This window comes from the organism of the source record quoted next, unplaced genomic scaffold (genome assembly GCF_019419815.1).
Source record: "Pyrus x bretschneideri cultivar Hongxiangsu unplaced genomic scaffold, Pyrus_bretschneideri_v1 Contig5, whole genome shotgun sequence".
NCBI lineage: Eukaryota > Viridiplantae > Streptophyta > Magnoliopsida > Rosales > Rosaceae > Pyrus > Pyrus x bretschneideri.
Window position 1 is genome coordinate 136005 of NW_025999787.1, and position 143386 is coordinate 279390.

At 37.1% G+C, this 143386-nt stretch overlaps 11 protein-coding genes and 1 non-coding gene across 19 annotated transcripts; 6 read left to right on the top strand and 6 right to left on the bottom strand.

The window, feature by feature from the left end:
- Nucleotides 1-2064: 2064 nt before the first annotated feature.
- Nucleotides 2065-5806, bottom strand: LOC125470264. Its single transcript, XM_048569092.1, has 3 exons — nt 5649-5806; nt 4584-4762; nt 2065-2459 (listed from the first exon to the last, which is right to left on the bottom strand). The coding sequence occupies exons 2-3, from the start codon at nt 4740-4742 to the stop codon at nt 2292-2294; spliced, it is 327 nt and encodes a 108-aa protein (XP_048425049.1). The 5' UTR covers nt 4743-4762; nt 5649-5806; the 3' UTR covers nt 2065-2291.
- An 11036-nt stretch (nt 5807-16842) lies between these two features.
- LOC125470263 (transcription initiation factor TFIID subunit 4b-like) lies at nt 16843-22611 on the bottom strand. 6 transcript variants are annotated; one of them, XM_048569089.1, is made up of 11 exons: nt 22079-22608; nt 21889-21965; nt 19699-20661; nt 19075-19199; nt 18905-18986; nt 18650-18785; nt 18457-18512; nt 18320-18376; nt 18093-18233; nt 17696-17942; nt 16843-17295 (listed from the first exon to the last, which is right to left on the bottom strand). In XM_048569089.1, exons 3-11 carry the CDS (start codon nt 20632-20634, stop codon nt 17114-17116), a joined length of 1962 nt encoding a protein of 653 aa, XP_048425046.1. In that variant the 5' UTR covers nt 20635-20661; nt 21889-21965; nt 22079-22608; the 3' UTR covers nt 16843-17113. The 6 variants fall into 6 exon arrangements, with proteins under 6 accessions (XP_048425046.1, XP_048425043.1, XP_048425042.1 ...); XM_048569086.1 differs by having other exon boundaries at nt 17696-18233; nt 22404-22610; XM_048569085.1 differs by having other exon boundaries at nt 17696-18233; nt 22079-22609.
- Nucleotides 22612-47368: 24757 nt separating this feature from the next.
- LOC103963833 (NAC domain-containing protein 40-like) lies at nt 47369-51508 on the bottom strand. The gene is made up of 4 exons (XM_048569091.1): nt 51208-51508; nt 49225-49478; nt 48517-48801; nt 47369-47836 (listed from the first exon to the last, which is right to left on the bottom strand). The coding sequence occupies exons 1-4, from the start codon at nt 51401-51403 to the stop codon at nt 47423-47425; spliced, it is 1149 nt and encodes a 382-aa protein (XP_048425048.1). The 5' UTR covers nt 51404-51508; the 3' UTR covers nt 47369-47422.
- A 15415-nt stretch (nt 51509-66923) lies between these two features.
- Nucleotides 66924-67250, top strand: LOC125470266. The gene has a single exon (XM_048569103.1). The coding sequence runs from the start codon at nt 66924-66926 to the stop codon at nt 67248-67250; it is 327 nt and encodes a 108-aa protein (XP_048425060.1).
- A 1149-nt stretch (nt 67251-68399) lies between these two features.
- LOC125470484 (bifunctional nitrilase/nitrile hydratase NIT4B-like) lies at nt 68400-74193 on the top strand. Its single transcript, XM_048569614.1, has 5 exons — nt 68400-68652; nt 69959-70138; nt 71170-71463; nt 72592-72867; nt 73764-74193. The coding sequence occupies exons 1-5, from the start codon at nt 68523-68525 to the stop codon at nt 73922-73924; spliced, it is 1041 nt and encodes a 346-aa protein (XP_048425571.1). The 5' UTR covers nt 68400-68522; the 3' UTR covers nt 73925-74193.
- A 6057-nt stretch (nt 74194-80250) lies between these two features.
- Nucleotides 80251-80577, top strand: LOC125470269. Its single transcript, XM_048569108.1, has one exon. It carries the CDS (start codon nt 80251-80253, stop codon nt 80575-80577), a length of 327 nt encoding a protein of 108 aa, XP_048425065.1.
- An 814-nt stretch (nt 80578-81391) lies between these two features.
- On the top strand, nt 81392-87248 carry LOC125470463 (bifunctional nitrilase/nitrile hydratase NIT4B-like). Of its 2 annotated transcripts, XM_048569573.1 has the most exons (6): nt 81506-81639; nt 82437-82542; nt 82949-83128; nt 84153-84446; nt 85576-85851; nt 86748-87248. In XM_048569573.1, the coding sequence occupies exons 2-6, from the start codon at nt 82455-82457 to the stop codon at nt 86906-86908; spliced, it is 999 nt and encodes a 332-aa protein (XP_048425530.1). In that variant the 5' UTR covers nt 81506-81639; nt 82437-82454; the 3' UTR covers nt 86909-87248. The 2 variants fall into 2 exon arrangements, with proteins under 2 accessions (XP_048425529.1, XP_048425530.1); XM_048569572.1 differs by lacking the exon at nt 82437-82542 and having other exon boundaries at nt 81392-81639.
- Nucleotides 87249-88405: 1157 nt separating this feature from the next.
- LOC103966370 (bifunctional nitrilase/nitrile hydratase NIT4B) lies at nt 88406-94081 on the top strand. Its single transcript, XM_048569272.1, has 5 exons — nt 88406-88564; nt 89879-90058; nt 91104-91397; nt 92507-92782; nt 93650-94081. Exons 1-5 carry the CDS (start codon nt 88435-88437, stop codon nt 93808-93810), a joined length of 1041 nt encoding a protein of 346 aa, XP_048425229.1. The 5' UTR covers nt 88406-88434; the 3' UTR covers nt 93811-94081.
- Nucleotides 94082-94405: 324 nt separating this feature from the next.
- Nucleotides 94406-98625, bottom strand: LOC103936463 (protein CASP-like). Its single transcript, XM_048569271.1, has 3 exons — nt 97615-98625; nt 96889-97011; nt 94406-96001 (listed from the first exon to the last, which is right to left on the bottom strand). Exons 1-3 carry the CDS (start codon nt 98107-98109, stop codon nt 94658-94660), a joined length of 1962 nt encoding a protein of 653 aa, XP_048425228.1. The 5' UTR covers nt 98110-98625; the 3' UTR covers nt 94406-94657.
- A 15486-nt stretch (nt 98626-114111) lies between these two features.
- LOC103936460 (photosystem I subunit O) lies at nt 114112-117242 on the bottom strand. 2 transcript variants are annotated; one of them, XM_009346293.2, is made up of 4 exons: nt 117057-117242; nt 116874-116943; nt 116309-116488; nt 114112-114406 (listed from the first exon to the last, which is right to left on the bottom strand). In XM_009346293.2, the coding sequence occupies exons 1-4, from the start codon at nt 117139-117141 to the stop codon at nt 114310-114312; spliced, it is 432 nt and encodes a 143-aa protein (XP_009344568.2). In that variant the 5' UTR covers nt 117142-117242; the 3' UTR covers nt 114112-114309. The 2 variants fall into 2 exon arrangements, with proteins under 2 accessions (XP_009344568.2, XP_009344567.2); XM_009346292.2 differs by having other exon boundaries at nt 116309-116491; nt 117057-117229.
- Nucleotides 114863-114934, top strand: TRNAQ-CUG. Its single transcript has one exon. It is a non-coding gene; the product is annotated as a tRNA-Gln (tRNA).
- Nucleotides 117243-127487: 10245 nt separating the features above from the next.
- Nucleotides 127488-128952, bottom strand: LOC125470443 (F-box protein At2g27310-like). The gene has a single exon (XM_048569477.1). The coding sequence runs from the start codon at nt 128755-128757 to the stop codon at nt 127750-127752; it is 1008 nt and encodes a 335-aa protein (XP_048425434.1). The 5' UTR covers nt 128758-128952; the 3' UTR covers nt 127488-127749.
- Nucleotides 128953-143386: the final 14434 nt, after the last annotated feature.

Sequence of the window (143386 nt, forward strand, 5' to 3'; positions counted from 1 at the left end):
TGATCATATAAATAATTGATATATTTCTGCAATATATTTCATAGATAGAGGTAACATTAAAACTGTTTGGGAGAGCTTTTGATTCCTCTAATGATTCTGGAGTGTAGAACTTCAGTTGTGCTCTGTTAAAACTCAATCTCAACCCTAACTCGACCTTAATTATTGCACATAGAATAAGAGGGAAGGAAGTAGGAGAGAAGAAGCCGAGCTCCAATATTTTTGTATGTGATTTCTTTTGTTAAAACGGATATGTTCCATTTCTAGGAGATGGGCTCCTTTTATATCTATCCTCTCAAATCCTATTTGATCGCAACACTTCAATCCCACCATACAAGGACAAAAAGTGACAAACGAACTGTTCAAGAATCGAGACCTCAAAAATTTGTGAATTCATCCATAGTAAGTGGCTAGTGGTAAAGGCGTAGATTCCGACTCTCAAAATACCGAAAAAAAAAAAGGAAGGTCTTGGGTTCAAGGTTCCAAGCTGATAAATCTACTTGACTGTGGACAGGGGGAGGCTGAAATGCCTTTATGAGTTTTTTCGGCTCCTGAAATGAATGGATAATCGTAATTTACCACTAATTATCTCATTTTCTAAAAATAAATAAAATTGTAAATTGATGGAATCCTCCGTCGTAAGGTACACGCACACCTCCTCCACTTTTTCCTTTTTAGTTGACGCACCCAATCGAAAGAATGTGACCTCCTCCTCTCTCTTCCCTCAAATTCTCAAAAACCACCCAATTGAAAGAATGTGACCTCCTCTCTCTCTCTCTTCCCCCTCAAATTCTCAAAAACAGACAAATGAAAGTAGGCTAAGTGCTATATAAGGAAAAAAATTGGAGATATCCATAATTAGATCACTGAATCTACACCTGTTTTGTTTTTTTTTTTTTTTTTTTTTTTGTTTTTTTTTTTTGAGAAATGATCACTTAATCTACTTGAAATACAACTGTTTTTGCAAGCTATTTTATATTAGTCTTAACAAAAAAAACTTTGTTCAAAGATCTTCTCCGAATCCCGGGGATTTTGAACGAACACGGTTTTTGAGAATTGCCAAGGATCCTCTTAGAAAATGATCCTCCTGGTTTGTTCACTACCTACCTACCAATATTTGTCGTATCATGTCTCAATGTTTGACTACCGCAAAATCACTTCTAGCAGGACATTTTGTGTAGTGGGTCCCCCGCTGAAGATCGTGAAAAAGGTCTGAAAGATTGCTGACACTGTGCACCGTCCGTGTTCTACAACTACCAAGTGGTCCCCCCAACCAAGTAAATTTCCAGCTGGATCACGAATTTGGCTTCATTATATATAAAGCGTTGTCCCTCCCTGCTGATGGCCGATGTGGGACTAAGTTGTAGCTGCGGTTTTCAATTTTTTGTGTTCTGATGAACGGCTTGGGTTTGAAATGGCATGACATTCAGCTGCTTGAAGGAAAAGGACTACAGGTTGGTTTCTTTGGTGATAGGGCTTTGAAATGTAGCCGATATGTTTTTCTCTCATGCCTTTCTTTGTTCATGATTCGATATTCTGGTATCCTAGACATAGAGGAACCACACCTCTACTGCGGTGACGATGCTGTAAGGGAGGCCATGAATTTCACCGGCTTGAAGGAATGAAAGATGATAGGCTGCCTGAGGTAAGTTAATTACTTCTTAGTATAAGTTTGAAAAAAAGAAGGTTTTTAATTCCGCTAGATAAGGCCAACAAAGCATATAAAAATAAAATAAAAATACATATATTTGTGAATAATATTTGCACTTGCCATTGCCCTTGCTTTTTCCTAACGGATAAAGTTGCATAAAGACAAGTACTATTTAGAGTGAATAGTAAGAACAACTTACATGCCCTTGACCTCCAACCCACAAAACCCACTCTAGCAGTTCATAAAATAAAGGGCAAGTGGTGGGCCAACCACTACCTGCCCAAATGCCCAGCCTTCTCATGCCCAGCATGCTGCCTTCGCACAAGCTGACGTCATGCTGACGGCAGCGCTTATTTTAAATTTTTTATGTTTGGCAAATTTTATAGCACGTTGCACGAAGAAACAATTTTTCAAAGTATTAAATTTCCACTTAACCAAGGGGAAAAACGGTTAAAATGTGAGGAGAAGATTCTTCGGGATACAAAGTGCACGTTTGCATTACAGTGTGGTACAATGACACATGAGTGGTTGGCATTCTACACTCAAACTAAGTGGAATTTCATTGTGAAACCTGGTAAAAGAACACAAAGGTTTTTACAGTTCAAACATATTACAAGAATCCATATACTTCCACGGGCTCAGCCTAGTCATCGAATATCTGATGTCGTTCAAGTTCTGTAACATGTTCTGTTAGGAAGCTTACAGTTTGATTTCTCGTCACATTCTTGCTCCTACACTGTACCAACTGTTCCAGAAGACTACGAACAAGCTCATTGAGTCTCTGAATGTTCTTTTCTTGCAATAATATGATCTACAACAAGCCAAACATGTTAAATTAGAACTCTTGCAAAACCTTCGAAGCCATAGAAGAACTCGGATCAATGATGAAGATTCAATTGAAAGATAGATTAGAAACAGACCATTACAGCAAATTAACAAGTCATTTTAAATCATGGTAACTGCAGATTAACATCTTTCATTCAGGCGACACTGCAACATACCAGTTTGCCCATAATAAACTAGATGTGTCCAACTAATGTTCATTCATGTCATCAGATTCATGGGAAGTCACGCTGCATCTACGAAACCAATAGGCCAAAAGAATCATAACATAAATACAAAATCACCGAAGCATGAAGCTTAGTGTTTGTATTTGGCTCCTCGTTGCATTATCCCTGCCACTACGTAAGCTTGATAAGCGGATAACAGATCTATGGGGACCTATATATACATTATTCTAAGGATTCTACTTATAATAAATAGTAAAAAAAATTGAATAGAAACTAAGCACTGTACGGGAAACAGATATATCAATAAATTGGCTACAAAGCGTTGTCTTTTTTTTGGTCAGAAACAAAATATCTGTTCATTCTAGGCGTAAGGGTTTAATTTTAGGGAGTTTTAACGAAAAGCCCACGGTACTATTCACTTTAACAAAAAATCACATTTTTACACTAAAAAGTCAATCCTGGTACTATTCACTTTACCCTTTATTTTGTTCTTATCATTAAAACTCAAAGTTTTCAAGCCCTTTTCATTAGTTTTCCTTTAATTTTACCCAGTTGAGTTCAGGAACTAATCAGAACAGTTTTAATTAAGCTGGGACTGTCTGTAAGCATATATTACACCTCATATCGGTTGTTTTAGTTTACTCTGATTTTTATCATAAAAAGACTTTAGCCTAATTCCTTTCTCTCTCATCTTGTTCTACTTCTCTTTCTAAGTAAGCTTCTATATTCTATCTGCCTCTGTTTTTTGTCCCTCTTCTACATATCAGTACCAAATTGCTCGTAAGGTAGAGAACTAGAGATACATACATAAGAGTCAAGCCAACACTCAATGGTCAAGGAACCTACACCAGTTTCCAATCCAAATGGGGAAAAAAACAAAGAACCTGATTGTACAGATGAGAACATCCATGGTTAACTACAAAGGAGGATAGTAACACGAAAGCTAAACGAGAGAAAAAGAGTGAGATATTGAAGTTCGGAAGTGGAAGAAACCTTTCAGAACAAATAAAGCACTCAATATCGAATATTTGAATGTACATACTTAGTAACCACTCTGTTCATGGTTCCTTACCGATTTAATTGTGTAATTGTGTGGCTGAAAAGAAATATAACATGACTCTTTCTTAATGATTTTGCTGCTTCCATGAGTAGACGTTAGTCAATAATCCGACAGCACATACCGATGATGTTTCAATCACTTTAACCTCTCTCATACCAACAGTACATACCAAACGGAAAAAGTGTAAACAGCTTATAATTATCACTTATGCTCAGAAGAGTTGAACGCTTCTTGATTGATACAAGCCTGTCAGATTATCTTTTATTCAAGCAATCTATATACGGTCAAAATACACATGCATAGTTTTTGTGCCTCGAAAGAGAAGAAACCTGCTTGTTTCAAAGCTAATAATAGAGAAAACAGAAACACACAGGACTTAGGTGACAGCAAAGATCAAGTATTTGATCTTGCATTTTCCAAAGGGGAAGTGAGAGTAGAAATAAAAGTAGTTTCTGTTGGGGCAAGGCTGAATCAGGTAGGAGATTGTCTACGGTGGCAACCTCCATATATGCATTAAACATCGTCAAATGAAATAGGATAGAAAAGGAAAACAAAGAAACAAATTCACATCTTGTAGTTACTAGTTCCTCAAGAATAACTGAGGAAAAAAAATATGATTGTGGTTTCAAGTAAAATTAGCCAGCATTCCAGCTAGGCAGCTACTGAAAAATAAAGACAAACCCGCACATATATGTCTACTATAAGCAGCTAACCTCAGTTCAAGAAATATTTTGTGACAATCAATATCTCCATATAAGCATCAAAGAATAAGGGAAGTTCAAAGTGAAGAAAGCACACAGAAGTATGGACTTACTAAAAATAAATACAAACAAAGAATTACATGAATCAGGAAAAGGTTTATTACCTTCTCTTTCACAGCTACTTCCCGATTCGAGTTTTGATTCTGCTTTTTGGAGATGCTTGGGGTAGTGTCAAGATCAGGCACAACTTGTTGCTTCCACTCAAACTGGGAAGTGATTATGAGAATAAGAAGCACAAAAACAAGCAGCGCTGGTCTTGACATCGTCCGCAATTCTTTTATACCTGTTCAATAGTCAAACCAAGCAAAATAGGAATCACAAAAACAGACTAGGCATTCATCAACTACAAGTTATATTCTACTTCTATAGTCCAATTCGGGTTCCTAGTCTTGGAAAAGTGTTTGAGAAAGAAATCGCACTTGCACTCCATCTTCCTAGAAGTGACATAGAAGTTTACGGAAATTCTAGTGAATTTCCTTGGTCATGCTGCTTCAACTTAGTACCAGGCGGCGACTGGAAAGGATTTCCCGTCTTTCACTTCAAAAGACATTTCCAAATAAGACTAAAGAAAGGTCGGCGTATCTTGGAGAATTTTACCACCAAAGGCTCTTAACACTCACCTGAATTCAACAAATTCAGAGAATTTACATACTCAAGGAAAGTCTCTCTGTTTAAAACAAACATCCAATTTTTCGACATGTACAATTTTCGTACAAACTATTACCCCTTTGGAACAGATGAAGCACCTTCTACAGGAAATTATTACGACTTCAATTCAAGTGATTCAAGGTCTATAAAATGAGCAACTTCTGTCCCTTATGTCCCAGATATTCCCAGCAACCAAACAAACACAACATCAAGTGAAGCATGACTTGCGAAGATACGATGTCGGAGTAAAAGTTCAAACAATAAAAATCATAGGAAACAAACAAAAAAACATCATAAGTAATCAGACAACATCGCAAAAATCAAATCCAAAGCAGTTCAATTGTTGGGGTCTGTCCCAACCAATCCAATCCAAAAACGATACGATTGAACGCTTGAAGCGATACAAGTTTCCCTTCCTAGCATTTAAGTTTTCCCGGGAAACAAACAGAACCCACGAAAGGAAAGTCAACCAAACAATACGAAATTAGCTGACGCGAATTGAAATGGAAGGGAAGACTTACAGATGGGCAGCAGGGGCAATAAAACCCTAACTTCATGATCGATCACTCCAATATGGGTTGAATAGGATGTTTGCGGAAGCTTTGAATTTGATTGAATAAGAATCAATTTTCAATTCTTCAGGCGGACACTAGAAAACGGACTTAAAAGTGCGTTTAAGCTTGCTTCAAGCGCTTATTCTAAAAGTCCTTTTATTGTAACACGTTAACAAAAAAAAAATTTTAAAGGAGGTACCCGCTATACATTAGTGGCAGACTAATCTCCTCCTATGCAGCCTAATACCATATGAGGTTATTGCGTAATTTGGCTTTGGGATCAAATGCTACGTCAAAACAGGCCCGTGACTCCAAAATATGTATTTATAGGAGTTTGAACTCTTGTTAAGAGTTTCAACTCTTTACTCGCTTTCCACTGAACCAATTCGTTAAGGTTAACATGTTAACAATTTAATTCAAATTTCAAGTGCAAACATTCTAGAAAAGCACTTTGGAACTATTTTGAAAAGTGTACCTAGTCTCTACATCAGTTAGTACTCTACTAAGATAATTGATAGCTTGCTCTTCCCTTTTTCATTGTTCTCAACTAGCGAACTGCCTATGGATCTCCCAGCAGCCGAATGGACAACTTCAACTGTTTTTCTCTTCGAGCAAGAATGAGTAAATGAGATGAAGCCAAATACTTCTTGATGTTGTCAAAGGCCTCCTGATGTTCTTATCTCAAACAAACTGCTGTGTTTTTAAGCTTTAGAAGAGGAGATAATGGTTGGATTTTCCCTCCCAGATTGGCAATGAATCTCCTTTTGGAAATTGATCTTCCCCAATAACCTATGCAGCTGCTTCTTGTTGGTTGGTGCAGTGCCATCATGATGGTCATTACCTTGTTCTTTTCCACTTGTACACCTTTCTGGTGGACCAAGAACTCAAAAAAGTTACCCTACCCAAAAAGCACATTTATGTAACCCCATCCTTTGCAAATACTTCCTAACATCGGTCAAGTGTTCTTCTTCTGGTTTGAGCTTCACAAATATGACATCAATATATACTTCCAAACTTTGTCCGATTAGGTTATGGATGCGTTCATTGCCCTTTGGTAAGTAGCACCTGCATTCTTCAATCGAAATGGCGTCACCACATATTCATAAGCTCATGTATGGCCTAGATATCTAAATGTAGTCTTATCTGTGTCTTCCTTAGCCATTCTAATTTGATTTAACCAGTCATTCACATCCATGAAAGACATAATTTTGTGCTTTGCCACTGCATCCACAAATATGTTTGTCATTGGCATAGGATACTCATCATTTGGGGTCGTTTTATTGACGTTTTTGTCAACGCAATATCTCACAACCTTGGTAAACACCTTCATAACTAGTACAATATTGGCTAACCATTCTACATACTTTGCAGATCTTATGAGTCCTTCCTTCACTAGGTTTTCTAGTTAACTCTATATCTTTGTTGTACTGCTACGTCATTATATCACATATTGATTTTGAATGTATCTTAAGATCGAGGTGTGATATTGTACCCCACACATATTACAACTAATAAGATCAATAGTGAAGTCGCATTTGGGCCTTAAGTTGCCCTGTCCCCTTGCCTCAATGTTTGCTCCGTTCAATCTTTTTGATAAATATTTATCTCTATATTAAGAATATTAGTAGGTTTTGATAAACTAGATGTACTTCACACACACCACACCACCACCACAACTCTCCTCCCCAATCTCAACAAGCTAAGAAGCTAGTTCTACTGCTAATTATCTCAACTTTATACACGTGTTCATATTTCATAGGACAAAATTTTGTATTTACAAATTATTTTAAACGTTTGATGTGGCATGCAAGTTCATAATTTTAAAAAAATATATGAGTAAATTTTAGACGCCATTTTTCATTCATTATATTTCCCCTACTCGCTAGATTCGTAATTAATTATACAACTTGGTCAGATTCGCTATATCCAGACTTTAACGTTAAAGTAATTATGAGCAGCACATAAAAGCCAAGTTCGCTCTCTGTCAAATGAAAATCTAAAACAACTTCTTTTCTTCGAAGATTTGCAGTGATGAAAGGAGGAAGAAACCGACCGCAAGTTTCAAACGAGGACGAGAAAACTACTTGCAAGATTGTTCATGACAGTTCCTCTTCAAAACAGAAGGTTGAAAAAAGAAAGCCAAAAAACATTGAGGTCTCTAGTACTAGTAGGCCAAAAAAGACTTCTTCAAGTTCAAGAGGTAGTTATTCCTCCTCCTATACAGTTATTCTTCAAATTTGTCTTTGAAATGATAACCTTTTGATAAGTTAAGAAAAACAAGTGGTTTTTGCCACATTATTTTAAAATATTTGAGTTTGATGATTGCTAAACATTGGAAGAAAATGAAGGAATTATTTGATTCATTTTCTTTAATCCTTCTTGCTATTCATAACTACAGTCTCGAACTCTCGAGTAATTGTTGGTGTATTTTAAACAATAATTTATTATGGTTATTTTAGGTCTTAATTGTTTTGGGCTATGTGGATTTGGGTACAGGTAATGTGAAGTGTGGGTGTTTTCGTTCTTTATGTGGGTTTTATCCGCTTTCATTTAGCTTTTTTGGATTATTATTTTTGTATTTCTATTAAAATTCAGGTTTTGTACACGTTTTTAAGTGTAGAGCTATAAGTAATAAGTTTGTCAAAGAATTTTCATAAATAAAGTAATAATATTTTATGGCACAAATATTAATTGCTGATATGATGTCTTATTAGAAACCCAAATATTTTTTTGAGCTTTTTTTTTTTTTTTTTTTTTTTTTGCGATATACCGAAGCATGGTATGCAGGAAGATTTTATTCTATCTGATTCTTAAGACTCTTTAACCAAACTAAAATTCAAGATCTTAACCCTCCATTGTTTTGGTGTATGTCAATACACCAGAACATGATATAATTTGCTCTTTTATACTTGTGTAAAAAGTGATAGTCGTAATTTAATTTTTTGTTCAATAACAGGAAATCATGATATCCCCACCAGAACAGAGGCATCGAGTCCGACTGGCTCAAGTGAAAGCGTTGGCTCCAATTCCTACTTGTTGAATGTTCCAAAACATGACAAGGAGACTGAAGTAAGCCAAAATAAGGAGTGAAGTTAAGAGAAAAGTGTGCTTCGGTTCAAGCAAAAAGTGATTTAAGGGCAGGCGAATAATGTTCTAGACTTTTATAATCTATTTCCTTTTCTTTAAGTACTTTTATGATATTCTCGTAATCTTAATTTTATGGTTGAATGTCTTATGAGTATTATGAAACCTTTAGTGTTTCTTGTAACTATAATGATGTATGTTTATTTTAAATTATGTTTTCTTTAAAGTACGATATTTTTATTCGTTGATGTGTGGATGTTGAAGAAATTGCAAGCGGGTAAAGTGTGGATTTTGTTGGACGGAGGGGAGGAGTGGAGTAGAGGCAGAGGAGGAGGAGAAGAGTAGACTGAGCAGGTTGCATAAAAGAGTGAAGAGAAAGAGGAGGAAAGAAATCTTGTTTTGCATGAACGAGTTAAAAATATACTATATACATTGTATGTACATTACATGTACACGACATGCACATTACATGACATGTTTACATATCTAAACTCAACCCAAAAACCCAGAGCTCATAGCTCTTTCTTCGAAATCAGAAAAATGAGCAATAAGCTGTGAGTTTTTACAATTTATATGTGGGTATTTTCATCACATTTTTCTTTTGTGCATGGTGTGCGTGGATTGTGCATGAGCGGTTTGTCCTATGTTGGTCCCAACAATAAGAAAATAGGCCATTTCTGTTAATTTCCCTATTAAATAAGGAGAAAATTTGATTGAGATAACTTTATGGCGAATGAGATGTTCTAAATTACTCTAATATCCAAAGAGGAATTGGAACATGAATGCATGGTAGACACATTATCTTAATCAACTAGGACAAATCTACGAGGAGAGGAATTCAAACTTATATGAAGGGACATGCACGTTGCTCTAACCAATTGACATATAATTTTTAAATAATTATCAGTATATAATTTCTCATTTTTTTAAATAAGATAATTTTTGTATCTTAGTACTATGATCTAATGATATTCATTCATTTATAAGTGAGGTCAAATACTATGAATAACAAGGTCGAAGCCATTTATTTCGTCAACTCTTAGTCTAAATATATCGTTGGATAAAAAATATAGGCACTAAGGCCTTTCAAAATAATTGGAAATTTTTTATGATTAAACTCTGGTTTTAATCAAAATAAAATTTGAATGTGATAGCTCACTTGTGACATCCCGTCCCAAAATTTATTTTATTTTATTCTCAATAGTAGTAAAATTATTAAAATGATCACGAGATGCCACGTAGACCTTCCACGTGGACCTCAACTTTCCTTCACTTTTTCACTCTTAATTTAGTATTTATCAATAGTACTTATTTTTACAATCATATGGCCGTATGCGAAACTCAATTTAAAGTTATAGCAAACTAATTATGTCCAAAACTGTGAAAAACTATCCGGGACAATTTCAAAACTTAGACATCGGCTTCGTGCAGTGGGCTTCACTGCCGGTCTTGTCTATCTGATGGCCCTCGGTGCAGACCAAATCCATGCATGGTCTAGTAATTGAGAACACCACCTAGACTAGTGGGCAAATGGCCATTAAAAATATTGTTTTTGTGAGGATTTTAAAATCCCACTTGTTCCATTACAACACTTCACCATTTCTCTAGACTTGATAGTTTTTGACATGACACGATGATACAATACGAAAATAACAGATTTCGGGTCAATACGATAACTAATCGGGTCATCCGTTAATAACAAGTGCTCAACGGACATACACGTGGGTAACCCATTTCGATCCGTTAAAAAAAATTATTTTGATAATTTTAAAGTTTAATTACTAAAAGATTTATTATAAAATACAATAGCCATATTAATATATACAATATATTCTATATTAAATATATAGTTTTGTATTATTATTCTATATAACACTTGTGATTCATCATTATTCCTATGGTTACACTTACATTATCGTTTAGATTTTTAAAATCCTCCAAACCCTCATGAATAATGTTTTTTTTAAGGGAAAAATTAATAATAATTATTGTAGAAGTGTAAAAGATGTTAAAAAAAAAAAGTTTTACAACTTTCATGAAGGGGTCAACTTCGAAATCCAACACTATAATCCATAAACCTTAAATTTATATTTAACTGTCAATTGTCATTTACGCTTTATTCTTCTTACTGAATTTCATTTTTAAAATTTTCTTTTTGAAAACATGATCATCTAGTGGATGTAAGAAGATGAATGGTTCAGATCTTAGATATCACGTTTCGATATTTACGATTAATTGAAATATGAGTCGATGTCATATAGTTTGTAGAAACTTTATAAACATCAAGCAATATTTTCACTAACCGTAAAACTCTGAACATAATATCAACGATCCAAATTGTTCATCTTTCTACATCCTCTAATAGATCATGTTTTCAAAAAATAAAATCCGAAAAAACAAAATTTGATGACAAAAATGAAGCGTAAACGTAAACAATAATCAACGGTTAAATTTTGATCTATGATTTATATGATTATAGTGGTGAATTTTGAAGTTAAGCTCTTCATGAAAGTTATAAAGCTTGTCATTACAAGCGTTTATATATTTTTTTTCTATATTTTTTACACTTCTACATTAATTAAAAAACTATTAAAGACTTTACTTAAATAACAACCGTAAGATAAATGAGAGTAAATTTGTACTGTTGGATTTTATTTCACTTACATTATTAGAACTTTTTTGGAAGAAAAAACCCCTTCTCTATTCCATTATTTTCCAATTTTACCATTTGATCAAAACAAAAGCCCTAATCCCTTTCTCTCTCCCCACTCCCGTAACTCTCTCTCCCGATCCTGCCGTCTGTTTTTCCTAGCCCTTCTCTCCCGCCGTATGTTCAGTTCTTCCGGTAGCCTCTCTCATTCTCTCTTTACTCCTCCCTCGTGCAATGGACGGAATCATCCTTATCATCTCTAGTCGTCTCTACATCTCTACATCTCTGCATTTCCATTCTCCAAATTCCACTCCAGATTCGATTTTGCCTCTTAATTTGGCTATTTACTTGATGAAAAATATGTAAGATTTTGGCTATTTCATGAATAAGTTCCATTACTGCTTTTTTCATTTAAAGTCTCGTTACTACTTTAATCAATCTCCGCAAGAACAAAGTTTTACTATACTTAGAATTGCTTGCTGATGTTGATTGAGATTCATTGTGGGGAGGGAATTTAAAGGTTAAAAAGGATAAGGATATGGATTTTGGGAAGCCTAGGAAGGGGATGCGTATTTATATATCCTGTCAAATTGGAAAGAAAGAAAGAGGGCTAGAGAAAGTTCGATCAGAGAGAGGATACGAAAAAGGAGATCAGGGTTAGCGAAGAACAAGTGGGTTTATGATTCCAAATCCTGTTGACCTGCAGCTTGTAAGGCTTTGGTAATTATTCCCATAACTTGTTTCCTTTCATGGTTATTTCTATGAATGTTGTTAGGGAAACCTAGTTTTATATGCAAATGTCTGTGCAAGCTTTTCTATGCAAATACTTATTTGATACAATAACTAGTTTTACACACAGATACCTAAACCCTAGTTTGGTATGAAAGCTGAAACGCATGTTTTGTATGATATGGATTGATCAAGTGGAGTCGATTTATCCATTATATATTAGTCAGGGCCAGTTTTATGCAGATACTTGCCTTGATCTATTATATGTAGAAGTTGTTGGTCGAATGCAAAAGACTAATATGCTTATTAAGTACCTTTTCTACTGCATATATATGTATGGATGGATATATGTGTATTGTTAAAGAAGCATGTTGGTAATCAGTGTTTATACTTTTAGTATGCTTATACTCTCCACTGACATGATATACATATATATATATATATGTGTGTGTGTGTGTGTGTGTGTGTGTGTGTGTGTGTGTGGAATGCAGCATATGTTAGAGTACATAGTACTGATTACTCAAATTGCATATTTTGTAATGTTCTAATGTTCATTTTTTTATTATGCTCTTATTTTGGGTATGTAAATATGTACTTAAGAGAAAAATATGTTTTTATGTTTTGGATGTGACGTATGTATATACTTATTTAGTATTATATTTTTCATTTGATTATTTATTGGTTTAAAATATATTTTCCTTAACGGGTCAGGTCATATTACCTGTTAATATTATTGGATCAGATCATTTTACCCGATTATTTTAACGGATATTACACAACACTACCCATTATGATATTGGGTATGACACGAAAATGACACGAACACGGAAAACACAACACGAATGCCAAGTCTACATTTCTCCCATTTTGGCCGGTTCCCTCACGTCTCTCCCTTTCTCTCTCTAACAATTTACTCAACCATAATTGTTATCATTACTCTCACAGTCTCTCCCACATTAACCCTCACATCACCCTCTCTCCTTCCACTCATTTCACTCAACCTCACAACTCTTAACTCTCTCCCACACCTCTCAGACTCTCTCTCTCTCTCACTCTCACTTTCTCACATAGCTCTCTCCTCACTCTCTCTCTCTCGTTGCACATCAAAACACCACCATAACCACTCCCAAAAATTTCACAAATTCACCCAAAAGCTTCCTAAAGACATCTGGAACTTGCCACCATACTTAAAACCACGAAGACCACGTAGTAGAAATAAAGGGCATTTCATACTCGAACGGAAAACCGATGAACTTGACCTTTTCTCGGTAAGCTCCAACTTTCTTTCCCAAGCCTATCCTTCAAGTTCTAGTGGATTTTCAGGCATGCATGTATGTACTAGTGTGCATGTAGAATTTTTCTAACCTCGTTATTTTTTCGGAAAGTTGTAGGATATTTTCGGCAAGTTGTAGGATTTTTCCAAGCTAACCCAGCTACACCTTTTTGATTTAGTCGTATTTGAAAGTGTAGGACGACTTCCCACAACCCCTAGATCATAAATTTGAGCTTGCATGCTCGAAACCTGCTATGTCTAGAAAGTCCGGAACCCATCACCTCTGACCAAGTTTTGTTCTCTCAAAGAAGTATAAAAACGTTCCCATCGTCCTAAGTTTCATTTTGATACCTCTTGTGGGAAAAATGGTTAAGAAATGACTCTGTTGTGTTATTTTAGAAATTTCCGACGAAAATCTCGTTCTTGTGCAAATTAGGGGAAACTAAGTTTATTACTTTAATTATTATTACTTTATTGATTAGTGCAGTAATTTTCTGTTTAGGAGAGGACCATCTGAAGGTGTACCGTGAGCATAATAGTTGGACGGTTACAACGTACATATGCCTGTGAGTGGGTCTGTGCTTTTAAATATTATTTATTTATTTAGTTTCCATTTATATACTTGATAAAGAATTTTCCACGTTACGTCTAGATTAGATTAACGTTTATAAGAATTAGTGTATTGACAGAATTTATGAAATTATGTTACATCCTAAGGGATCCATAGGTACGCGTATTATTATGGGCTGCCTTAATTATATATACGACCATGAATAGTATTGTTGACTAGAATTATCGATTTTACCGTTGCAAGGATTATATTTACATTATTTGCTCATCGTGTGCTACACTGGTGTTTGTACTCACCCGGGCCAGGGCCAAGCTTCACGTGTTTGTTCACATCGCACCGTACGCTCACTTTGGATCAATTGTAAGTGTCAGTCTTGTTCTAGATTGCTATAGGCAGTTAGGACTCATATGTGATGTGCATGGCGCTAGTCTTCACGTGATTGTGGTACTAGAGCATAAATCATTATTACACCCAGTTCTGTTCATGTCAGAATATCTATGCATGAACTCGTGTGTCAGCATATGTCGATGAGCACTCGATATGATATGTTCATTTATGCAAGATATTGTGATTACTACTAGATGCCAGGTGTTTATTTATGAAATATCGTGAAGTATTGTATTCTCGAAATATTATTGTTTACGGTAAGTATTTTCATATTAGACGTAGTATGTTATGTTTGGAAACTATACTTGTTTTACGGTAATGGGTTATTACATTTTCAAAAAGGTTTTACAAAGTTTTATTTTTAGGCTCACGCACCCTTATTTTTCGCACCTCCAGGAGTTAGTGACAGTGTTCGTGTCGACAAAGATTTCTAGCAAACGCTAATATCAGAGATTACTTCCGATGGTATAGTTCTTATTCTAATTTTATTGTACTTTACTTATGCTCTGACATCACGTGTGAAATGGGTTCATTCCTGCTCACAAGCGCACTCTTACATTTAGGCACTTTAAGGTTTAAATTTAATCACATTTCCACATCACTACACTTTATGGTTTCATCACATTTCTGGTGTCGGCCAACACAACTCAATTTGGAGTTCAGGTGGACATTCCGGGTCGGGATGTGCCATCACTAATTACATTAGTATAATGAATAATACTTGCATTCTCGATAAGGAGAATGTACATATTTCAATATTTGTGAATAACGTATCTTAGTGATATAAATATTATAATTGGAATCGTTCAATTTCTTAATCTTCATTAAAAAATCATTACTACAAAAAATAGCATTCGAATTGGAGATCATTTATACATACAAATGTATGAAACAAATCAACATTGCGAATGTCAAGTATTATATTCATAATCAACCGTCTATTTATTTGATACATTTGGATAACTAGTTTTGATCAGGAATGAAGTGAATAGAAGAAAACATAAACACTAATTACGATTATTCTTTTTGTTCAATAAAAAAAATAGTCTTTTATCATACATGTTGCAATTGACTATTTTTTATTATTTTATATTTCTGTCGTTTGTTTTAATTGTACTTACTTTAAATAAATTTTTTATTAAAATATTTTTAAAAAGGTAATAAACTGAGTAACCAATATTATGAAAGCTTCATGCTTTTGTCTTGTCCCTTTATATATGTAAATGCATATAATACCTTCTTGCAGCAGCAGCTGCGACTAATGAGAAGCTTCCCATATTCTTCAAAAAGGTTTAACCTCCTTTACTGCAAGAGAATCACTTCCTAAAGTGGAGGCCTTCGTTCTAACTTCTTCTTTTAAATAGTTCAGGAGTTGTTTGGAAGGTGTATTGCACGAACACCTCCTGTGGTATATTAAGTTTTTACAAAATTTCCTCACATTTAAGATATTACACTAACATATCCTCACGTTTTAACGTTTTAATTTAATTTCACATACTCCATTCGGTCAAAATTCTGCCAATAAATTGACAAGTTTAACCTTATAACTAGTTAATTAAATAATAAAGAAAATATTTAAAAAATAAGATTTGTGAACCTCATCTCTCACCACTTCCCATTCCCCAGCGCGTTCCCACCCAACCATCCCAACCCAATCTAGATTAGTCCCGCTCCCTCCTCGGATTGTGGTTCCAGATCATACAACCCATAGAATATATGGGTTGCCTTTCATGGCCATGGCGGCACCAGAACTCTCCGGTGCCAACAGCAATGCAGGGTTTTCCATAGTGGAATGATCAATCGATGGCTTTCTCTTCTTCATAAATATATGACTTACGCTTGGTGGAGGAGTTGAAGGATTTGGGCTGTGAGCAGGCAGGGGGAGAATGGTGGTGGTGTGAATAAGTCATAGAAAGAACGAGAGAGAGAGAGAAGTTTTTAATTTATTTTTTAATGTTCAATTATTTATTTTTCTAATATATTTCTTTATTATTTAATTAATTCGTTATAAAAGTAAAGTTGTCAATTTATTAACAAAAGTTTGATTGAAAAGGTTATGTGAAAATGAATTAAAACATGAGGAAGTATTAGTATAATATCTCAAATATGAGGAGATTTTGTAAAACTTTAATAAACCTCCCCGTGTGTAATTAACCCTTTGTTTGGAAGTACTTTTAAAATGGTTGAAAACATCTTTTGTGAAAATATTTTTTGAACAATTTTTAGTAAAAATGCAAGTGAATCATCGAAAAGTACTTAAAGTGCTTCATACAAGAAACACATAATTGATGCTCCTTGCAGGAAGCACTTCAAGATTTTTTGGATCCACAAACATTTTCTCTTCACTTGTAAGTGAAAAATCTGAAGTTCAATTTTATCGATTGCGAGCTCAAACCAATTATTATAACAAAATCCATTGCGTGCCATAGTCCACAATCTCCTACCCTTTAGTGTAAATATACCGAAGTATTCAAAATAAAAACTTAAACAAATAGAGAGGAGATTTTTTTACTTAAGAACCGGTTCACGCCTGTATACAAACTCGTCAACCACAAAGATTTGCTTGACAAATTATGTGACCAATGTCATAAGCTCTTAGTTTTGTGATGCTACTTGATTCATACCTGTCGAGAGATTTGCAAATTTAACAATTTCATGCTCCCCTGTAATGGGGTGATAAGGCCATCAGAACCCTTCAGACAGATTGATGCATGGGATCTCCTTGTTTTTCTTTTCTTTCAATTTGACGAAGCGATAGCAGTGTCGGATTGGATTCTCTCATGCAACCGATACAGCAGAGTGGACTTCGACATCTGAGGTTCCCTTTCCAAGACAACAATCATATCCTTGACTGATATACTACGAGCCATCCTTGTGTGAGTCGTGGTAACTTGGTTACTTCCAGCTTTTCTGGAAGTAGCTGCGCAAAGTATAAACATATAAACACATAAACGGCAATTAACAAAGCACCAAATGAAAAACATTCACATGCGATAACTTGTTCAACAAACACCCAGCCAAAATATAGACTCTGAATCATCCTGGGTAAGAGCATTAGAAGGATGGTTATGTTACTCTAATCAAAACAAAGGTGCTCCTTGGTGGAAGCCACACCTGCCCTGTTTTAGTTTCGGAGATTAACAAAAGGATTCACGTGCAGGCAGCTGTCAATCCGATTTCCTTGCATTCAAAGAATAAATCCCCTTTGCTGATTCAATTTGTTTGCTATGGAATAATGAAACCTAAAGGTACTCACATATGGCTACTATATACTTACTAAATCATTTATTTGACAAACGATGTAGCAAAATGATACTTACCAGCTGCAGCAACACCCTTTTTTTCTGCTTCTTGACTCTCCATAATTCTTCCAGCTGTAGATGTAGGTGTGCGGTTTACACCTTGAACTGGCTGGGCTCTAGATGCTGCATCAATCTCACCATCACGTTGTTTCCGTGCTTGTGCCATAAGTTTCCATTTTGAGAACATGTCATCTCCCCCAACGGCCGCAAGGGCAGCAACATTTGCTGCTGCTGTCCTCATTTTGTCATTGTCCATTTTGTTTGTCTGCACCAAGTCTCGGAAGCCACAGAAGACTAAATGATCGATTGGTTTTAGATGTAAACCTATTAAATGTATGTAATATATAGTTTGCACTAGTAGCTTATCATGTGTGCATTGTAAAAATAGGAAATAAATGTTTAAAGGGAGATTCACTTCATTTAGCTTCCAGAGCTTTTCTGCCTCAGCCGGCTTCTTTTTCCGTTCTTCCCTAGGCTTATGATTGAGATCAATAATTTGTTGCCAAACATCAGAAGTAGTAGTAGTGTGGTGTCTTGATTTTTCAGCATCAACCCACTAGCACAAGGACATTGAATGGAAGTAAGGAAATATATAATGCAAGAGAATTCCTGTTCAGCAGGAACAAAAAATGAAAAACAAACCTGCTTTGACAGTCGGATCAAATTATTTATAAGCCTCCTCATCCTTTCCTCAACACACTGAAGATTTAGTTGGCAGGGGAATAAGATAATGTGTGAGTTTTTCATAATAATAAAGAACATGGTAGTTAGCACCTCACCATTGACAAGCATCGCTCTACATCGTGTCGTACACTTTTCAAACCGCATTTGACCACTGCCAAAAGCACATGTGTAAGTTCTATCATGTTAATATTGCTTTTCGTAAGAGGAACACTGTTTAAGAAGTTTATTATAAAATAAAAAAAGTTAAAAGACACTTCTATGATAAATAGATAAGCAAAGAAAAATAACTGATTTCCCCTATCTTTTTCTGCAATGGAGCCTTCTGCAAAATCAGCCTTTCCTCTTCTTCTTGCACAAATTTTCCAGAGGCTTCTGAAGCTTTACTATGCTTCTTGGGCCCTGAAAGTAGAAGCTCTTCCTCTTCCTGTTTTCATCAAGAATTTCAATGGGTTCTGACTTCTGAGCAAATTTAAACAAAAAAGTGTCGATTTTCACTTACTAAAACTCCATAATATAAAAGAATTGAAGATGTCAACAATGTACCTCGAGATTGACTCCACTGACAGAAGTGACATCATTCAGTTCTGCAATATCCACAAAGGTCCCAGATACTTTTTGCTTCTTACTGAGGAAACCCACAACATATGAAAGTTATAGGGAAATAGAGAATGAGATTATTCAAACTGTGACACAACAATTAAATTTTATTTTACCTTGATTGCGACGGTGATGAACCAAGTGTTTCGAGTGGCTTGTTTTGGCCAAGAGAACGTTTTTTTGGAAGGGTTTTCTTATGAGCCCCAGAAGGCGAGGTTCCAGATGTTATCTGAGGGCCCAACTGGTAAGAATGCCAAGCAGAAAAGACATCAGCCATTAATGAAGTGGAAAGATCATCCTGTTCATACCAAGTGAAAATTGACTTTTAAAGACAAACATATTGCAGGACAAAGTAAACTGCTGAAGGAAGTTAAAACATGAAACTAGCTCATCCAATAAGGCGCATCAAAACAATATAATGAGGAAACAAGGGGGTGTATTATTACTGATTAATGAACAACTACACTCCAAACCAGTTATACGTCATATCATCCTGTGAGTCATGAGAAATCTCGGATAAACATTACAGGACATAAAGATACAAAATACATATTTTCTGCTTTACGACCATTGCAAAAGAGCGCCACAATAGGAGTAGCCACTCTCATGTATGTAGTTCTATAAATAGTTCTCAATAGAGTACACTTCAGAAAACACATCAATAAAAATATAGGAAATATCTATCATGACCAAACAAAAGCATATGTAGAGGAAAATGTAGATGAGGGGAATGAAATTACCGAGACACTAGGATTGACTTGCATTGTGATGGAAGGAGAAACAGAAATTGAGGGCAATGTGCTTTTAGATGATGAAGGAGCAATGCTTACAGATGTTGAAGCGCCTAATCTAGAAGACTTCTCTAAGACTTCATTCATTGGAATTCCAGATGATGCATTTCCCTGTTCAAGTAGTGCAGCAGAAACAGAAGGCAATCCCTGTGAATCAGGCAATGAGGGGTTGTGTTGCTGCCTAATAGTCTGATCAAATGATCCCTGTTTGACATATGCCATTGATGACAAGGGATTGGAACTCTGCTCTTTATTTGATGATTTACAAGGAATGGGATTCTGTTCTAAAGTAGCATTATTGTTCAAGTGAGAACAAGATCCACCTTCCAGTCTACTAGGGTCATTCATAGAATTTTGACTCCCCATTTTGGACATACTCATGATGTTCATTCCATGTGCTTCCCCACCTGACTGAGCAGAACCCATGCTTTGATGTTGTAGACTTTGCCTTGGTTGTGCATCAAAAGGTTGCTGTTTGACAGGCAATGCAGAAGTATTGACCCTTGTCCCTGAATACGGGTGAAAAGTACCACCAGCATTTCCATGCATAATAAGTGATGACTCTGAATAGTGCAATTGTTGTTGCTGTTTCTGTGGCTTGTTAAATACTTGCGTAGGAACTGAGGAGCACTCCCTTTCTTGATCCGAAGCTACCACATAAGACGGAGGCATTTGACTGACTTGCATTCCATGAGAATCTGAGAAAGATTCTATCTCTGAAAATTTTCTAGCACTGTTTTCAACTGGATGCCTTGAATCAGTCTGCACCTGAACTGTTGAAGGGTTAATGTGTGATGGGTCAGTGGGAGAATTGGCACCTCTCGGATGAACTTCAAGTGAATGAGGATCCTTCAACTGTGTGGCATCTATACTACGAGATAGCATCCTTGGAGTACGTTTCTGCACTGAGACCTGTACGGTAACCAGTGTATGACTAGGTTGCAAGATTTTCATGTGCAGATTTTCTCTTTTGTGTTGTGATTTATGTCCGTGTTCCACTTATAAAGCATAGAAGGGGCAACAACTTTGTGCGGATCACTCTAGTAAGTCACCCAGGACTCAAAGGGCAGATGACAAATAGTATATAAAAATATAAGGTGCTAAGAATGCCATTTCATTAAAATATGGGAATAAGGAAAGCGGAAAATTTGTGGAACTCCATAATCCATGAAGAAACTGAGGTGTCAACTTTTGGCTCAGCTTTTATACAATTTTTTGAAGACATTGGTTCCGCAAAGGATGCATATAACCCAGTATCCCAGTGTATCTTACACTCCCTTGGTTTACTAGTTATTATTATTATTTTTTTGGATCAAAGACAATTGCACTCAGAATTCAGCCTTCAAAGGGGCACTACCCACAACCAAAAGGGTGCAATACAAGTACACCACCACCATGATAACAATCCCAATGACCCCACCCTCCGGAAGTAGTAATTCTAGTTCAAATTTTTGTTCTAACTCTCCCTAGTGCATAACATTCAATGAGAGACTCCACCAAGAAAGCCAAACAAACTTATTTTTGAAAACTAGGTGAGCACAGTCCTAAGTTGGAAAACTTACCATAATTTCATCTTAAATCCATTTTGCATGAAATTTAATATGGATGTCACTCTTATTTTAACATGTAAACAGTCCAATTTCCTTAAAACAAATTCATTCAACGAACAGCCAGTCAGCCTCCAAAATTTCCAGATCATCAAAATTACTAAATCCTTCTTATTCTAAACAAATTAAACCTCACTCATAGTGAATCGTCACCAACACAATCAGTAAACATATTGACTATCAAGTTATCAGCACACAACCAACCTCCACAGCGCAAAAAGTCCACATAATCTATCGCATGCTTTTATAACATAATACTAATCAACACATCTGTACAACCAAATTACCCAAACAACGAAAAAAAATATGTAGATCTTTCTAGCCTCCATCTTAAGCCTGTTGAGGTCAATATAAATTTTCAGTACTTTCAATCTCTTAGAATCAAACAGAACTTCATTGTAATCATAAAAACACATAAATTTCCTCAAGCTCATACCCACATTTCAACCAAATCAAAACTCACAGCCTTTACACCATCATACCATTTTTTAACTTCATCAAAATAATAGGGAATCAGGGAAAGATCTTTTACCTTCCTTGTCTGGTGATCACAATCCTTGCAGCCGCACAAAAATTCAAAAGCGACTTTTTTCTGCTCCCAGTAAAACCCTGAAAAAAGATTTAACAAGCAATTCAAAAACACATAAATTCAGTAAAACCCAGAACAAGCAAAGAAAGTAAAAACAATAACCCATATAACAATTCTTTTTAAGAAAACTTACCCAACAAGCTTTTCAGGTTTTTGTGAGCTCAGAATTGACAAAACCCGAAAAGGCTTCTGGGTTTTACTCTTGCAGAAGAGAAAATTTCTGGGTCTGCTTTCCCTTCCCAATTAGTAAATGAAAAATGGGTGTAACTCGAAAGGGAAAATGGCCATGGGGCTTGCGATGGACATGTTTTGCTGTTTCACTTGTGATTTTTGGGTGAAAATTAAGCTTCGATTTCTGGGTTTCTGGCGATTTTGGGGAAATTAGATTCAATCTCTCCAGTTATGAGAATTAATGTGAACAGCTTGACGACGAGTATTACAGAGAAAATAGTTTTTACCCTTTTGACACTGAAATCTTGAAAACCCTAAATTCGTTGGAGCATTTCATTTCGGACCCAGAAGAAGAAAAGTTAAGAGAATGGAAAAGGAGGAAGAAGAAGAACCAGAAGCTCAGAGCGTGGGACTCCTCTCTGCCCGGCAACGAAAACTCAATATCATTTTGCTTTTTGCATTTTTTTTTTTTTTTTTGGAACTTTGAGGGAGGGAATGATGGTTTACTGTTGTTATTTCAAAAGGAAACTCAAGAGCCACAGCAAGGCCAAATACACACTTTCAATAATACCGATATTATCCTCAATTTAATAATTATCATCTACATAATCTGTTAAGTGTGAGAGCAACTCTAACGTTGGAGCACTCCCCCCAGGCAATGCATTATTCAATCCACCTAATGAACAGTAACTAACTGCCTTTAATGAACAGTAATAGCCCTGGCAATAGCATTTGCATCTCCACCGTTACACTTCAATAGCTCTGGCAATAGGCAATAAAATATTAGTATTTTATTTATTTATAAAATAATACAAAATAATTTTAATTGTAATATCGGATAAGATTTTTAATCGTTTTCATTGCGCCACGTGTCATTATCCGAAGTATTATTAAATAATACAAAATAATTTTATTTGTAATTTCGAATAAGATTTTTAATCGTTGTCGTTACGCCACTTGTCATAAAATCCGAAAAGACAATTATTGGGGATGGATTTCTGATAAATTTTTTAATCGTACTCGTTATGCCACGTGTCATTATCCGAAAATACAATTATTGGTGATGGATTTCTGATAAGATTATTAACCAATTACGTCGCGCCACGTGTCATAATCTGTTCACAATCTTTGAGGATAGATTTTAACGAATGACGGCATGCCACGTGTCATAATCTGTTCACAATCTTTGAGGATAGATTTCTATGAGATTTTTAACGAATGACGGCATGCCACGTATCATAATCTGTTCACAATTTTTTAGGATAGATTTCCATTAGATTTTTAACGAATGACAGCATGCCACGTGGCATTATGTACAACCTAATCCTTTCTGAATCTTCTATATAATCCACCATCCATCCTCACAAATCTCACACCAATTTTCTCAAGATCTCTATCATTATTCATAGTTTCTGCTTCCTTCTTCACAAAAATCTGTATCATTATTCATAGTTTCTGCTTCTTTCTTACAATGTCTTCTTCTTCCTCAAGGATGATGTGGGAATTCGATCAGGAAGAGGAAGAATTGTTTAACCAATCAGAAGCAATGTTCAATCAACAGGGGGCAAAAAATGAGAGGGAAGAGGATGAGGAGTGTAGAAGGAGAGATGACGAAGTAAGAATGGGCAAAACCTCACATTTCTGTCGAGTCATCCAAGCTACGACTCAAATCTGCAGGCCCAGCCGTTCCGGAAACCTTGATAAAAGCAGGCAACGACGAGGTATGGAACTCTTGGATGATTATTTTGTTCCTAATAGTGCATTCCCTGATACGTACTTTAAACATCGTTTTAGAATGGAACAACATTTGTTCAACAAAATCATGATTGCAGTTTACAACCATGATTCTTACTTTGTGCAAAAGAAAGATGCTTTTGGTGCTATGAGTCTATTGCCTGAGCAAAAAATTACTGCTGCCTTGCGGATGCTTGCATATGGAGCATCTGCAGACCAAGTGGATGAAATAACGAGGATGGGGAAATCAACCATTCTTGAGTCCCTGATGAGGTTTTGCAGAGCAATCAAATCTATCTACACCGCTAAGTACCTCCGTAAACCTACAAACATGGACTTGGAACGGCTGTTGAAGAAGGTAGAGATGCGTGGCTTTCCTGGGATGATTGGAAGCATTGATTGTATGCACTGGACGTGGAAAAACTGTCCAAGTGCATGGCAAGGCGCTTACGGGGACAGAAAAAGAGCAAAAAGTATCATTTTGGAGGCGGTGACATCTTTTGATACATGGATTCGGCACGCCTTTTTCGGGGTCCCAGGAGTTCAAAATGACCTCAACGTCCTTACCCAATCCCCAGTGTTCAACGATGTCTTGCAAGGAAAGGCACCAAAAGTTACGTATGAGGTCAACGGACGTATGTACGACGGGCCATACTACCTAGCTGACGGCATTTACCCGTGATGGTCAACATTTGTCAAAACAGTGCCACGTCCTCGGAGTGCAAAGGAAAAACACTTTGCAAGCTGTCAAGAGGGGTGCAGGAAGGATGTGGAGCGTTGTTTCGGTATCCTCCAAGCTCGCTGGGCGATCGTTAGGGGTGCTGCCAGATTGTTTGATGTAGAGTCGCTTCGATCCATCATGATGACGTGCATCATTCTTCACAACATGATTGTGGAAGATGAGTACGATTATGAAGCCGTTGATGAATATGAGCCAAACACGATGAACAATTCAAGAACACGTTGATAGGAGCATATTCATGCGACTTAAATGGCTTGTTCTCGTGCATTTACGTTATGTTTATTTAGTTATTTTAGTACTTTAAGCTATTTTCGTGTGTTTGTATGTCCAAATGGCTAAAGGAGCAAAAAGATGCATTTTGGAGACTTTTGGAGCACTTTTGGGCTAAGGATGGATAGCTTATGCTTGGAGCCAAAGTGTTAGACGAAATTGAAGACCTAATTGAAGACCAAAGTGTTGGAACCTTGTTCCCTTTAGTTTTAGGACATTTAAACATTTCCTATATCCTTAGCCGTGCATAACATTCCAACATTCCACTCCTTCATTTCAGCCACACTCTCACATATCATTACTTATCATCACCGCTTATCACTTATCATAATCACATATCATTACTTATCATCACCACTTATCACTTATCATAATCACATATCATTACTTATCATCACCACTTATCACTTATCATAATCACATATCATACACTTATCATCACCACTTATCACCTAACACAAAACCTTGCAGCCACATCCATTCCACTTCATTGCACATGCATCTTCATAAACCATCAGCACATGCCACCATCATTGCCGTGCATACCCTCACTCTTTAATCATTTCCAACCCACATGCACCCATAATCATTCATATAAATCAGCCACATGCACCCATAATCATTCAACCAACTTTGCACATGCATTCATCATTTAACCTAGCTGTCATTCCACTTTAATCAACATGCATTCCCTTCATAAATCAGCCACATGCACTCATAATCATTCAACCAACTTTGCACATGCATTCATCATCACAACCTAGCTGTCATATTCCCTCTTTTCTTCCTTCATTCACCTATAAATAAGCATCCATTGCATTCTCATTGATTCATTCACCATTCACGCCAGAAATTCATCCCCTCTCTATAACACATCCATACTTCACCATTCTTCATATTTTCTGCCCAAAAAATAAGCCTTGGGGTCCCCTACATCCATCCCTATCCTAAACACATCATTCTACACCATCCATAACTCCCCATCCCTCCAAACCTATCCTTAGACCTTGTGTCACAACAAAGAGGAGGAGAAGAGTGCCTAAACGTTCATACAATTCAAGTTTGAGTTGTTGGAATTTTTAGGTGTTGCTTTTCCTCGATTTCAATGTTTAATTTCAATTCTCTTTGTCTTGTACGTATGAGGAACTAAACCCCCCCTTGGCTAGGGGGGGACTCGAAATATATGTTTATGCTTGCATTTTGATTTGATTACTTCTAATTGCATTTCATAAGTTGTGGATTCAATTTGTTTAACTGTTTGATTGATAACTTATTTATGTATGTTTATTGAGAGTACACGCTTAATTCTCATGCATGAATATGACGCTAGAATATAAGTGAGTTTCACCTAATAGTTACGAACTTATATTCATAAGTAGTGGAGGTTGCTTATAAACAATCGCGTTAAACGAATTGTTGGCATAAGTTTCATGCAATCATAGTAACGAATGCCTCGTCAACACTTATAATTTTCATAGAGCGTAATGATTCTTGCTTGTATCTCTATTATGCAATCATGTAGGGGACTTGTGGGGAATGTTTTGGGTTGTCGTATGCAATCATCCAATTCAATAACGTTAGGAAGATTTGAAGGTTAATTAGTGCATCACGGTTAATTTGGGGTGTTGAGAATTCATGGTTTATTGAAATGCAATTGGAAATCTTTTTATTATGCAAGTGTAACATGTGTGGAGATGAATCCCTTGGTTAGCATCCATTCATTCCAATTCATCCATTTCATATTTACATTCTGTTTTAATTGCAATTTGTTCATTTAGTTTAATTTCGTCAAACCCTAAATCCTCCTTTACTTTATTGTCAAATTAGTTAGAAATCAATTTAGTTTGTGTTTTTAAGAGTCTTGAGTCAAGTTACAACTTAAATTCGTCCAAAATTGGGTTTAAGGTCAGAAACTGCCTAGTTAGTGTTTTTAGGCAGTTTTGAGTCTTTGTATTGTCCAAATTAGTTAGAAAGTGTCTTAGTTTGTGTTTATAAGTGTTTTGATTCAATTTGTTACCCAAATTCGTCCAAAGTACTCAAAGTGCTCAAAACTGCCCAGAAAGTGTTTTTAAGGCAGTTTTGAGTGTTTTGGTGCTGTTTTGAGTCTTTTGGTTTGTTTTAGTGTTTTAAAGTTTAGTTTTGCATTCTTTGAGTCTAGTAGAGTGTTTTATATTGTGTTTTTACGTTTTTGAGTGAAATCCAAGTGATTAACAATCCCTCCTAATCCTCGGTCCTGAACGATCCCTACTTACATTCTATACTACAATTGTCAAAAAGAGGGTTTAATTTGTGTGCGTATAATTCTCGCATCAAATTTTGGCGCCGTTGCCGGGGATTAGCAACTTTGCTAATCTCTTGGATTGTTTTATTTTCGTTTGTGTGTATATATTTTTAGTTTTATTTTGTTGATTTTAGACGCAAGACATGGCACTTGATAATGCTTCCCTTTTGTCACAGCTTATGGAAGAGTACCAAATGCAAAGAGTTGGTACATTTGATCATAATCAATCAAGGAACGACGTGTTTTCCAATAATTGCAATTCGGATTGGAGTGATCATTCAAACTCTACGTGGTGGGAACCTCAACATATTCAACAAGAAGGATATTGGCAGCCCTATGAGGAGTTCTATTCAACGTCTATGCATCCACCACAACCTCATATACAATATGCCCAACCAAACCAAGGTTTGTCAATAGATTATAATCAAGCTCTTAATGAATTAATTTCTTCGGTGCAGGGCTCACAAAACCAAGTCGAGGAGGCTCAACAAGGAGAATATTGGCAACCATATGAGGAGTTCTATACAGCACCTATGCAGCCACCACAACCTGCCCAAAGCAATGTAAGTAATTCAAGTGATAATGATACGATTTTTCAATTACTTACTACTTTGACGCAGGAAGTCCAAACTCAAAACAAGGACGAACAAAATCAAGAAAAGAAGTTGGGTAAATTGGAGGAGCAAATTGGGCAGATTATGGAGTTCATGAAACAAATTCAAGAGCAAAGTGAACTCTCCAACTCAACTATTGAAAACTCGAAGGAAGATTTTGAAATCCATAATGCTATCACTTTGGGAAATGCTATGGAGGTTGGAGCTGACCTAAAAATGTCCAAACATAGCCTAGAAGTGGATGAGGAGCTGCTAATTGAGGAAGAGGAAACACCTTTGCCGCAGGCACCTATTGCTCCTACGCCATCCAATTCAGGTAAGGTTGTTCCAAAGTTAATTATTTCTAACCCCGTTCCACTGAATGTCCCTATTCCTTGCAGGATCATGCAATCCAAGGAAGAAGAGGGTGAGAAAGGCATCTTCAAATCCTTTTCAAAGAATCAAGAGCAAGATGTGACGGGGGAATATCAAGAATTCGTCAAAGAGGACATATTTGAAACCACAAAACCCAAAGAAGTTGAATTTGACGACATTGGACAAGTCATAACCATCACATGCAATCTGGCCAAGTCCAATATCCCTGAAACTTTCAAGGGAGTGGTGTTTGTCATTGAGTTCTTGTCAGAGCACACAGGTAAGCCGCCTCCCCGAATTTCAATTTTGTTTTATACTGATATGCTGTTAATGATCCAGGCACCCACTCTAGAATTTAAACCATTACTGGATCATCTCAAGTATCACCCCCCATTCAAAGATAAATTCCATGCCGTGGGTTCCAATTGAGCCTAAGAAGGCTTCGTCCGGCCGCAAGACGTAAAAGAAAGCGCTACTTGGGAGGCAACCCAATACAGTGAATAAAACAAAGCTTGTTTATTGATTTTTCGAGAAATTACAATTGTATCTAACAAAGAAAGAGAAAGATGGAGCCTTCACAAGGGTTGTGTACGTGAAGCCCCACTACGTGGCAACACTCTCGGAGCAGGAGGCATCGGAGCAGAAGGCATTGGAGCAAGAGGCATAGAAGCGGGAAGCACCGAAGATAGATCATTCAAGGCCCCAATCCTTGGTGGAACGCTGGATGACCCAGGAAAAAGGTGCTTCTGGAAGAAAGCTGCAAGCCTTTGACGGTCATCAAGCTCATCAAGCTTCCTCTTCATGCCTGTCGAATAATTGTTGGCAAGCACGTGCAAACTTCGGTTCTCGTACTTAAGCTGTTTGATCTCCTGCTTAAGACTCTCCACCTCCGCCATCAAGGATTCAACCTGACGGGAGCGAGCAAGAAGGCGTTGGCCCATGTTGGACACAGAGCCAGCGCACTGAACGCTAAGAGCCAAGGACTCTTGAACGGCCAACTCATCGGACCGTCCTGAAAGCAACTGACTATCTTTGGGAGTGAAGAGGTTCCGAGCTACTATCGTAGCCGTTGTTGCATCCGTCATCACAGAGTCTTCACCTGTAAGAGGGCCATGAGAAGATAAGAAAGACGGGCACCATACCTTATCCTGACGCGGCGCAACCGGATCATTGCTTAGACTCAAATCTAAGCAAATGTTCGATGGGTTAGATGAGCTAGCCATTTTTCAAGAAGTTAAAAGAGAAGGGTTGGATGGAGTGAAATCTCGACGGGCCGGAGACGATTTCTGGGCAATTTTCAGAGTGTGCATGATAGAGGTGATCGATCACCTCTATTAAAGGAGAGGCATTCACCGATTCAGAAATGAAGAGACACCACTCTTCAAAGCCGGATTTTCCGGCGTAAAGATCGCCAGCTCTTCAGACGCAATCCAGGCTTTTCAGAAAGCGTGTGCCACTTTGTCAAAAGCTCCCGGCTTTTCAGAAGACGGGTGGAAGGCGAGAAATCAGCTGCACACTTTAGCCGACAAACGTGGGTGACAAAGCCGAAAGCTCCCGGCTTTCCAGAAAGCGAGTGCAACTTTGTCAAAAGCTCCCGGCTTTTCAGAAGACGCGTGCCACTTTGTCAAAAGCTCCCGGCTTTTCAGAAGATGCGTGGAAGACATTGCCGCATCCGCACTGCCATTTGCCATTACAATTCCTATATACATCAACATTCATGGCAAGGCATACACCCACAAACGCATAACTTTCCTTCTCGGCCGAAAATGTAAGCTGCAACCAACCCGCACAAACATGCTCAGTTTTCTCCTTCTCTTGAGAACACATTTTCAACCATGGATGTATCCCCCAAAGAAGATACCAAATGCCTGGAGTACAAAGGAGGCAAGAGGAAACGGTGGATCGAAGCATGTGGATTCATTCGCTGCCTCTTCGAAAGCAAAGGTATCTCATATCATCAAGGACGAAAGCAAATGTATCTCATATCATGCTCTTTCCCTGTCTTTTCCTTTGTCCTTGATATTACCTGCATGGCAAAGTGAAAGAAGCAATCAGCCGGCACTTGGAGTCTACCTGGACTCTATTCCCTGGTTGCTTACCTAGGGTTGCTCTCGAGTAGTCATCTTCAACGGTTGATACACTTCCAGAGAAGGGACCACTTCTGCAAAGGGGAGCAAGTAAGGCAAAGGAAAATGATACATTGAAGCATGAGGAGACAAGCATATGCTGAGCTATCCTCTAACCCTCTTCAATACGAATTGAAGAGATTGAACAAAGAAACAGATAAAAGGAGTAAGCTCAGACCTTCGGGGGAGACCAAAAGAATCCTGCTGCCCAGTTCAAGAGTAGCACAAAGAAAAATCAACGATTGGAGGAAACCAAAAGAATCTCCAGCTCAGTTCAAGAGTAGCCTGTGGAAAAACTCAAGATGAAGCCTCACTGCAATCACCAAGGAGAAGATGGAATTTACACTCCATAACCAGATTTGCATCTCTAAACTCTTCTCTTTGTTAGATATATCCTGCCATATTTAGTATGTTTAGTTGCTGTTTATGTGTTTACTTTTGTTTGGTGTGTTTTAAACATTGAGGACAATGTTTGATTGAAGTGTGGGGGGGTAACTAAAGTGTTTTGATGCAAATTCGGAGGGTTTTATCCACCATAACTTCAAATGTTGTTTCTTGCTGTTTTTAAGTGTGTTTAGTGTGTTTTGACTTAAAAATTCGAAAATCACATAAAAATTTGAAAAACATGTTTTGAAAAGCCTAAAAAGAGTGTTTTGAGTCGTTTTTGTGTCGTAGGTCACCTTCCAACACAATGATAAGGATTTGGTTTGTAAGTGCATGACTGTTAAAAAGAGTTATAAACATAGAGAAAAGTTTGATTTACTCTTGGTATATGCTTGGTTATGGTTATAATGTATGACTTCACATGCAATCATAAAAGAAAAATTCGTTTTTGTAACATGCTTGAAGGAAGAAACTCAAACAAACGCTACAACCCTGAGAGACTTGAGCCTATAACGTTCTTTGGAGAGTATAATCTGTGATTTCTTGTTTTCTAAAGTCGTTGCATGATCTCATTATTCTTTGCTTGGTTACTACTTAGAAGGCGTTTCATCATATAGTTCCAAATGCTAGAACTCATGCCCATTTCATTCAAAGCATGTTATTGATTTGCATAACATATATCAAGATGAAGTTGTGTAGTTGCCACCATAGCCAAATAGCCTCACTTCCCATATTTCGTATTTATTGTAAGTTTTACCCCCGTTGAGCTTTGTTTAGCCTTTATTCTTTGTTAACCCACATTTTCCTCACCTAGCCTAGATTAGGACATTCCATACCCTTGTCTTAAAAAGATAATGAGCATGACTTAAATGAATTCCTTTTGAGTTACATTATGCAAGAAAATGAGTGTGGGGGAGAGAATGTTTAAGTGTTTATGTATGCTTTGAGATTCAAAAGAAAAGAAAAAAAAAGAAAAGAAAGAAAGAAAGAAAAAAGAGCTTGAAAAAAATGAAAGAATGAGTGATTGAAGAAAGGGTCCAAAACACCAATTCTGGCCGTAAATTGTCTAAATTCTCCCTTTTTGTTCAAAAGTTGAGTTTTCATTCAAAAGTGAATTCTAAGTTGATTCAAGTGCTTTGCTAACTATTTCTTTAAGAACCTTTGTTTTCCATATCCCTTCTTTGTTATCCACACGCCCCAAGCCCCATTACAACCAGTGACTTCAATCTTGAGTGTTATGTGTTTCAATTTGTGGAGTTTGAACTTGGTATGAGCATATGGTGTCACTGGTTCTCGCATCTAAGTGGTAGCATTCCATTCATAAGATCATATCTAAACATGCTTATTAACTCCGGAAATTGCTCTCTTTGTGATATATATATATGTGAGTGTTCGTTTTCATTAATCTTCTCACATATGACTAGATTAGGGTGTGTAGTTAGAAAATCTGAGTGAAAATCGAGTGCATATCTTGTAAGGAATTGAGCAAATTCTCTAAGGCATGTTACTACATTCAAAACATGGTTTTAAATGCTTAATTGTGAAATAGTATGTGGTGACTATGATTAAGAATGTACTTAAGTGTGAAGATGACTAAAATCTGTGAGAATGATGATTTTTAACATGTCATGTGCATTGGAAATCCCTAAGACGGTTGTTGGAAGGTTTAGGTTGTGTTTTACGTGTTTAGTGTCGTTTTGTTTATTTGTTTTTATTCTGTTTTGCTCGAGGACTAGCAAAAGCTAAGTGTGGGGGTATTTGATAGGAGCATATTCATGCGACTTAAATGGCTTGTTCTCGTGCATTTACGTTATGTTTATTTAGTTATTTTAGTACTTTAAGCTATTTTTGTGTGTTTGTAGGTCCAAAGGGCTAAAGGAGCAAAAAGATGCATTTTGGAGACTTTTGGAGCACTTTTGGGCTAAGGATGGATAGCTTATGCTTGGAGCCAAAGTGTTGGACGAAATTGAAGACCTAATTGAAGACCAAAGTGTTGGAACCTTGTTCCCTTTAGTTTTAGGACATTTAAACCTTTCCTATATCCTTAGCCGTGCATAACATTCCAACATTCCACTCCTTCATTTCAGCCACACTCCCACATATCATTACTTATCATCACCGCTTATCACTTATCATAATCACATATCATTACTTATCATCACCACTTATCACTTATCATAATCACATATCATACACTTATCATCACCACTTATCACCTAACACAAAACCTTGCAGCCACATCCATTCCACTTCATTGCACATGCATCTTCATAAACCATCAGCACATGCCACCATCATTGCCGTGCATACCCTCACTCTTTAATCATTTCCAACCCACATGCACCCATAATCATTCATATAAATCAGCCACATGCACCCATAATCATTCAACCAACTTTGCACATGCATTCATCATTTAACCTAGCTGTCATTCCACTTTAATCAACATGCATTCCCTTCATAAATCAGCCACATGCACTCATAATCATTCAACCAACTTTGCACATGCATTCATCATCACAACCTAGCTGTCATATTCCCTCTTTTCTTCCTTCATTCACCTATAAATAAGCATCCATTGCATTCCCATTGATTCATTCACCATTCACGCCAGAAATTCATCCCCTCTCTATAACACATCCATACTTCACCATTCTTCATATTTTCTGCCCAAAAAATAAGCCTTGAGGTCCCCTACATCCATCCCTATCCTAAACACATCATTCTACACCATCCATAACTCCCCATCCCTCCAAACCTATCCTTAGACCTTGTGCCACAACAAAGAGGAGGAGAAGAGTGCCTAAACGTTCATACAATTCAAGTTTGAGTTGTTGGAATTTTTAGGTGTTGCTTTTCCTCGATTTCAATGTTTAATTTCAATTCTCTTTGTCTTGTACGTATGAGGAACTAAACCCCCCCTTGGCTAGGGGGGATTCGAAATATATGTTTATGCTTGCATTTTGATTTGATTACTTCTAATTGCCTTTCATAAGTTGTGGATTCAATTTGTTTAACTGTTTGATTGATAACTTATTTATGTATGTTTATTGAGAGTACACGCTTAATTCTCATGCATGAATATGACGCTAGAATATAAGTGAGTTTCACCTAATAGTTACGAACTTATATTCACAAGTAGTGGAGGTTGCTTATAAACAATTGCGTTAAACGAATTCTTGGCATAAGTTTCATGCAATCATAGTAACGAATGCCTCGTCAACACTTATAATTTTCATAGAGCGTAATGATTCTTGCTTGTATCTCTATTATGCAATCATGTAGGGGACTTGTGGGGAATGTTTTGGGTTGTCGTATGCAATCATCCAATTCAATAACGTTAGGAAGATTTGAAGGTTAATTAGTGCATCACGGTTAACTTGGGGTGTTGAGAATTCATGGTTTATTGAAATGCAATTGGAAATCTTTTTATTATGCAAGTGTAACATGTGTGGAGATGAACCCCTTGGCTAGCATTATACGCACACAAATTAAACCCTCTTTTTGACAATTGTAGTATAGAATGTAAGTAGGGATCGTTCAGGACCGGGGATTAGGAGGGATTGTTAATCACTTGGATTTCACTCAAAAACGTAAAAACACAATATAAAACACTCTACTAGACTCAAAGAATGCAAAACTAAACTTTAAAACACTAAAACAAACCAAAAGACTCAAAACAGCACCAAAACACTCAAAACTGCCTTAAAAACACTTTCTGGGCTGTTTTGAGCACTTTGAGTACTTTGGACGAATTTGGGTAACAAATTGAATCAAAACACTTATAAACACAAACTAAGACACTTTCTAACTAATTTGGACAATACAAAGACTCAAAGGAGTCAAAACAAGTTCAAAAGACTCAAAACTGCCTAAAAACACTAACTAGGCAGTTTCTGACCTTAAACCCAATTTTGGACGAATTTAAGTTGTAACTTGACTCAAGACTCTTAAAAACACAAACTAAATTGATTTCTAACTAATTTGACAATAAAGTAAAGGGGGATTTAGGGTTTGACGAAATTAAACTAAATGAACAAATTGCAATTAAAACAGAATGTAAATATGAAATGGATGAATTGGAATGAATGGATGCTAGCCAAGGGGTTCATCTCCACACATGTTACACTTGCATAATAAAAAGATTTCCAATTGCATTTCAATAAACCATGAATTCTCAACACCCCAAGTTAACCGTGATGCACTAATTAACCTTCAAATCTTCCTAACGTTATTGAATTGGATGATTGCATACGACAACCCAAAACATTCCCCACAAGTCCCCTACATGATTGCATAATAGAGATACAAGCAAGAATCATTACGCTCTATGAAAATTATAAGTGTTGACGAGGCATTCGTTACTATGATTGCATGAAACTTATGCCAAGAATTCGTTTAACGCAATTGTTTATAAGCAACCTCCACTACTTGTGAATATAAGTTCGTAACTATTAGGTGAAACTCACTTATATTCTAGCGTCATATTCATGCATGAGAATTAAGCGTGTACTCTCAATAAACATACATAAATAAGTTATCAATCAAACAGTTAAACAAATTGAATCCACAACTTATGAAAGGCAATTAGAAGTAATCAAATCAAAATGCAAGCATAAACATATATTTCGAATCCCCCCTAGCCAAGGGGGGGTTTAGTTCCTCATACGTACAAGACAAAGAGAATTGAAATTAAACATTGAAATCGAGGAAAAGCAACACCTAAAAATTCCAACAACTCAAACTTGAATTGTATGAACGTTTAGGCACTCTTCTCCTCCTCTTTGTTGTGGCACAAGGTCTAAGGATAGGTTTGGAGGGATGGGGAGTTATGGATGGTGTAGAATGATGTGTTTAGGATAGGGATGGATGTAGAGGACCTCAAGGCTTATTTTTTGGGCAGAAAATATGAAGAATGGTGAAGTATGGATGTGTTATAGAGAGGGGATGAATTTCTGGCGTGAATGGTGAATGAATCAATGGGAATGCAATGGATGCTTATTTATAGGTGAATGAAGGAAGAAAAGAGGGAATATGACAGCTAGGTTGTGATGATGAATGCATGTGCAAAGTTGGTTGAATGATTATGAGTGCATGTGGCTGATTTATGAAGGGAATGCATGTTGATTAAAGTGGAATGACAGCTAGGTTAAATGATGAATGCATGTGCAAAGTTGGTTGAATGATTATGGGTGCATGTGGCTGATTTATATGAATGATTATGGGTGCATGTGGGTTGGAAATGATTAAAGAGTGAGGGTATGCACGGCAATGATGGTGGCATGTGCTGATGGTTTATGAAGATGCATGTGCAATGAAGTGGAATGGATGTGGCTGCAAGGTTTTGTGTTAGGTGATAAGTGGTGATGATAAGTGTATGATATGTGATTATGATAAGTGATAAGTGGTGATGATAAGTAATGATATGTGATTATGATAAGTGATAAGCGGTGATGATAAGTAATGATATGTGGGAGTGTGGCTGAAATGAAGGAGTGGAATGTTGGAATGTTATGCACGGCTAAGGATATAGGAAAGGTTTAAATGTCCTAAAACTAAAGGGAACAAGGTTCCAACACTTTGGTCTTCAATTAGGTCTTCAATTTCGTCCAACACTTTGGCTCCAAGCATAAGCTATCCATCCTTAGCCCAAAAGTGCTCCAAAAGTCTCCAAAATGCATCTTTTTGCTCCTTTAGCCCTTTGGACCTACAAACACACAAAAATAGCTTAAAGTACTAAAATAACTAAATAAACATAACGTAAATGCACGAGAACAAGCCATTTAAGTCGCATGAATATGCTCCTATCACACGTATATATTGTGCTCATGACACCACCGATGAGCCCGTGCAACATGAGCCATTACAAAGGGATGGACGTTACAATGAAAGGCTCATTCAACGATATACTGCATTTCAAATGCCAGACATGCACAATGCCCGACAAATTGACTTGATAGAGCACCAGTGGGCATTGAAACAAGCTGAAGATAATTAAGTTCATTTAGTGTGTTTTTTTTGAATTTGGTATGTTTATGTTATTTTATTTGGTGTGTTTTATTATTTGGTATGTTTATGTAATTTTTTTAGTGAGTTTTTAATTATTCTGTATGCTTATGTAATTTTATTTGGTGTGTTTTTGTCATTTCAATAAATATTCTCTTATAAATATTCTCTTAGTATAAATAACTTACCAAATTAATTTGAATAAATATTCAATAAATTGGAAACAACATAAATAATACAAATAATAAATAATAAATTACAACCCAAAGTGATTGGAAAATTATGGGCTCCGATTACAAAAAGTACTCTATTCATCATCACTTAACCAATTTGTGGTGCTAGGATGATCTTCTCTTGTGGTGCTAGAACCACCTTGGCTTGCTATCGCTTCTCTTGCACGCCTCCTTCGCACCACGTCCACTTTCTCTGACTTCCAAAAAAATTTAGAATTTGGAGACTTCCCTTTTAAAGGCATGTTCATAATCTCACGATCTTGTTGAGCCCGTCTTTCTTCTCTAACATGTTCCCTTTCTTGCCTAAGTAGCTCTCTTTCTCTCTCATTAGTATGAAATTCTCTCTCAATAGCTGCTGCTTTTGCGTCATCTCCAGCCTTATCAGCCTCATATTTCGCCAGTTCCCTCGCCAAAGTCAATTCACCTTGGCGAGTAAGTTCTTCCATGAACTTTGCATAATCATTCTTGGAAGCACTCCCTTCTCTTTGAAGCCTTCCTACCTTGAGGCCTAATTGGATAACGGGTCGAACCCGACGCTTGTTCAGGGAGGGGCGTTTCGGGCACTTCTTCTGCATCATCTTCATGAACATGATCGGGTGTAGAGTGTAGAGGGGTGTTGTTCATGTGCACTTCTAGACCGACTGGCACAACTCTAAATTTAGGACAATCTTTGACAATATTCCAACATTCCCACCGGTTGAATGATTTATTTTTGCTTTTGGTTTTGGCAGCGTACCAAGCTTGTGCTTGAAGTTCCTACACAATGAAAATAAGTAACAAATAAATAATTATAATGAAAATAAGTAACAAATAAATAATACAAACAACATAATTATAATGTAAGTAGGTAACAAATAAATAATACAAACAATAAATAATAAATTATGTAGGTAACAAATAAATAATACAAACAAATAATTATAATGTAAATTTGGGTATCAAATAAATAATATATTGTTACCTGATCCGAGTAATTTTCCCCACTTCGAATATTACTACTAGCTTGTGTCAAGGCGTCTCTCCACGTACTAAACGATTGGCTAAGTAATTTCCAACGACTGGACATTAATTCTTTGGTTCTTTGCCCACCAATTTTCTCAAGATAATTGGTATGAATAAGACTCCACATTTCTCGCAACCGCATCTCATTACCCGTAAGCGAACTATGAGTAACTTCAACCCAGCTAGTACACAACGCAACATCTTCAATAGGCGACCAATTCGTACCTGCACCAGTGGTCATTTTGTTGAAAAAAAATGGATTCAAACTTTGAGACAAAGAAAGGAATGTGATTGAAAGTAGTTGAGAAAATATGAAATTGTTGTGTAAGGTAGATGATAATGAGAAGGTATTTATAGAAAAGTAAAAACAATTTTTTTTACAATTTTTTTCAGAGTTTTCAGATTTTTTTTTTTTTTTTTGAATTTTTTACAAATTTTTTTAAATTTTTATTCAATTAATTAATCTCTACCGTTGGATATAAAAAAATTTAAATTCCAACACTCCAGATTGTGCCACGTGTCACAACGGTAACTTTTCTTAATTTTAAAACTATTTTTTCTTTTTTATTTATTTATAAAGAATATTAATATCCACCGTTGATATCAGATCGAACGGTGGATATTAAATCTGACTTTTTTATTTTTTTTGACCGTTGAGATCGAACGGTCCAAATTAAGTAACCGTTGAGATCTAAAGGACCGTGGGAAGCCACGTGGCTTCCCAACGGTAACTGACAAACTTTTTTTTTTCTTCTGATTTTGTGTCGGCGAAGCGCCCCCACGCGCGAGTGGGGTGCACGCACCTGACACAAAAAAAATTAAATATTGAGCTGACGCTAGGATGACGTCAGCGCTGACGTCACATGGCCTCAGGCTCTCGGGCTGGCAATTCCCCACGGGCCCGGAGCTCGGGCCTCCACCTTCCCTTGGGCTAGCCCACGCTAGAGCTGATCCATCGGGCCTTGGGCCCTTGTTCTGTCCCCTGTCCCCCGAGCTATAGCCCACGCTGGGCTTGCTCTGAGGTTTTATATACAATGCCTCGGTGGAGGGAATGATGGTTTGGGGAGGCCCTTTTATATACACACGGTACTAAACACCCGAAAAACTTTAAATTAAAACAAAACAAAATATTCAAATTGTAAAGGCTTAATTGAATTATCAATCTCGTGATGATAGAATAGTTGAAAGATAGTCTTTGTGTATAATTAATGGATAGTTAATGAAATTTTCAATTTTGAACCTAAATCCTAACAAACTTCACCGTATGAGCTTAAATCTTAGTTTTTCTTTTTACCACATAAGCTATCTTGCAACTATCCTATCACCACGTGAAGTAATAATCCAATTAGGCAAATTCTATAAATAGTTGGTGGTTGCTCCCATTTTCTTGGATGGGTCATAAAGTTCAAATGTTACCCACTGTACTCTAAAACTTTATCGATTTATACTTTTTTCTACTTTTTGGTTTTTTTAATGTCTAATTCTCTATTAAATTGATAAGTTATCTTGTTAATTTGGTGAAAATGCGAATCACATGTTAGTTCATATAAGAGTCTCAAGATCACATGTTATTTAGGGCTGGGCACAGGTCAGGTTGGGCCTAAATTTGGAGGAACCAGACCTACCCGTTTTAAAATGTAAAGGATGTGGTCGAGTAGAGGGATTTTGAGTTTGGGAACCAAACCTAACCTAGCTCGTTTCAAACAGGCGGGTTCACGGGTCCAATTACTTTTTTTTATTTTTTCGATATTGGGCATACTGCCTGTTTATTTCTTTCTCCTCTTCACATCATCTTCATTCTCTCTTTACTTTTCCCCTCTCCCAAATGAAAAACTGAAACAACAATCACCATTTCCCTACAGCAGCATCACCTGAGCCTTTGCCACTGTCAATGTCTTCAACTTCAATTGTCTCTCTATTTGCAACTTCAATTGGCCTCAACGCCGCCGCTTCACGATTTGGTGATAGGTTTCCACCTTTTCCCAATCTCCGACTCCTTCAAACTTACTTGTATTTAGTTTATCGGATCTAATGGTTTCTCGACTTGCATGTGTTGGGAAGTGGCGGATCTACGATATTGTCAACGTATTGGACTTGAGACTTGGGAGAGAATGAGAAGGAGTCGATGAGGCTTTCGAGTTGGGAACTGAAATGGCTGATTAAGGAGGGTTGGGAAGATGGGGTTTGTGGACTAGAGGTCATTTTGGTGAATTGATGATAGTCTCGGTTCGATGATGTCGTCGAGGAGAGAAGTGTGAAAAGATGAGCAGAGTGGGAGTCTGTGAGAGGAAAGAGAGGCTAGGTCACTTGGAGAAACAAATTGAAAGAAAAAGAAGATAGGGGTTTTCAGTTTCCCTGGATGGAGGTTTGATAATGATGGGCGATGGACGAAGTTGATGATGACGACAGCGGCTGGAGCTGGGACAGTGAGTTTGGGTGGTCAGCAACCGAGTGGGAGTCTGGTTTAAGTCCAGGAATGAAAGGACGATGGGATGGATAATGGATTAGGGTTAGAGACTTACTAATGGACCTGGTTGTTATAGTTAGAAACTGGCCGTCCAAGTCCCCATTATTACAAATCCTAGGACTTGCCTAGCCCTTTAAATGACATCACCATGCCCTGCCCTGCCTTGTTTATTCTCTAAAATATTTGAAACCAGCCCATACCCGTTCTGAACCTAGACTACCCGCCCAGACCCATGGTTCCTCTACTGTTTGCCATTATTAGACAATTAAAAAGGCTAAAGGCACAAATTCATACAATTTCAATACCTTTAGGGATCATTGGACTAGACTAGATTAAGTGTTTATCCAATCCGGTGTTTGTTGTCCACACTTGACTAGTTTTAATGAGACTAATAGGGACTCGCCCCTACTGAACACTTCGCTAGATGTTCTTAGTGAGGCCCCTCAATTTTGAGTGGATTGCTAGTCCAGTTCTCTCCCTCGCTGCTGATCCCTCGTCGTCTCCCTTCTCCTTTGCCCCTTCACCTTCTCCTTTCTCCTTCGCATCTTCGCCCACTCCCTTGGGCCTTCATTATCCCACCCAAAAGCCTAAACCCATACCTCAAACAAAAACTGAAAAATAATCCACTAACTCCCTTCCTTTCTTCTTTGTTCAATTCACCCTCTCTCTTTCTCTCAACAAAATCGCCATGGTTGTGGCTTTTGAGCACCGCACACCAACTGCACAATCCTCCATCACAATCTCAACCCACAGCTCTTAAGCATTCACGAAGCAATCTCAGCCCTTCCGAATCCACCGCCGCTAAATCCTCATTCTCCTTCCCCGTCGTCTCTTAACCAGTACGAGCTCACCAAGATTGCCGCCGTTGTTGAAAACTGGTGAGAGCTTCTCTTTTTTTAGATTACAGTTTTCAATTTCTCCACTTGAATTTGATTTTGTTGTGGTATGATTATGAATTCATTACTAAATGAATGAAAATATAGTCATTTGTTGATTGTGTATTCAATTGATCAATGGGTATGTGTAAAATGGTGATTTAAAAAGTGCCCAGGAGGTGTTTGATGAAATGTCTGAGATAACTATGACTAAGTTTGGCTGAGGCTTGCTAAATCCTCATTCTCCTTCCCCGTCGTCTCTAAACCAGTACGAGCTCACCAAGATCGCCGTCGTTGCTGAAAACTGGTGAGAGCTTCTCCTTTTTTAGATTACAGTTTTCAATTTCTTCGCTTGAATTTGATTTTTTTATGGTATGATTGTGAATTCATTACCAAATGAATGACAATATAGTCATTTGTTGATTGTGTATTCAATTGATCAATGGGTATGTGCAAAAGGGTGATTTGGAAAGTGCCCAGGAGGTGTTTGATGAAATGTTCGAGATAACTATGACTAAGTTTGACTGAGGCTTGCGAATGAGGCTAAACTTTTGAGTTAAATTATTGTGATTGTGATTGTGATTGTGACTGGGGTTGAATAATTTTTTGTGGAATCAATTTTTTTAGGCTTCCAGGAAAGTATGGTGAATTGATGTTGTTTGCATCATAATTGTTCTATGTATTTTTATTTTTGCCAAAATTTGAAACTGAGATTTAAGTGTAATATGTTGTTTGAATTTGGAATGTTGAAAGTTGTGTTTAGTTGTTAAGAAATTACTTGGAATACTCCTATTGCTGGAAAAGCTCAAAATGGGTATCTATAGGGAGTGTTGGATAAATATATCATGATGAAAATTGTTGGAGTCAAGCATGATAAGGTCAAATTTGGTTGAAATTTTGATGTTGGTTGATATAGCATGAGTTTTTTTTTTATTTTTTTTATTTTTTCATTATCCAGCTTCTTAGTCCGACATTGCACCAAATGCTTCACTAAGTTAGTCCAGCTTAGTCTATTCTAAACCAGTCCAGCTTAGTCCCTGAAGTTTGTCCAGTCCAAGATAGTCCGATGCAACAAACGCACCCTTAGGCCCCCATTTGTTTGGGCTCGCTAGATAGGAGTAGCTGGGATTGGCTTAACTTTTGTCCTAGTCCCTTGTTTGACGCTGTTGAAGGATTAGCTTGTCTTCCTTGCTAATACTATCTGAAAGGTCCAGATTACCAATCATTGGCAATCCCGTGCTTCCCCATCATCACCACGACCTCTCCCTCAAACTCTCAATCCCTTCCCAATTCCTTCTTCCCATACCTCATCGAAACCCTGTGCACTGCCAGTATCTTGCCGCCGCACCCTCCCTTCCCCTTTTCTCAACGACGGCGGTGAACTGTGAGAGAGAAAAGAGAGATCAAGGTGGATTCTATTTAAGAAATTAGAAGCCAATCTACAATGATTGCGATTGGATCGAAGTCGAAATCGAAATCAGAGAGTATGAGGAAGCAGACTTAGCAATCAAATATTGATTTTTTTTTTTGTGGAAGCTCTTTCTTAGAAAGTTCACAATCAAGCAACCCATTTGATGCAAACTTGTCAGAAGAATTCAACAGCCTTGATTGAGTCTATGAATCCTTCGTTCCCTTTGCGAAAGGTAGTACAGAAAAAAAGTTAGTTTGAAAGTCTATGTGAGAGATAAGAGGTGGGCACTAAGCAAGGATAACGATGAGCAAAGATCACGATGATGGCTTGGGATAATGTTTTTTTTTTTTTTTTTTCCAAGGGAAAAAAAATTGTTGGTTTAAAAAATTGTTAGTCTTTTGTTAAAAAAATAAAAAATAAAAAATTGTTAGTCTATGACTTAGTCTGGCACTGCACCAAACACTTTATAATTTTTATCTAGCTTAGTCCAAGTCAAGCCAGTCCAGTCCGAGATAGTCCGATGCAACAAACGAATCCTTAGGATGCAAAATGATAAAATTAAGACTTTGTGGCCCATTTTAAAAATCACCTCAAACTTGAAGGTATAAAATGTAGTTGGCCATTTTTGTTAATATAATGATGTATTACACTAAGAAGCGGGAGAATAAATTAGTATCGAACTTGTTGTCTATAAAATTCAAATTTAAAACATCTCACTTACTATTATTTTACAATTAAAAAAAAACTTTTAATGAAAATGGCGTAACAAAAAATAATTTTTATAAAACACACATAATGATTTTCTTTTTTTTTTCAATTATGCCACTTAGAGTTGGTTTGGGATCTATCCCAAAAACAAAAAAAAAAAAATATATATATATATATATATATATAGAAAAGCTTATTAAAAAAATCTAAAACATTAAATGTCTTTGGTAAAACATAAAAAAAAATGTATTTTTTAAACTGCTGTCAATGAAAGTAGAAAATCATAGAAAAGCAGAAGTAGAGTCTACCATGCTTCTAAAAAAACTGTTTTTTTTTTTAAAGCATAATAATCAATGTTCATTTAATGAACTTTTCAAATGGCAAGTATAACCCCTACATGTTTTACGAAATTACAATCTTTGCCCCTACATTATTGCATTTGACAATTATTATACCACATTTAATATTATATCATTTTTAGTCATTTAACATATTCAAAGCAATTTATATAAAAGTTTATCAAACACTCAAACATTGTTTTTTATTTTATTTATTTATTTATTTATATTAAAAAACACTTTTACAAAAAAGATTTACCAAACACTTAACAACTTTATCTTACAGCTGTTATTGTCACATCACAGCAGAAGCATTTTTTTTTTAAAGCACAACAATACCAAATTAACCTCAACTTGCTCTAACCCTTAGAGTAAAATTCAAAATTTAGGTTCTAAACTTATCTCAACTTGCTCCAACCCTTGGGACAAATATGAGTTAAAACCAAAACTCATTTCTGGGGCAAATTTAGCCCATGATTCCCTCTGGATTAGTGGGGCTGGCCCACCATATATGTATATTTCTTTTAGTTTTATATTGGGAAGTGTTATTGGCACTCCAAAAATCTCATTCTACACTCCTCACAAATGTTTTTTTTTTTCCAAATATAGAAAGTTTGGAGTGTAGAATGAGATTTTTGGAGTGCCAATAACAATTCCCTTTATATTTATAAATTCATTGAATTTAACTGTTAAAATCTAATTTAATCAAATCCAACGGTAAAAAAAAGAATATCTAACAGTCTAAATTTAAATCCAACAGCTAAAGTAATAAAAAAAAATATTCTATGTGTTTCATATTCTTTCGTAGTGTTCCATGAGTTTCATGGTGTCAGTTTAGTAATTTTTCAATATTTATCGAAATTTAAATATTTTTAGGTTAAATGTTCACAAAATTAAATTAAGATCGTCTACATAATTTTTTTTTAAGTTACTTTAAGAAAAAAATTATCCTAAATTCATTCTTTAATAATTTCGGGCTAAAAATTTAACCTATAAGGGTTGGAGGAGAAAAACTGTTTTTGGATTAAAACCTAAATTTTCTGAGTTAAATATTTTAGGTTTTAACCCAAAGGTTGGAGATGGTCTTAGTACTACGGTTTAGTAGTATTCCTCTTCAGTTGTAAGTGAGAGATCTTAGGCTCAATTCTCGCCAAAGGCGAATTTGAACTACATTATTGCTAGTCCATTGTGAGACTTATCTCTAACCCTTGGAGTAAAACCTAAAATTTTTAGCCTAGAAACAGATTTTCTGCTCCAACCCTTTTAGCCTAAAATTTTAACCCCATATTATTAAAGTATGAATTTAGGCTCTTTTTATTTTACACTGTTTAAAAAAAAGGAAAAACTTAATATGAGTCCAATTTTACGAGCCATTATTAGTTATAGTCCTATTTTGTTTAATTTTTGAGTTAGGTCCAGTAATTTATTGTCCACATCAGCTTATTTGTATTCTTTTGCCACATTTACCCTTAAAAACTGACTAATTAAGTAATTACTGTTTTTTTAATTTGTGATTAATGTTAATCTTATCCTTAATTATAGGATTATTTTTAGGGATTTAAATCTCTTTTTTTTTTCTTCTCCTTCCACAAACCGTTCATTTCTATTCTTATTTCTCCGTCACAATATCTTTCTCTTCCTGCGTTACTCTGTCCAGTAATCTTCTTCCATAATATTCATCTTCTGCTCCTCCTCCTTCCATAAGGATGATCAATATACATTGGATTGGATTAAAAAAAGAGATTGCACTAGTCAATCTTATGTTTTGGGGTTCCACAAAATTACTTCTTCTTTCTTCCACGAATTGCAGACTCTTATGATTCTCGTTTATGCATGTATAATTGCAGGCTCTCACGATTAATTTCTTCTTCACTTTTTTGGTATGTATAAAGTATTTGTCTTCCTAAAAAGTAGGTATACATAAAATTGAACGTATCTGGGAAATAAAATCCTAAATGACCCACCAAAGGAATAAACCCTCCCCCCAACACTCATAGTCACCAAATTGTTGCTTTACTTTGATCTGCGCCTTCCACCAATTCAGGTAAACAAAACTTTGTTTTGTTTTTTTGGGACAGAAGGGAGAATATTAAACAAATTAAGATGGCATCATAATTAAAGATTCCCAAACACCATGGTACAAGCATAGAAACTAAAACAAGCTTTGAATCAAATGGATATATACAAACTTTGGCCATATGAGGAGGATGGATTGGGCGCGCCATGAATTATACACAAGGAGGATTGAAGATGCAATAATCATTCCACCAAAACAGGTAGATAAAAATAAATTAAATAATTGCACCCATAGAGGTAGAATGAAAACCCTTTTCTACCCATAGAGGTGGACAAAAACACATAACTTACGTAGCTCTATCACAGGTTTTAATTTTTTTTAATCTACCTCTCACAATTTTTTTACTTTTATTTTTGATAAACTTATCATATTTGTTGTATAAGGATTTATAATTTATTTATTTATGAGAAAGTAGATAAAGGCATTTGAAATTCAAATTTAACAAATTAAAATATATTTTTATTTTTACTTTAAGGGGCAAAATGAACATACCAACAAATCAAATGAAATTGGACTTGATCTGAAAGTAGGTGATTTTTTTGGACTTGGATCAAAATGCCCCTAAAAAAAATTATGTAGACTATCCTAAATTAATTTTATGAACATTTTAACCTAAAAATATTTAAATTCCAATAAATATTGAAAAATCACTAAATCGACAACTCATGAAACACTATGGAAGAGTTTGAATGTGGAATTTAAATTTGGGTGAATTTTGAGTTAAATTTTTTTAATTATTTTAACGGTTGGATTTAAATTTGGACCGTTAGATCTTTTTTTTTATCGTTAAATTTGATTATATTCGATCTCAGTCATTAGATTTAATAAATATAAAACTTAAAAAAAAAAAAAAGTTTGATTATGGCTACATGATCACGTAAAGAGCCGTTATGCTCATCACTTCCATCAGACAACCAAAAAACAAGCCCACATGTGTGGGCCAGGAAAGTTGAGCAGCCTAGCGAGTGCGGGCCGTGCGAGCGTCTGGGATGGGCAAGTTCAATCCACTTTCCTTGTTTCACTCTCACATGTGGACTCTACCACAAATTTTGGGCTAAATCTTAAGGGGAATTTGAGTTTTTTAAGGTTTTAACACTTAACCTAATTTTAGAACAAGGGTTGGAGAGAAATGGGAGTGGAATAGAAGGGAAAATTTAGTGTATATAATTTTTTTGTTAAAAAAAAAAGTCAGAAACCTTGTTTTTAGTTTACCCCATTATCATAATTTCTGTTCTATTTGCACTCTAGAGGTTCTCAAGGATCGCAGTTTTCTGGTGTTTCTGCCCAAATTTTGAGTTGGCCGAGTAACAGAAATTACTCTTCGCATTCTTCTCTACGTACACACGTATGTATTTCATTTGGAAGTTCAGAACAATTGAGAGTCCAAATTTCGAATTAGGGACCAGAGGATAAATGGAAAATTTTCATGTATTGAAAGAAGAAAAAATGTTCATCCAAGGGCTTACATATATTTTTCTACCGACTTTTATTTTATTTTAACAAACGATATTATCTATACTAATGAAGAGGTTGCAAACTTGGCAACGTCGTGGATCAAAGGGCCGAAGCCTCCTATTGTTACCCGTTAACTCTTACTCAAACATTCAACACAGATCAATCAACCCAGGTCTTAGAAAAGAAGTCATAACATTAACATATTATGGCAGCAAGCTTATACAAAGACTTACATGTGATGTTTTTTACTTGCCAGGATCTTTCCAAGGACAGCAGAAACAGAACCAGCAACGTCAGGAAAACAAAAATTGGATACAAACACAGCCAGCAATACCAGAAAAACAAAAAGTATGTATATCAACGCATGTCGATCGTCCATCCTATTCACTAAAGCTTTTGGCTGTGACTCTGCACGAAACTTTTCCTTTCTCTTTCTCAAATAGATTCTTCGGTTTGAAGTACCTTGGAAAGGAACTGCTTGCGACGAAGTGTCTTGCATATGTTGTTGAGATTGATGTTCAGCCTCTGAGTTGTTGGCAACAACTGGCATCATATGAGCAGCAGGCACCAAAGATTCATCTAGGTTGATGTTGATTATATCATCGTTCAGTATATCCGCATAGAAGTCTTCATCATAAGAACCCTGCAATTTGTAAATAGAAAAGGATCAAGATTCATGGGCTGGACACACAATCGACTACCATATAGAAATAGAGTTCAAAACCACCATCAGTTATGCATGGCTTCTTGGACGCTTGGACCCGGTGATAATTTCTCAAAGAATAATAAGTATGGTAAAAACAGAACAACAAAGTATTGTTCAGGACCCTAAGATGACTGAAGACTTCTTATATAAAGACATTTGATTAATCACTTATTATACAACAACTGAACACTTGTTGGAGGTGGTCACTGGTCACCGCCATCCCTTTAGATCCCTTCCCTTAACCACTAAATAATATTTTATGTCAGTTCGGGGATTAGAAGACACTAATTTAGCGGCTTTGGTGCTGTCATAACTACCTGAAACACAACTCCCTCTGTAACAACCATCTGACACAAAACTAGCCGTGCCGTATTTATTAGTATGGACCCATTGGTAAGCTCATTAAATTAAAGAATGCACTAAAAAGTTGCACCGACCAGAGAGAGGAACATGATACCCGCTATATGGTGTATATTTTTATTTTTCTCCTTTTCCTGTAAAATGATACTCGCTGTATGTTAGATTCTAACATTGTAGGTGGTGCTGCAGAGTTAATCTCAGCTAAGATGACAGAAAAATTAAGAAAAAGAAAGAAGGATAAGATAAAACAAACCCACCTTCTGGTGGCCAGTAGAGTCTGCCTGCGTAGCATCTGTTACAAGTTTTTGGTAGGCGTCGGATGCAGAATCAATTTGCTCAATAGACTGAGAATCATGACTGCTAGTAGACTTTTTCGAAGGGCATTCAACTGCCTTATCCCCTTGGTCATTACCAATTTCAGAGATGGCGCTTTCACCCTTGTGCATAGTTGATAAAGGACTCCGACTTGAAGAACCTCGGTTTGTGGTGTCATTCAAACGAAACTCACTGTTCTTCCGAAGGCGGCAAACAACCATAGAATCCTGCAGATACAAACAGGCAGAATATGTAAGAGAAAAGAAATCAGAAAGTGCAGATATATATATATATATATATATATATATATATATGGAATGCATAAGTGAATCTGAAGATGTAATCAGAAACTATTTTCAATATAACTCACATAGCAAGTAAATAATCTTGAACCAATTCAAGATGATCAAGCAGGTCAGATGTCTCTGGCTAAATATTCACTTCTGATAATGTTCACTTTAAAATCACAAACTAGAAGGAATATGAAGCCTCTGATAAGGTATTACTAAGGAGACAGCAATTATATTGGAAGATAGAGTGAGGAAACGGTAATTAATTTAATATTCCGTTTCCCAGAAGAATATACATATGGTGATAGTTCAAACCAAATAACTAACAAAATATATTGAACTAATAATGAAAAAAGTCACCTGGGATTTATCATTCATGCAGTACTCGTGCATAATCCATTCTGTCCTTTCCCCTTTTGGTGCACGACCTACGTGGAACACAAGTGTCCTCTTTGTACCAACAACATTAGAACCTGACTTTACGTTACGTTCCTTTCCTGTGGCTTTCCAATAACCAAATTCTGTTGCCCTCCTACTTTGTGCACCATTTGGGTACTTTCTTCCTCGTGGAGAAAAGAAGAACCATTCATTGTCCGATTGAATGATAGATTTAGCTAGTAACACATACACAATGTCAAACCCAGCAAAAGACTATTTGTTTGCACAGAGAATTTAACCAGTTTAGGGTTGTGAAATAACCACACATAAAACAAACAAATATTATAGGCGGTGCGAATCAGACACCATATTATGCAAATTATAACCAGAAATAACCAACATAGGTCTCCATGATTAAATTTCTGGAAGCAAAAAGAATTCAAGTTATTTCAGCCTTTCAAGTAAAGGGTGCTATTTCTCAGACACACTGTAGGAGGAAATTTGTAGGTTAAGCGCAATTCTATAGTGTATTGAGAGAAAAATGGGTGCAGGAATTCCAATAATGTTATCGTGCATAGAACTGCATCGATTTTCAAATTTTGCAATGCAAGACTTGATCCCAGGAAATAGTTTCTTTTAACCGAGTAATTAATTACTTAAATAATTTCCAACCTTCTGTAACCATGAAAGAACTATCGTCTCAAACAGGGATTCAAAACTAAAATGTTTATAAATCTGCATTCTATACTCTTCCTGATTAACGCCAATTGACTCCAAACCATACAAATACACTTCTCTATCAATTTGAACTCTTTCTGGTCAGCTCGTCAGTTAAATCAAGTCTTCATCTTTATTGGCTTCTAACTAGACAAAAAACTATACTTCAATATTCCATTTCCAATCCAAAGAAAGTGCAACAAAGATATTTCCAGGTATCTGCCCCTTTCATTTACAAAATTTATTAGAGAGTAGGCCAAAACATATGTATAAACTCAGCACATTCCTTAAGTTCAACACATCCTGCATGTTGAGAGACATACAGATGTAAACATATATGTGCAGCCACTCTACTTTGTACCTTGCAAGCTTAAAAATAGGCGGGGGACGAGAATTTGAGTGCGACCACGTGCATGTTTGTGTTTACTCATTGTAGGAATGTGACTAGTTTACCACAAGAAACTATTGCACACTAGCTCCATCTCTTTTTCTTTCACACAAAAAGAATCCTAAACATAGAATCCCCTCCATTCATACTAAAAGGAATTTGGAAGCATCGAAATATGCTTCGCTTTCTCATTTTGTTAAAGAACTATTTACAATTTATTCAAAGCTATCAATTTCACATGAAGAACATCCTATCAACTAACAGAGAACTGAGAACCAGTAGTAGTGTAATCTCATGGATCAAAGGTTCGGACCTAATCTATAGGAGGAGTGAGACCCATGCAGTTCCACAGCCCGGCTTAAAATGAAAAGAGGCCTGTGGACTGATCATTTAGCAGGGTTCTTAGTCACTCTGCATAACAATTAGAGTAAGAGTAATGCTAGGGAGACCAAATTTTTAAAACCAAATGACGTGGTTGTAGATGATTGGATTATTAATTAAGTGTTGATTAATGTGCTTGTTTCTCATTTGGTTTGCAATTATCGTATCGATATGCAAGAACTACAAACCAACGTGGAATATAAGAGAAATGAAAAGGACATCTCTTTCGTATTTTCCATGACAAAAACATTGAATAAATCCAATTCAACGCTGTCGCTGTCGCTGTCAGCACACAAACGCAATACTCCATAAAACAAATATCATTCTTAATCAGTGTTTCCTTAATCTTTTCGAATAATAGCTATTAAAAGTAAAAACCCAACAAACAATACCCAATTCCTAAAAATTCGAAGAAGAAAAATCAAAACTTTCAGAAAAATAAAGTGGAGAACTAAAAAAATGAGTAAAACCCAACAAACCTGGCAAGTCGCAGGGTTCGAAGTTGCAGATATCAACCTCGGAGATGACCTCCACCGTCTTCCCGGGTGCGGGTCCCTCCAGCTTGTTCTTAAGGTAGTAGGAAATCAATTCCTCGTCCGTCGGTGAAAATCTAAACCCCGGAAACATCGAAAAGGCCGCTATAGAAAGCTGAGCGTCCTTCGAAACCGCATCCATATCTTCTTTCTTTGTCCTTGTCTCACTGCTGTTTGTTTTCACACACAGAGAGAGAGAGAGAGAGATGAAATTTAAAGGGGTTTGGGTTCTGTGCCTTGCTTTTTCTTGCCGTTTTTGTCTTGCTTTTGCGTGTCCAGGTTGGTTTGTTTGAGAGAGAGGGGGTTTGGGCGGAGGGAAGGGCACGGAACAGGAACGGACCTAAATGAACGTGATGGTCACGCGGATGGAAGCTACAAAAGATAGCAACGTGAGAACAACTTATGTAAAATGGGTTCATCGTTATTTGGCGTCTCGATCTAATAATACATTGTGTAGGACCATGAATTTGGGCCATAACACGTGGCACACAGGGTGACAAAAAAAACGGGAATACCCATAGTTAATGACTCTCGGACTATCGGACTAATCAGACTTTTCAACCAATTGGACTTAGCCTTAGTCTGTTACATATGTTACTTGTCTCCCAAGTAAGGAAATCATAATTCATGTCAAGTTAGGATATATTGGAAATTAAGCAACTTAATCACAATCCTAGGAGGATTAAACAATTTATCATATATTCTCTTTTAGATAGTCTTTGATTTAATAGGGATTACTTTCTCAAGATCTCTATAAATATTCTATCTTGGGTATTTATTTGAGAGTCTCTGGTCATCTAATATACTTTACGAGAGCTAATATTCTCTCTACACACTATTTATTTATGCGTAGACATGGAGGATCATCTCCTATGTGCCTAAGCCAGAGTACCTTTGTCAAGGATCTATTCTGATGTAGCATGCATCATCATAATCTTTTCTTAGAACTATACTAGTGATTTCCTTATCCATCCCTGGAGATATGTAGGCAGTCCGATCTAGATTCAATCACACTCTCCAATCAACCTCATTCTCTATCCGTCGGAGTACTATTATGATGCCAAGTGGCATCATCTTGATTGTACACGTGTCCATTGCTAGTAACAAATTTGGGTTAAGTTGTTGGGTTTGTTACATATTAGTTAGTATAAATAAGTGATTGGTAGAAGAAGTAATCGTTGATGTTGTAATAGTCTTCTCTGTAATACAAGTTACTGTGTAATTGAGAAAGAAGTAGAGTTAGGTTCTAACATTGGTATCAACCAATTTGTTCCTCTCAATCCTTCGCTATTGTATGACGCGACAAGCTTCATGGAAAAATATGGAGTCCAGGGTTTCGAGCCTAGAAACTAAGATCGAGGAGTTCAAGATTTCTCAAGATGAGGTGAAAGCAACTCAGGAGCTGATCTTGGTGCAGTTGCAGAACCTTTTGGCATGAGGAAATGAGGGTTCTTGGGGCGAATCATCAAAAGCAACGCTGGGTGACAATCCTTTCCCAGATCGCATGAACAATACCTAGAATCGCCATGATTTTGGTCCCAATTTCAATAAGTAATCATGACCTCTATTCTTGAAGTTAGAATTTTCGAGATTCAACAAAAAAGATGATCTATTAGGCTGGATACATAGGGAAGAGCACTATTTCAAGTTCTTCAATGTTGAAGACTCCAAGAAGGTGAAATTAGATTCCTTTCACATGGAAGGTGCAGCTTTGCAGTAGTTCTAGTGGGCGAGGTGTTTGACAAAATACCCCAATTAGGATGATTTCACTACAATATTATGTCAAGAATTTGGTCCTTTAGAGTTGAAAGATTCTACAGAAAGCTTGGTGAAATTGCGCCAAGTGGATACCCTCAAAGGCTATATGACTGAATTCAGAAGATTTGCGAATCGTACAAGAGATATCAATCCTGCATTGCTCAAATCATGCTTCGTGGGACGGTTACGCCCTAAATTGTGACATGATGTGAAGTTGTTGAAGCCAAAAGATGTCCCGGAAGCTTTTGCATTTGCTCATCAGTTAGATGTCAAAATTGCTAATCTTAAGGTGAAATCTAACGCTAAACCTCCCTATGTTCAATCCAATGTGTGATTTCCTTTGTAGAATGTTAATTCCAATTTTGGGTAGAAAACAAGCCTAGACCAAACAATATTAGGAGGTTAACACCTGAAGAAGTGGATTATTGTAGAAAAAATAGGCTATGCTTTCATTGTAAAGAAAAATTTGTTAAGGGTCACATGTGGGAGGAAACATTTACTGTTAATTGATGTCCAAGAAACTGATTTGTGTATGACTGAGGAAGAAGAGATTGAAGAAACTGAAATCATAGCTTGTGCATTATTTGATACACTGCACCTCTGTCAATCCAAATAATGAAGGTTACAGGTTATGTTAAGAATTGTCCTGTTACTATTTTCATTGATTCTGGAAACTCCCGTAATTTCATAGATGTGGGGTTGGTGAAAAGATTGAAGGGGTCTTTGGATACTAATCATGTGTTTAATGTAAAGATAGCAAATGGAGGAAAAGTTGCTACTCAAGGCACTCTATCTCAAGCTCCTATCAAACTTCAAGATTTCAAGTGTGTTTCAGATTTATATGTTGTAGCTTTGGGAGAGTGTGATGTGATTCTTGGAGTACAATGGTTGAGAATTTTGGGACTTATACTGTGGGATTTTGACAAATTATACATGCAGTTCACAAGCAACTCTTAGACTTATTGCATTGCTAGCCCAGGGGTGCCTAAAGAACAATTGTAAGACATATCTGCTTTACAAATGCAGAAATTATTTTCACAAGATACAACAATTGGTGAAGTTCTTTATCCCATTGAACTTGATGATCTTAGTTCTTATCATTTGGGAATGGTGAATAGTAGGTTCAGAATATCACTGAGTTGCAACAACAATAATTACATACCTTGTTATAGAATTAAGAAATGGTGTTTCTTACCCCATAGTCATTACCTTCTCATAAAAGTCATGACCACAAAATTCCACTCATTCATGGCAGTAAACCTCCAAACAGTAGACCTTATAGATATGGTCTTATTCAAAAGGCTGAGATTGAGAAATGTGTTGCGGAATTGTTACAAGCTGGGTGTACAAAGGTGAGCAACAGTCCACTCTTCTCCAATGATATTGGTGAGGAAAAGGAAGGTAGTTGGCGCATGTGTATCAAAGATAAGTTTCCTATCCCTTTGATAGATGAATTATTTGGTGCTCACTTTTTCTCCAAGTTAGATTTGAGGGAAGAGTACCATCAAATACGTATGCATCCAGATGATGTTGAAAAAACTGTATTTCATGCTCATGATGGACATTATGAATTTTTAGTGATGCCATTTGGATTGACAAATGCCCCTGCCACTTTTCAAAGCCTTATGAATGAAATCTTTTGACCACATTTGAGAAAATTTATCTTGGTTTTCTTTGATGATATTTTGGTCTATAGCTCTACTTGACAATTGCATTTGCATCACTTAAAGGTAGTTTTTGATACTCTGAAATAGCATAGCTTGTTTGTAAAGAAATCCAAGTGTGCCTTTGGACAATCTTAAGTAGAATACATGGGACATATTGTTTCCAAAGAGAGGGTTTCAGCAGATCCTACCAAGCTGGATTCAATTGCCAAATGGCCTATTCCTACCACAGTGAAAGCTTTGAGAGGGTTCCTTGGTTTAACTGGGTATTATAGGAAGTTTATTCCACAATTTGGAAAGATTATCACACATTTAATAGTACTCACCAAGAAGGATAACTTTCAATGGACAAATGCAGCTATTACAGCATTTTATACACTTAAAGCTGCAATGTTATCTCCTATGGTATTAGCTTTACTTGACTTTAGTAAGGCTTTCATAATTGAGACTGATGCTTCAGGCCATGATATTGGTGATGTGCTCCAACAATTGGGAAAACCAATTGCTTTCACTAGCAGAGCATTATGTCCTCAAAATTAAATCTTTTCAGCTTATGAGAGGGAGAGGTTAGCAATCTTACATGCCATTCATAAATGGTAGTCTTATCTAGTTGGCAATCACTTTATCATTCAAACAGATCATTATAGTTTGAAATACTTCCTTCAAGGTAGGGCTCATACTCCATTTCAGCAAAAATGGGTTATGAAACTCCTTGGTTTTGACTATGAAATTCAATTTAAGCAAGGTTGTAATAACACTCTCAAGATCTACATTGGTTGACATTCCCACTATTCAACTGTTAACTGACATGGAACTTCAAGCTATATCATACCTTTATCCTTAGTGGTTAGATGAATTGAAAAGAGACTTAGAGAAAGACCTTTAGATTCTTTCCTAGATTCAAAATCGTTTATTTGCAGAAGACAGTGATGTGGTTCTTTCTACTTTGAAGTTTCAGATTGATAATGGACTGTTGAAATACAAAAGTAGGATTGTTTTGAGTCCTACAAGTTCTTAGAGAGACAAAGTGTTCATTGAGATCATGCCACTCCTACTGTAAGCCATGAAGGTTTCTTAAAAACTTATAAAAGGATATGCCGGTGTTTTTATCGGAGGGTATGAAAAATTTTGTTAAATAGAGGGTAGCCTATTGTCCCACTTGTCAACAAAACAAATATGAGACCTATCTCCTCCAGGATTATTACACCTTCTCCCTATCCTAACAAAGGTGTGGACTGATATCTTTATGGACTTTATTATTCACCTTCTTCCATGCCAAGGAAAAATAGTGATTTGGGTGGTGGTAGACAGTTATCCAAGTATTCACACTTCATTGCTCTAAGTCATCTATATTCTGCATCAATGGTTGCTTAATTATTTGTGGATCACATCTTCAAACTACATGGAATGCCTAATTCCATTGTTAGTGATCGAGATCCAGTTTTTTTTAAGCAAATTTTGGAAAGAATTCTTTAAGCTTCAAGGGTCTTCCTTATGTTTTAGCTCTGGTTATCACTCTCAATCAAATGGTCAAATAGAGGTCTTAAACAGATGTCTCAAGACTTACTTAAGGTGTTTTTGCAGTTTGTAACCCAAGAACGGGCTACTTGGCTAGCTTGGGCAAAAGAGTCTTTCAACATCAGTTACCATTCTGCTGCAAAGTTGACTCATTTTGAGATTGTGTATGGTCAATCTCCACCAACAGTTCAGTGCTTATGATTGTGGTACTACTAAAGTTGACTCAGTGGATAAATCATTGAAGGAAAGAGATTGAATTTTGTCAATTCTTAAAACCAATTTGGCTGTTGCACAATGTAGAATGAAGGTTCAAGCAAATAAAAAGAGGTCTAAAAGAGTTTTTGAAGTTGGTGATATGGTTTATCTTGGATTGGTTCTATATCAACACATGTCCTTAGCTACTCACCTTTTCCATAAGCTACAACCTCAATTTTATGGTCCATTTCTAATTCTAGCTAAAGTGGGGCCTGTAGCTTATAAATTTAAGCTTCCTAATCACTCAAAGTTGCATCATGTCTTCCATGTATCTTGTTTAAAGAAGCAATTAGGTGCAACAGTTCAAAGTACAGTACCATTGCCTGTAGTTACAGAAGTCGGTATCTTCCAAGATGTACTAGTTGCCATTTTGGATCGCAGAATGGTCAAAAAGAATAACTATGCAATCACTAAAGTGCTGGTGAAATGGGAGAATCATTCTACAGATGATGCAACTCGGGAAGTTTTTCAGGATCTTAACCACAAATTTCCAGAAGTGGTGGCATTAGTTGTTTGTTTGAATTCGAATTTTACTTGTGTGTATTAACTTTCCTTGTAATCATTGTTAATGTTTTGTTCTAATGAACTTGTGTTTTGAGGGGGTATTATTAGGATGCTAGATGGCATCATCTGTGATTGATAAATGTATGGTAGATATAAGCAATTAGTAGTCAGTCAAGGTAGTTAGGATGAGGAGTTTGTTACATATAGTAGCTTGTACAAGAAGAAAGACAATTTATGAATGATATGAGTTTTATATGAGTATTATCTGTGCAATTTGTGAAGACGTAGAGTACGGTTCTAACATTGGTATCGAGCCAATCGTTCGTCCCTCTGAATCATTTCCTCGTTGTATGTTGCGTCTAGCTTCAAGTAAATCTATGGAAACTCGTGTCTCGAACTTAGAGGCCACGTTAAGCTGTGATCTTACAGCAACTGCAGTTGCTTATGGCAAGAGGTGATGCTGGATCGGTCGGTCAATTTTCGAAGCCAATCTATGCAGATCCTCATTTCCAATAGGGTATAAACTCTAATCTTTTCCTCTTTGCTGTGAAATCGAATCAAGTCGTTCTCAAGCTTTAATCCTTCCACGAGGAAAAGATTCATGCTCAAGAGAAAACATATGTGTTCTTTTTCTCAAATTCGTCCAAGATATAAGCCCAAGATTTGTCCTTGTTTACAACCCATATTGAAGAAATTCAAGAAGGGTGGCGACTACGCCAAACACTGAGGACAATGGTTCTGCAATATTTCATTCCAATTCCAAATTTCAAGAAAGTTCTAGGTTTTTTTTAAAAATGCTTTGGTTGTGGAGGATGAAAAGGTTTTCAATTTGTTTGATAAGGAAACTAAAGATTCTGTGAAAATTTCTCCATTTCTTGATTCTAATCGCAAGGCAAGCACCGCAAAGGAGTTGGTTTCTTTATTCAACAAGAAAGCTGAAGATTCTGTGGTAGCTTCTCCAATTCTTAATTCTGATTGCAAGAAATCCAATGTTCAAGCTTGCGTTCTGGGTTCTACATTTCCTAATGGCTTGGCTACTTCTTTTGGATATAAATTCATTCAGTTACGATGATACCTTTGTCTATTCATGAATTTAGTTGCAAGAATGACGTGGCCCAAGAATTCATTTTCACAATTCCTGTTTCTAATGATGGGTTCGTGAAAATGGATTCACCTGCACTCCAGGTGTTTGATGAAAGGTCACACTCAACAAATTGTGATTTTTCAGTTAGGCTATCATATGCCAATTTCTAACATAGGGGGTACACTTCGTAGGCTCTTAACTTCAAATGTTCAGACTAAAGATGCTCATAGATCTAAATTTATTATTTGTAGTGGAAATTCATGAAAAATGGGACTATTGTGCATTTGAAGCTTGGCTTCCATAAGTTTATTCTTGACAAAGGCGGAACAACTATTCAAAGGCTCCTTAATTCGAAATCAACTAGAAAAGTTGAAACCATTTTGGTGCAAGAAAATGCTTCTGCTCAACAGTTTGATGCACTGCAGTTTTTAGGTGGGTTTTATAATGATGCAATTCTTTGTGTTAGTTTTTAGTTCACCTACCATAAAGGAATTCGTGATAAAGGTCTCTTTGAATTCAATTCAATGGATTTCCTAGCAATCTGTGAGTTGGGTTTTGCAAATAGGAACTTTTTAGAAGAAGCTGACCCCATAATTGTACCTACTGACAAAACTCGTATCGCTTCCAACGTGTTTGATGAAATTCCAAACTCAAGTTGTTGTGTTGTTGTCCATTGTGACATGTGTTATTGCAAGGGTATTCGCAATAAGGGTGAAGGCTCAAAATTCTGGTATATGGTTATTTCAAATACTCATTTCTCTTGTATAAATGAATCTGGAAATTCTATTGAATGTAGCCAAGATGGAATGATTGGGGTTGTGATATTGGTTGCATATACTAACTGCATAGTTGTAGGTAGAGTATTTTGTAGTATATATATTGAGTTGAGCAGGACACAGAAGACGACATTCCTAATTGTTAGGGAGGATTATATGGTTCATAACTTTCACAGGCTGAAAAAGCTTCCATTTGAAAGTTCTGTTAATGGCTCTTTTGGTTTGCAAGATAAGGGTCATATACTTGAAGGTGGGAAAGGCATTAACACTAAAACTTTCATTTCTGGTTTATTAACTTATAGAATGATGACAATGACAGAGCTTGGTATTCTTAAACATTTTAGTAGCAAAGATGTTGAGCAAAGGAAATTGGATGTTGCCTTCACGGTTGCAAATCACATACCTAAACTAGTGGATGGGTTTGGTGTTTTAGGTTCATTATTGTTAAAGCTTTGGAGTAGTAATTTGCTCTGGGGAGCTAGTATTACTTTGCTGCCTGTTGTAGAAGCTATTATTGCAATTCCACCTTGCACCATTGTGATAGTTTGGGATTTCTGTTAACATTTATGTAAGGAAGATGCTATTGGACTTAAAACCTTGAGGATAAGGTCTTTGATTATGGGAGGGTGTATCATGGCATTAGGTTCTCAACGGTCAAGTATTTTTGGATCAATTTTATGGAAGAACTCTGAACATGAAAAGTAAAATGATGAATTGTAGTGCTGTTGTTTTACATTCCTTTGCATCTTGTTAAACACACAACCTATTTCTAATATGCATTTTGAGGAACTAATTAGTCAGAGCTCTTTTGGGTATGTCTCAAGCTTAACTTACAGAGGATTGGTAAAGAGAATTAATGTAGATGTTATTGTGCTAATCAAGTGGCAGCACCACTCTCCGATCAGATTTTGTAGATATTGTCGTACTTTTTTCCATTCCCTATGATCACTTTACAAATGATGCAACTTGGGAGAGTTCTTAAAATTTGAAGCATCAATTCCCAGATTTCAAGCCTTGAACTGAAGGTTCCTTTCATGGAGACGTAGAAGAAGTAGTGGTTGATGTTGTAATAGTCTTCTCTGTAATATAAGTTACTATGCAATTGAGAAAGAAGTAGAGTTGGGTTCTAACAAGTACATGGCCAATTTCAACTTGCACATGAAAATATATTATTCGACAAGGGACACCACATGACGGTGAACTCGTTTCATGTAGTCATTTGTTGGATATATATATATATATATATATATATATATTAATGGAATTTGTAGCCCAATGCCTGCTCTGTGTCCTTCAGCCCATAACTAGGGATTATTTCTCCCGGCCTAACTGCCAACACCAGATCCTCGCCCCAGGAGGTATAGTGTCCTCTAGGTACGCACAAATAGTTACGCCTCTTATAAATAACCACTTCATAGTATAAAGTCATCCATCGTCTATACTGTAAAGAGGGGTTTCTAAACATGTTCTAGCATCCTATCGTCATCCATCAGATAGTCTACCAGTTCATGGTTTTTATAGAAAATACGATATATTAAAATATAGCTCAATATAGGCCAACAATTAATTCCTTACAAAATAACGAGACGATAATCAACATTTCAATAAACATGCTTAACATAAAATCAATCCATAAACTCGTAAGGCATGCTTTTTCATAGGTTTATACCTAGCGGAATTAACAAATTTTAGATTATTGTCTCGCTTTTACGAGTTTTCTTTGACCACATTTACTAACGCCACCACTTGTAGGATTCAGATGCATTTAGTTTGGTTAGATTGCCTATGTACCCTATACTCTATCACAAGGATCAAACCGACGTAGTTTTCTCGCATACACCTTGCTAGAATTGAACCTGTAGAAAGAGATTTATGTGAAGGGAGTGAGTAAGAAATTCCACTAAGGAATTTTGGCTAGGAGGCTTCGAATTGGTTGCTCATATTTAGGTACTAATTGCGTCAACTATGGTAGTTCCATTTCTGCACTCACCCTATGCTAACTACCCTTTATGTCTATTGTTAAGTTGAACTCTATAGTGGGTTGGACAATATAAATTTTTTTTTTCTTATCCTTTGAGAGAACAACTAGGTGCATCACCTTATACTAAGTTGTCTATCTCTCTTTTTCCATCCCTTTTCCTAAGGGATGTCTGTGGTCCAGAGTAGGATTCTCTCCCTTTCAATTAAAAAAAATCAATGTAAGATAGTTAGCGTGACTTAATCGTAACTTTTTTTTTTTTTTTTAACAACAATATTATCTACACTAACGGGATGAAATAATATGGTTCCAACTCGCTTTTAACGAGAATCGAACCTAAGACCTTTCACTTACAAGTGAAAAGGAATATCACTAGACCGAAGTACTAATCAGCATTGTAACCGTTTATATAGGAAGGGAGAGATGTGCAGAGAGATTAGGACGAGAAAAAATTCTCCTCCAAAATCTTGTATGAAAGTATGAAAACTAAAATGAGTAATGTTATTTTTACCATATTTTTATACCACCTTATATGGCATCAAATGTGGACAGTCACATCATTTAACTAAGGGAGGGACAATGTTTCAGCGCGTTGTGGGGGCAAATGGCAGTGGTCTTGATCGAGGATCGAGAGGCTGCCTAAGGGTGGGTAATTTCACTTGGCTTCAGGATACCTAGGGATAAGGGAAGGTCTATTCAATTTATTTGGGATTATGGGATTTCTGTTATGGCTTGCCTTGATTACTTGTGTCACCACCCCATGTGAGTGCTAGGATTGGGCGCAGTGCTTGGGTGACTGGATTTTGATTAGATGGAGGCTGCATATAGATGACCTATATTTGAAGAGGAAAGGTTGGAGAAGTAATATCAAGTGCCTAGAACTGTGTGTGGGAAAGCTAAATCGGTGGAGTGAGCTCGGACTAAATGCTAAGATTGAGGGTAATTATTATTAAAATTTTGTTTTAATATGCTCTATTTTTGCTTTAACTTGTAAGATGTGGTTTAATGTGACGTTTGGGTGGCCTAGCCTTGTAATCATTATTGCTAATTTCTTGTGCTGGTTTGGAAGTAACATAGTTTGTGTCACGTGCTGGCTTGTTTTATTTCTGACATTTGTAATTCCCTTGGAAATGTATGCATGCATCGTTCTTATCTTGATGTTTATATATGAAGTGCAACTCAAGAGCTTGCATACCAGTCATTTGTTTATGCATCCTTAGTCTTTAACCTTTAGCATCAAAATGACTATCATTTCCCAACTTGAAGCCTCGTTCTCAAGACACGCTAGGATCCCATCCAATCCCATACTCCCATCATGTTAACACAGGTTCGCCTCTCCTCATTTAGGTCAGCCTCTTGTGGTGGTATAGGGTTCTAGAGGTACCTTTACCTTAGAGAGTGGAGTTACCAGGGTGTCAACTAGCCTCTATTTGAACCTCAATGTAGAGCATATGCAAACTAGGGTGCTCATGGGGAAATTAGAGGGGAAATAGATTGAAGCTAGGACTATTAAGTAGAAGTTAGGGCTTACTGAGGGATCGGAAGTCAATAACCTTTTTTACCTTGACCACTTTGGTTACCAGTGGTATGATGTGGAGTTCACTGATTAAGAGGAGATGGAGTATGTTTTGGATAACAGACCTTGGTATGTAAAAGGCCAAATTTTCCATTTGGAGAAGTGGACCACCTTTTTCCGTGATATGGAGACGACCTCTACTCTTAGAGTCTGGGTTCGTATCCCTAGACTTTCGATGCAATATCGTGATGCTAAAATTCTAGAGGTCATTATGCAACCTGTAGGAACCTTTATTAGGGTAAAGGAGAATTCTCTATCGGGTTTGAATGGACTCTTTGTGAGAGTGTTTCTTGAGGTGAACTTGAGGCTGTAGCTAAAAAGGGTGATGGTTATTAATGATCAGGAAGATTGCCCTGTCTTGCTAAGCTATAAAGAGTTATTTGAAGTATGCTTTTATTATGGGCAGCGGAGATCGGAAGGTCACAAGTGCCCTGCCCTTGAGGATAATGATGGGTGGCTATTGGTGGATATAATGTTTGAGGATAAGCCATTGGTGTATCCAACAGGAGCTGAAATTTCTGAAGAAACCAAACAAGAGCTGCATGGAGGGGTTATGCTAGTGTTTCCCAACTAATAGTGGGAAAAGGTGAACACTAAGGATGAGGAAGAGTTGGAGTTGAGAGACCAAGCTAGGTTTCATATGAGAATGTTAGTGAAGGTTGGACAACAGTGGCTTCTAGGAAAAGTAGGTATGCTGGTAGGGGTTGAAGTGGTGCGAGAAGGGATAAGAGGGCTTATGACAATGTGGTGAGAGGCAACAAAACTTGGGTGTCGAAGGCAAATTTAGTTGCTAAGTAGAGGCCAGACTGTGCTTTGGTTTTCGATGACATTGAAGGTGGTGATGGGGTAAATGTGGCGAGAGCTAAAGGGAAAGACTGTTGCAGAGGAAGATGAGGAGTTCATAGAGGCTGAAGAAGAGAATGTTGAGCAGATTCAATTCATAGGGAGTAGGAAGAGGAGTAGAAATAGTGGTAATGATGTCGTTGGGGTTAGCTACGAGGTGGAGGATGTTGACTAATGAAGTGTTTAGTTTGGAATTACAGGGGGTGTAGCAGACCTGAATTTGTCGCGCAATTTAAGTTTATGTCTAGTTTAATTAACCTTGATGTCTTTTGTGTTTTAGAAACTAGGTCTGGTCTTGGTAAGCTCTCAAAAAATGTCTTTTGTAAATGGTTTAATTCTATGTTTTGTGCAGAAGGCAAGCTGGTGGGCTTGGCCTGTTCTGGGATGACCAAACTGTTATTATTAATGTAATTGCATCCTGCCCTAGATTTATCCACTGCAATGTTAAGGTTATTAATTCGAGTGTTAGTTTCCTCTACATAAGTTTCTGCAACCATAACTGTGGGATGATCTTTTGAATCTTCATGGTATAAATACCAATGTGCAACCTAGGATTTTAGTTGGAGACTTTAATAATATTCTAAGCCCTAGTGAGAAGGTGGGGCGGGGGGGGGTGGTGATAGAAACACAATGTACATATGGTGAATTTCGTTCTTGAAAAATGGAGGTCTTGTTTCACTTCCAGCTTCTGGGGTTCCTTTTACTTGGACCAATGGACACAAAGATAATAATTTAATTTTTGAAAGGCTAGATAGGGCCCTTGCTAATGCAGTGTGGTTGAATTTATGTCCAAACGCTAGTCTCCATAATTATCCGATTTTTGGATCGAACCACAGCTCTATTCTGTTAGATTGCCACCCTAATAATCACTGTAATATTGTTGGGCGAAGGGACTTTAAATTCTTGGCTAAGTGCTTGAACCACCCAGATTTTACTAATGTGGTTAAAAGAGCTTGGTGCTTGGAAGTTGAGAGTAACCCCAACAATAAGTTGAGGGGATGTCTTGGGGCCCTGAAAACTTTGATTAAAGGATGGAATAAGGAGGTTTTTGGTGACGTACATGAGAGAGTAGGTGTGTTATTTGATGAGTTGAAAGTAATCCAAGCCCAGAATATGGAGGATCCGAATAATGTCCAATTGCTAGCCAAAGAGGCAAAGTTAAGGAATGAGTTAAATAGAGTTCTTAAAAATGAGGAAATCCTCTGGGCTCAGAAAGCAAGAGTTAACTGGCTTGAATTGGGGGATAAGAACACCAAATTTTTTCAAACAATGACAAACATCAAACGTAAAAGAAACGAAGTATTAAAAATTGAGGACTCTGCATGTTTTTGGTGGTTAAAAAGGGAAGGAATGGAACAAATTTTTGTGCAGGATTTTAAACTGCGTTTCACTGGCCATTCGAATTCGAATAACAATATGACTTCAAATTTCATTAGCATAATTGATATATGTAACAGTGAGGACTAGAATTTGACCTTGCTTAATCCAATTAGTGATGATGAACTCTGGAAGGCTGTAAATGGCATTGGCATGATGAAGGCCTCGGGAACGGATGGTTTTCATGCTGTGTTTTACCAGAAGTGTTGGGATGGTGTTGGGCCTTTAATCATAAGGTTAGTCAAAGACTTCTTTATGAATGGTTTCGTGCCTAAAACTAATTAATCATACGAAAATTTCGCTAATTCCTAAAGTAGAAAATCCAGAAACAGTAAATAACTTTAGACCCTTTAGCTTATGTAATGTGACGTACAAAATTATAACAAAGCTGATAGTGAATAGACTTCAGCCAATAATAGAAAAGTGCATTTCGAATAATCAGGGTGCTTTTGCTCCTAAGAGATCCATACATGATAATATTCTAATTGCTCATGAGATTTGTCAACTTTAAGCGTAGAAAGGGAGAATGGGTGCGATTGTTATCAAATTAGACCTTGAGAAAGCCTATGTTATGTTGAATTGGGATTATATCAGGTTGGTGCTAGTTGAATTTGGGATGAATAATCATTGGATAAAGCTCATTATGGAGTGCATTACCTCTACTTCTTCGTCTGTTCTGATTAATGGTAAGGCTTATGGTTACTTCTACCCGTCAAGGGGGAATTAAGCAAAGGGATCATCTATCTCCATATATTTTTATTTTGTGTATGGAACCGTTAATTAGACATTTTAATCAAGTGGCATTCTCTCCTAAAACTAGCATTGGGCTTTTAACCTAGAGGGTTCAAGGTCTCTAATCTAATGTTTGCTGACGATTGTCTCATTTTTGCTAAAGCGTCAAAAGGGGCAACTAGAAACATCTTGAATGTTTCAAACATGTTTGCTTCTGCCTTTAGACAAAAGATCAACTTTAATAAATCATCTATCTGTTTCTCAGAAAATACAACTAACCAAATTCGTAGTGAGATTGCCAATATTACTCAAATTCAACACAAGATTACAATCGATAAGTTTTTGGGCATAAACAACGTTATATGCTGGCGAGACTCTGTAAATACAAAGGATATTATGATAAAGATAAAGAATAAACTGGCAGGATGGAAAGCAAATACTCATTCGAGAGCTGGTAGAGTTACTTTGATCAAGGCCAATCTTAGCAGTATGCCAAATCACATGATGTCGTGCTTTAAATATCTAGATAAGCTAAATAAGATGCTTGATAAGGAGAATATGAGATTTCTTTGTGGAAAGGATAGTAAAATGAACCCTATTGCTTCGAATAAGGTGTGTCAACCTAAATGTAGTGGGGGATAGGGTACTAGGAAAAGTAACTCATTTAACAATACTTGCCTTGCTAGACTTGGTTGGAAGGTGCTTACAAATGACCAAAATTAGTGGGTTCAATAATTTAAACAAAAGTACCTACGAAGGGAGAATTTTATGGAAGCTAAGGTAAGGTAAACTCATTCGATGGCCTAGAAAGGAATCTTAAATGCAAGATCAGTAATTGAAAATGGAACCTCGGTGAATTGTGGGAAATGGAAGGGACATTCTGTTATGGATCCAAAACTGGGGTTTTCCTTTCCCCATCTGTAATCTGTTCTAGGAGGATCAATTAAGCAATATTGATTTGAACCTTAAGGTAAGTCATTTTATTGTAAATGGAACCTCGAATAGAGAGTGGTTGAGAGAGGTGATGGATGAGGAAATCACTGAGAAAATATGCAGTATTCCGTTACCTCTCTATAATAAAAATGATTCATTATGTTGGGGTTTGAATGCTAATGGAAACTTCAGTGTTAAATCTGCAACTTGGATTCAAAATTCCATGATCAGTGATGATTTAAAGAATTTGTTAAAAAGAATGTGGAAGTTTAATATTCCCAATAAAGTTAAAATATTTAGTTGGCTTTTGATCCTAATCCAAAATAAGCTTCAAACTAGGAGTAAAATTCATAGGTTTATTAATACGATAAGTGATACTTGTTTATTATGTAATGTGGATCTTGAAGACCAAAATCACTATTTTATTAACTACGAGTGTGCTCCACAAGTTTGGAATTTTAGCCCAAAAGTCCACCCTCCTGTCAATCAGAATAGTTGCAGTCGTCTTGAATGACTTTACTCCTTAGATTATAATGATAATGAGAATTTATCAAATCTTAGTTATGCTCTTATTATTTGCTGGCAAATTTGGAAGATGAGAAATCAAGTAGTTTTCAACAAAGCCAAAGCTTACCCTTCTATGGTGTTTTTTTTGGCGACTAGTATGGCAAATGGGTACAATAATGTCAATAAGAAAAATTATGTAGCTTGTAGGAAGCAAGAAGGGTTGATTAGATGGCAACTGCCGAGGGACAATTTCTTCAAATCGAATTTTGACAGTTCCGTCAGGAACTTTGTAGCGGCGACGGGTTTTATCTTAAGGAATGACCGGGGAGAACCGGTAATGGCTGGAGCCAGATCTTTAGGGGAGGTGACAATAAATGTTGTGGAGTGCATTGCTCTTAGGGATGCACTTTGGATGGTGAAGAGTAGAGGTCTTAAGAAGATAATGGTAGAGGGAGATTCAAAGCTGGTTGTTGATGTGGTCTAGGGTACGAGTGGTGTTCCTTGGAGAGTAAGGAATATTGTTGAGGACATCAAACTCATTGCCAGGTCGTTTAAGTACATCTCATGGAATCATGTTTTCCGTGAAGCAAATTTTGTGGCTGATGCCGTCACGGATGTGCGTTTTCAGCACGCAAACCTCCATGTTTGGGATAGGTCCATCACGTCTTCTGGTAGTCAAGCTTTCCTTTTTTATTGTACTGGTCTGGATGTAATTAGGGGACTTCTCTTTAATATATTTGCGCTTTTTCATAAAATAAAATAAAAGAATTAAATGGTGATTGTGGCATACGAGGAGTCTTCTCCTTCCTTCCGCGTTCAATCCTGCTTCTTCTCCCATTTCTTCTTCCACGCTAGTTCTTTCATGCCATTTTTTCAAGTCAATCAAATCCACCACAATCTAAATTAGTAGAGATTGCCGTATGAGATTTAATTTAGATTGTGGTGCGCAATTGCTGCCATCTAGGTTAAGGAGAATCTTCGACAATTTGTGGTCTGTGGGGAAGGGGCATGTAGAGGACAAGAGCTCAGAGACATCCGAGAATTCTCATAGTCCAACTTCCAATGTACCTGGCTATTCAAAGTCGGTTTCAAGACACCGGAGATATTCCATCTCCTAAATCGGGTTTCAGATCTGACCGAAATTGAACGAGTTTGAAAATTCCGCTGCAAGTGTACAGTAAGGTTCATTGAAAAAAATGATAAATGTGTACCAATAATCCAAATAGGGGAGCACATGAACCTTGCCGTATGAGATTTAATTTTGATTGTGGTGGATTTGACTGACCTAAAAAAATGGGGTGAAAGAACTGACGTGGAAGAAGAAACGGGAGAAGAAACGGGATTGAACGAGGAAGGAAGGAGAAGACTCCTCGTATGCCACAATGACCATTTAATTCCATTTTTTTTTAATTATTGGTTTATTGAAGGTTTTTAATTTAACTTAAATTCTTATTAATTTAAATGATTTAGCTATCCACATCAGATGCTATATAAAATGGTATAAAAACGTGATAAGAATAACATTATTGAACTAAAATAATTTATCGGAGTAGTAAAGTGAGATCTATTCTTTATTTCTGTATCACGTGCCAAAAGCAATAGCCGCCACACCACCAACAATTCACACGTCACGTCGCTCCTCGCTCAGTCAACGCATATTCATCAGAAATTCTCGTCGTACCAAATTGATCGGTCATCCTCCTTCTTCAGCCACACACACAGAAAATACACAAGAAGCGCGAAAGATTAAATTCAAATGGCTCTGGTACCCTCGTCTTCCCCACTGATCGCGGAGGTGGACATGGGAACCGACTACTCCGCCCCCACTGTCCGCGCCACCGTCGTCCAAGCCGCCACCGTCTTCTACGACACCCCTGCCACTCTAGGTCCCCTTTCTCTCTCACCTTATTCCCAACTCTTTATTTACTTCTTCATTTTCCTTCTCACTGTTTATGTTTATGTTGCTTTCCCCAATCCAATTCAAAGGTTTTAACTTTACAATTTTGGGTTTTGGATTTTGGTTTTTTTTTTCTTCATTTTATTGTTTCAACTTCTCATTAATTTCGAGTAACTGGTAAAATTTGTTAATCCTTTGACAACTTGTAAAATTTGTTTAATGATTTTGTGAGAGGTCTTAGTCGGATTCTCATCTTTGAACCACATTATTGCTAGCTTATTGTGAGGTTTAGTCCACTGCCTACTGAATAAAATATCATTCGTTCAAATAAATAAATAAATAAATCCAGTGCTGCCTGCTCAAAATCTCAAAATTGCTGTGGTTGTATATTTTTTTTACTTCTTGTTTTGTGGAAATATTGCTAATTAGTGTAGGTTGTAAATTGGGTCGATACAGTTTGAGATTGACTCGTCTTGTTTGAACTCAAATTGTAAAAGAAATGAGCTGGGCTCAAACAAAATATTAGGCTCATACCATCTTTAGCTACACTCGACTCATAAAGCTCGAAAAAAACTTGGTGTATCACATGTAGAGAGGCAGCTGAAGACATTGATTGTTTTTCTTCATTTCCAATTGCGTTGAGATTGTGACAAAACATTTCTCCTTGTGAGGGTTCCCCATTCAGACTTTCAGAGTGTGAATGTGAGTGGGTTGATAGAGGAACAAGAAGAAATTTAGACTTCTATACTTTCCTTGCATGATTTGGCTCTTGAATTCTGACAGAGGGGTTTGCGCTATGTTATGGAGAAAACTTGGGGAGAAAGAGTAGCATGGTCACGACTGATGAGGAAGTACTTCTTTTTGGAGGTTGCCAGTGATACGTGTTCAGGTATAAGAAAGGAATGTATTTTCGATCCAACCAGATTTGACTACCCGAGGAGACCACAACGACTAACAGACCACAATTCATTTGTTAAATGGGGTAAACCACATAGGGGTTGCTTGTAGATTTCCCAACATATTTTTGTTTGAGAATCATATATAAGACCGATGCAAATATGGTGATTGGTCCAGTTGACCTGTTGAAAAGAAAATGCATAAATTCCTAGCCAGAATTTCTGAAGTATAAGTTTCAATTGTTATTTATCTTTTCATTCCTGAATCCTGACTACATTGGAAATTAAGCTTTTGAGATATGATTTTTGATCTAACCCAATTTGCTGCATTGATGTTTCTTAGGTAAATTGAAGATATTTTGTATTTTTGGTGGATCTGATTTCTGATTGAATGCGTAGATAAGGCTGAGAGGTTATTGGCTGAAGCAGCAGGATATGGTGCCCAGCTGGTTGTGTTTCCTGAAGCATTTGTGGGTGGTTATCCACGTGGGTTGAATTTTGGCGTTGTCATGGGGAACAGAACAGCTAAGGGTAAAGAAGACTTCAGAAAGTATCATGCTGCTGCCATTGATGTGCCTGGTAAAACTACTTTGTTTTTTTCTTTCTTGATGATTTCATGCATTGGTCATGTGTAAGAAACTGAGATAAAATGAATTCTTTAGAATTCCCAGGTTGATTGAGTGGTGGATTGAAATGCATTCGGTGCATTGAAATGTCAGTCGGTGTTTAAGCTTCAAATTCGTCTATTAGTTGCTATAAGTTATTTGTTTTTTGGAGTCAAGAAAATTTAAGCTGTGGACCTGTGGTGCAATGAACTGCTATGGCTATGGTTATGGTTAAGCATCAGTTTATCGTTAAACTTCAAATTCAATTAGTAGCTATTACTTATAATTTTGTTGCTTTATTATAGTGAAAAGAATTAACTGCCGTCCTATATTTTTTTCCAATGAAAGTTAGATTCCAGAGGAAATTGATTCTAGTGAATATTTGTTTTTTGGCGAAGACTCTGTTGAATGTTTGGATGCAAAAACGACAACAACAACAACAACAAATAAAAAAAAAAAAAAAAAAAAAAAAAAAGGTGGAAAAGGCTTCTTTTGTTTTTTCTTCTTTTTTGTTGGTTATACTATTATTTCTTTTTTTTTATATCCGTCAAAGTTCAAAAAAGAACATTAGTTCATTGAATAGAACTGAGCATCTTAACTGTTTTTACTTGGCCAAAAGGATGCCAGTGGTTGGCATGAGAAGTGCGGGTATATCTGTCCCGCTCTTCATGAGTTAATTGTGGTTGCTAAAAAAGGACACTAGTGGTTCATGTCAGGCTCTCAGCGAAACATTCTACACCACTGTTTTGCAAGTGGATCTTATCAACTAAATTTTATTAGAAGTATCTCAGTTGGCTTATTGTTTTCCTAATATATGGAATTCAAATCTCATGTTACACCAAGTGTTAATAACTTTACTGAGGCATGCTATCATATTTTGATCTTAAATCAAAACAAAGGCGGACACTATGTTCTAAAATTGTCATTGTTTGACCCAAATGCAGTCTACGAATAGAATTGTGAACGTATGATATGTAGTTTCACTTTTTTGGTTAACTAATGCAGGTCCTGAAGTTGATCGATTGGCAGCAATGGCTGGAAAGTACAAGGTATTCCTGGTAATGGGTGTGATAGAGAGAGATGGATATACGCTCTATTGCACTGTTCTGTTTTTTGATTCTCAAGGTTGCTACTTGGGAAAGCACCGAAAAATGATGCCCACAGCACTGGAGCGGATCATTTGGGGATTTGGAGATGGATCTACAATTCCTGTGTTTGAGACTCCGATTGGAAAAATAGGTGCTGCCATTTGTTGGGAAAATAGGATGCCACTTCTAAGGACAGCAATGTATGCTAAAGGTCAGTTATTTGAACAGGAAATTTTGACATATCACACTTCATTAATTAATTTTGACTCACTTTTTAAATACTTCAGTTTTATTCGAAGCTATTATACAATTTCTTTTCATTTCTTAGTTTGGTGTTTGTAATTGCATCATTTAGTTTAGTGCTATATGAATGAAGGATGGCTTTACATGGGTTTCTCATTTTACCTTGCTAAAGGTTAGCTATTTGGGTTTCTCATATTACTTCCAAGCTATAGCCCTGTTTGAACCTGCTTACTTCCAGTTTTCATGCTTTGCCATGCAAGTTTGAGTTCCATATGGGGTGTTGACTTGTATACAGACAGGTATCAGGTCAAAAAGATATTTGGCTATCTAGGTAGTTGAGTTAAGTATACTGTTCTGCGATCTTTATGTGGGGTTGAGTCAGTTTCTAGGTTCCTGGGCGATTGGATGAGTATGTTGCTACTCAATTAACTCAAATTGAAATAAGGCACTGGCTTGATTTACACTTACACTTCTTTCTCAAGACTTAAGATTAGTCTGCCAACATTTGTGGCATAGTCTGGTTGTCCTTACCAAGTTTGGCAATTTACCATCCATTCAATACATGGTTTTTCCTAGCTACTATCTTTCCAACACAATGACTCGAGAACATCCGTGTGTTTGTTGATATCATATTTTATCATATTTGGGCCTTAGTTAGCCAGCTTGAATATATGCAAAGGGGAGGCTTGCCCTTATTCTATCCTTTACTCTATAAGGGCAACCCCACCCTCATTTGAGAGAGGACTCTCATGGTAAACCCTGGACTCTCCACTCTCTCAAACTCCTGTACAATGTAACCTACATTTGCATAATGAAACAGAACTACAGCAGCGTGAACGTAGCCCAACTTCAGGTGAAGGTGAACCATGATACATCTTTGTGTTCCTGTGCGTTTGTGTGGTTTTAGGGTCCAATCTAAGTTGATCCAACTTTGTGCATCAACTGTGTTTTAGTTCAAGACAGTTTTTACGTCAACGTGAACATGAAAATTAAAGGTAGAAACGATGCATTTCTTGGTGGAGTTTAAAGGCGTTCTTAGTATTGCTTTTGATGCTTTAGTACTATGACTTGATGCAGGATGCCTTGTTGTGTGCAGGCATTGAGATATATTGTGCTCCTACGGCTGATTCCAGGGATTTATGGCAAGCATCAATGACTCATATTGCCTTAGAGGGTGGGTGTTTTGTCCTATCAGCCAATCAGTTCTGTCGAAGGAAAGACTACCCCCCTCCTCCAGAATATGCATTTGCAGGAGAGGAACCTGCTCCAGATTCTGTCGTCTGTGCCGGAGGCAGTGTTATTATCTCACCGTCGGGGACTGTTCTTGCTGGACCCAATTATGATGGGGAGGCACTCATCTCAGCAGATCTCGGTATGTCATCTGCTTATTCTCTTCTAACAGCAATTAAGCATCTAGATTGCAAGCTGTGCTGACATAATTTTGAGCTACAACAATCCGGCTTTGAGATGTAGTGGAAATTAGAAAAACTTCAACTTAAGCGAAATGGCAGGAACCTCCATTCTATTTTCAGAAATTAAAGTACCCTCACATCCCATAATAGATTTCAGCATAACTTAACCTCAAGTTACTACATCTGCCTTTACGATATTTCCTATATTTTGTCTGTTTTGAATAATATCTAAACATAGAAGGGACACCAGATGCATCAGTTGATATGCAACCTTAATGGAACATTTCTAGTAAAATGAGAACCCTAGTATGGTATAAGAAGGTTCTCTAAATTTCAATATGGCGGGGAAGCGGTACAGAGCTTTTAAAAATAAGAAGTATTTGAAAGTAAGTGTTGGTATAATTTACTGAAACTCTATGATCTAGGCTCTCTGTTGTGCTGTTATGTGTATGATGCGAGGCAATATGGTTTAGTTGATAATATAATTTGATTGATCCTCTCTCTCACACAGGCACATAGATTATGGTGGTTATGGTTGCATGCTTGTGGCTACGTTTCATGAGGACAAGTGTTTTCCTTAAATAGTTATATTGCCTGCCCGAAGTTTAGAATGACTGCACAAACTCACATAGGAGGAATCGAATATACAACCGAAACTGTAAACAAAGAAACTGTAAACAAATAAGCACTCATTTAGTGGACTATACAACCGAAACTGTAAACAAAGAAATTAGTATAAACTATAAAGAGAGATGCATTCCGCCTGTAGTAAAACTATCATACTATGTCTAGAGTTTTAGCTGTTTTGTTTAAGGAGACTGAGCTCTGATATTTCTAATGTCCAAATGTTGCATAGATCTTGGAGAAATAGCAAGGGAGAAATTTGGCTTTGATGTGGTTGGCCACTTTTCACGGCCCGAAGTGCTTAGCTTGATCGTGAGGGACCATCCAGCAACTCCAGTTACTTTCACATCAGCCTCAGCAAATACCGATCGCAAAGTCTCACATAAGCCATAATTAGGTTTCATCAGTTCACCATCCGACAGTCGTTTGCAAAATGGAGGCCTGTTCAATAATAATCAGACGACCCTTTTGTACATATATCGTCAATGATGTATTTCCTCTGTAACCAGGTCGCCTTGCTTTCCAATATGGTTCTCGTTTGTCAAATGTATCGTTCCCACTGATTTGTACCATAAAGAATCTGCTACAGATGAAGTTTAATATGGTTCTGTACTTTCTTGCTGTGTATGGAGATCAAGTTCATAAATATGTTTTCCCAAACATGTTGAATTTGTTATGTTGATTCTGAACGCAACCGCAGACCTACTTAAGTAGTTACGGTTCTTCGCTCTACCCTTGAAATGCATTCTCCACAATGCTTTGATTCGCAAGCTCATCTAGAACTAGGCGCGTTGCATCCGGCATTGCTCTACAATCATAAAAATGTAAGCTATAGTGTTGTCCAAGTGCGGCTAACGCAAAAATGGTGAGCGCCTTGCCTTGAACGTCAAGAATTTAGGCAACCATGTCACTATCGACTTGGCGAGGTTCCTAACGTTCGCTATCCCTAAAGATCAAGAAGAAACCATGCAGCAAATGATGTACATTTGTAAAAGTGTATATACATTTGTTCTATTTGTAATATCGAACATGATCGATGCAAACAATTTTAGTGGCAAGATTTGAAAACACAAGCAAAGCAATGTGTTGCGGGGAAGAAGTAACATGAAAACGTTGATATTCTCTTGATCCGGCATTGGTCTTTTCTTCCTGCTAGTTGGAGCTTCGAACCATCCTTGCGGCCCATCCGTCTAACTTCCGCATACTTCGTTTCCTGGATCCTTCGTCGAAAAGGATTGGAACTGACAAGTTGCACTGGCTAGGCTATGGATCGGAACCACTTTTGAATTCGATAACCTATGGTCTGCGAGACCCTTAACAGAACCATTTTTCTTTGTTTCGGTTTCATATTCTGGGGTTTGAGTTAGAGGAACAAGCTCTGATATTTCTATAAGCCGCCCGTCTGACTGCCATTGAGATTTTACGCCAAACTCCCAATCGATACCGCTGGAATTTTTGTTTAAGCATATGCTTTCCCATTGTATTTTTTCGGAGAGCGATCTTCTCCCTTTGAATTGTTTATCAACCGAAGTCCGCTTTGAATCATCTTCAGTATCATCTCCACAACTGTAACTCCATTTGTAGCTCTTGTTGTTATTGTCCATGCTTAGCTCGATGGAATGAAGATCGCTATCAACTGAAGTCCGTTTTGAATCGTCTCCACATTCCGCTCTGTACGCAGCAACTTCCATTTCATTCCCTTCTATCTTCGTGTTCTGAAATGATCCAAAATTTATCTTCTTTAAATAAGCCTCGAGTTCCTTGATTTTACTGAAATCTGGAAAACTGTGACTACCTTCGCGCGTTTTGGATCTCAAATGAGCCTCTAGTTCATTCTTTAGCTGTTCCACAACGGCATTTTTCTCCTCAAAATGATATTTCATATTTGGCTTCAGAAAGCTTCATCTGGACTCTCTCCTCGCGCAACACATCGGCTAGCTGAAGCATTTCCCTCTCCTTCTCCACTTCTTCACGGACTTTCTCCGATTCTTTCTTTAGCTCTTCGACTTGTGCTCCGTCCTCCCCAAGACCTGTGGCTAACTCATCACAAACTTGTTCAAAAATCTCTTTTGCCCTCTTCTCCCTCTCGAGCTCTTTCGTGGCCTTCGACAGAGCTGCCTCTTTATCTGCCAGTTCTTTCCCTAGCTTCTTGTTCAACCATTCTGTTTGTCTTCTTAGCTTCTTCTCCACCTCAAGTTCTTCTGCCATGCACGCTATTGCAGCACGTATCCTCTCTCGCTTCTTACTTTTCCAGGCCGTCTTTTCGGTGATATGGAAACGATCTTTACTCTCAGAGTCTGGGTTCGTATCCCTAGACTTTCGATGCAATATCGTGATGCTGAAATTCTAGAGGTCATTATGCAACCTGTAGGAACCTTTATTAGGGTAAACGAGAATTCTCTGTCGGGTTTGAATGGACTCTTTGTGAGAGTGTTGCTTGAGGTGGACTTGAGGCTGTAGCTAAAAAGGGTGATAGTTATTAATGATCAGGAAGATTGCTCTGTCTTGCTAAGCTATGAAAAGTTATTTGAAGTATGCTTTTATTATGGGCGGCAGCGGCTATTGGAAGGTCACAAGTGCCCTGCCCTTGAGGATAATGATGGGTGGCTGTTAGTGGATATATTGTTTAAGGATAAGCCATTGGTGTATCCAACAGGAGCTGAAATTTCTGAAGAATTCAGACAAGAGCTGCATAGAGGGGTTATGCTAGTGTTTCCCCAACCAGTGGTGGAGGAAGAGGTGAACACTAAGGATGAGGAAAAGTTGGAGTTGAGAGACCAAGCTAGGTCTCGTATGAGAATGTTAGTGAAGGTTGGACAACAGTGGCTTCTAGGAAAAGTAGGTATGCTGGTAGGGGTCGAAGTGGTGCGAGAAGGGATGAGAGGGCTTATGACAATGTGGTGAGAGGCAACAAAACTTGGGTGTCGAAGGCAAATTTAGTTGCTAAGTAGAGGCCAGACTGTGCTCTGGTTTTCGATGTCATTAAAGGTGGTGATGGGGTAAATGTGGCGAGAGCTAAAGGGAAAGACTGTTGCAGAGGAAGATGAGGAGTTCATAGAGGCTGAAGAAGAGAATGTTGAGCAGATTCAATTCATAGGGAGTAGGAAGAGGAGTAGAAACAGTGGTAATGATGTCGTTGGGGTTAGCTACGAGGTGGAGGATGTTGACTAATGAAGTGTTTAGTTTGGAATTGCAGGGGGTGTAGCAGACCTGAATTTGTCGCACAATTTAAGTTTATGTCTAGTTTAATTAACCTTGATGTCTTTTGTGTTTTAGAAACTAGGTCTGGTCTTGGTAAGCTCTCAAAAAATGTCTTTTGTAAATGGTTTAATTCTATGTTTTGTGCAGAAGGCAAGCTGGTGGGCTTGGCCTGTTCTGGGATGACCAAACTGTTATTATTAATGTAATTGCATCCTGCCCTAGATTTATCCACTGCAATGTTAAGGTTATTAATTCGAGTGTTAGTTTCCTCTACATAAGTTTCTGCAACCATAACTGTGGGATGATCTTTTGAATCTTCATGGTATAAATACCAATGTGCAACCTAGGATTTTAGTTGGAGACTTTAATAATATTCTAAGACCTAGTGAGAAGGTGGGGCGGGGGGGGGGGGGGGGGGGGGGGGGTGATAGAAACAGAAATGTACATATGGTGAATTTCGTTCTTGAAAAATGGAGGTCTTGTTTCACTTCCATCTTCTGGGGTTCCTTTTACTTGGACCAATGGACACAAAGATAATAATTTAATTTTTGAAAGGCTAGATAGGGCCCTTGCTAATGCAGTGTGGTTGAATTTATGTCCAAACGCTAGTCCCCATAATTATCCGATTTTTGGATCGAACCACAGCTCTATTCTGTTAGATTGCCACCCTAATAATCACTGTAATATTGTTGGGCGAAGGGACTTTAAATTCTTGGCTAAGTGCTTGAACCACCCAGATTTTACTAATGTGGTTAAAAGAGCTTGGTGCTTGGAAGTTGAGAGTAACCCCAACAATAAGTTGAGGGGATGTCTTGGGGCCCTGAAAACTTTGATTAAAGGATGGAATAAGGAGGTTTTTGGTGACGTACATGAGAGAGTAGGTGTGTTATTTGATGAGTTGAAAGTAATCCAAGCCCGGAATATGGAGGATCCGAATAATGTCCAATTGCTAGCCAAAGAGGCAAAGTTAAGGAATGAGTTAAATAGAGTTCTTAAAAATGAGGAAATCCTCTGGGCTCAGAAAGCAAGAGTTAACTGGCTTGAATTGGGGGATAAGAACACCAAATTTTTTCAAACAATGACAAACATCAAACGTAAAAGAAACGAAATATTAAAAATTGAGGACTGTACATGTTTTTGGTGGTTAAAAAGGGAAGGAATGGAACAAATTTTTGTGCAGGATTTTAAACTGCATTTCACTGGCCATTCGAATTCGAATAACAATATGACTTCAAATTTCATTAGCATAATTGATATATGTAATAGTGAGGACTAGAATTTGACCTTGCTTAATCCAATTAGTGATGATGAAATCTGGAAGGCTGTAAATGGCATTGGCATGATGAAGGCCCCGGGAACGGATGGTTTTCATGCTGTGTTTTACCAGAAATGTTGGGATGTTGTTGGGCCTTTAATCATAAGGTTAGTCAAAGACTTCTTTATGAATGGTTTCGTGCCTAAAACTAATTAATCAAACGAAAATTTCGCTAATTCCTAAAGTAGAAAATCCAGAAACAGTAAATAACTTTAGACCCTTTAGCTTATGTAATGTGACGTACAAAATTATAACAAAGCTGATAGTGAATAGACTTCAGCCAATAATAGAAAAGTGCATTTCGAATAATCAGGGTGCTTTTGCTCCTAAGAGATCCATACATGATAATATTCTAATTGCTCATGAGATTTTGTCAACTTTTAAGCGTAGAAAAGGGAGAATGGGTGCGATTGTTATCAAATTAGACCTTGAGAAAGCCTATGTTATGTTGAATTGGGATTATATCAGGTTGGTGCTAGTTGAATTTGGGATGAATAATCATTGGATAAAGCTCATTATGGAGTGCATTACCTCTACTTCTTCGTCTGTTCTGATTAATGGTAAGGCTCATGGTTACTTCTACCCGTCCAGGGGGAATTAAGCAAAGGGATCATCTATCTCCATATATTTTTATTTTGTGTATGGAACCGTTAATTAGACATTTTAATCAAGTGGCATTCTCTCCTAAAACTAGCATTGGGCTTTTAACCTAGAGGGTTCAAGGTCTCTAATCTAATGTTTGCTGACGATTGTCTCATTTTTGCTAAAGCGTCAAAAGGGGCAACTAGAAACATCTTGAATGTTTTAAACATGTTTGCTTCTGCCTTTAGACAAAAGATCAACTTTAATAAATCATCTATCTGTTTCTCAGAAAATACAACTAACCAAATTCGTAATGAGATTGCCAATATTACTCAAATTCAACACAAGATTACAATCGGTAAGTTTTTGGGCATAAACAACGTTATATGCTGGCGAGACTCTGTAAATACAAAGGATATTATGATAAAGATAAAGACTAAACTGGCAGGATGGAAAGCAAATACTCATTCGAGAGCTGGTAGAGTTACTTTGATCAAGGCCAATCTTAGCAGTATGCCAAATCACATGATACCGTGCTTTAAATATCTAGATAAGCTAAATAAGATGCTTGTTAAGGAGAATATGAGATTTCTTTGTGGAAACGATAGTAAAATGAACCCTATTGCTTCGAATAAGGTGTGTCAACCTAAATGTAGTGGGGGATAGGGTACTAGGAAAAGTAACTTATTTAAAAATACTTGCCTTGCTAGACTTGGTTGGAAGGTGCTTACAAATGACCAAAATTGGTGGGTTCAATAATTTAAACAAAAGTAGCTACGAAGGGAGAATTTTATGGAAGCTAAGGTAAGGCAAACTCATTCGATGGCCTAGAAAGGAATCTTAAATGCAAGATCAGTAATTGAAAATGGAGCTCGGTGAATTGTGGGAAATGGAAGGGACATTCTGTTATGGATCCAAAACTGGGGTTTTCCTTTCCCCATCTGTAATCTGTTCTAGGAGGATCAATTAAGCAATATTGATTTGAACCTTAGGGTAAGTCATTTGATTGTAAATGGAACCTCGAATAGAGAGTGGTTGAGAGAGGTGATGGATGAGGAAATCACTGAGAAAATATGCAGTATTCCGTTACCTCTCTATAATAAAAATGATTCATTATGTTGGGGTTTGAATGCTAATGGAAACTTCAGTGTTAAATCTGCAACTTGGATTCAAAATTCCATGATCAGTGATGATTTAAAGGATTTGTTAAAAAGAATGTGGAAGTTTAATATTCCCAATAAAGTTAACATATTTAGTTGGCTTTTGATCCTAATCCAAAATAAGCTTCAAACTAGGAGTAAAATTCATAGGTTTATTAATACGATAAGTGATACTTGTTTATTATGTAATGTGGATCTTGAAGACCAAAATCACTATTTTATTAACTACGAGTGTGCTCCACAAGTTTGGAATTTTAGTCCAAAAGTCCACCCTCCTGTCAATCAGAATAGTTGCAGTCGTCTTGAATGACTTTACTCCTTAGATTATAATGATAATGAGAATTTATCAAATCTTAGTTATGCTCTTATTATTTGCTGGCAAATTTGGAAGATGAGAAATCAAGTAGTTTTCAACAAAGCCAAAGCTTACCCTTCTATGGTGGTTTTTTTTGGCGACTAGTATGGCAAATGAGTACAATAATGTCAATAAGAAAAATTATGTAGCTTGTAGGAAGCAAGAAGGGTTGATTAGATGGCAACTGCCGAGGGACAATTTCTTCAAATCGAATTTTGACAGTTCCGTCAGGAACTTTGTAGCGGCGACGGGTTTTATCTTAAGGAATGACTGGGGAGAACCGGTAATGGCTGGAGCCAGATCTTTAGGGGAGGTGACAATAAATGTTGTGGAGTGCATTGCTCTTAGGGATGCACTTTGGATGGTGAAGAGTAGAGGTCTTAAGAAGATAATGGTAGAGGGAGATTCAAAGCTGGTTGTTGATGTGGTCTAGGGTACGAGTGGTGTTCCTTGGAGAGTAAGGAATATTGTTGAGGACATCAAACTCATTGCCAGGTCGTTTAAGTACATCTCATGGAATCATGTTTTCCGTGAAGCAAATTTTGTGGCTGATGCCGTCACGGATGTGCGTTTTCAGCACGCAAACCTCCATGTTTGGGATAGGTCCATCACGTCTTTTGGTAGTCAAGCTTTCCTTTTTTATTGTACTGGTCTGGATGTACTAAGGGGACTTCTCTTTAATATATTTGCGCTTTTTCATAAAATAAAATAAAAGAATTAAATGGTGATTGTGGCATACGAGGAGTCTTCTCCTTCCTTCCGCGTTCAATCCTACTTCTTCTCCCATTTCTTCTTCCACGCTAGTTCTTTCATGCCATTTTTTCAAATCAATCAAATCCATCACAATCTAAATTAGTAGAGATTGCCGTATGAGATTTAATTTAGATTGTGGTGGATTTGACTGGCCTAAAAAAATGGGGTGAAAGAACTGACGTGGAAGAAGAAACGGGATTGAACGAGGAAGGAATGAGAAGACTCCTCGTATGCCACAATGACTATTTAATTCCATTTTTTTTTAATTATTGGTTTATTGAAGGTTTTTAATTTAACTTAAATTCTTATTAATTTAAATGATGTGGCTATCCATATCAGATGTTATATAAAATGGTATGAAAACGTGATAAGAATAACATTATTGAACTAAAATAATTTATCAGAGTAGTAAAGTGAGATCTATTCTTTATTTCTGTATCACGTGCCAAAAACAATAGCCGCCACACCACCAACAATTCACACGTCACGTCGCTCCTCGCTCAGTCAACGCATATTCATCAGAAATTCTCGTCGTACCAAATTGATCGGTCATCCTCCTTCTTCAGCCACACACACAGAAAATACACAAGAAGCGCGAAAGATTAAATTCAAATGGCTCTGGTACCCTCGTCTTCCCCACTGATCGCGGAGGTGGACATGGGAACCGACTACTCCGCCCCCACTGTCCGCGCCACCGTCGTCCAAGCCGCCACCGTCTTCTACGACACCCCTGCCACTCTAGGTCCCCTTTCTCTCTCACCTTATTCCCAACTCTTTATTTACTTCTTCATTTTCCTTCTCACTGTTTATGTTTATGTTGCTTTCCCCAATCCAATTCAAAGGTTTTAACTTTACAATTTTGGGTTTTGGATTTTGGTTTTTTTCTTCTTCATTTTATTGTTTCAACTTCTCATTAATTTCGAGTAACTTGTAAAATTTGTTAATCCTTTGACAACTTGTAAAATTTGTTTAATGATTTTGTGAGAGGTTTTAGTCGGATTCTCGTATTTGAAACACATTATTGCTATCTTATTGTGAGGTTTAATCTACTGCCTAATGAATAAAATATCATTCGTTCAAATAAATAAATAAATAAATAAATCCAGTGCTGCCTGCTCAAAATCTCAAAATTGCTGTGGTTGTATATTTTTTTACTTCTTGTTTTGTGGAAATATTGCTAATTAGTGTAGGTTGTAAATTGGGTCGATACAGTTTGAGATTGACTCGTCTTGTTTGAACTCAGATTGTAAAAGAAATGAGCTGGGCTCAAACAAAATATTAGGCTCATACCATCTTTAGCTACACTCGACTCATAAAGCTCGAAAAAAACTTGGTGTATCACATGTAGAGAGGCAGCTGAAGACATTGATTGTTTTTCTTCATTTCCAATTGCGTTGAGATTGTGACAAAACATTTCTCCTTGTGAGGGTTCCCCATTCAGACTTTCAGAGGGTGAATGTGAGTGGGTTGATAGAGGAATAAGAAGAAATTTAGACTTCTATACTTTCCTTGCATGATTTGGCTCTTGAATTCTGAGAGAGGGGTTTGCGCTATGTTATGGAGAAAACTTGGGGAGAAAGAGTAGCATGGTCACGACTGATGAGGAAGTACTTCTTTTTGGAGGTTGCCAGTGATACGTGTTCAGGTATAAGAAAGGAATGTATTTTCGATCCAACCAGATTTGACTACCCGAGGAGACCACAACGACTAACAGACCACAATTCATTTGTTAAATGGGGTAAACCACATAGGGGTTGCTTGTAGATTTCCCAACATATTTTTGTTTGAGAATCATATATAAGACCGATGCAAATATGGTGATTGGTCCAGTTGACCTGTTGAAAAGAAAATGCATAAATTCCTAGCCAGAATTTCTGAAGTATAAGTTTCAATTGTTATTTATCTTTTCATTCCTGAATCCTGACTACATTGGAAATTAAGCTTTCGAGATATGATTTTTGATCTAACCCAATTTGCTGCATTCATGTTTCTTAGGTAAATTGAAGATATTTTGTATTTTTGGTGGATCTGATTTCTGATTGAATGCGTAGATAAGGCTGAGAGGTTATTGGCTGAAGCAGCAGGATATGGTGCCCAGCTGGTTGTGTTTCCTGAAGCATTTGTGGGTGGTTATCCACGTGGGTCGAATTTTGGCGTTGTCATGGGGAACAGAACAGCTAAGGGTAAAGAAGACTTCAGAAAGTATCATGCTGCTGCCATTGATGTGCCTGGTAAAACTACTTTGTTTTTTTCTTTCTTGATGATTTCATGCATTGGTCATGTGTAAGAAACTGAGATAAAATGAATTCTTTAGAATTCCCAGGTTGATTGAGTGGTGGATTGAAATGCATTCGGTGCATTGAAATGTCAGTCGGTGTTTAAGCTTCAAATTCGTCTATTAGTTGCTATAAGTTATTTGTTTTTTGGAGTCAAGAAAATTTAAGCTGTGGACCTGTGGTGCAATGAACTGCTATGGCTATGGTTATGGTTAAGCATCAGTTTATCGTTAAACTTCAAATTCAATTAGTAGCTATTACTTATAATTTTGTTGCTTTATTATAGTGAAAAGAATTAACTGCCGTCCTATATTTTTTTCCAATGAAAGTTAGATTCCAGAGGAAATTGATTCTAGTGAATATTCGTTTTTTGGCGAAGACTCTGTTGAATGTTTGGATGCAAAAACGACGACAACAACAACAACAAAAAAAAAAAAAAAAAAAAAAAAAGGTGGAAAAGGCTTCTTTTGTTTTTTCTTCTTTTTTGTTGGTTATACTATTATTTCTTTTTTTTTATATCCGTCAAAGTTCAAAAAAGAACATTAGTTCATTGAATAGAACTGAGCATCTTAACTGTTTTTACTTGGCCAAAAGGATGCCAGTGGTTGGCATGAGAAGTGCGGGTATATCTGTCCCGCTCTTCATGAGTTAATTGTGGTGCTAAAAAAGGACACTAGTGGTTCATGTCAGGCTCTCAGCGAAACATTCTACACCACTGTTTTGCAAGTGGATCTTATCAACTAAATTTTATTAGAAGTATCTCAGTTGGCTTATTGTTTTCCTAATATATGGAATTCAAATCTTATGTTACACCAAGTGTTAATAACTTTACTGAGGCATGCTATCATATTTTGATCTTAAATCAAAACAAAGGCGGACACTATGTTCTAAAATTGTCATTGTTTGACCCAAATGCAGTCTACGAATAGAATTGTGAACGTATGATATGTAGTTTCACTTTTTTGGTTAACTAATGCAGGTCCTGAAGTTGATCGATTGGCAGCAATGGCTGGAAAGTACAAGGTATTCCTGGTAATGGGTGTGATAGAGAGAGATGGATATACACTCTATTGCACTGTTCTGTTTTTTGATTCTCAAGGTTGCTACTTGGGAAAGCACCGAAAAATGATGCCCACAGCACTGGAGCGGATCATTTGGGGATTTGGAGATGGATCTACAATTCCTGTGTTTGAGACTCCGATTGGAAAAATAGGTGCTGCCATTTGTTGGGAAAATAGGATGCCACTTCTAAGGACAGCAATGTATGCTAAAGGTCAGTTATTTGAACAGGAAATTTTGACATATCACACTTCATTAATTAATTTTGACTCACTTTTTAAATACTTCAGTTTTATTCGAAGCTATTATACAATTTCTTTTCATTTCTTAGTTTGGTGTTTGTAATTGCATCATTTAGTTTAGTGCTATATGAATGAAGGATGGCTTTACATGGGTTTCTCATTTTACCTTGCTAAAGGTTAGCTATTTGGGTTTCTCATATTACTTCCAAGCTATAGCCCTGTTTGAACCTGCTTACTTCCAGTTTTCATGCTTTGCCATGCAAGTTTGAGTTCCATATGGGGTGTTGACTTGTATACAGACAGGTATCAGGTCAAAAAGATTATTTGGCTATCTAGGTAGTTGAGTTAAGTATACTGTTCTGCGATCTTTATGTGGGGTTGAGTCAGTTTCTAGGTTCCTGGGCGATTGGATGAGTATGTTGCTACTCAATTAACTCAAATTGAAATAATACACTGGCTTGATTTACACTTACACTTCTTTCTCAAGACTTAAGATTAGTCTGCCAACATTTGTGGCATAGTCTGGTTGTCCTTACCAAGTTTGGCAATTTACCATCCATTCAATACATGGTTTTTCCTAGCTACTTTCTTTCCAACACAATGACTCGAGAACATCCGTGTGTTTGTTGATATCATATTTTATCATATTTGGGCCTTAGTTACCCAGCTTGAATATATGCAAAGGGGAGGCTTGCCCTTATTCTATCCTTTACTCTATAAGGGCAACCCCACCCTCATTTGAGAGAGGACTCTCATGGTAAACCCTGGACTCTCCACTCTCTCAAACTCCTGTACAATGTAACCTACATTTGCATAATGAAACAGAACTACAGCAGCGTGAACGTAGCCCAACTTCAGGTGAAGGTGAACCATGATACATCTTTGTGTTCCTGTGCGTTTGTGTGGTTTTAGGGTCCAATCTAAGTTGATCCAACTTTGTGCATCAACTGTGTTTTAGTTCAAGACAGTTTTTACGTCAACGTGAACATGAAAATTAAAGGTAGAAACGATGCATTTCTTGGTGGAGTTTAAAGGCGTTCTTAGTATTGCTTTTGATGCTTTAGTACTATGACTTGATGCAGGATGCCTTGTTGTGTGCAGGCATTGAGATATATTGTGCTCCTACGGCTGATTCCAGGGATTTATGGCAAGCATCAATGACTCATATTGCCTTAGAGGGTGGGTGTTTTGTCCTATCAGCCAATCAGTTCTGTCGAAGGAAAGACTACCCCCCTCCTCCAGAATATGCATTTGCAGGAGAGGAACCTGCTCCAGATTCTGTCGTCTGTGCCGGAGGCAGTGTTATTATCTCACCGTCGGGGACTGTTCTTGCTGGACCCAATTATGATGGGGAGGCACTCATCTCAGCAGATCTCGGTATGTCATCTGCTTATTCTCTTCTAACAGCAATTAAGCATCTAGATTGCAAGCTGTGCTGACATAATTTTGAGCTACAACAATCCGGCTTTGAGATGTAGTGGAAATTAGAAAAACTTCAACTTAAGCGAAATGGCAGGAACCTCCATTCTATTTTCAGAAATTAAAGTACCCTCACATCCCATAATAGATTTCAGCATAACTTAACCTCAAGTTACTACATCTGCCTTTACGATATTTCCTATATTTTGTCTGTTTTGAATAATATCTAAACATAAAAGGGACACCAGATGCATCAGTTGATATGCAACCTTAATGGAACATTTCTAGTAAAATGAGAACCCTAGTATGGTATAAGAAGGTTCTCTAAATTTCAATATGGCGGGGAAGCGGTACAGAGCTTTTAAAAATAAGAAGTATTTGAAAGTAAGTGTTGGTATAATTTACTGAAACTCTATGATCTAGGCTCTCTGTTGTGCTGTTATGTGTATGATGCGAGGCAATATGGTTTAGTTGATAATATAATTTGATTGATCCTCTCTCTCACACAGGCACATAGATTATGGTGGTTATGGTTGCATGCTTGTGGCTACGTTTCATGAGGACAAGTGTTTTCCTTAAATAGTTATATTGCCTGCCCGAAGTTTAGAATGACTGCACAAACTCACATAGGAGGAATTGAATATACAACCGAAACTGTAAACAAAGAAACTGTAAACAAATAAGCACTCATTTAGTGGACTATACAACCGAAACTGTAAACAAAGAAATTAGTATAAACTATAAAGAGAGATGCATTCCGCCTGTAGTAAAACTATCATACTATGTCTAGAGTTTTAGCTGTTTTGTTTAAGGAGACTGAGCTCTGATATTTCTAATGTCCAAATGTTGCATAGATCTTGGAGAAATAGCAAGGGAGAAATTTGGCTTTGATGTGGTTGGCCACTTTTCACGGCCCGAAGTGCTTAGCTTGATCGTGAGGGACCATCCAGCAACTCCAGTTACTTTCACATCAGCCTCAGCAAATACCGATCGCAAAGTCTCACATAAGCCATAATTAGGTTTCATCAGTTCACCATCCGACAGTGGTTTGCAAAATGGAGGCCTGTTCAATAATAATCAGACGACCCTTTTGTACATATAATCGTCAATGATGTATTTCCTCTGTATCCAGGTCGCCTTGCTTTCCAATATGGTTCTCGTTTGTCAAATGTATCGTTCCCACTGATTTGTACCATAAAGAATCTGCTACAGATGAAGTTTAATATGGTTCTGTACTTTCTTGCTGTGTATGGAGATCAAGTTCATAAATATGTTTTCCCAAACATGTTGAATTTGTTATGTTGATTCTGAATGCGACCGCAGACCTACTTAAGTAGTTACGGTTCTTCGCTCTACCCTTGAAATGCATTCTCCACAATGCTTCGATTCGCAAACCTCCATGTTTGGGATAGGTCCATCACGTCTTCTAGTAGTCAAGCTTTCCTTTTTTATTGTACTGGTCTGGATGTACTAAGGGGACTTCTCTTTAATATATTTGCGCTTTTTCATAAAATAAAATAAAATAATTAAATGGTGATTGTGGCATATGAGGAGTCTTCTTGTTCCTTCCGCGTTCAATCCTGCTTCTTCTCCCATTTCTTCTTCCACACTAGTTCTTTCACGCCGTTTTTTCAAATATATCAAATCCACCACAATCTAAATTAGTAGAGATTGCCGTATGAGATTTAATTTAGATTGTGGTGCTCAATTGCTGCCATCTAGGTTAAGCAGAATCTTCGATAATTTGTGGTTTGTGGGGAAGGGGCATGTAGAGGACAAGAGCTCGGAGACATCCGAGAATTCTCATAGTCCAACTTCCAATGTACCTGGCTATTCAAAGTCGGTTTCAAGACACCGGAGATATTCCATCTCCTAAATCGGGTTTCAGATTTGACCGAAATTGAACGAGTTTGGAAAATTCCACTGCAAGTGTACGACAAGGTTCATTGAAAAAAATGATAGATGTGCATCAATAATCCAAATAGGGGAGCACATGAACCTTGCCGTATGAGATTTAATTTAGATTGTGGTGGATTTGACCGACCTAAAAAAATGGGATGAAAGAACTGACGTGGAAGAAGAAACGGGAGAAGAAGCAGGATTGAACGAGGAAAGAAGGAGAAGACTCCTCGTATGCCACAATGACCATTTAATTCTTTTTTTTTTAATTATTGGTTTATTGAAGGTTTTTAATTTAACTTAAATTCTAATTAATTTAAATGATATGGTTGTCCAAATCAAATGCTACATAAAATGATATGAAGACATGATAAGAATAATATTATTGAACTAAAATAATTTATCAGAGTTGTAAAGTGGGATTTTTCTTTATTTCTATATCACGTGCCAAAAACAATAGCCGCCACACCACCAACAATTCACACGTCACGTTCGAGTTTCTAGAGTTTCCGATGCCCGTCACTCCTCGCTCACTCAACGCATATTCATCAGAAATTCTCGTCGTACCAAATTGATCGGTCATCCTCCTCCTTCAGCCACACACACACAAAATACACAAGAAGCGCAAAAGATTAAATTCAAATGGCTCTGGTACCCTCGTCTTCCCCACTGATCGCGGAGGTCGACATGGGAACCGACTACTCCGCCCCCACTGTCCGCGCCACCGTCGTCCAAGCCTCCACCGTCTTCTACGACACCCCTGCCACTCTAGGTCCCCTTTCTCTCTCATCTTACTCCCAACTCTTTATTTACTTCTTCATTTTCCTTCTCACTGTTTATGTTTATGTTGCTTTCCCCAATCCAATTCAGAGGTTTTAACTTTACAATTTTGGGTTTTGGATTTTGGTTTTTTTTCTTCATTTTATTGTTTCAACTTCTCATTAATTTCGAGTAACTTGTAAAATTTGTTAATCCTTTGACAACTTGTAAAATTTGTTTAATGATTTTGTGAGGGGTCTTAGTCGGATTCTCGTCCCATGCGAATTTGAACTACATTATTGCTAGCTTATTATGAGGTTTAGTCCACTATCTACTGAATAAAATATCATTCGTTCAAATAAATAAATAAATAAATCCAGTGCTGCCTGGTCAAAATCTCAAAATTGCTGTGGTTGTATATTTTTTTTACTTCTTGTTTTGTGGAAATATTGCTAATTAGTGTAGGTTGTAAATTGGATTGATACAGTTTGAGATTGATTCGTCTTGTTTGAACTCAGATTGTAAAAGAAATGAGCTGAGCTCAAACAAAATAATAGGCTCATACCATCTTTAGCTATACCCGACTCATAAAGCTCGAAAAAAACTTGGTGTTATCACATGTAGAGAGGCAGCTGAAGACATTGATTGTTTTTCTTCATTTCCAATTGCATTGAGATTGTGACAAAACATTTCTCCTTGTGAGGGTTCCCCATTCAGACTTTCAGAGTGTGAATGTGAGTGGGTTGATAGAGGAATAAGAAGAAATTTAGACTTCTATACTTTCCTTGAATGATTTGGCTCTTGAATTCTGAGAGAGGGGTTTGCGCTATGTTATGGAGAAAACTTGGGGAGAAAGAGTAACATGGTCACGACTGATGAGGAAGTACTTCTTTTTGGAGGTTGCCAGTGATACGTGTTCAGGTATAAGAAAGGAATGTATTTTCAATCCAACCAGATTTGACTACCCGAGGAGACCACAACGACTAACAGACCTCAATTCATTTGTTAAATGGGGTAAACCACATAGGGATTGCTTGTAGATTTCCCAACATATTTTTGTTTGAGAATCATATATAAGACCGATGCAAATATGGTGATTGGTCCAGTTGACCTGTTGAAAAGAAAATGCATTAATTCCTAGCCAGAATTTCTGAAGTATAAGTTTCAATTATTATTTATCTTTTCATTCCTGAATCCTGACTACATTGGAAATTAAGCTTTCGAGATATGATTTTTGATCTAACCCAATTAGCTGCATTTATGTTTCTTAGGTAAATTGAAGATATTTTATATTTTTGGTGGATCTGATTTCTGATTGAATGCGTAGATAAGGCTGAGAGGTTATTGGCTGAAGCAGCAGGATATGGTGCCCAGCTGGTTGTGTTTCCTGAAGCATTTGTGGGTGGTTATCCACGTGGGTCGAATTTTGGCGTTGTCATTGGGAACAGAACAGCTAAGGGTAAAGAAGACTTCAGAAAGTATCATGCTGCTGCCATTGATGTGCCTGGTAAAACTACTTTGTTTTTTTCTTTCTTGATGATTTCATGCATTGGTCATGTGTAAGAAACAGAGATAAAATGAATTCTTTAGAATTCCCAGGTTGATTGAGTGGTGGATTGAAATGTATTCGGTGCATTGAAATGTCAGTCGGTGTTTAAGCTTCAAATTCGTCTATTAGTTGCTATAAGTTATTTGCTTTTTGGAGTCAAGAAAATTTAAGCTGTGTACCTGTGGTGCAATGAACTACTATGGCTATGGTTATGGTTAAGCATCAGTTTATCGTTAAACTTCAAATTCAATCAGTAGCTATTACTTATAATTTCGTTGCTTTATTGTAGTGAAGAGAATTAACTGCCGTCCTTTATTTTTTTTCCAATGAAAGTTAGATTCCAGAGGAAATTGATTCTAGTGAATATTTGTTTTTTGGCAAAAACTCTGTTGAATGTTTTGGAAGCAAAAACAACAACAACAACAACAAAAAAAAAAAAAAAAAAAAAAAAGTGGAAAAGACTTCTTTTGTTTTTTTCTTCTTTTTGGTTGGTTATACTATTATTTCTTTTTTTTTTATCTGTCAAAGTTCAAAAAAGAACATTAGTTCATTGGAAAATGGTCTCTCAATGCATTGAATAGAACTAAGCATCTTAACTGTTTTTACTTGGCCAAAAGGATGCCAGTGGTTGGCATGAGAAGTGCGGGCATATCTATCCTGCTCTTCATGAGTTAATTGTGGTTGCTAAAACAGGACACTAGTGGTTCATGTCAGGCTCTCAGCGAAACATTCTACACCACTGTTTTGCAAGTGGATCTTATCAACTAAATTTTATTAGAAGTATCTCAGTTGGCTTATTGTTTTCCTAATATATGGAATTCAAATCTTATGTTACACCAAGTGTTAATAACTTTACTGAGGCATGCTATCATATTTTGGTCTTAAATCAAAACAAAGGCGGACACTATGTTCTAAAATTGTCATTGTTTGACCCAAATGCAGTCTACGAATAGAATTGTGAACGTATGATATGTAGTTTCACTTTTTTTGTTAACTAATGCAGGTCCTGAAGTTGATCGATTGGCAGCAATGGCTGGAAAGTACAAGGTATTCCTGGTAATGGGTGTGATAGAGAGAGATGGATATACACTCTATTGCACTGTTCTGTTTTTTGATTCTCAAGGTTGCTACTTGGGAAAGCACCGAAAAATGATGCCCACAGCACTGGAGCGGATCATTTGGGGATTTGGAGATGGATCTACAATTCCTGTGTTTGAGACTCCGATTGGAAAAATAGGTGCTGCCATTTGTTGGGAAAATAAGATGCCACTTCTAAGGACAGCAATGTATGCTAAAGGTTAGTTATTTGAACAGGAAATTTTGAAATATCACACTTCATTAATTATTTTTGACTCACATTTTTAAATACTTCAGTTTTCTTCGAAGCTATTTTACAATTTCTTTTCATTTCTTATTTTGGTGTTTGTAATTGCATCATTTAGTTTAGTGCTATATGAATGAAGGATGGCTTTACATGGGCAGTCAATACTATTTGGGTTTCTCATTTTACTTCCAAGCTATTGCCCTGTTTGAACCTGCTTACTTCCAGTTTTCATGCTTTGCCATGCAAGTTTGAGTTCCATATGGGGTGTTGACTTGTATACAGACAGGTATCAGGTCAAAAAGATTATTTGGCTATCTAGGTAGTTGAGTTAAGTATACTGTTCTGCGATCTTTATGTGGGGTTGAGTCAGTTTCTAGGTTCCTGGGCGATTGGATGAGTATGTTGCTACTCAATTAACTCAAATTGAAATAAGACACTGGCTTGATTTACACTTACACTTCTTTCTAAAGACTTAAGAATAGTCTGCCAACATTTGTGGCATAGTCTGGTTGTCCTTACCAAGTTGGCAATTTACCAACCATTCTATACATGGTTTTTCCTAGCTACTTTCTTTCCAACACAACGACTCGAGAACATCCGTGTGTTTGTTGATATCATATTTTATCATATTTGGGCCTTAGTTAGCCAGCTTGAATATATGCAAAGGGGAGGCTTGCCGTTATTCTATCCTTTACTCTATAAGGGCAACCCCACCCTCATTTGAGAGAGGACTCTCATGGTAAACCCTGGACTCTCCACTCTCTCAAACTCCTGTACAATGTAACCTACATTTGCATAATGAAACAGAACTACACCAGCGTGAACAAAGCCCAACTTCAGGTGAAGGTGAACCATGATACATCTTTGTGTTCCTGTGCGTTTGTGTGGTTTTAGGGTCCAATCTAAGTTGATCCAACTTTGTGCATCAACTGTGTTTTAGTTCAAGACAGTTTTTACCTCAACGTGAAATGAAAATTAAAGGTAGAAACGATGCATTTCTTGGTGGAGTTTAAAGGTGTTCTTAGTATTGCTTTTGATGCTTTAGTACTATGACTTGATGCAGGATGCCTTGTTGTGTGCAGGCATTGAGATATATTGTGCTCCTACGGCTGATTCCAGGGATTTATGGCAAGCATCAATGACTCATATTGCCTTAGAGGGTGGGTGTTTTGTCCTATCTGCCAATCAGTTCTGTCGAAGGAAAGACTACCCCCCTCCTCCAGAATATGCATTTGCAGGAGAGGAACCTGCTCCAGATTCTGTCGTCTGTGCTGGAGGCAGTGTTATTATCTCACCGTCGGGGACTGTTCTTGCTGGACCCAATTATGATGGGGAGGCACTCATCTCAGCAGATCTCGGTATGTCATCTCCTTATTCTCTTCTAACAGCAATTAAGCATCTAGATTACAAGCTGTGCTGACATAATTTTGAGCTACAACAATCCGGCTTTGAGATATAGTGCAAATTAGAAAAACTTCAACTTAAGCGAAATGGCAGGAACCTCCATTCTATTTTCAGAAATTAAAGTACCCTCACATCCCATAATAGATTTCAGCATAACTTAACCTCAAGTTACTACATCTGCCTTTACGATATTTCCTATATTTTGTCTGTTTCGGATAATATCTAAACATAAAACGGACACCAGATGCATCAGTTGATATGCAACCTTAATGTAACATTTCTAGTAAAATGAGAACCCTAGTATGGTATAATAAGTTTCTCTAAATTTCAATATGGTGGGGAAGCGGTACAGAGCTTTTAAAAATAAGAAGTATTTGAAAGTAAGTGTCGGTATAATTTACTGAAACTCTATGATCTAGGCTCTCTGTTGTGCTGTTATGTGTATGATGCGAGGCAATATGGTTTAGTTGATAATATAATTTGATTGATCCTCTCTCTCACACAGGCACATAGATTATGGTGGTTATGGTTGCAAGCTTGTGGCTACGTTTCATGAGGACAAGTGTTTTCCTTAAATAGTTATATTGCCTGCTCGAAGTTTAGAATGACCGCACAAACTCACATAGGAGGAATCGAATATAGTGGTAAATCAAATAAGCACTCATTTAGTGGACTATACAACCGAAACTGTAAACAAAGAAATTAGTATAAAGAGAGATGCATTCCGCTTGTAGTGAAACTGTCATACTATGTCTAGAGTTTTAGCTGTTTTGTTTAAGGAGACTGAGCTCTGATATTTCTAATGTCCAAATGTTGCATAGATCTTGGAGAAATAGCAAGGGCGAAATTTGACTTTGATGTGGTTGGCCACTATTCACGGCCCGAAGTGCTTAGCTTGATCGTGAGGGACCATCCAGCAACTCCAGTTACTTTCACATCAGCCTCGGCAAAGACCGATCACGAAGTCTCACATAAGCCATAATTAGGTTTCATCAGTTCACCATCCGACAGTCGTTTGCAAAATGGAGGCCTGTTCAATAATAATCAGACGACCCTTTTGTACATATATCGTCAATGATGTATTTCCTCTGTAACCAGGTCGCCTTGCTTTCGCATATGGTTCTCGTTTGTCAAATGTGAATCATTCCCACTGATTTGTACCATAAAGAATCTGCTGCAGATGAAGTTTAATATGGTTCTGTACTTTCTTGCTGTGTATGGAGATCAAGTTCATAAATATGTTTTCCCAAACATGTTGAATTTGTTATGTTGATTCTGAATGCGACCGCCGACCTACTTAAGTAGTTACGGTTTTTCGCTCTACCCTTGAAATGCGTTCTCCACAATGCTTCAGATTCGCAAGCTCATCTAGAACTAGGCGCGTTGCATCCGGCATTGCTCTACAATCATAAAAATGTAAGCTATTGTGTTGTCCAAGTGCGGCTAATGCAAAAATGGTGAGCGCCTTGCCTTGAACGGCAAGAATTTCGCCAACCATGTGGCTGTCGACTTGGCGAGGTTCGTAACGTTCGCTATCCCTAAGGATCAAGAAGAAACCATGCAGCAAATGATGTACATTTCTCAGAACTCAAAACAAATTATATTTGGTTCCATACAAAGCAATGTGTAAAAGTGTATATACATTTGTTCTATCTGTAATATCGAACATGATCGATGCAAACAATTTTAGTGGCAAGATTTGAAAACACAAGCAAAGTAATGCGTTGCAGGGAAGAAGTAACATGAAAACGTCGATATTCTCTTGATCCCGGCATTGGTCTTTTCTTCCTGCTAGTTGGAGCTTCGAACCATCCTTGTGGCCCATCCGTCTAACTTCCGCATACTTCGTTTCCTGGATCCTTCATCGGAAAGGATTGGAACTGACAAGTTGCACTGGCTAGGCTATGGATCGGAACCACTTTTGAATTCGATAACCTATGGTCTGCGAGACCCTTAACAGAACCATTTTTCTTTGTTTCGGTTTCATGTTCTGGGGTTTGAGTTAGAGGAACAAGCTCTGATATTTCTATAAGCCGCCCGTCTGACTGCCATTGAGATTTTACGCCAAACTCCCAATCGATACCGCTGGAATTTTTGTTTAAGCATATGCTTTCCCATTGTATTTTTTCAGAGAGCGATCTTCTCCCTTTGAATTGTTTATCAACCGAAGTCCGCTTTGAATCATCTTCAGTATCATCTCCACAACTGTAACTCCATTTGTAGCTCTTGTTGTTGTTGTCCATGCTTAGCTCGATGGAATGAAGATCGCTATCAACTGAAGTCCGTTTTGAATCGTCTTCACATTCCACTCTGTACGCAGCAACTTCCATTTCATTCCCTTCTATCTTCGAGTTCTGAAATGATCCAAAATTTATCTTCTTTAAATAAGCCTCGAGTTCCTTAATTTTACTGAAATCTGGAGAACTGTGACTACCTTCGCGCGTTTTGGATCTCAAATGAGCCTCTAGTTCATTCTTTAGCTGTTCCACGGCGGCATTTTTCTCCTCAAAATGATATTTGGCTTCAGAAAGCTTCATCTGGACTCTCTCCTCGCGCAACACATCGGCTAGCTGAAGCATTTCCCTCTCCTTCTCCACTTCTTCACGGACTTTCTCCGATTCTTTCTTTAGCTCTTCGACTTGTGCTCTGTCCTCCCCAAGACCTGTGGCTAACTCATCACAAACTTGTTCAAAAATCTCTTTTGCCCTCTTCTCCCTCTCGAGCTCTTTCGTGGCCTTCGACAGAGCTGCCTCTTTATCTGCCAGTTCTTTCCCTAGCTTCTTGTTCAACCTTTCTGTTTGTCTTCTTAGCTTCTTCTCCACCTCAAGTTCTTCTGCCATGCACGCTATTGCAGCACGTATCCTCTCTCGCTCCTTACTTTTCCAGGCCGTCTTTTCTTCTGCGAACTTCTTCATGAGATACTCAATTTCGTCGCAGTTAGACCTCTGTTCTCGGATCATTTGATGAACCTGGACACGTGCTCGATCAAGCTCAACTCGTAAGGCTGAGAGTAGGGTTGTAGTTAAAGAATGCTGCTCTTTAAGACCCGAAACGCGAGTAAGAACTTTCACAAGCTCTTTAGATGTAGAAAGGCCACTACTGACATCCTTCAAACCGGTCTTAAATCCGTGTATGCATTTTCGATCAGGTTTCCCACAGGATTGATATTTGACCTGCACATTGTGAAATTCAATCAACATGTCTACTTATTCATCATCCTAGAAATTCACTCTTGAAAACCTTGCAGCCTAATGCAATCAACATGTCCACTCAAAATTGAAGTAACAAATTCTTTTTGATACAAGCGATATCACGGAATAAGGAAGCGAACTCGAATTCTCGGGCGCAGGAGTGCGTACTTTAAGCAATGGGATTTTTTATGGTGTTCCGAAGTATGAGACTTCAAAGCATGGTAGAATTTTTGTTAAGTATAACAAACATTCTTTTTGAAATAATATTAGGAAAACTAAATTTTTAAACCAAATTGTGTAAATCAAATGATGTGGTTGTTTTATTAAATAAGTGTCGATTAACGCACTTATTTCCTATTGATAACACATCATTTATTAAGTAACAAACATTCTAGTTGACCATTTAAGCAAATGCATTAGATTAATTATTTAAATTGAAGAGCTAATTTTTAAGGGCAATTAACATGATTGGTCATTTTTTGACATTTGGTTGCAGAAACGATCTTCGACACAGCTAATTGGTCATTTCCACACCCAAATGTCGAAAAATGATTATTCTAGCCAATTGTGCAATTTTTAAACTCGAAAGTGATGAACTGGATCAACTTTTTCAAATACAAAAATTTAAATCCTATTCATTGAAAATGACAAGGCAGAAAACTAGATTTGATATTTATGATCCATTCTATGGGGACAAACTTTATTTGAATCACTGTCAACATCTTCTTGTCATTTTTTTTAAAAAAATTTCACCCCCTTCCACACAAACTGTAAAAATAAATTCCGGAAAAACATGTACCTCTTTTTTTTTTTTTTTTTTTTATCAATGAAATATATATATTGAGATTGAAATGCAGTTGAACTTTTACCTCAGTTAAACTGGCACTTGTAGGTCTCTCGAAGCCTCCCATTTGGTAATCATTCAAACAATGTTTCTGAGAAACGACCGACAATCCTCTCTGGCGTCCACCATCCCCATTTTCATTTTTTCTCTGCACAATTCCCAACAACAAGCAATATTACTTTCAAACTCGAATTAATAAACAAGAAACTTACACTTCCATTCTATATAATAACAATATATATCAGAAAATACAAATCTCTTCGACTTGGTGATTAAGGTTTTATTTTCAACTTTCTATCTCCTTAGCATAAATTAATATAGAGTATAGCTTGTATAAAAAAGAAGGGAATTGTTGGCACTCTAAAAAATTTATTTTGCGTTTAAATTTTTTTATAATCAGAAAGAAAAATGGACTAATAAATGGTATAGAATGAGATTTTTTTAATGCTAATACCAGATTCTAAAAAGAATAAATAAATTTATCTAATTTATGACATTTATATTGAATAAGCCAAGAAAAAAAAATGTTTGCCAAATTCATTTGCCATTGAATAATGCTAACAAAAAAATGAACAATTTGGATTTGTGTTACTATCTAATATGTAAACACAAGAAGCTCGATAAACAAAGTGAATTTTCCAACTCATTTTCTTTTCTGCAAATTTTTTGGTTCTCTTATTTTGCATTTTCATTGAATATATAAAGACAATATCAAAAGAAAAAGTAAATAAATAAATAAAATAATCCTTACCTCATAAATAGGAGTAGAGGATGGATCTGATGACTTTGGCGGCAAGGAACCGGCTAAGGAAGGAACTTGAGCAACTTTGGAATCCTTCTTTCTCAAAGGAACTTGTTCTTGTTCATTCATTTCCCACAAAGTCGCCGCCAGCTTTCTCACCGAAACCGACACCAGTTCCTTCCCTTTACCGCCGCCGCGGCCATCGTGTTCCGAAGCCGGTCTCCGCTGCTGCAGCTTCGCCATCTTCTCATCATCCTCATCCCCATTTGCCACCATCGTCGCCGTACAAGGTGATCCCTCCACCGCCGCCGCGGCGCTCAGAGTCTTCCAAGTGGGGACTGGCGTGCTGGAACCGCCTCGCTTTCCGACCAGGATTGCCCTCTTCAGTCTGTACCTACGGACCAAGGAAGACGAAGAGGAAGACGAGCCGCCGCCGCGCTTCCTGATCTTGCATTGCCTGTCGACGACCAAGCTGTGGCAGTGCTGGTGGTTTTTCGAAGACATAGAAAAACGAACAGAGTGCAGAGAAAATGGGGAGTGGGTGAATCCTTTGGAGCAAATGATGGAGACCCAATTGGGAGATCTTGAAGATTTGGGGAGTGAATGGAGAGATTGGATTGGAGGAGCAAGAAAAATAATGAAAAATTTAAGGGGTTGAAAAAAGTTGATGGAAGTACAAGGATGACAATGATGGTGTCAAGATTTTCTTTTTAGGTAAATATTTTCAAACTGTCAGCCTTGAATTTAGCAAAGAAGAAAAAGTGTCAAAGATTCTGGGCTTTTATGGATTTTTGGGCAGTCTTAAAGAAGATGAAAGAAGCTCAAAAAGTTGTCAAACTAATCAAAAATGGGAAGGTGGCGGTGGGATTTTGGGAAGAATCAATGGAAGCTTTAATTTGTTTTATAAATGTTGTGAGAGGGAAAAACTAAGTAAAGAGAACAATGGAAATGAAGGATACAAGTAAAGAAGACTAGGACAGGAGTACAGGACATGCGAGTGGGTATTTCTTTTATTACTGACAAGGAGTGTTATTATTTTACTTATATTAAATTGATTATGATTATTTAGTACTACGGTATAAGGATATTCTTTTTCACTTTAAAGTTATAAATCTTAAGTTCGATTCTCGCTAAATTTGAACCACATTATCGATAGCATATAATGAGGCCAAACCCACATTCTCCCCTTAGTGTAGAAAATATTGATTGTTAAAAAAAAAAAAAATTATATTGACGATGTACATTTATTCGTGTTTTCTCTTTAAACGTTGGTATTTCTTTTATCACGGTAATTCATTTTTTCGGAGGTTAGGAAGACTGACAAATGTATTTCAATCTTTCTCTAACTACAATTATATGATTCACCAGCACCAGGAATCGAATCTAAGACGTATCGTGTGTAATACGAGTCTGAAATTCATTCCCAACTACAGAGTTACCCCATTGTGATTGTATATTTATTCATGTAAATATAACATGTCACGTGTTTCAGTTACTCAAAAAAATGTAATGTTAGGAAGACTAAATCTATAGAATAAATTTTGAAAATTAAATGACATGAAAGTTGGTGATTGGATTATTACTTAATCGTTGATAAATAGGCTTATTTTCTATTGGTGATATTTAATTTAGTTTGCTAATTTAATTTATAGATTTCGTCATTCTAACATTACTCTTCAAAAATTTAGTCTGATGGGATTTTTATGCTCTTGGATTAAAAAAAAGAAGAGGATGATGTGGTGGGCATGTGACCGAATTGCCTTCAATCAGGGTTGTGCATGTGTAAGATAAGCGGCCCACAATGTTGACTAGGTTCTCAGTATTTTTACTTAATTTGTCTACATCTCTCTCTCTCTCTCTCTCTGCGTCCCTGCTGGAATGTTCTCTTGCACATTCTCTGCTCAATCCTCCTTCCTCCGCTCCTTTTTCTTTCTTTTTCTAATCAACGCAATCAACTCTTAATTACTTGTGTTTAAATTATGATTCAATTGACTAAGGAATGAAATCAAAACAAGAATCTACTCATTTAATTATCCGTTTAAAACTTGAAATTTTGGTCATCTTTCACCATTAAAAAAGAAAGAAAAAGAAAAATGATAGGAACTTGCATTAAAGAGAGTTTTTGCTTCGATTGTATGTTGCTTCGAGGTTTTTGGTTTAAACATATGCTAACTAACGAATTTGGACTTAGCTAAGATGTTTAAAGCAATGTATTTTCTACTTTGCATTCGAATTCAAAATATCATCACAATAAGAGTTAGTCAATTAGTACTTTGATTAATAACTAACAATGTGTTTGGATGAGAAAAATAAACTTGGAATTTAGATAAAAGTTAGAATTTATAAATTGACATGCATCAATTTCCTTATTTGGATTCATAAACATAGAAATTTAGAATTTCTGCATGGAAAAAGAACTTGGAATTTAGGACCTCCAATTCCCAATTTTAAATTCCATGTAAATAGGTGTCATTTCCCAATTTCTATAATTGAAAGTTTAAAAATAAAAAATTCTGTGTTCAATTCCATTGTTCTTTTAGGTTAACCAAACAAGAAAATTCACAAATTATAGAAAATAAAATCCTGTCATTTTAATTTCCGTCATTTTAAAATTCCTTAGTAGTCTTAAATATCTTCATCCAAACATAGTGTAAATGGATTACAATACTTGATTAAGCATGAGACGCAATATATGCACTTCTCCATTGTGTAATTTATCTTTATATTTTTATGAGGGATGAGCGTTTGGTGATTAACCAAATACATTTTGAGGTAATCTCGTGTATTAAGAGAATATTATCTTATATTATAGGGAGACTTTAGATACGGTCCTTAGTTATGAATATTTTTTAATTAAAATCTTGTTGGTTTTTAGTTTTTGATCAAGATCCCTGAAATTAATGTGATAATTTATTTCTATGTATGTTACTATATTTTTTAAATTAAAAGTTAGAAATTTTAGTTGTTTATATAAATGAGATTTTAAATTAAAAAAAAAAACCATAATTTGTGGGATTAAAAATAGGAGAAATTAGGTTCTTATCCTTCCTTTTGCTACTCCATTGATTAAAATCCTATTCATTTTCAAATTTTTATCAAAGTTCTTGGGTATTAATAACATCATTAATTATTTCAATAATAAAATATTTTTTTTATTTCTAAATATATTCATTTAATGTTAAAAATGTTACAATTAGTATATTTATATTTATGACTAAATTTTTATCATATATTTTTAGTTTTAGTTTGTACCCATTTTTAATTTGTAATTCTTTTTTAATTTGTACCCATATATTAATTTCTTTTTGTGCCCATATTTTTTTAAGTTTATTTGTATTTGTACCCATATATATTTTTTATTTGTACTTTTTATTTTGCTAAATGTACCCATGCTAATTATATGTACCCATTCATGTAAAACTTTTTAACCTTAAAATGTACTCATTCTTAAATATACCAATTTGTTATATGTAAAATGTACAATTTTTTATATAAAATCTATTCAATTTTTTTATAATCCATTTTTAAACTTATATGGGTACATTCTTTTTTCTTTGATTTTAAAATGTATCCATGTCAAGTTTAATGGAAAAAATTTAATAATGTTATTAAGCTTGCTTTTTTCTTTCTTTTTTTTTTTTTATGATTTTAAAGAATGGACTCATGTTTTAATATCACAAAATTTAAATATAAATTTTTTTACTTACAAGTAAAATTACTGAACTCCGAAGTACATCAAATTTCAAGTAGGGTGGTAAGAATTGTCAACATCTTATCACAACATATCCATCAGTCAATAAAACCCTTAGAACCCGATTAATAAGAAAAAGTTAGGATAGAGGCCATGCCAAGAGGAGTGGGGGTCCCTACTAACGGCTCAATATGTTGGGGACTGGTTGGAGTTTCCTTGCTGTATTTGGAACTTACGCTCAAACATTTCTTAATAAAAGACCACATATTTATAATTGTACATACCGGCCCCCACGCCTGCACCCCAGAAGCCACACCCCATGATGTTCGTGTCCTTTGCGGCTATTCCAATTAAAATCCTTGTGGTTTGTAGACTGTCACATTCACTAAAAACTTGAGGACAAGGATTGTTTGCCCTTTTATTTTCGGTGTCTTTTCGTGCATTTTTGTTTTATATGATCACGGTTAAGCCATGTTAATATTTTATATTATTTTTTTATAGAGATAATAAAATAAAAATGAATAGTAATATAAAATGTTGACGTGGCTTAACTATGACCACACAAACAGAAGGATACGGGAGGGCACCGAAAGTGGGAGGGCAGACAATCCTTGTCCAAAACTTGATAATGTTAATGTTGGTGGTCCATGCACCTCAATTTTTTTTTTCAATATATTTTTTTTGAAGATTTGATTACGAAATAGAGGTTCAAGGCTAAAAGGATAGAAAAAAAACTTTAAAAGACTTTAAGAAAAGACTTGAACTATTTGGATCTAACGAAAGATATGACACAAGACGCAGTGACCTTTTAAGATTCATATTGCCGACTCCACTTAATAGTACGGCTTTGTTGTTGAAAAATTTCAAGTCACATCTGGCCACAAGTTATGTTTATAAGTATTCGGGCAGTGGGAGCATGAATCTACAACCAAATAAACCATGTTCCTCAAGTGCCTAGCACAACCAATGAAATAAAAACAAAAACGAGATAGCTAGCTAGGGACGGGTTGGTTCACATGCGTACGTACAAATCATGTGGTGTGGGAATCATGTGATAAAAGAAAGGATTAGGATAATAGTACCAAAAATAACACCTCTCCGTTTGTTTTCAATTTTTTTAAAAGAGCTTAAATAATTTGAATTATACTAGAGTCAATAGCTCTGTTGACTCTAGAAATTAGAAAACCAACGAAGCACATGTAGAATTATTATTAAGCTAAATACTTCCTTCTGTGGTATTGCTAATGCGGGCATGTCAATTCCTTACCGAGCTTGGTTGGGCGAATGTGATGAATGTGGTGGTGTAGTTATGAAATGTGCTTCCTTACTTCTGCACCGAGCAACTACAATCGAGGAAGAAACACACTCAGCCTAGGGTTCTACGAACATGGAGACAAGGTTATGCCTTTGCCTATGACGTTCAATAACGGTTCGGCTTTCCATGTGTCGAACACTAAGTAATCTAAGTAACACCTCACTTTGACGAGAAAACTACTGAAGTGACCTCGTTCGGCGAGAGAGTCAAGGACTCTTGCCCAACTAAGAGTTCTTGATTCTATGACTCCAGTGATATTCAACCGAACTGAGTATGGCACTAGTTTGTCAACCTATTGATGTTCAACATAACTGAATGTGTGCTGACAGAGGGGTTAGTGAAGCAATTATTGTTTTTCTCAGGATATGAGAAGGTTTCACGAAGAGCATTTGTTTGTGTGTTGTGTTGAAAGTCCCGTCTACGTGACCATGTCTGCCGAAGTAGAATCTCATTTGGACTGTGACTCTTCAACACGTACCTGGATATCCTTGACATTATCCCATTAGACCCCTTTCGTACCGAAACTCTATCTTTATCAAGTTGCGGCCTCTTTGACTTCAATTAGGACTCTGAACCTAGTCATCTTACGTATTAATTTACTTCTCATATGATTGGTCGCAGGTTTTAATTCTTGGAATGATTCGAATCTTATCAAAACTCATCCTTATTTTTAGCAATTATAATTCATCCAAGACTCGACCGAGCAACACCTAAATCCAACCGTTTAGCAATACCAATTTCACTAGGACTCGGTTTGTTGGCATTCCATCTCTGGCTTAGAAATGTTACATGGACTAAATATTCATTATTGGGTCGAGGCTCACATCCCTCATTTCTTGGTTTATTTCTTCTCGGCCCAGATCCCAGATTCCAAGCCCCAACACGCTCATGCAAGGGTACACGATTTCTAGAAATCAATGTATACCTTGTGATGTGGGAATTAATGATACGATAAAATAAAGTTTTAGGATCAGGGAAAAGGGCAAATAACACTTTTCTGTTTTGATTTCAGTCTTTTTTCTGAAAGAAAGTAAATAATAATTTGAATTATATTACAGTCAATCACTCACAAGCATACACGATTTCTTCTGATCATAGTCTTGTTCGACAGTTTTCTGAAACGCTCAAAATGAAATAAAACTAAGAAGCTAGTTGGTAATTTACCTAACAAGTTGAGTTATATATATGAACAATGATTGTACTATTATTTTTTTTGAACAACTTATCAATTGTTTAAAAAATAAAACTGTGATATTCGCATTCTCCATTTGTATTCTTGTACAGCTGCATGCACTCTTGATTAGGTAGAATACAACAACATAAGGGAACATGTCATGTGCTTCAAATAATGAAGAAATTGTTAAATTGTGTGCACATAGAACTAGGATAATACTTGGAAATTGGAAGGGCTCCTTCTGGCTTCTGAGCACGAGATGAGGAGAACCAATGTCTCTTTGAACTAATGGATTACATTTTTGTAAGGTTTTTTTTAGTCAAAATGATCCCTGAGATTTAAAATCAATAGAAGTGGTCCATGAGATTGTCTACCATTCATTATTTTGGTCATTCCGTTAAAAAACTCCGTTAAGTTGCGGGTATAACATATAACTTTGGTCATTGAGATCTGCGTAACACATAATTTTGGGCCATGAGATTTGCATAACACAAAACTTTGGTCCCTGAGATTGTCCACCATCCATCATTTTAGTCCTTCCATTAAAAAGCTCAGGGATCACTTAACAGAGTTTTTTAACGGAATGACCAAAATAATGAATGATAGACAATCTCAAGAACCACTTCTATTAATTTTAAATCTTAGGGACCAAATTTATGTGTTGTGAAAACTTAGGGACCATTTTGGTTAAAAAGCCTTTTTGTAATATATTATTGTTTTTCCTCAAGAATTTGTTAGTACGTCAAGGTTCTTTTGGTTCTGGTTAAAACTGAATTTTCTTCAAACTATTTAGAGCATCAGCCAATCGTTGTCCATGCGCGACTGATAGTAATATTATCCAATTAATTCAAAGAACCTTGTTGGACTGTGCAAGTGGTAAAGTTGGGACAATATCATTGTAATTAGTAGTGAATGCTAGTCCGACTTTGTAATCTTGGCACGACATTAAAGTGGAATTTTTTTTCTTTTGTCGAAAATGATATTAAAGTGGATTAATTTCTCTTGACCTTACTAGACTTGACCACTATCAGTGGCGAAGCCACGTGAGGGCGAGGACTAGCGGCCGCCACTCCCCTAGCCGGAAAAACAAGACTGTAGCGTTGGTTTTGCCCTCCCCTCCCGGAAAACCCACTAGTTCTGCTGTTGCTGCTCTGCGCGCAGCAGAGATGACTTTTTTTTTTTTTTTTTTTCAACAACCATGCCAAAACGACGTCGTTTTGGTCTTGGTAAAAAAAATAAAAAAATAAAAAATAAAAAAAATGAAACGGCGCCGTTTTGATAAGTTAGAAGAAAGAAAAAAAAAATTTATAATGGGGGGGGGGACCGCATGTCCCCCATTCATTCAATATCTCAGTTTCCTCTCTCCGTGTCATTTGTCCCTTTTCATCCTCCAATCAGAGCAACAAAGTGCAGCCGCTACCCCCCCTTTCGAAGTAGAAAACGGAACGGAACCAGTCAGCACTCAGCATAGTAGCACTGTTTGGCATCAAACCAATTAGCACTCAGTAGCACCGCCAGGGCCCAGCTTCCAACCATCAAACCCATTCAGGTAAATTTTTTAATTCCTAAATTTATAATCCCTAACCCTAATTAATTATTTAAAATAAATTTTGTTTAATTGGTATAGAATCATATAGTAAAGCACTCAATGCACTAATATGGTTATTGGTTATTGATTATTGATATGAAATTATGAAATTATTTTTTAGGGTAAAAATTAAAATTTGAATTCTCAATTATTGATTAATTAATTGAATTATTACATAATGCATTATGTAAACAATTATTCATATGATTAGTTGAATTGAATTTTTATTTATCGAATAATTTGTATGCTTATTGGTATTGATTAATTGAATTGTTGGTTGGATTAATTATTATGCATACTATAGTATAGTCTACTCTAGGATTAAGAGTCTAAGAAATTTTTTTTTTCTTTCCATTTTACAGTTACGTAATAGAACGATACTATAAGAAACAATGCTTAAATCCTCCTTCAAACATTTCAGGTAGTCCTTCTCCTTCAAATATTCCGAGTAGTCCTCCTCCTCCTTCAAATATTCCAATAAGTCCTCCTTCGAATATTCCTAGTAGGTCACAACAAAGTGAGGCCACTGAGTTGGATGAAATATTGGCTAATCTTCTTGTAGACCCTGGACGTAGACATTGAATGCTTGATTATCCACCTAATTATCGTGAAGCAATTCGTAGACATTATCTTCAAAATGATCCTTGTCAACCTAAAGACCACATCATGCCAAGAAAAGTTAGTGACAAAAGATGTTTCATTATTGGTTGGTTTGATAAGTTTAAGTGGTTGGAGTATAATATATCAAAAAATGTTGCATTTTGCCGTTATTGCTATCTTTTCAAATGTGATTTTGATCAAATGGGTAGCACTAGAAGTGATGTCTTCACTGAGAAAGGGTTTACAAATTGGAAGAAAGGACCCCAAAATCTTCGAGTCCATGAAGGAGGTGTTGGAAGTCTTCATAATAATAAAGCTGTATGAGCTAGAGATTTGATGGCACAAAAAAAACACATTGAAACATTTGTGAGTAAGCAAACCGATGAAGCTCGCACTAATTATCATACTTTATTTAATGCCTCACTTGAGTGTACAAGATGGTTGTTGGGACAAGGTTTGCCTTTTTGTGGCATGACGAATCGTTCAAATCAAGCAATAGAGGTAATTATTTAGAGCTTATACAATTTCTTTCCAAGCATAATAAGCAAGTTAGGAAAGTTGTGTTTGAGAATGCTCCCAAGAATCTTAAGTATACTTCTTCCGATATTCAAAAAGATCTTGTCCGTGCTTGTGCCATTGAAACTATAGATGCAATCACTAAAGATATGGAAGGTGCATTTTTTTTCTCTTTTGGTTGATGGATCACGTGATTCTTCAACTAAACAGCAAATGACAGTGGTATTGCGTTATGTGAACAAAAAAGGAGAAGCAATTGAAAAATTTTTGGGTGTGCAACTTGTCACCTCTACAACTAGTAGCTCGCTTGAAGAGACTATCGAGAGATTCTTTGCTACAACAAATTTGAGTATGTCCAAGTTATGGGGACAAGACTATGATGGAGCTAGTAATATGAAATGTGAGCTAAATGGCCTTAAAACAAAGATTTTGAACATGTATCCTCAAGCATTTCATGTTCATTGTTTTGCACACCAACTTCAACTAGCTCTTGTAGCCGTTGCAAAGGGAATTGAGGGTGTCACCATTTTCTTCAACAATGCTAGTATCTTGATCAATACTATTGGATCATCGTGTAAGCGTTGTAATGCATTTAGAGAGAAACAACTAGAACAAATTAAGAAAGATATTGGTGATCTTGAAACGGGTAGAGGGTTAAATCAAGAAAGTAGTCTCATGCGTCCTTGTGATACACATTGGAACTCACATTATGGTACTATAGTGAGTATTATTGTCATGTTTGAAGCCGTGGTGGAGGTGCTTGAATAGATTAAAGATGATACCAACCAAGATAATTTTGGAGAAGCAAGTAAGTTATTCCATGACATACAAACTTTTGATTTTGTGTTTCACCTTTTTTCGATGAGACTCATATTGGGAATTACAAATGAGTTATCACAACCAAAAAATAATAATATGTACGTATATAAAAATCATGCTTGAGTGCAATGAAAACCAAAGTATATGCCATGCCAATTATCTCAGTAACAAATATGTAAGCCAGGTGATGTGAATCAATATAAAATGATATGACAGCCGGAGTCACCTAACGTGACCTGTACGGCTGAACCTTTAGCTCATAAACCAATTCCCGTACATGAGTCGAAACCACCTATTATGGTCTGTACGGCATGGCTGGGTGCAAATAAATACGCTCAAGTGCTATGATCACGTGAAGGCTGTGTGAATAATCGTGGGTCACTTATGAGTCGGAACCACCTAATGTGGTTTGTACAACAGGGCTGTGCACCAAACTTGGATCCAAGGTGAGAGGGCGGTGCGGGAGGTAAACATCACGTGAAACACTGTGCCCTGGCCACGGGCGGGAGCACTAACACTGGGGTGCAAGATAAGGAGCTCTAAATGCATCTACACATAATCATAAACAATGCAACCATTATCATCACAAAGTACTCACCTGAAACTTACCTGGGCTTCGCAGTGTCATACAATGTTATGCATACACATGCTAATGCATATAATAAAATGGAGTGCAAGCATGACATGGCATTTAGAAGAATACGCTCATTTGAAACAGGATATGGGAAAATGTAAAGCATATATATGTATATATAGAAAACCAAAAGCCCACTAACTGTTATATAGCAGGGTCGTAACCCCCAAGCCTTGCTTGGCTACACTCGTCCTCCGGAAACGTCTCACCTATATATGAAACAACTAATTTAACGTTAATTTTAAGCACATAACCAAACCGTGTAGTAACTTCTCATACGTTACTCAATTGGGGTGTTTGAATATACCATCGTGACCTACTCAACACCGCGAGCATCCTCATACTTTTAGAAAAATTTTCTGATGTCCCACACGCCCTCACTCGCTGGCCAAAGCACGGCCACACGTGCCAGCCACTCGCAGGCACTTGCCTGGCAATCCCTAACGGCGTTAGGGAATATTCCGTTTAAAAACTAACGGAGTTACCTAACACCGTCAGTATATTCCATCAAGGTTGACATAATATTCCTTGTCTTTTCCGGTGACTAGCCGAAAACCACCGCCGGCCGCCACCTGCAACACCGAATTCTGAAAATTTTTCTAAAGCTTATAACTACTTCATTTCTCAACCAAAATTCATGAATTTTATATGGATTTGAAGCTCTCAACAAGGAGAACATCATCTTACCTATTTGAAGTCCTTAAACCGGCGAAAAACAATTGGAAAAACTGTGACATCCCACATCGCCCAGGGAAGTGATCCTTAAATGTATATTCCCATCCTACCTAGCACGAGGCCTTTTGGGAGCTCACTGGCTTCGGGTTCCGTAGGAACTCCGAAGTTAAGCGAGAAGAGGGCTAGAGCACTCCCAGGATGGGTGACCCTCTGGGAAGTTGCTCGTGAGTTCCCAAAAACAAAACCGTGAGGGAATGGTAAGCCCAAAGCGGACAATATCGTGCTACGGTAGTGGAAGCGGGCCCGGGAAGTCGTCCCACCCGGGCCGGGATGTGACATTGGTATCAAAGCCTATCCTTGGCCGGAAATGTGCCGACGAGGACGTCGGGCCCCTAAGGGGGGTGGATTGTGACATCCCACATCGCCCAGGGAAGTGATCCTTAAATGTATATTCCCATCCTACCTAGCACGAGGCCTTTTGGGAGCTCACTGGCTTCGGGTTCCGTAGGAACTCCGAAGTTAAGCGAGAAGAGGGCTAGAGCACCCCCAGGATGGGTGACCCTCTGGGAAGTTGCTCGTGAGTTCCCAAAAACAAAACCGTGAGGGAATGGTAAGCTTAAAGCGGACAATATCATGCTACGGTAGTGGAAGCGGGCCCGGGAAGTCGTCCCACCCGGGCCGGGATGTGACAAAAACTCTTGGAAAATCTGGCTAAACTGGAGCTTCTCAAAAACACTTACTCCGACGTCAACTTTGTCCAAAATCCCTTCTAAGGTTCCTATAAAGTTGTTTAGGAGCTTCCTAGAGCCTTAAAACCTTGGAAAAAGGCCTCGATCACGGCAGTGCAACAACCACTTATTTGGAGTTTGAGAGTTCGTTGGTTCCCGTGATCCGTTCCACGACCAAAAGGTATCACTTAACTCATGACGATATGAGGAATATGATGGTGGACTTCAACAATTCAATCTGTGACGTTAGGTTAGGGTTATTGGTGATGGTCTCTCGGTTGTACGAACGAGAGAAAATTTGAGAAGAAAAGTGAGGGTGAGGTTGTACGTGTGTGTGTGTGGGTTACGGGATTGGGTAACAGAATAAAATAATATGATTTGATTAGGCCCAAAAGAATAAGAGCCCATATAATTAGTCCAAAATTTTCCCGTTTACGCACCTAAATATTCATAACTTTCTCGTTATAACTCCGATTTGAGCCTAGCTCGCGTCAACGCTCTCGTGACATCAAGTACCATTTAATCACGTCTGCGGGAAAAATAATTTAAAACTATATACGTACATCCACATCACCCAGCCAACGAGGGCATAATCATCATTTTCACACATTCAAGGATAAAACATGTATTTATTCGGGTTCGAGATTTTTCCTATTAACCCTGGGTCCAGGGCGTGACAACAAACCTTGATCTTCAGTTTATCTATTTAATATTAATTATGTTTTGTTCATACTCTACTAAATTATTGATTTGCATTTATTATTTATTAACATATATATAATTTATCATTGATTGTTGATAATTGTCCAACATCATGAACACATTACTTGGCACATCAGATGGTACACCAATATGGTACGAAAATATAGTCTTCCTAGTATTTTCCTTTGTGAATTGGTTGAACTTATCACACATTACTCCTTTTCACCCATAACTTGGGTGGATAATATTAAGAAACCTGTAAATATAAGAATTTCTAAATTATGTTATGAAATTTTGGAGATTACTACGATTTTGAACATTTGAAATTTTGAATTTGAAAATAGTCATCCAATCCGAGTAGATTTCAAAATTTCCATAATATTATCCACCAAAATTCTATAAAATTACCATTATAACCATTTAATTAAAACTGAACAGAAATAAAAATTTGGGCAATTTCTAACCAGGTAATGATAACAGTCCCTACACATTTCTCTATCTGTTTTCTTTTTCCATTGTCGATGTCACAGAGGTCACCTTGGGTGGGGATGGGTCTCAAAGGACGGCGCGTGTGGGAACAAGAGGTGATCATGAGTGGTTTGAAGGGGGTATCAGATCAAATCGTGGACATTAGGCCGCAAAGAGTGCACTAGGTAGGTGGTGGACATATGTGCGACTGATTTTGAGATCTGAAGAGGGGTAGACCTGGCATTCGTGTCGTTTTCGTGTTATACCCAATATTTTTACGGGTAGTGTCGTGTAACACCCGTTAAAATAAACGAGTAAAATGACCTGACCTGACCTGAAATCGACCCAATAATATTAACAGGTAATATGACCCGACCCGTTACCCATTAAGGAAAATATATTTTAAACCAATAAATAGTCAAATGAAAAAACATAATACTAAATATATATACATACCATATTGTCACATCGAAAACATAAAAACGCATTTTTCTTTTAAGTATATTTTCGCTTACTTAAATTGATTGTTCTATCCTTTTTCTTTGCAAGACTCGTATTTGTATTGTCTATATTATCACTTTCAAGATGCTTCTTTAACCATACACATATATCCATACATATATATGCAGTAGAAAAGCTACTTAATAAGCATATCAGTCTTTTGCATTCGACCAACAACTTTTACATATAATAGATCAAAGCAAGTATCTGCATAAAACTGGCCTTGACTAATATATAATGGACAAATCGACTCCATTTGATCAATCCATATCATACAAAACATGCGTTTTAGCTTTTATACCAAACTAGGGTTTAGGTATTTGCATGTAAAACTAGTTATTGTGTCAAATAAGTATTTGCATAGAAAAGCTTTCACATACAACTGCATATAAAACTAGGTTTCCCTAACAACATTCATAGAAATAACCATGAAAGGAAACAAGTTATGGGAATAATTACCAGAGCCTTACATGCTGCAAGTCAATAGGATTTGGAATCATAAACCCACATGTTCTTCGCTAACCCCGATCTCCCTTTTCATATCCTCTCTTATCGAACTCTTTCTAGCCCTCTTTCTTTCTCTTCAATTCGACAGGATATATAAATACGCATCCCCATCCTAGGCTTCCCAAAATCCATATCCTCATCCTTTTTTAACATCTAAATTCCCTCCCCACAATGAATCTAAATCGACATCATCAGGCAATTCTAAGTACAATAAAACTTTGTTCTTGCGAAGATCGATTAAAGCAGTAACTGAACTTAAAATGAAAAAGCAATAACTAAACTTATTCTGGAAATAGCCAAAGTCATACATATTTTTCATCTAAGTAAATAGCCAAATTAAGAGGCAAAATCGAACGTGGAGTGGAATCTGGAGAATGGAGATGCAGAGATGTAGAGACGATCAGAGATGATAAGGATGATTCTGTCCATTGCACGAGGGATGAGAAAAGAGAGACTAAGAGACGCTACCAAAAGAACTGAACATACAGCGGGAGAGAAGGGCTAGGAAAAACAGACGGCGGGATTGGGAGAGAGGGTTACGGAAGTGGGGAGAGAGAAAGGGATTAGGGCTTTTGCTTTGATCAAATGGTAAAATTGGAAAATATTGGAATAGAGAAGGGGTTTTTTCGTCCAAAAGTTCTAATAATATAAGTGAAATAGAATCCAACGGTATAGATTTACTCTCATTTATCTTACGGTTGTTATTTAAGTAAAGTTTTTAATAGTTTTTTAATTAATGTAGAAGTGTAAAAAATATAGAAAAAATATATATAAACGCTTGTAATGACAAGTTTTACAGCTTTCATGAAGAGCTTAACTTTGAAATTTGCCACTATAATCATATAAATCATATATCAAAATTTAACCGTTGATTGTTGTTTACATTTACGCTTCATTGTTCTCATCAAATTTTGTTTTTTTTTTTTTTCAGATTTTCTTTTTTGGGAAACATGATCTATTAGAGGATGTAGGAAGATGAACGGTTTGAATCGTTGGTATTATATTCAGAGATTTACGGTTAGTGAAAGTATTGCTTGATGTTTATAAAGTTTCTACAAATTATATGACATCGACTCATATTTTAATTAACCGTAAATATTGAAACGTGATGTCAAAGATCTGAACCATTCATCTTCTTACATTCGCCAGATGATCATGTTTTCAAAAAAAAAAAAATTAAACAAATGAAATTCAGTAAGAAGAATAAGGCGTAAATGACAATTGACGGTTACATATAAATTTAAGGTTTATGGATTATAGTGTTGGATTTCGAAGCTGACCCTTTCATGAAAGTTGTAAAGCTTGTCACTATGAGTGATTGTATATTTGATTTTACATTTTTTACACTTCTACAATAATTATTATTAATTTTGCCCTCAAATAAAAAACATTATTCATGTGGGTTTGGAGGATTTTAAAAATCTAAATAATAATATAAGTGTAACCATTATCTATTCGTGGAGGAATAATGATGAATCACGAATGTTTATATATTCTTTCATATTTTTCATACTTGTATGTATGTCTTCTTAGTTCTTGCCTATACAAATATTGTACTAGTTTATTTTAATTTTGGACAACAACATGTTAAGTAAAATTTATCCTAGTAATGATAATAAGGAAGTCTCATAATAAAAATAAATAATGACTAAAACTTTTTTTTTTTTAACTTATATAGAATAATAATACAAAACTATATATTTAATATAGAATATATTGTATATATTAATATGGCTATTGTATTTTATAATAAATCTTTTAGTAATTAAACTTTAAAATTATCAAAATAATTTTTTTCTTAACGGGTTGAAACGGGTTACCCACGTGTATACCCGTTAAGAACCCGTTATTAACGGGTTCCTAATGGGTCACCCATGATGACCCGATTAGTTATCATTTGGACCCGAAACTCGTTATTTTTGTGTTATTTTTATATCGTGTCACCGTGTCGTGTCAGAAATTGTCGGGTCTAAAAGGGGCATGTGAATGTAGGATGAGGCCACCACTTAGTTGTGTTTCATAGGGCACCATTTGTCAGAGGTGACGAGGTGAATGGTGGTTTTGCAGTTTTTTATTTGTTTTAAGCTATTAGGGTTTTAAAATTAAAAATTGGCATAGCATCGAGAATATCAGGTGTTGTAGATTTGGTACAGATAGGCAGGAGGTGGGAGCGGTGGCTAGAAAGCTTCCACATTAAGGCCACAAAGGGTTTTTGCACTTGCATCGCGTGTGCCCGTTATCTAGTATTCTATAATGTTTCGATGTATAAATGCAGTCATACCTTAGATGACTATATTTACATGACTAGGTCATGGTTGTTTTAATCCAGTTGAACAAACATCGATACATCTAATGTATTGTTGAAAACCTAATTTGCATTTGGTTTGCAGTCATAAGCATTTCTAGTACTCCACATATTTTTGGTCATTGTGTTTACTGTAAGTAACCTGACTTTTTTTTTTTTTGAACAAAGGATATTATTTACACTAAGGGGGAGGGGGCTGGGCTTAACCTCACAATGGGCTAGCAATAATGTGATTCAAATTTGCATTTGATGAGAATTGAACCTAAGATCTCGCACTTACAAGTGAAGAGAAATATCACTAAATTATAGTACTAAGTAGCAGTAACCTGACATGAATACATATTTATTTACACAAAGGTAAACAATATTGATTCAGGAGGATTAAGTTGTGGAGTTACAATAGGAGAAAGAAGGGAAAAGAAATTGAGATAATTGAACATTAAGCATATATATAAATTTTACATAACCTAATTAAAAGGGATCATTTATCAAAGTAATCTTCAGTCCTCCCCTTGAATCCAATCTGCCCAAAGGTAAGGGTGATGAAAAGCCCCAAGTGCCATGTTATCAGCCACAACCTGCTCAAAAAATTGTATATCCTTGTCATATTTACTTGAAGCAAAAAAGTTTACTAGACTTTTTGGTACATTGGCGTGACTTGAGTTCAGTTCATTACTTTAGTTTAATATTATAAAAAATTTGGAGCCTGTTTGGTAACTATTTTGTTTTGTTTTGTTTTGTTTTTGTTAATGATGGAGCGAAAAAACGGAGAGAAATACAACCATTCCAAACAAAAAAAATTGAGAGAAAATGAGGGATGAAGACGAGTAGAGTTAAAAAAAAATCTTTTGGTGTTTTTAGTATTTAATCTCAAGTTTATCAATTAAATTTAAACTATTAGGTTGTCATCATAAATTATAAATGTTTAATACAAAACCCAGGTAATAGAAATGTAATTTAATTATGTTTTTCTTTAGATGGCATTATTGAAGATCCACGATAAATTAAAACGGTAATGTTGGTTTGACAAGAATGGTCCCATGGTCTAGTGGTCAGGACATTGGACTCTGAATCCAGTAACCCGAGTTCAAATCTCGGTGGGACCTTCTTTTTCTTTCTTTTTACACCGATTTTTATACTTATACTTATTGACTTCTATGTTTTTTGTTTTTTCTTTTTTCATTGTGGTATTTTTCCCTTTTTTTACTTTCCTTAGACCTACTCTAATTCTTGAAGTAAAATTCAAATTTTAGATTTTAAACTCACCCCAACTTGCTCCAACCCTTGGACCAAAAATAAGTTTTAACCCAAAACTTATAAATTTAGGTTAGGATTCCTCCTGAGTTAGTGGGTTGGCCCCACCATATATATGTATTCTTTTTTAATTTTGTTAAGATTTAATATGATCAAATTCAAAGGAAAAAAAAAAATTTAACAGTCCAAAATTTAAGCCCAACGGCTAAAATGATTATAAAAAAAAAACTTTCATGTGCTTCCTGTTCTTTCGTAGTGTTCCACGAGTTTTATAATGTCGGTTTAGTGATTTTTCAATATTTATCGGTATTTAAATATTTTTAGGTTAAAATGTTTATGAAATTAAATTAGAATAGTCTATATAATTTTTATTTTTAAAAAAGTCAAGAAAAAAAATATCCTAAATTTAATCTTTAGTGATCTCGAACTAAAAATTTAATCCGTAAGGGTTGGAGCAAAAAAAAAAAAAAAAAAAAAAAATGTTTATGGGTTAAATCTCAAAATTTTCTGGGTAAAAAAATTTTAGGTTTAACCCAAAGGTTAGATGGTCGTAGGGAACAATAATAATACTCAAATCACATGATTAAATTTATCAAACGACCTGAAGTCGACTGGATAAATTAATTGACTTATGCTAACACATTTTGCTAATCAATCTTAAATCGAATACACAAGTTATGTCGATCGAAATAGCTTAATATTTTACTAAATATGCAAACTCGATTAAGAATACCCTAAAAACAGAGATTTTGACTTCTGTATAACATAATTAGTGAGATAAATCCTTAAAGTACATATACGATAGCTAGTGCAAGCATATTTTCTACCACTTTGTTTTTTATTTGGGATTGAAAGTAGTTAGTAGCTCAGAGATTATGAGCATTCACATTATATTCCATGTCTCAAGTTCAATTCACCCTCCCTCAATACCGCTTGTATAAAAAATAAAAAATACAAAAACCCTTAGATTTGGGATTTAGGGGTTGTTTGGGGGGTATTTCGATGGGCGTTTTGCTGCATATATGTGTTTTTGGGTCGTATAAAGTTTTTCTGGGTTGTTTGTATATGGCTTGGGTATTTGGGCCTTAAATGTCGGAATTGTGCCCTTTGGGCTGTTTTATTGCAATTTTGCGTTTGAACGGAAAAGGAAGAAAAATGAAAAACCTTTGATAGTAATCTAAACAAGATCAAATAATAAAGGTACAAAAATTAGAAGGGTTACTGACCAAAACTGAGAAGTGAGGGCAGGAGGTGAGGGGAAGTGAGCGAGTTCAGCACCAATGCTCTCAAAGAAGAGCCCCGTCAAACTCTTACCGTCGATTAACGGTATGCTCGAGGGAGCCAGCCATCCTATCAACCCAAACCCAATCACATTCAGATCTCTCCGCAGCCAATCCCTCTGAAAGCTACTGGTCGTTCCCAACACCATTCAACACAAAACAAAACCCTATATGCATCAGTGCATAGATGTCTTACCAGTTACCACATTAATTGTTTGCTTAATTTAGGCTAGACATTGATTATAACCACGCACTGGTACACATGCACAACAATACAACAACCATTATTTTTTTGGGTATGATTTTAACATGTGGCATGTCGATATTGTGTCATATAAACCACATGTGTTAATATTATACTCATCAAGTATAAATCAATCACTTATCACATATGAATTAGTAACACGGTACATTGATACGTACAGTCACATACAACAATTTTTACTTTACGACAACAACGACAACAAAATCAACGGTCATGATCTTCTTAAGAAAATGATAGGTAAATTACCATGTGAACCTTCCTCCAGAAGCCCTAACTTGCCTCAGAGGGTTTCCAACCACAGTAGGCTTCACAAAGCCTGTAATTAAGGAGAAGTGCAACGTTAGTGTATTGTGCACAGAGGCGCATTTTAGTGAGAGCATCTAGATATGTGTGAGTGTGTATATGTATATCTGTGTGTGAAATATGAACCTGAAGAAAGGCATGTCCTGTTTGGTGAGAGGGAGGAACTACCCAGCCCCATCACGGTTGATGCGGTCGCCATGCTTGCTGCCATTGTTTTCTGTTTCTCACTCTCTCAGCTGTGACAGTGAGTTATGGAGTGAGGGAGTCAGAAATGTTATTGGTGGAGGTGGTGGCTGAGATTAACTTGAAAGGGGTAGGGTTTTGTCAGCTGCCGGTGGAGATATTTTGGAAAGGATAGATTGGAGTTGCATGGATGGATGGTTATTCAATGATCATCTGCCACGTGGCACTTCGTAGGATAAAGTGGGGTCTCACTCATCTAAATACACTAGAGGTGTTTACATTTTGCTGAAGATATGTGCTAGCTCAGCCTTTTGTATGTGATCTTGTGATGTGATGGTATTTCACTAGCGTTTTAAAGTGAAGATTGCAATGCTTGATCAATTAGATTAGAGCAATTCTGATGGGCCTTCTGAGCTAACAAAACTCAACTCAACTCAAGATTGTTAAAGTCAAGGATGAACAAAATAAGAAAAACAAGTTAGAAACTCTGAATTTTTTTTTTTTTTTTGGGTTGTTCCCTGAAACTCTGAATCTTATAAAACCACATATGTACATCCATGTCACTTAGCCAACCTGGGCATAATCGTCACTTTACACACTCGGAGAGAAAATTACATAGAAAATAGGGACGGGTCATCACAATCTACTCCCCTTAAGAAAATTTCATCCCCGAAATTCCAACACAACACAAATCAATAATCAAAGAACAAACGTGGATACAGTCTAGCATGCGTTCCTCCGTCTCCCAGGTGGCTTCCTCAATTAAGTGGTTCTTTCACAAGACTTTCACCATGCAAACGGTCTTGTTCCAGAGAACCTTATCTTTCCAATCCAGAATCGTCACTAGAACCTCATCGTAAGTCAAGTCTAGATTAATTTCCAATGGCTGAGGAGGAATCACGTGTGACGGATCAGATACATATCTACGCAACATAGACACATGGAACATGTTATTCACCTTCAATAATTCTGGTGGTAGCTCAAGCTGGTAGGCAACTTCACCAATTCGCTCAATGATCTGATACGGTCCAATATAACGAGGACTTAGCTTCCCCTTCTTCCTGAACCGTACCACGCCTTTCCATGGTGATAACTTCAAAAACACCCAATCTCTAACCTTATATACCCTGTCAGTTGAATGTCTATTGGCAATACTCTTTTGTTGATCCTGGGTCGCCTTAAGGTAAGCTTTTATCACCTGAATGTTCTGTGTAGTCTCATCCACAATCTTAGGACCCACTAAAACTCTCTCGCCGACTTCAGACCAACATAGTGGGGTACGACATGGTTTACCATAAAGCGCTTCAAAAGGTGACATACCAATGTTAAAATGATAGCTGTTATTATAAGTGAACTCGATTAAAGCCAAGCACTTATACCAACCGTCACCAAACTACAAAACTGAGGATCTCAACATATCTTCCAGTGTTTGAATAGTCTTTTCAAATTGCCCATTTTTCTGAGGATGATAAGCCGTGCTGTAAAGCAAATTCAAACTGAGAGCTTCTTGAAAAGCTACCCAAAATTTCGAAGTGAATCTAGGATCCTGATCAGAAATGATACTAAAGGGAACTTCGTGGTACTTAACAATTTCAGAGATGAACTGTTTGCCAACTAACTTAACAAGTAATTCTCACGAACGGATATGAAGTGTGCTGACTTGGTGAGTCAATCAACTATCACCCACATACCATCATAACCATTTTGCGTATGAGGTAACTTGTACTTGAAATCCATGGTAATATTTTCCCATTTCCATTGAGGTACGGGAAGTGGTTGTAGGAATCCAAACAGTTTCTTCTTTTCTGCCTCGACCTGCCGACAAACTACACAGCGACTTACATACCTCTACGATTTCTCTTTTCATACCAAGCCAATAATAAAATGGTTGGATGGTATGATACATCTTGGTACTCCCAGAATGCATTGCATAAGCTGAAACATGCGCTTCATCAAGTATTTCTTTCTTTAATCCTTCTATGTTTGACACATACATCCGATCACCCTACATAAGCATACTAGCAGGTCTCCGGATCCTGAGGTCTCATCTTTTCCCTTCTGACACTGCTTGTACCAACGCTTGTGATTTTGGGTCATTCACCTGAGCTTCGAGTACACGATCCAACACAATTGGCCTAACTTGAAAATTAGCACGTAAAGCTCCCTGGTAATCTTCCTCTAATGTAACTCCAGTAGATCGCAATTCAATCAAAATTGGAACACTGCGTGCATAAAGTGTGTTGAGTAGACCCTGGGATTTCCTGCTTAAAGCATTAGCTATAGAGTTTGCACGACCAGGATGATACTCAATTGTGTAGTCATAATCATTAAGCAACTCAACCCATCTCCACTGCCTAAGATTAAGATCTTTCTGAGTGAAAATGTATTTAAGGCTTTTATGGTTGGTGAAGATCTGACGCATTTTCCCATACAAATAATGCCTCCAGATTTTCAAATCAAATACAATAATTGCTAACTCGAGATCATGAGTAGGATAATTCATTTTGTGGGGCTTTAACTGTCGTGAAGCATACGTGATCACTTTTCCATGCTGAATTAGTACACATCCCAAACCATTCAAAGAAGCATCACTATAGATCTCGAAGTTCCCACTATCATCAAGAAGTGCCAAAATAGGTGCATGAGTGATACAATACTTCAACTGCTGAAAACTTCACTCATAATCATCACTTCACTCAAATTTAACTCCCTTCCTGTTCAACGAAGTTAGAGGTAGGGTTACAATTGAGAAATCTTTCACAAAGCGTCGATAATAGCCTGCAATACCAAGAAAACTCCGCATTTCCGTGACAGTATGAGGATGTTCCCAATTCTCTATGGCAACTACCTTCTGAGGGTCCACAAGAATACCCTGGGCTGATATCATATGTCCCAAGAACGACAATTGATCCAGCTAGAACTAACATTTACTAAATTTAGCATACAGTTGATTTTCCCTTAACTTTTTCAGAACCAGACTTAGATGTCTAGCATGCTCCACCTTTGTCTTAGAATATACCAAAATATCATCAATGAAAATAATGACAAACCTGTCGAGATACAATCGAAATACTCGATTCATCAAGTCAATAAAGGTTGCTCGAGCAATCATTAACCCGAATAACATCACGAGAAACTCATAATGACCATAAGGAGTCCGAAATGCTGTCTTCAGGACATCTTCCCTCCTGATCTTCAGCTGATAGTATCTGGATATTAGATAAATCTTCGAGAAGACGCAGGCACCACGAAGCTAGTAAAAAAGATCATCAATACAAGGCAATGCATAACAGTTTTTAATCGTTACCAGATTCAACTGTCGATAATCAATACACAGCCTAAAAGTTTTGTCTTTCTTTCGCCCAAAAAAAAACTAGAGCTCCCCAAGGAGAAGTACTCGGTTGGATAAAACCATTATCAACAAGTTTTTGCAACTGGGTTTTCAGTTCTCTTGACTCAGCAGGTGCCATTTGGTAAGGGGTTAAAGAAATAGGATATGTACCTGGAATTAGATCAATAGTGAACTCCACTTCACGATTTGGAGGTAGTCTAGAAAAGACATCAGGAAAATGTCTGACTACCCTAATATCTTCTACTCAAGCAGAAGTATGCTTGTTTAGCACCACATAAGCTAGGTAGCTCTGACATCCTTTCCTCAACAATCTCTTCGCTCTCACGGGAGAGATAACGCCCTGTCTCAACCCACAACGTTCACCAACAAAAGGGACCACAGGTAAGCCCGACCGATGAAAGGTGACAATCTTCTCATAACAATCCAACTTGGCACGATTGTAATGTTACCAATCCATGCACAGAATAACATCGAAATCGACAATATCCAGAGGAACAAGATTAGTTGGCATGATGACATCCTGAACAAGAACAGGACATCCTTGATACTCCTAGCTAACATAGCAAGTCTCACCTCTAGGCATGGAAAACTCCAACTCATAACTGAGAGGAATATGGTGTGGTTGAGTCTTTTGAGTAAACATATAAAAAATAACATAATGTATAGCACCTGAATCAATTAACACTCTAGCAAAATGACCAAGAATATTCAATGACTCTAGCAAAATGACCAAGAATATTCAATGTACCCATAATTAAATCAGGGTTGCTCTGAGCATCTTGTAGCGTGATGTGATAGACACGGCCTTATGCTTGTTGCCAACCTCTGTTTCCTTGATTACCATGTCATTGGATACCTCATCCTTGACTGGGCTGATAAGGCTGCCTAATCGAACCACCACTGTTAGAGGCGACGTCGAGATTCTAGGACTGTCCCTAAGCATAAGACTGTGATCCGCTGCCCTGATACGGTGCATAGCCTCTTTGGTATAATGGGTAATCACCTTGATAATAAGGATCAGGTGGATATAGATATGTTTCTTCGGGATACTGATCTATATCCCTTGGTAGTGGTAAGTACCACTATAACATGTTGGAGTATAAGCACTGGGTCCTTGAATCTATTGGAGAGGGACTGCATGTGATAATGTAGGGGGCTAGGGTTTTTGCTGATTCTGCAAACACTAGCTAGCCCTATGCCTCCATTTGACCACAAGTGAAACATCCACTACTACCACTTTTACACTCTCCGAAATGCCAGTTATTACACCTACGACAAGGTGGAGCACCAAAACTGCTAGGATTTCTCTGCTGCTAAAAGCGAGAACCACATGTGGACCTACCGCCTCCCCGCGGCGTATTAGAACTTGAACCACCACTGGATGAACCAGAACTATTACCACTGCGCTTAAAATTTTGAGTTTTACAGGGACTATAAGATGACTGTCTTTTATTATTTTTCTAAACATTACTTTTTTCTTCTTCATCATCACTATCATCCGGAGCATTCTCGGAGTTCTTAACCCGAAGTAGAACCTCGAAAAATTCTTAATATGTAGAACATGGAGTTGATGTCGCTATAGAACGCAACCGCTTGCAAGTCCCCTTCTTAAAACGTTGGAGCATCTTAGTAGGATTTGTAGCAATCTATGGAAAATATCAGGGCAAATCAGCAAACTTCCTATGATACTCAGTGGCTGACATTTTCCCTTGTTTCAATTCTGAGAATTTGTCCCTCTTATGATCCAAATACTCCTGATGGTATAAACCTAGCCTAAAACCGCTGCTTGAAAACCTCCCAATTCATAACATCTTGAACTGACAACGAGAGCGATTCCTGAGTCCACCAGAATGTAGCCTCCAAATGTAAAAACCAAGTGGCTGGAAGAGTTCCCCGACACTGCATAACTCTGAAAGTTTTCTCGACATGATTAAGCCAAAGTTCAAATTTCTCAGGTCCCTCATTGCCCAAGAAATTATTGATTTGAAGGTGGGATACTGCTTCCAAAGTAGTCTTTTAAGGAGGAAGAAGTGAGGACTTAATAGCATTAGCAATAGCTTAACCAACTTGTCCAAAATCTGGAAAATTAGACTTAGAGGGAACATGTGGCTCTTTACGAGGCGGCATGTTTTGACATAAAAGATAAAAAATGATTAGGACTTATAATACAAGCGAAGAATGCAGGACTGCTAAACCTATGCTCTGATACCAAACTGACATACCCCGACCGAAGTCAAGGCATGCTAGCCGTCACGTGACAGTGACGTAGCCAAAAGTGCAGAAAAAGTAAATAAGAATGTGAACAAATAAAAACCAAATTAAAACTTATTTAAGCTAGAATTAAGTAAGTATGCGTAAGTGGTCAACCCCAACTACAAACATTTAGAGCATAGATAACATAAAGGTGCAGTTGAACTGATTAAGTACTAAATACACAACTAAAGATAAAATATCCCTACATTATTTAATGGAGTGTCAGAACTGCCGATTATTCCTCGTGTGCCATCAAAAGAGAACGACTATCTAGGACCTGGAGGGGTGAAAAATAGAAGGGTGAGTGGGCAAAAACATAACTTTAGATAACACATTTCTCTTTTCTAAACGTAATAACCCCTCACTGTAAAACTCGTATAGTTTCCAGAAAATAATATTACATAAGTACGGAAATGAATGCCTGAGTGCAGTGAAAATGGAAGCATGCCATTCCACGATATCTCAACAATAATAAGCGTAAGCCAGGTGTGAAATCAATCTAACTAGTATGCCAGTCGGAGTCACCTAAAGTGACCCGTACGACTGGACCTATTGCTTATCAATCTATGTTAGCACACGAATCAGAGTCACCTAGTGTGACCTGTACGACAGGCTGTGTGTAAATATGTACACTCTAGTGCTACGATCAAGTGATGGCTAGCGATAAATCGCTGGTCACCTACGAGTCGGAACTGCCTAGTGCAGTCTGTACGACAGGCTAGCACTTACTTGGATCCAAGACGAGTGTGTGGTGCTGGAGGTGAACATACACGTGAGGGCTATGCCCTGCCCAGGGCGGGAGCACTAAAACCGGGGTGCAGCAATGATGAGCTCTAAATGAATATATACATGCTTATATAATGCAACCATTTCAATCACATAATAACTCACCTGAACTTACCTGCGCCTTCGTAGGATCATTTGACACAATCACAAATCTCATCATAATGCAATATTTAAATATAACACATTTAAATCATGGCATGCTATGCATAATCAATTTAAAACATTTCTGGAACCGTAAGATATATATATATATATATATATATATATATATATGAAAACAAATGCCCATTCACTGATATGTCGAAGGATCGTAGCCCCTTAGCCTCGCTTGTTTGCATTCGTCCTTGGGGTAAGTCTCCCCTATATGCAAAACAACTTTTTTAGTTAATTATATAGCACATACGCAAGAATCTAAGAATAACTTCTCATAGTTTGCTCAAACGGAAGGTTTAAATATACAAAAATGTTCTACTCGAAGTCACAGACCCGTATGTAAAAACCACTCACTGGTCGGAAGCCTGACACGCCCTCACGCACCATTCAGCCCACAGCTACACGGAGGCACGTGCACAACATACACTGACGGAACCCTAACAGACGCTAGGAATATTTCTTCAGAATACACGGAATATTTCGTTAAATGGTAACGGCGTTATCTGATGCCGTCAGAATATTCCGTCAACTTTCATGGAATATTCACCTTCTTCTTCGGCGTGCTTCGCCGTCCGCTGTCGTCAGCATCGCCGTCTGGTTCGCCAGATTCTGGGAAATTTTTCAAACCTCAATATCTAGCTCATTTCTCAACCAAAATCCATGAAATTTATATGGATTTGAAGCTCTTGAGGAGTAGAACAAGTTTGTACCTTTTAAAAGTCCAAAATCAAGTGAAAAATGGCCTGAAAATCCCTCGAAAGTTCCGGCCAAAACTGAAACTTCTCGAATTCGCGTGATCCGACGTCAACTCCTTTCCAAACTTAGTCTAGGGTCCTTAGGGAGTTGGGTAGAAACTTTCTTGATCCTTAAAACCTCGCAACTTGGCCACGATCATGATGGCCTAAGAACTATCGAGTCGGAGTTCACGAGTCAACAGGTCAAAACTCGTTAAAACGAGAAACGATTGGTACGATTAAGTTTGTGAGGTCAAGATGAGCACTATGGTGATTTTTTTGGCTTGATCCACGATGGTTTGATGATGGTTAAAAGGTGGTGATGGCTCGGGTTTAAGAAGAACAATGAAGAAAGTGCGAGAGAGAGAGAGAGAGAGAGAGAGAGCTTGGGTTTGATTTGGCAGATGAGAGAAAGATAATTTTAATTGGTCCAAAAGAAAGAGAAAATATCTAATTGGGCTAGGGATAGTGGGAATCAAAATAATTGGTGGATAATGATGGTGATCAAAATAATGTAAAACCACATATGTACATCCACGTCACTTAGCTAACCAGGGCATAATCATCACTTTACACACTCGAGGAGAAAATTACATAGAAAAAAGGGACGGGTCATCATAGGAGGAAACAAAATTATATTCCTGTTAAGATTGTTTACTATACTAGCTAGAATCGGAGTAAAAATGATATTGATTTCATATAACTTGTTTAGTAGTTCACCTCATTCAGAATTAAGACTAGCTTGATTACTAAAATACTTTGTATAACATGATTTTTTTTTTTTCATGCTAGTTATTGAAATTTAATTTTATATCATATTAATAAATTTCATCCCGTAAGGTTTTGCATCCTCATCCATTCCCACCCCTTTTTTATTTGATAAAAAAAACTATTTCTTCTTCCTGATCTTCATCATCCTCATTCCAACCCTTTGCCCAGATGCATAGACCCCACGCCTTCCCCTTTCATTCTACAGATCACTTGTCTTTCTTGTCTTTTCTTTTCCAACAGCCCTCCCACTTGTCCAGATACATAAACCTTCACGATGCCTCCTATCATCCTCAATCAATTATCGTTTTCGTTAATAGGTTCTGCAAGCAACCAGGAGAACAGGGTCCGGTGGCATGAGTCCTCTAATGGAAATTGGTGGGATTGGAGAAGACTGATATAGTGTCTGCTTGTTGGTGGCGAAGTTGTAGATTATTTTGTAATAAGCAAAATTATAGAAGGGCAATCTCGGAAGAAACGTTGTATTCCGGATGGCCACCAATATCCGAAACTCAAATACTAGCTTAATCTAGAGAACCCACTCCGCCAATTTCAGGAGTTCAATTCCGGAATTGGGTGCGGTCGAAGAGTGTGCAATTCCATTACCGTCCCCTCCATTCCTCTTTAGTGAACACGCCATCAGAGTCTTGTAGTTGAATGATTGAACACAAATCAGCTGGAAGAATATGGCTACTAGGATTCTAGGAATTGCTCATTTTGTTCTTTTCCTTCCATTGAAGCGATGACTTAGATTTTGTTCATATTGGCGTGCGATCTTTAATATTTGATTTAGGGTATACTAGGGAGACTAAATTTGGAGAGAAAACTTGCAAACTAAGTAATAAGTCAATCATCAACTTCCATGTCTTTTAGTTTTCAAAATTTTGTCTCCCAATTTAGTCTTCCAAGCATTACTCCTTGACTTAACAAGGAATTGGATGGACAATCCAAATACCCGCAAGCTTAAAGCGACTTAAGTGATTAACTTAGAAATTGTTTGATAACCACTTTGTTTTTCACATTTTTGAAAACTGAAAAATTGAAAATTGAAATTTAAAAACTAAAAAAATTACTTTCAGCTTTTTAAACTGCATATAAAAGTAGTTATTAAACGAGTTTAACATAAAAAGGGACCTTACTAACAAAACAAAATTAAGCCACTAAACTATAACCAAAGAAATTATATACACATCCACCATCCTCCATGACGTTGGGACATATTAGAAAAATATTATTTGTAATTTTCTTATAATTTAGTTTGATAAGACCGGAAAGAGATAACTAGTGATGGATTGGACTTTTCAGAGTAAGATTTGCAAAACATTCAACCCTGCAGGAGCGCCGGCCCGCGTAAACCATCGTGAAAAAGACCAAAAGCATGGAAAGAGCGGCCGGCCAAATCAAAGTCAAAGATTAATCCAATAGATCGTTTCCCATTTCTGACTTTCTCTACCAAACATATTTCAATTTCCAAAAATAAATAGTTTATTCTTTTCGTTTTAGTCTATATATTAATCAGAGTACGATACATGCATATAAAAGTTGGTGATGTGAAGACATTAATATGATACATGCAAACAACATGACTTTTTGTTTAATATGAAATCACCAATAATTAAGTAATGTGAATCACTTCATTAATAATTAACAAAATAGACGCATGGGGATTTAATTATGGGTAATGTTAGATTGATTAAATTTTTAAATCAAATTTGTAAACTAAATAGTGACAACACTTAAGTAATAATTTATTTATTAACAGCCACATCTTGTGATTTAAAATTTTGGTCTATTTATCAATACCCTTAGTTTATTCACCGTATTTATTACTCTACTCAATTTACTAGTCCAAATGACACGACTTTCTAGTTATGTATATATATTTATATATTTGAATCTAGAGCAATATAATACTTTATGATCAACTATAAGATATCAACATATTGGTTCACAAATTTTTCTAGGTTAGAATTATTGATTCTGAACAGGGGCGGAGTTAGGAAAGTTTGTAAGGGTGGGAATTTTCATTTTCTGTTCAAGGTAGGCTAATTTTATCAAAGAAAGTCGGGGAAGTTTCGAATTAGACAATTTTTGTTCTTTCATAATTTAAAAGTAATAAATTTAGTCTAGACTATAGCCACTCCAACCGTAATGTACTTCTGCCTTATCTTTGACATAAATTTAAATATTGTGATTGTAAGTATATTGATTTGATTATGTAATTAAACATTGCGTAATTAAACGAGAGAGAGAGAGAGAACTTTGTGTTGTAAGTATATTGATTTGATTATGTATTCTATCATCCTAATATTTGTAATTTGATTGTATAAAAAAAAATTGTAATTTGATTATATAAACATGTATATTACATTTCAGCTTCTTTTACACACAGCACGCACAAAAACATATATATATAAACACACTCAAAAGAGCCAAGATTTGTAATAAAAAATTAATTACAAATATCCATTTTGCTTCTTTGTATGAACTTTTCTATATACTTTGGTTTAAAGAATTAATTAATTAAAATGTGTAATTAACTGTAAATTAAATAAAACCATTCTGTTTCCGTTTCTGGGTTCATTATTGTTTATCTGAACAAGACAAATGACCAGAACGCCAAGAAAATAGTAACCCCAGCAGCAATGCAGATCATGTCCAAGGCATTCTCTCTCCTCTCCTTTCTCTCTCTCCTCTCTCTCTTCATCACCAAGTATTCATCGAACCTTGCCTTCCCGTTTACCTCCTTTCTCCTCATCCCTCCCTCGATTGCTCTCTGCAAAATTACCAAACTCTCCCTGCCGTTCAAGTGGTTCCCCTCCATTCCCTCCACCTGCATGCTCACCTCTCTCACATGCAGCTCCCCTCCTTCGCTTCCCTTGCACGTGACCACCATCCCACACTGTACATACTCCCCCTTCTTCTCCCTCGCCAAAATCGTCGCGAAGCGCAGCTGTATCTCCCTCGTTAGCCAGTGCCGCTGCACCGTCACCGCCCTCCGGCTCGACAAGTTCGCCGCCCGTTTCCGGGCCGGGTCGATCACGATCCAGCTCAGGCTCAAGTTGTCCTCCAAGTGCTTCAACGACTTTTGGTCTTCCCCGACATGTCGGATTGGTATTGGGACGGTTTCTTTCCTGTCAAGTAATTCAACTCGGAAGGGCGAGAAGAGGAACCACCCGGACTCGGTTTCGGACTCTTCAACTTTCGAGAAAATGAGCTGGTCTTTGTAAAAAATATCGACGGCCGAGATTAACTCCGCGGTGGGAGACGAACACCTGAGATTGTATTGGGAGGGGGAGTGGTCGAGGAGCGGGAAAGAGTCGGAGAAGAATGAGCGGTGACCGGCAGGGAAAGTGGAAATGAGGTCCTCGACACGTGGATCGGTGATGGAAGGCCAAGTGGAGGTGCTGACGTCCCGCCACAGTTTTTCTTCGGCGGAGAAGGCACGTAATTCGGAGGAAGCGCAGGCCGCGGCAGCCAAGGTCTGGCCGTCGAGGCGGGTAAGGATGTGAGCAGTGATGATGTCGGGATGGATGGCGGAGATTGAAGCTCCGTCGCCCTGATCGACGGCCGATGTTGTTACTGCTGAAAAGCTCATGGTGATGGGAGGCTTGGAGCAGAAGGTTTTGAGGTTGTTTTTCAGAGTTGTGCGTTGAGTGGGTGACAAGGAAGGAAGGGTGTGAAGGGTTGGGTTTATACTTCATAGTGGGGAGTAAGCCATAGCTGAATGGTCAAATAACTGTTTTCAAGCTTTGAGTCTTAATTAATCAGTTAATTAATTAGTTTAATATTAATTAACTAGTTGCAGTGAAGGTGCAGGCAAATCTTCTCTTTGATTAAATTTGTGTGATTTAATATTTTGGAGTTGGAACACAAGCGTGTTTCATACCTTCCTTAATTTCATTTCATTTTAATTTCAGTTTTTACATTAAATAAGATTTAAATATTGTGTTCCCATCCCCAACAAAATAATGTGTGCTAGTTGGTTTATTCTTTATGTTTTTTTTAGAATTTGGTTATTTATTTATTAAGTTGGTGGATTATTGTATTGATTTTGGGAGGGAATCGGGGGGAGTGTTTGGTTTCACGTATTCATTTTTAGTTCTTTGACAATTATTTGTATATTATTTACATAGCATGTTCTTATTGACTTAACCAAAGCTCAAGCTTTACCAGACCGACTCAATAGATTTGAGTATACATATTAAAAAAATAATTAAGATTATTTGATTATGTTAAAAAATAATAAAATAATTTTAATAAAATTCACTATATATTGAAAGTTTAAAATAATATACTTTTACTTCTCCTCGCTTCTCCAACCTATAAGACAAGGGCTTCAAACTCGAGTAGTGAAGAAGTTTCATTTGCGACCTATTTATCTTGTTGGCATGAGATCCTTTATGTTAAACACTAAATTTGCTTACCACCCGTGTGCGATCTATCTCCCTCAACTGTTGATGCTGCGGGAGTGTCAAATGGCTAGTCAGCTACATGACGTCGACGAGAAGTCTGACAAGCGCTCAGCTATGGATGGATCACCGAAGCAGTGGACGACTTGAGCACCTCATATTTTAAAATCTACTTTTCAAATGTCGATCACATTATATCACTTATGTACTTTGAACATCATCTAATAGGGCCGTAACATTTGCAAACTTCAAAGGTACCTCTTAATGTACGAGGAGTATGATTAAGTAATCTTAGGGTCAAAGTATGGTCATTAGTATGTATAATAAAATGTCGTTGGTAATATCATAGCGCGAGTAATCTTAGGGTCAAAGTATGGTCATTAGTATGTAAATCACATTATATCACTTATGTACTTTGAATATCATCTAATAGTTCCATAATATGTACAAACTTAAAAAAAAAAAAAAAAAAAAAAAAAAAAAAAAAAACAAAAATTATTTTGATCTATGTGACTTGTTTTTTGTGATTACTATGCTCAATAAAACTTCGTTGGTAATAGCCTAGCACGACGCAATATCGTAAATTTTGAAAATAATAACTAGGGGAAGTTTAAGCAACAAAAGTTGAAAATTCGTCGCGTAAAGATCCAATAGACAAATATATTAAATTTCGTCATGCCAAGATCATTTAGGTGGCGAAACACGATTTTCATCTCCCAAAACTAACCTAAACTAACCTAATTTAGGGCTTAGGGTTTAGGGTTACGGATCACACAAAGCGAGATATTGGAAGCATACCCTTCTGGAAACTTTATAGAAGAATGAAACTTTAAAAACTCTTTCTTCCCTGCCGGTTTAATTGTCACAGACCAATGGCCCTTTCTCATTTTGTCACTACGTTTCTTTTGCCACAAGGGTCTACGTATGCTATCTGTTTCAAATCGAGGCGAGCTTTGACCGTGTCCATTGACTTTCCTTTAATGTCTAGAATTTTCCCCCACCAATGTATCACTCAAATTTTCTCAATATGCATCACATCAAAGTTGTGTCTCATTTTTAACTTTGACTAGTATGGAAGCTCAAACTCTAACAAGTTTGTGATCGGTGATGCTCAAGTCTAGCTAAAACCTATCCCACGTAATTGTTAATATTGTTTTGGGTGAATTTTGAGCTACAAAACTCAATGAAACTAACATGCATGCTCTCGATTTTCGTTTCCAAAATCTTGCGATGAAACTCGACGAGCGATTCCGAGGTGGATTCAACCCCCACTAGCCCTAATATGTGTTTAGGTGAGTTTTCTAGTCTCTTGGGATGATTTTGGTTAAGTTTGGACTAAAAACCCATCGAATTCGGGCTTCAAAACTAGCCTAATTGTAATCTGCAATTTTTGTAGTTTCCGACGATGGCGCCAGTAGTCTACGTTGAACTTAAAGGTGACAGCAACGATACCGTTAGATTTGACGTCATATTCCCTCATAGCAAGTATATTATGTTTTCTTCAATCACATTCACCGACAACCGGGGGTGTGTGGCAAAGATGACGGCAACCCCACGGTGGTGCGTCTTCCCGTTGCATGACACCATCGTGGCAACGCGTGGATAATAGTGTGTGTGGCGATGTGTGCAGAACCCGATACCTATCTAAGCATTTTTCGATGTTCTCAATCATGTGGTGCCCTCCATTTGTACAAATTTGATGTCTAAAAAGTAGTTTTAGACGATTTTCCATAGAATGTCTTTAAAGCTTATTTTCAGCTTTATAATTAATTCACAGGTTTAATTGAGGTTAAAAAAAAAATTCAGCCAAGGAGTTTAACAAGGAAGGACGCATTCATTACTTGTGAGTGGATCCTTTAAAACTAAATATTTTAAATTATTATACGTTGACGCATATTATTATTATTGATGGTCTTTGAGGAGACTAATTTCTAGTTAGACTTAAGTGATATCTTGAGGCTATTGGTGATTTATTTTCACCACATAGTCATCATACATATCATATAACTAGCTACAAGCATAGGATTATTGTAGGTACTTATGTTTCTATTAGAGGCTAGATTCGCTAGTAGACGCTAACCATCGATCAAGTAGATGCCATTTCACCTGCTTAATATACACTTGGTAGGATAAGATACATTTTCCTCTTTACATAAAGTCAAGTGGAAGCTTGGATGGGAGAAATATGAACCAATTCTTTGACAAGGACTTGGTATGAATATCAACCAATTGATCTTGGCTGCAAACTTAACAAACCTTGATAAGATTAGCTAGGACCAATTCTTGAAGGTAATGGTAATCTATTTCAACATGCTTTGTCCTAGCATGACAAACCGGATTTGAAGCAAGAGAAATGGCTAATAGATTGTCACACCAAAGAGTTGGAATTTTGGACAATGGGAAGCCAATATCACAGAAAACTTTGCAAACCCAAGTGATTTCAGCAGCTGTGTGTGCTAATGATTTGTACTATGCCTCTTTAGATGATTTAGCAACTGTTGGTTGCTTCTTAGCACTCCAAATGATGAGTTTATTACCCAAAAGATGCAAAAACCACTTGTATATCTTCTATCAAAGGTACAACCAACCTAATATGCATCTGAATATGCAGAGAGATGAAGATAACGCTTTTTGAACCATGATCCATGAGTAATTGTACCTTTAAGAAGCTTGATAACTGTTTTGGCTGTCTGTATGTGTTGTTCTCTAGGAGAATGCATAAATTGGCATACCTAATTTACTACAAATGAAAGATCAGGTCTTGTCCAAGTGAGGTATTCAAGGTCTCCAACAATTAACTCGTCTTTAGCAAGATTGGACAAGAATGGACTACTGTGGTCAAGTTTAGTTGTGACAAGAGGTGTAGTGCAGGGTTTTGCTCCTAGCATATTTGTTTTGGTAAGAAGATCAAGCAAGTACTTGCTTTGACTTCTAAGCCTAAGAAATAAGGTAGTGGTTCTACGTCTTTAACTAGAAAGACTTGGATGAGCTTGTGAATGAATTTTTGATAAATAAAAGCATTTGGTCCTGTAACTAAGATTTCATCCACATACAGCAAGACAATGACAAGAACGAGAGCTTTGAGTGCAAATAGAGAAGCATTATAAGAGGATTGTTTGAAACCAAAGTTATGCAGAGCTTGAAACAATTTATCAAACCAAGCTCTAGGAGCTTGTTTTAACTTATACAAAGACTTCCTTAACTTGTAGACATGATGAAGAAAGTCAGAATCAATGAACCCTGGTGGTTGTTGCATACAAACATCCTCTTTTAAATCTCCATGAAGAAAGGCATTATTGATATCTAATTAATTTAGAAACCAATAAAGCCAAACAGTTAAAGTTAACAAGATCCTAATGGTTACTGGTTTAGACACTAGACTGGTAATCAATGTCTTCTTGTTAATGGAAACCTTTAGCTACTAGCCTAGCCTTGTATCTGTCCATAGCACCATCAGTTTTTTTTTTTTTTTAAATTTATTTATTTATTCATTTTTATATAAATTATTTATTTATTTTTTATTCTGAAAACCCATTTACAACCAACAATATTGTGAGTGGCAGAAAGAGGAACTAATGACCAAGTTCGTGTGACTTGCAAGGCATTAAATTCTTTTTGCATATCAAATCTCTAATGAGAGTACATAGAAGCTTGTAGATAAGTTGATGGAACAAAATCAACAAAGGATGGTAAAGGATGTTTTGTTGCAGAGAAGACCTTAGGTTTGAAAATACCTGCCTTAAATCTTGTGATCATTAGATGTGTGTTAACAACATATCTTGAGGCAACATGATCTGAGACAACATGTTTTGAAGCAGTAGGAGATGATGAGGGTGGATCATGCACAGTTTGTTCTGAGAGAGGAAGAACTATAATTGTTATGTAGTTGAAGAATGCACATGATTAGAATTGGGAGAAGAGAAAATATGATTTGTAGATTGAGATGAAGCTTTGTGTAATGCTGAGAATTCCACATCAATTTGAGAAGACTCAAGTTGTGATGACGAAGTTGTAGTAGTAGCAGATATAGATGAAAGAAATGGGAAAGTAGATGCATCAAATTGCACATCTGGAAATATACATTCTTAGTGTCTCTGGATCAAGGCATTTATAGCCCTTGTGCTGTAAACTATAGCCCAAGACACACTTCTTGCTTTTACCTTCTAATTTGGATTAAATATATGGTTTTAACCATGGAAAGCAGCCGCAACCAAATATTTTAAATTTGGAGTAATCAGTTGAGGAATGAAATATGAGTTCCTATGGTGAATGAACTAAACCAGAAATTAGCAACCGATTGATGAGATAAATGGTAATGGAAATGGCCTCAACCCAGTACAAATGTCGAACATTAGATGCTACTAACAATGTTCTTGTAGTTTTAACTAAATGTATATGCTTTCTTTCAACACAGTTATTTTGCTTAGGTGTATAAGGATAATTGAGTTGGTGTGAAATGTCGTGAGAACTAAGAAATGAAGTGAATGATTTGCTTATAAAATAACTCCATGAACTAATCTTAAACACTTTATTTTATTTCCAAGATAATTTTCTACATATGTTTCTGTTTGGACCCGATTTTACACTATCGGCCCATTGCATTAAGACCATTAGATGACTCCAAAACTAAACAGATTTTTCTTGATATTATTATTGATTTTAATCATGGTAATTATCTTGAGAGAGATCTTTTGCGTTTAAGGAGATTGGGATGGATTAAATGGGTTTAACATGGTGCGGGAGTTGTGAAAGTCTACAAAGTCATGCCTTTTTGCTTGGATAAGGGATTGAATTAATCATATCTGATTTGAGAAGCATGCAGCACGTGATGATTGGATGGATTCACAATCAAATTGAGTTGGTTTGTGATTTTCTATTTGAATTAATGAAGATTGCATGGAGATAAGCATGCATGCAACATTACAGAGCTGCATCCACATGGCTCATTTTTATCAATCTAGAGTTCCATTTGAGATAGAATATATCTCATCAAGCAAGCACGTGGACTCATCATGGAATATTATGCATGCGTTGGAGGAGATAAGCGACCAGATGATGGGTTAAGGGAAGAATTGTGATTAAATTGCAATTCTTTACGGAATTGCATGAATGCGTTTACGCATACAACTCGGGAGATGGAGAAGAATTGTGATTAAATTGCAATTCTTTACGGAATTGCATGGATGCGTTTACGCATACAACTCGGGAGACGGAGTTTTGGAAAAAAAAAAAACATCATCCAATAGGTTTATAACCACTATAAATACAAAGCTGCACCTTCAGTTTGGGGACCTCCAATTCAACACACAACTGCCCTGCGCAAAACCTCTCAAACATCTTGAGATTTTTTTATTTTCTTTTTTTCCGCCGACACATCTTCAGTTTGGATAAACAGCACTGTGAAGGCAACCGACGAACATCTTCAGTTTGGATAAACAGTACTGTTGCCGTAGAATCAGCCGTTCCCGAAGCACCTTCAGTTTGGATAAACAGCACTGCGTCGAGGCCGACTGGTTATCTATCCAAGTCTCGGTTGAGAAGGATTTTCAAATCCTTATTGGCAGAGGTCATCTCATTAACCTTCTCGGCGAAGTGAGGTGTTACCAGGTTACTACATTCGGCACCTTGAGAGCCGAATTTGATATTGAACTTCGTAGAACTAGCAGCCTTGTCTTCAGGCTTGAGAATCCAAAGGCCGAGATTTGTTCCTTCCTCGGCCGCAGTCGTAAGATAAAGAAGTCAACAACGCGCTCAACGCAACATCAACAAATTTTACTCCTCGGCCGAGCTCGGCCGACGAGTTGGCACGCCCCGCATTCAACCGAAGGACGTAGTTAGCTTATTAGTTACTCGACCTGCGCGCCACGTAGGCTTTGTAATTTTTAGGATCAACATTTTGGCACGCCCAGTGGGACCCAGTGCTAGAACTACGAAGTTCATATGATATATCAAGATTCCAATTCGGCTCCACGTAGCCAATTGCACGAGCTCCTGGAAGAATTGAAAAAGCGCAATGAGGAACGAAAAAGATCTTTGGAAGTGGAAAAAATTCTTCGTGGCCATACAGAGATGGAAAAGTCATTCGTTTACATGTTAAGAATAAAAGCTCCTGTTACCCTGCAAGAGCAATGGGTAAATGAAGATAGGGCTCGATTTAATACCTGGCTGGATAGAAAATATTTTCCTTATGTTTTCGACTACAAATCGATTCCATTTGAGGACTGGTTGGTTGAAAAAACCGGGGGGCAATTTTCCACTCCGGCCGTAATCAAAATTCGGCCTAAGAAGATTGTTGAGATGGCCGAAGAAGAACCTATGCCACTTATTTGTTCGGTCGAGACTGAAAGTGTAGTAGGCCAAGAAGAAGATGTTCAATTTTCTGAGCCAAAAATTGACTCAGAAAATGATTCGTCAGAGGAGTGTTCCAATGACGAACAAGACCGATACATGGCTTCAAACCATAAAACCACATCGATTGATATGGTAATTGGAGATATGATCTTGGACGCCGAAACCATGACAGTCGATATGGTATTTGGCGATAAAGCCGATATGGAGCAATCCCGTTTGGCTCACTTGTTCGGGTTAAAAACCGAAATTGGCGAAATTATCATGCCTGGGGGGCATAATAATTGTCCAACACATTCAGCGGCCGAAAATGAAAAATATTTCGCCAAGTCAAAAATATTTGGAGAAAATTCTTTATTCGGCCAAGAGCAAAATCAATTTGAAAATTTTGTTATTATACGATCTCGACTTGGAATAAAGCATCGTTGGCCTCCTCCTTTTCATGGATCGGCCACTTTTATTCCTATACATTAGATTTCAATTTTTATGTATTTTCTTATCCATCTGGTTATTTGGGCCGATGCATAAGAAAAAGGGCGGGGGCAACGAGCATTGAGCCCCCGGACAAAAACAAAAAAATGGGCCGAGTAAAAGATTGGCAGATTGAGGCCAACTTTAGAGCCTTGGTGTGAGAAACTTGGTAGTTCGACTATCAAACATATATAGGCTTCGGTGGAATATATGTATATATGTATATATATATATATGGGCAACAAGATGGGGTGCTCGGCAAAATTATGACGTGCTCGGTTTTAAAAGTTGTTTCTGGCCAAGCCAATTTTAGACTTATAAGTCTATCTGGTATAATCGGTGGTTGCTCGCCGAGAAAGATTATTTGCCGTATGCTGCGTATAAGAAGATAAAGGCCATGTTGTAATTTTTGGCACGCCACATGATGCCAATTCTTTTTCATTTCCCCAGGTGGTATTCATGGAAGGCCTTATTTGAAAAAGAGGAAAAAGACTGGCTTGGAGCCCATTGGTGGAAAACAGATGAATTTCCTCAAAGCCGAGTGATGGTGGTTTTGATGGTGTGACTTTAACCCAATGCTTCTTGAACTCGGCTCATTTCTCTCGGCCCCATATGGTTTAGCCACTTTTATAAGTCACTAACATATATATACACGAACACACATGCCGAGCTCGACGAGATGGTTCTCGGCACAGGTTTGTTTTATGTGTGTGTGTGTGTGTGCTTGTGTGTGTGTGTGTGTGTCTATATATATATATATATGCCAAAGGCATGGCAGACAAATCATATTGCCTATCAGGCAATCAGCTACCTATATATATATATATATATATATATATATATCAGGCACTTGTACATACATACATATATATATATTCTGAGTACCATGAGAAGCAGTGGGCGAGAGCCTTCAAGACTTCGACCCTATTTGGTTTTTTTCTCGGCCAGCTCGTCGAGGTTTATTTCGAGACTTGTCAGGCTATGGAGTGGATTTCGCGACAATACATTTCTTCGACTGCGCTAATTTCCTTAACCATTCAGCTTAAAGGCCGAAGCTCAAGGAAACTGGGGGGCAATGTTTGGACCCGATTTTACACTATCGGCCCATTGCATTAAGACCATTAGATGACTCCAAAACTAAACAGATTTTTCTTGATATTATTATTGATTTTAATCATGGTAATTATCTTAAGAGAGATCTTTTGCGTTTAAGGAGATTGGGATGGATTAAATGGGTTTAACATGGTGCGGGAGTTGTGAAAGTCTACAAAGTCATGCCTTTTTGCTTGGATAAGGGATTGAATTAATCATATCTGATTTGAGAAGCATGCAGCACGTGATGATTGGATGGATTCACAATCAAATTGAGTTGGTTTGTGATTTTCTATTTGAATTAATGAAGATTGCATGGAGATAAGCATGCATGCAACATTACAGAGCTGCATCCACATGGCTCATTTTTATCAATCTAGAGTTCCATTTGAGATAGAATATATCTCATCATGCAAGCACGTGGACTCATCATGGAATATTATGCATGCGTTGGAGGAGATAAGCGACCAGATGATGGGTTAAGGGAAGAATTGTGATTAAATTGCAATTCTTTACGGAATTGCATGAATGCGTTTACGCATACAACTCGGGAGACGGAGAAGAATTGTGATTAAATTGCAATTCTTTACGGAATTGCATGGATGCGTTTACGCATACAACTCGGGAGACGGAGTTTTGGAAAAAAAAAAAACATCATCCAATAGGTTTATAACCACTATAAATACAAAGTTGCACCTTCAGTTTGGGGACCTCCAATTCAACACACAACTGCCCTGCGCAAAACCTCTCAAACATCTTGAGATTTTTTTATTTTCTTTTTTCCGCCGACACATCTTCAGTTTGGATAAACAGCACTGTGAAGGCAACCGGCGAACATCTTCAATTTGGATAAACAGCACTGTTGCCGTAGAATCAGCCGTTCCCGAAGCACCTTCAGTTTGGATAAACAGCACTGCGTCGAGGCCGACTGGTTATCTATCCAAGTCTCGGTCGAGAAGGATTTTTAAATCCTTATTGGCAGAGGTCATCTCATTAGCCTTCTCGGCGAAGTAAGGTGTTACCAGGTTACTACATTCGGCACCTTGAGAGCCGAATTTGATATTGAACTTCGTAGAACTAGCAGCCTTGTCTTCAGGCTTGAGAATCCAAAGGCCGAGATTTGTTCCTTCCTCGGCCGCAGTCGTAAGATAAAGAAGTCAACAACGCGCTCAACGCAACATCAACAAATTTTACTCCTCGGCCGAGCTCGGCCGACGAGTTGGCACGCCCCGCATTCAACCGAATGACGTAGTTAGCTTATTAGTTACTCGGCCTGCGCGACACGTAGGCTTTGTAATTTTTAGGATCAACAGTTTCTAATGCAACAAAAGTAGAATACACGTCAGATTTGGCCTGGAGAGGAAATAACTGTGTATTTGCTAAAATTATGAACAATTAACAAGTAATACTTGTAGCCACATACAAAAAAGGCAGCATCTGAGCTCCATACATCACAATGTACTAAATATAAACTCATAGCAGAAGATGAGCTAGAAAGTTGAAAGCCCAGCTTGTGATTCTTTGCAATGGCATAGTTAGAGCAAAAAAAGTCCACATAATGCTTGCCTTGCATTGCAAATTTCTTTGCAAAAATAATGCTTCTAAAAATAGAGGAGAAACAATACATCTAGATGCACTAGCCTACTATGCCAGACTTTGACAAAACCTTTATTACTAACAACAACATAAGTTGACAGAGATTGTGGTTTGAGTGCAAGAGTACCTTGCAATGGATAAAAACCATCTCTAACTGGTCCCCACAAGAGCATCTTCCAGTAAAATGATCATTGACAATGGATCCATTTGGATTTAGAGTCAAAGAACAATAATTATCTTTGAATAATTGATAGGCATATAACAAATTGTGCTTCACTTGAGGAACATGTAAAACATCGTTCAACTTGAATGAAGTTTTATGTGTACTTAATGAAGAATAGCCAACATGGTGAATAGACAACCCTTTACCATCGTCGATATAGGCCTTATCTTCACCAATATAAGGATTATGAGATGTGATGTTAGAGATATCATTGATGATGCTGGATGTTACACCATAGGCAAGGATCCAAAAAGGAGTTGGTTTGGATAAATATTGAGTGTAGATTGCAACAAGCTTAGTTAGAGGAACCTTGACAAAATATATGGATTCATTCGATCAAAACAATCAATGGCTTCATGGCTAGTAGAACCACATGTTTGACAAGGAATTTTAGATCCAGAGTTTCCTTGTGATCGAGAACCTTGATAACTTCCACGAAAATTAGAGTGATTGCCACGATAATTGCCGCTGAAATTGTGATTTTGCCTATGATTGTTGAAGCGATTGTTAGTCTAGCCACGATTAGAGTTGTAACGAAAAGAATGTTGTAGAAGTTGCTGCTAAGCTGCATAAGCTTGAGGTTGAGTTGGTGTGGGAAGTAACGGTGGCAGAGCTTGAACAGAGAAGGCCTGAAAAGGTTCAGTGGCAGCTGATGTATTAGATTTCTTGTGGCGAGCCATAGAGAGTTCTTTAGTGAGAAAAAGACCATGAAGTTCATCGAGAGTTATGGAAGACAAACGAAGATTGATTGAATTAATAAAAGACTCAAAATCATCATGTAAACTATGAAGTGTGGCAGCGATGAGATCATGATCAAACTAAACTGTGAAGTGTGGCAGTGATGAGATCACGATCAAACACCGAACCACCATCGGCTGTCAAAGAATCAGAGATTTCTTTTATTTGCTCCAAATATTTAGAGATGGACTAAGAACTTTTCAAAAGAGATTATACACGAGAATGGAGCTAGTTAATATGAGCATCAAAGACTCACCCAAATCTTTGCTCAAGCTTGATCCATAGCTTACAAGATGTTAAAACTCCAATAGTGAAAGGTATGATCTCTTCAGAAAGAGTAGAGTTCAACTAGATCAAGATATTTTGATCTTTTTCATACTATATCTCAAATTCAAGATTGAGAGATCAATTGGGAAGCAAAGGTCGCGAACATGGCTCAGATCCATTGGTGATACTGATGAGTTTGTAGCACTTGAAGATGGGAGTAGAAAGAGCACGCCATGGAAGATAATTGGAGCGTTTGAGCTTGATTGGAACCATGCTTCTGATGTTTTGAATTGTGAGAGAGATATAAGAATTTGATGAATTATGGTTTAACATAGAGGAATTAAGGATTAAGGAAGACGAATTGGATGGAGACGCCATTGTTAAACACAATTCAAGATTAAAGATTCAGGAAGAATAGAGATGTTAATTGGAGAAATCAACAAGATGTTTACAGAGAATCGAAGCAAAATAGGATTGGAAAATCAAGAAGCCATGAGGTGGTGGCGAGAGATACCATAAAGAAACTTAGCTTGTAGGAAATCTTATCTTTGTAAAAATACCTGTCTTTCATTCAATGTACACAATAGTATATATACATATACATGATATTTTAATGACACTCGATACCCTAATAGTTGTAACGAATTACAATTGAGTCCCTAACAACCACAACTAATTGTAGCTAACTATTTAACAACTGAACAAGATACATTTTGCTCTTTAAATACACCATATGAAGTATAAGCTCCCATAAGGTATGACACAAGGCCATACCTGAGTTTTTGGAGCATCTAGGGAAAAGCGATGAACCAGATGCCAAAGTTAATGCAGAACAAGCCAATTTGAAATTGCAAGAAAACACAAGATATTTTTTAGAAGTTATTGATTAGTTATTGTTCTTCACATTGCAGTCATTTCATTAGAAAATCCTCAGTTACCGAATGTAAAATAGAAAAAAAAAAAAAAGTTTCAACAATTTGTCGTTCCATCTATGTCATTCACAAATTAAAACCGATGGTGTTTTACCGGCTTAGGCCAATAATCAATAGGGTTCGAAACACATCGAAAGGCACAAGATAAATTAGTCCAAATTAATAGAAAAAGATTAAATAGTTCTGGCGGCTTTATGTTAAGTCCTGATAGGATTTGGGATTGATTTTTTTTCTGTTCTTTTTTTTCTTTTTACAGAGACCAACTGGTGGTTTCGTCACGGTAGTCCACCCTTCTAGGGGCCAGGAAGACTCATAGAATTTTAGCTTGCCCATGACCATCATCGTGCAATTCACTAGCGCCAAAAATCAAACGAAGACGTACCTTGTGGAATATAATGCAACAACCTTACTTGTTGACGCCACCCAACTTACATGCACGCATGTATTATTTCCAAAGAAATTACTTCAATAATTTGTTGTTTCGACTGTGACAAGCATATATGACAACTTTTAAAGATTTTAAGTTGAATAGTTTAATTAAGAGGTGTGTACCTTATGTTTTTTTTTTTTTTGGGAAAAAAAAATTGAGAATATTGGCAAGGGAATAAGAGATGTGTAAGTTTAGTTCTTATCCATAAGGGTCACGGAAAAATCAAAATGGACACATTTTCCACATGATTAATTAGCTGGTAATGACAACTACATGTTTTGCATGGTTTACATTTGGTGTTATCTTCAACTTAATTGTAATGCAAAATTTATCCTTTTCTATTATCCATAGGAACTTTGACTAAAAACACATCAAAACATACCAAAGACGCTGATATATTAACAAAAAGGAGTAAGAAAAAAATTTATCCAAAAAGGAGAGAAGTAAACCAAAAAACTAAACAACGTAATCAAGGTTCTAAGAGACGCTAGAATTAGTCGGGTGGCGGGCTAGTGGTCGCATCCTCATGAGCAACAGAGGAAGTTTTTGGCTTTTTCTCCATTGATGGCTCTCGAGCAAGCAATGAAGATCTCTTTCTCCCGCCTCCACTAGCAATAGGCTCCACGGTAGCGATCGGATGTGCGGATGCCTCACCCTTGATCCTCTTAATCTCCTTTTGCAAAGGTATCCCACCTTTCTCCTTACAAAGAAAATTGTGTAGCCAAAGCCACTTGCAATATTCTGCAAGGATCTCCAAAGCAATGTGCACATTCTTCATGTCTAGAGAAGTCTTAGGAGTTGAACTGAACTCCGAATCGACATAAATAGAGGAGGAAAAATTAGAAGACAACTTAGCAAAAGTATAAAGCAGCTTAGAGACTAAGTAACCTATTTACCATTAATGAAAGCAGTCGAAACGTGCAGCCCGGGCGAGGAGTCGGATTCCCACTCTCTGCTGATCTCTAAGGTCTCCCTGGTCCAGTCATGATCCTCTTTGCTCGAGTGATCGAAGAGCCTATGGCAAGTCCTCAGCCGCCTGACACCATAAATGTGACCTATGTCAAAGAAGTACCAAAACTCGTTGACAGTCAGGTCCAAGTCAAAGAACTTGCTCAAGTTATGAAACCTCACCATCGCTTGGACCGCATTCGGAAAGCACTGAGCAGTAGCACACTTCATGGAGCACATCACCTCTTGGAAGAATTGAGGCATGGGAAATGTGAACCCTAACACAAAGTAATAGGGGTGGAACCTTGTTAGCTTTCCTAGAGCCACACGGTTCACGGCTGCTACCATCCTTAACCCGTTTCACGCAAACTCTAGACAGAATTGCATGCTTAAACATCTCAAGGAAGTCTTTGAACTGCTCATTGGAACCTACCTTGACGTGAGCAGCCCTAAAGTAGCTTAACTTACTTACAGATCCACCCTGACAATACAACGATTGATAGGAGCATATTTATACGACTTAATTGGCTTGTTCTCGTGCATTTATGTTGTGTTTCCTTAGTTAGTTTAGTGTTTAAAGTCACTTTTGTGTGTTTTCAGATTATAAAGCCAAAGTGTGCAAGAAGATGCAAATTGGAGTCTTTTGGAGCAAAGGAGGAATGAACGAGTTGAAGACTTGAAGAAATATGAATTCCTAATTGAAGATGGATTCCTACTCACATGAGGATTCCTAGAAGAACAAGGATTCCTACTCCAACAAGGATTCCTAC

What these genes read in the sequence shown, in the direction of transcription:
- LOC125470264 (XM_048569092.1), bottom strand. Translation starts at nt 4,742, where the DNA reads ATGTCAAGACCAGCGCTGCTTGTTTTTGTGCTTCTTATTCTCATAATC. An exon ending in AAGTAGCTGTGAAAGAGAAG is followed by an intron (nt 2,460 to 4,583) that starts GTAATAAACCTT and finishes GGCTTGTTGTAG; the next exon opens with ATCATATTATTGCAAGAAAA.
- LOC125470263 (XM_048569086.1), bottom strand. Translation starts at nt 20,634, where the DNA reads ATGCTATCTCGTAGTATAGATGCCACACAGTTGAAGGATCCTCATTCA. An exon ending in AAGTCAATCCTAGTGTCTCG is followed by an intron (nt 19,200 to 19,698) that starts GTAATTTCATTC and finishes CATTCTTACCAG; the next exon opens with TTGGGCCCTCAGATAACATC. An exon ending in GAAAAAGATAGGGGAAATCA is followed by an intron (nt 18,513 to 18,649) that starts GTTATTTTTCTT and finishes TGCTTTTGGCAG; the next exon opens with TGGTCAAATGCGGTTTGAAA.
- LOC103963833 (XM_048569091.1), bottom strand. Translation starts at nt 51,403, where the DNA reads ATGGATGCGGTTTCGAAGGACGCTCAGCTTTCTATAGCGGCCTTTTCG. An exon ending in GCATGAATGATAAATCCCAG is followed by an intron (nt 48,802 to 49,224) that starts GTGACTTTTTTC and finishes TTGTATCTGCAG; the next exon opens with GATTCTATGGTTGTTTGCCG. An exon ending in ACTCTACTGGCCACCAGAAG is followed by an intron (nt 47,837 to 48,516) that starts GTGGGTTTGTTT and finishes TACAAATTGCAG; the next exon opens with GGTTCTTATGATGAAGACTT.
- LOC125470266 (XM_048569103.1), top strand. Translation starts at nt 66,924, where the DNA reads ATGGCAAATGGGTACAATAATGTCAATAAGAAAAATTATGTAGCTTGT.
- LOC125470484 (XM_048569614.1), top strand. Translation starts at nt 68,523, where the DNA reads ATGGCTCTGGTACCCTCGTCTTCCCCACTGATCGCGGAGGTGGACATG. An exon ending in TGCTGCCATTGATGTGCCTG is followed by an intron (nt 70,139 to 71,169) that starts GTAAAACTACTT and finishes TAACTAATGCAG; the next exon opens with GTCCTGAAGTTGATCGATTG. An exon ending in ACTCATCTCAGCAGATCTCG is followed by an intron (nt 72,868 to 73,763) that starts GTATGTCATCTG and finishes AATGTTGCATAG; the next exon opens with ATCTTGGAGAAATAGCAAGG.
- LOC125470269 (XM_048569108.1), top strand. Translation starts at nt 80,251, where the DNA reads ATGGCAAATGAGTACAATAATGTCAATAAGAAAAATTATGTAGCTTGT.
- LOC125470463 (XM_048569572.1), top strand. Translation starts at nt 81,510, where the DNA reads ATGGCTCTGGTACCCTCGTCTTCCCCACTGATCGCGGAGGTGGACATG. An exon ending in TGCTGCCATTGATGTGCCTG is followed by an intron (nt 83,129 to 84,152) that starts GTAAAACTACTT and finishes TAACTAATGCAG; the next exon opens with GTCCTGAAGTTGATCGATTG. An exon ending in GACAGCAATGTATGCTAAAG is followed by an intron (nt 84,447 to 85,575) that starts GTCAGTTATTTG and finishes TGTTGTGTGCAG; the next exon opens with GCATTGAGATATATTGTGCT.
- LOC103966370 (XM_048569272.1), top strand. Translation starts at nt 88,435, where the DNA reads ATGGCTCTGGTACCCTCGTCTTCCCCACTGATCGCGGAGGTCGACATG. An exon ending in CGACACCCCTGCCACTCTAG is followed by an intron (nt 88,565 to 89,878) that starts GTCCCCTTTCTC and finishes TTGAATGCGTAG; the next exon opens with ATAAGGCTGAGAGGTTATTG. An exon ending in GACAGCAATGTATGCTAAAG is followed by an intron (nt 91,398 to 92,506) that starts GTTAGTTATTTG and finishes TGTTGTGTGCAG; the next exon opens with GCATTGAGATATATTGTGCT.
- LOC103936463 (XM_048569271.1), bottom strand. Translation starts at nt 98,109, where the DNA reads ATGTCTTCGAAAAACCACCAGCACTGCCACAGCTTGGTCGTCGACAGG. An exon ending in CCTCTACTCCTATTTATGAG is followed by an intron (nt 97,012 to 97,614) that starts GTAAGGATTATT and finishes GGAATTGTGCAG; the next exon opens with AGAAAAAATGAAAATGGGGA. An exon ending in CAAGTGCCAGTTTAACTGAG is followed by an intron (nt 96,002 to 96,888) that starts GTAAAAGTTCAA and finishes CACAATGTGCAG; the next exon opens with GTCAAATATCAATCCTGTGG.
- LOC103936460 (XM_009346292.2), bottom strand. Translation starts at nt 117,141, where the DNA reads ATGGCAGCAAGCATGGCGACCGCATCAACCGTGATGGGGCTGGGTAGT. An exon ending in TCTGGAGGAAGGTTCACATG is followed by an intron (nt 116,492 to 116,873) that starts GTAATTTACCTA and finishes GGGAACGACCAG; the next exon opens with TAGCTTTCAGAGGGATTGGC. An exon ending in GCCCTCACTTCTCAGTTTTG is followed by an intron (nt 114,407 to 116,308) that starts GTCAGTAACCCT and finishes TTTTTTGAGCAG; the next exon opens with GTTGTGGCTGATAACATGGC.
- LOC125470443 (XM_048569477.1), bottom strand. Translation starts at nt 128,757, where the DNA reads ATGAGCTTTTCAGCAGTAACAACATCGGCCGTCGATCAGGGCGACGGA.